This window comes from Microtus pennsylvanicus, chromosome 19 (genome assembly GCF_037038515.1).
Source record: "Microtus pennsylvanicus isolate mMicPen1 chromosome 19, mMicPen1.hap1, whole genome shotgun sequence".
NCBI lineage: Eukaryota > Metazoa > Chordata > Mammalia > Rodentia > Cricetidae > Microtus > Microtus pennsylvanicus.
Genome location: NC_134597.1, coordinates 23789692 through 23933173, shown reverse-complemented (window position 1 = coordinate 23933173; position 143482 = coordinate 23789692). Strand labels below are relative to the sequence as shown.

The 143482-nt window shown below is 45.0% G+C and overlaps 1 protein-coding gene, 2 non-coding genes and 1 pseudogene across 6 annotated transcripts; 2 read left to right on the top strand and 2 right to left on the bottom strand.

The window, feature by feature from the left end:
• Positions 1 to 15997: 15997 nt before the first annotated feature.
• On the bottom strand, positions 15998 to 16116 carry LOC142838525 (5S ribosomal RNA). Its single transcript, XR_012908579.1, has one exon. It is a non-coding gene; the product is annotated as a 5S ribosomal RNA (ribosomal RNA).
• Positions 16117 to 40241: 24125 nt separating this feature from the next.
• Positions 40242 to 43679, bottom strand: LOC142838147 (telomerase reverse transcriptase pseudogene; annotated as a pseudogene).
• Positions 43680 to 55442: 11763 nt separating this feature from the next.
• Ube2h (ubiquitin conjugating enzyme E2 H) lies at positions 55443 to 138609 on the top strand. Of its 4 annotated transcripts, none has more exons than XM_075953757.1 (7): positions 55443 to 55639; positions 99205 to 99281; positions 100462 to 100536; positions 114830 to 114869; positions 115718 to 115770; positions 131658 to 131786; positions 136818 to 138609. In XM_075953757.1, the coding sequence occupies exons 1-7, from the start codon at positions 55587 to 55589 to the stop codon at positions 136940 to 136942; spliced, it is 552 nt and encodes a 183-aa protein (XP_075809872.1). In that variant the 5' UTR covers positions 55443 to 55586; the 3' UTR covers positions 136943 to 138609. The 4 variants fall into 4 exon arrangements, with proteins under 4 accessions (XP_075809872.1, XP_075809871.1, XP_075809869.1 ...); XM_075953754.1 differs by lacking the exon at positions 55443 to 55639 and adding an exon at positions 82164 to 82257 and having other exon boundaries at positions 136818 to 137090; XM_075953756.1 differs by lacking the exons at positions 114830 to 114869; positions 115718 to 115770 and having other exon boundaries at positions 136818 to 137090.
• On the top strand, positions 66732 to 66839 carry LOC142838530 (U6 spliceosomal RNA). Its single transcript, XR_012908584.1, has one exon. It is a non-coding gene; the product is annotated as a U6 spliceosomal RNA (small nuclear RNA).
• Positions 138610 to 143482: the final 4873 nt, after the last annotated feature.

The following is a 143482-nucleotide window of genomic DNA, read 5'->3' as shown; positions in this document are numbered from 1 at the left end:
TACCACACTGGTCAAAAAATGTGGGCTCTGGGGCTGGGCAATATAGTGTATGTCTACGATCCCGGTACTCAGGACGCTGAGTCAAGAGGATTGCCATGAGTTCAGGGCCAGCCTGAGCTACATGGTAAGTATCAGGCTAGCTAAGACCTTTCCTTTAAAAAAATCAAAATGTGGGCTCTGAAGCCAGAGTCCCTGACATGAAATCCTGGCTTTGTTATTTGTTACTTTGTAACCTTCAGAGAATTACTAAAATTCTCTGTACTTCATCCATAAAAATGAGGATTAATATTATTCATCTTTTAGAGTTTGATGTGCTGATTAAATGATTCGAAAACCAAGGTATTGCTGGGCAGTGGTGGTGCATGCCTTTAATCCCAGCACTCGGGCTATCTGTAAGCTTACAACACCTGCCATGACCCAGCAATTCTGTTTCCAAGTATGTGTGCCCAAAAAGAATTAAACACAGGACTGGGTGTGATGGCATGGGCCTGTAATCCTACATCTTGAAGGAGGCTGAGTCCAGATGATCGCTGGAAGTTTGAGGACAACCTGACAGACATAGAGAGTTCTAGGCCAGCCTAGTCTACAGAAAGAGACCTTGTGTCTTAGGAACACTCCAAGCATGGTGGCAGGCCTTGACAACTCTCAGAACTCAGGAGGTGGAGGCAGGAGGATCAGTCCAAGATTATCTTCAGCTATACAGCAAGTTAGAGGCCATCCTGCGTTCTCTGTGTTCTGAGAGAACCTGCTCGAAACCACCCAGAAAGAAATGGAACAAAATGGAAGTCTGATGCAGACCTGGAAAACAGACCATACAAAATAAGCCGTGTGTGTGTGTGTGTGTGTGTGTTCTTACTGTGGCTACCCCTGAAACCAAGAGAGATCAGCTTGTCTCTGGCTTCTGAGTACTAGAATTAAAGATATGAGACACCATGGGCAGTCCCCGACAAATGTTAAGATGTATGACTATGAGTCATGATTCCACTGATCAGGCAGAAAGAGAGAACAAAGAGAGAGGGGAGCAAGAACGAGATAGAGAGAGAGACTGGAAACTCCTGGAGTGTAACGGAAGAGGAAGCGAAGAAAGTGAACAAGGGGTTTCTGTCGGGGATGAAACTTCTAGAAACGGACAATGATGATGGCAGCGGTTGAACAACACTGTGTATACCTTAACATTTACCTGCAAGTAAAATGGTTAAGTTGGCAAGATTTACTTATGCATATTTTACCACAATTGAGCAGTCCCTCCCCCCAAGAAAGACGTGGCTCAGCAGTGAGAGAGGACAAGTCAGCACAGACCACACGACCACTTGGGACACTGTTGTCGTGGACCAAGCTTGGCTGATGACACATGGAAACACCTTGATCCAAGGCCTAGACCTCCAGATCCAGAGGCATGATCCTGTGTGAGGAGCTTCGGGGACCAGCCCCAGGGGAAGTGACTCATACAAGCCAAATTCCCTCAGTGGTCAGTCAGTTCTCCAGATGTGCATTCTTGGAAAGCTTCATGGAAAAACAACTGTGGTTCAAAGAGTGGCAGAGGGCATGTGTAACTCTGGCCACTGGTAGGGCTGAGCTGGAACTCTGGGTTCCCTTGCCCTCTGTAAGAATGCGGGAGTGTGCATTGTTCAGGGCCCCAACCCTAGGGATCTAACCCTGGAATCCATATTGGCTAGCATTGGCTTTCCGCATTGCAGGGTAGATCTTCTCAAACCCTTATCTATTTAAACATTTCCAGTCCTTGGAATCAAACCCTGGTACTTAACACATGCTAGCCCAAAGTGCTCTACCCCTGATCTGTAATCCGGGTCTCCCACCCCCATATGCCTTTCTCCTTGTATGCTGTGGGACAATGGCCTTGTACCCTGTCACTTGTATTATTTTTAATAAAACACTGATTGGCCAGTAGCCAGGTAGGAAGTAGTGGGGGGGGGGCGGGGGCAATGAGAACAGGAGAATTCTGGGAAGAGAAAAGGTCAGTCTACAGTCCTCACTCAGTCACAGAGGAAGCAAGATGAGAATCCCTCGCTGACAAAGGTACCAAGCTACGTGGCTAACACAGACAAGAATAATGGGTTAATGTAAGATGTAAGAATTAGTTAATAAGAAGCCTGAGCTAATAGGCCAACCAGTTTATAATTAATGTTGGCCTCTTGTGTGTTTCTTTGGGACTGAACAACTGTGGGACTGGGCAGGACAGAAACCTCAGTCAACACTTCATTCATTTGTTCTGAATTTTTGCTGTTTTGTTTTTGAGACAGGGTCTCATTTGTAGCCCAGGCTAGCCTAGAACTCAGAATCTTCCTGCCTCAGCTTCCCAAGTGCTAAGGTTACAGGCATGCACCAACAAGCTTTGCTAGGACATTACTTAACCAAATCCTAAAACTACTATTCAGTTCTAAGCCCTCTCTAGTCTAGATCTAGCTAGCTCTCCTCCTTGAAATCCCAAATATTTTCCAAGTCTTTGGCAGTACAATGATTGGCTGATTTTAGGGGGGAATCTATAGCCCACAGGTCTTAACTTTCTCTTTCTAGGTAGGTAACTATGTCTGAATTACGAGGAGCCCTACAGCTCAGTGCTGTCAACAGTGTCCCATTACTGCTTACGGATCCTAATATCATTTATTGTGTCCTGTCCTTCATTCATTCAACAAGCCTTAGTTCAGCTGCTACTCTGGGCTAATCATGTGTTAAGGATCCGGCAGAAGACCAAGCAGATCTTCTGTCTTCAGAGTGTAGTGTATAACTGAGTGGACAGAAATGACTAGAAGGAGAGCTAAACACTGCAGGGTGGCAGCTGTCATCCAGCTGGTAGGCTGCCTGCCTGGTAGTAGGTTCCAAATCCTGGACAAACAGCTGAGGTGTGTTGCAGGAGGCCGCTTGTTTGTTCTGGGCTGCTCAGCCCGAAATAACCACACAGAAACTGTACTAATTAAACCACTGCTTGGCCTATTAGCTTCTTCTTGGCTAGCTCTTACATCTTTATTTAACTCATTTCTATTAATCTGTGTATTGCCACATGGCTGTGGCTTGCTGGCAAGGTTCTGGCTCCTCTGTCCCTGGCGGAGGCTATATGGCATCTCCTTGACTCTGCCTTCTTTCTCCAAGCGTTCAGTTTAGTTTTCCTCACCTAGCTCTGTTCTGCCCTACTAGAGGCTCAAAGCAGTTCCTTTATTCACTAACCAATAAAAGCAACACATAGACAGAAGGACTTCCCACACCAGAGGTACCTACTTAACATGTCAAAGTAGACCTGGCTGCCAGACTCTACTCATCCCTCAGACCCTACTTGTTAGAGTGTCCTCCTGCCTGGCATACCCGGACCGCTACCCTAGACTTTTCCAGCCCAGGGGATGGGCTGTCCTTCCCTATATAAATTGAACCATTTTGGTCACCTGGTCTTTTCATCTACTCTCTTTGGGCCTCTTGGTTGCTGCGCCTGGTTTCTCTTTCTCCCCTCATTCCCCTCCACTCTTCTTTCTTCCCCTTCTTCCCTCCCCTCCCCATCTCTCAGTCTGGTCATGTCTACTCTGGACTCTCCTAGATGTCCCTGTCCCTCTCTCTGGTTATGCTCTCCCACATACCTTTATTTAAAAATTGTTTTTATTGTGCTATACATTTTTCTCCCTTCCCTTCCTCCCCTCCCCTTCTACCCTTTCCTGTGACCCCCACGCTCCCAATTTGCTCAGTTGATTTTCTTGTCTTTCTTTCCCACATATCTATAATAAACTTTCTCCTCCACAGTACCTAGGAGCAGTCATGTCCTTTAAGTTTTTTTTTTGCTTTTGTTTTTTTGGGGGGGGGTTTTCGGTTTTTCAATACAGGGTTTCTCTGTGGCTTTGGAGCCTATCCTGGAACTAGCTCTGTAGACCAGGCTGGTCTCGAACTCACAGAGATCTGCCTGCCTCTGCCTCCCGAGTGCTGGGATTAAAGGCGTGCGCCACCACCGCCCGGCTATGTCCTTTCCTTTTTATTTCTTTCCTTTATTCAGTGAAAGGCCTGAGTCTGGAACCCCAGCGAGGTATAAAGAGGTGTGCTTGTATGTATGTGCCTGTAATCCCAGCAACTGGAAGAAGGAGGCAGGAGGACTAGGACCAGAAACTTCAAGTATGAGGCCAGTCCTGACTACATGAGATTCTATCTTTATTAATATTACAGGAGGACTGGACGATGTGAACACAGTGCTTCAAATGAGTTTGATCCTTAGCACCTACGTAAAAAAAGTGCTGGGTAGAGTGGTCCACATTTATAGTTCCAGCACTGGAGAAGTGGAGGCAGGAGGATCTCTGTGGCTCACTAGCTGGCCAGCCTTGCCTACTGGTTGAGCTCTAGGCCAAAAAAGAGATTCCATCTGAGAAAACAAGATGGGTAACTCCTGAGGAATGACACCTGGGTTGACCTTTGACCTTCATGCTCATAAGACATGCACCTGCAGACGGACATGTTCCTCCCCACAGAACACAGACACAAACACATACAAAAAAGTTACGTGCGCTAAAACCTGTCCCACCCCCTAAGAAGACTCCCTCTGCTCAGAAGGCTTTGTTTGCTTTTATAGCCCTCCCTGACCTCCTGAAATAGCTTCAAGAGCCTTTTGAGTATCCTGAGAGGTGGCGAAACTGACTGATTGACTTCAGCTCTGACCTGCAGAAATAGCCAAAAGGTCTGGTAAACAATCTGTGTGAGAAGGCTGTACAATAGCACTGTGGGAAAATGAATAATAAATACGCACCCCTCTCTGGGGGCTGCTATGGTCTTGTGCAAAACCTGTTTGTGGAGGCGACGGTCACTCTGGAGCGTCAAGAACCGTCGAGAGCCTTTGGGGGCACAGCAGCATGCTGTGCAGCCAGCCAGAGTGGGGAAGAGAAGCACTGAGGGCCTGGCAGGCATAGCCGACTGGTCGCGCAAGGGCCGCAGCCAGGGACTTCCTTTAAACTTGAGAGCATGTGATCCTATTTTTGTCTACAAAACAATCTCATCCTTTGGAGCTAGGAACTCCCAGGAGGAGAAAAGAGCCCCTGGCTGCAAATTCCTGGCTACATGTGCAAGCCACATTTAAGGATGGCGTGGGGCCAGGTGTCAGTCAGCCCAGCTTTGGGTGCCCACGTCTGGACCCAGATCTAACTTCTGTCCCTCAGTAGCCAACCAAATACTGGTGACTTAGTCTCTTTGCATGCAGGTTTATGGAATTTGCTTGTGTCTGGAGGTCAGAGTTCAACCTTGGGTGCTGTTTGTAATGATGAGATTTTGTTTGTGCTGTAACAAATAAAGCTTGCCTGAAGATCAGAGTGTGGGGCTAGCCGCACTAGTTAGCCATAGAGACCAGGCAGTGGTGGCACACACCTTTAATCCCAGCACTCAGGAGACAGAGGCTCCTTGAACTCACAGCCACCCTGGGCTACAAGAGATTGAATCAGTTTAAAAAAGAAACAGAACCAAGCAGTGGTGGCTCACATCGTTAATCCCAGTACCAGGGAGGTGGAGATGGGTGGGAAGGGATATGGCCGGGCTGAGAGAGGAATATAAGGCAGGGGCAGACAGGAGCTTTCCCCTGAGAGGTTTCATAGAAATGGCGTTCAATCTGAAGACTAGTAGAGACAGGGTGTCTGTGCAGTCTGAGGATTTTGTAGAGGTAAGAACTAGTGGCTGGCTGCTCTGCTTCTCTGATCTCTCAGCTTTCACCCCTATATCTGACTCTGAGTGTTTATTATGAAGACCAATTAGAATTCCAGCTGCAGCTGTTCTTCTGGTACTATCTATCTTGTTTGTTTGTTTTTTTTTCTGGTTTTTCGAGACAGGGTTTCTCTGTGGCTTTGGAGCCTGTCCTGGAACTAGCTCTTGTAGACCAGGCTGGTCTCGAACTCACAGAGATCCGCCTGCCTCTGCCTCCCGAGTGCTGGGATTAAAGGTGTGCGCCACCACCGCCCGGCTGTCTATCTTGTTTTATAGTTATTGTTAATATTATTGTTTCTGTTAGTGTGTGTTATTTGCGTGTGGGTGCACACGTGGCAGGCTTGTACGACAAGCACCTTTACCCATTGAGCCATAGTCATGGCTGAGGTAGGGGACAACATAGTGAGTTCAAGGCCAGTCTGGGCTACATAGCAAGACTGTCTTTTAAAGCACACAAAAAGATTCATTCTTGAATAAAACCATATGTTGGAAGTCTCTCTCTCTCTGTGTCTCTCTGTCTCTGTCTCTCTGTCCCCCCCCCCAACACACACACACACACACACGTGCACACACACATACGTTAAGTAGACAACAGTTCTACCCTGTGGGTACACTCCCTGTAATAATGTCTGCCCTTTTGCCTTGGTTCCTCACAGCTCTGAGACTCAGTTCTCTGCTCCCTGGCAGGCAGACAGCAGGGTAAGTGAGGGGTGGGGTGAGTACAGAACACAGAGGGCCCTCTATTTTAAGCACTTACTTCAGCTGTTCCTTTAAGACTGTACACTAGGGATTTAAAATAGATAGAACCTTCTGGTGACCAGGGCAAGCTAGCAAACCCAATGGAGCCTGGACAACCAAACCCTGAGAGGTGTAAGGCCAGCAGTGGCCTTGTTGTGGGGTCACAGTAGGGGCTGTCCGAGGGTAGGAACTCTGACGGTGGTCTTCAGGACTGTGGTTCCCTGAGGGTGGTAGTACCTCAGAGGTCTCTCCATCACTGGCAAGAACCTCCACACCCTGGGCGGCTAGCTTTTTGCTGGTTGGGCCTATTTTTAGGCCGTGTGGTAGACTGAGTTGTTTCTGTCCTCAACATACGCCCAAGTCATCAGGAAGACTTTCAGTGATACAGCCGTGTCTGCCTCCTCCTCAGAACCGCTGGGAGAGCAGAAAACAAGGCACAATAAAGGTTAGTTAGGGAGTCAGACCCAGCTGTTTCTCCAAGGAGCAAATCTTGACACCTGGGCTGGTGAGTATCTGCTGAGTGAACACGAGAACTCGAGTTCTGCTCTCTAAGGGCCACACAAAAGCGAGGGGTGCATTGCTCATCTGCCCTGTGGTGGCATGGGCCGGGGAAAGAGACCATATGCATGCGCGCGCGCACCCCCCCCCCCCCATGTGCCCAGCAATGCCTGAAGCAAGTGGGAGAGCTGGTCCTGAGGTCATAAGAGCAGGAGAGCTGTCCCCGCCCCTCATCAGCTGCAACTCAGGAGAGCGGCCCCTACCTCTTGCCTGGACAACACAGTAGAGCTGGCCCTGAAGATGTAGGTGTGAGAAACGAACCTGGGGATGTGAAGGCCAGAAGATTGGCCCTGCTGCTGGCTCGTGGCTACAAGGGGCGAACTAGCCAGGGCAGTGCGGGAGAGCCCACCTGGTGGCAAAGGGAGGGGAGAGCTGGCGGACGGCCAACCGTGCAACTACCCAGGCCCAGAACCAGGGTTGTGTGTGAGCCCACCCCAACATCCACCCCATCTGTGATTGGCTGGACCCAGGGATGCAGGATCTCCAGGACACAGGGCAGCAGTGGAATGTCCAGGAAAAGTTCTGTGAAGGCCCAGCGCCAATGGTGCAGTAGAGACCAGGCAGGGGCCTCGGACCAGATGGATGATTTTTCATGATAAATGCTTTCATGTAAAGATGTATGGATGAAGGGGTTTGCTGCGTGACTCACTGTGTCTCACTGCAGCTTCCATGACGAGTTTGTTCCCATTCCTTTTTTTTTCTTTTCTTTGTCTTAAATTTTATTTTGTTTTATTGGGGAGGTGGGATTAGGAGGCACGATGTGAAAAGGACAAAGAATAAGCAAAAAATTTAAATAAACAAAGAAACATATTTTAAAAAAAATAAAGAAAAAGCTAGGGAAACCCCAGGCAGTGGTGGTGCACACCTTTAATCCCAGCACTGAGAAGCAGGGGTGGGCAGATATATTTGAGTTCGAGGCTATCCTGATCTACAGAGCAAGTTCCAAGACAACCAGGGCTACGTAGAGAAACCATGTCTCAAGAAAAAAAAAAAGTACCCACACAAAACAAACAAAAAACAAAACAGGGGATTGGAGAGATGACTTAGCAGTTAAAAGCACTGGTTTCTCCTTCAGAGGACCAGGATTCGATCCTGATCACTCATATGCTGGCTCACAACCATATTTGACTGCAGACCAGGTAATCCAACATCCTCTTCTGGCCTGGTGCATAGACATACATTCAGGAAAAACACAGCAGATATAAAAAAATAAAAATAAGAAAAAATACGTAACTGCTTAGCGTGCAGTCCCTGTGTCAGGGGAGGTGGGAGGGCAAAGGCTTCCTGACCTGCCAACCTAGCAGAATAGATGAATCCCTTGTCTCCAAAAACGAGATGTCCGAGGAAGATATGACATCGACTTCTGGCTTCTACAAGTGTATACTCGCATGCACACACACCCACTGGAGCACGCACTTATACTACGCATGCCATTCACTCACTACACATAGGACAAATATACCAGATACTACACATATACTATGCACGCTATGTACACACCACATGCATACACACGCAAATAACCCCAAAACAGCTCTCATCCTATCCTGAGCCAACAACCTACCCATACATGATCTGGCAGTCTGGTCCTAAGAGCCCCACAGTGAAGCTCCGCCCACACAGAGGGGATCACCGTCCTCCCACACAGGAGCAACAACACCATCCTTCCCACCCTCATCCTTCCTCAGGTTCGATTCTTCTTCCAGCAGGTCCTGATGGCTTTCAGAACCACCTGAAACTGTGGCTTGTTAAAATCACAAGTGCCTGGGCCCCATTCCATTAGAGTCTGTGGGGTGGAACCAGGCGTCTGAATGTTTTAAACAGGGTTCTAGGTGATTCTGATTCACTCCAAACTCTAGAGTCCTGTCCTAATCAGTGGTGCTCTCTTTGGTTCTCACTTCCTTGTTTGATTGAAACCGGAAACCCCAGAGGCTCAGGCTGGGGCCAACATAATGTGTGCCTCTCTATAAAACAGATTCTAGAACACACACACACACACACACACTCACTGGCCTCTAGAGCTTCAAAGTGAAGAACTGGCTTCTCATTTATCCAGGGACTAGAAATTCTTGTCTTATCAGATTCTGCGTTTTAAATATAAATTATGATCAATATCAGCAAGAGCGGGAGGGTCAGAGGCAGCCTGCCGGCACTGTTGCTTATGTAAGGGGCTATTTTTAGGCACTGGGGTTACAGACTGTTCCTGCCCTCATGAGGTTGATGTCTTGATGAGAGATAGAGTTAGTAAGTGAATATATAAGTAAATAAACTCTTTTCGGACAGGAATTGAACTGATGAATTCATGTTGTTTATCACAAGTAACAGAAAATAACAAAGTGGACTGGCTGAAGGGAAGGGCAATTTTTCTACCCTTTTGAGAAATGATCATGTCCCTTCGATATTCATATGCTGAAATTCTTAGCCGGGCGGTGGTGGCGCACGCCTTTAATTCCAGCACTCAGGAGGCAGAGGCCTACGGATCTCTGAGTTTGAGGCCAGCCTTGTCTACAAGAGCTAGTTCCAGGGCAGTCTCCAAAGCTACAGAGAAGCTCTGTTTCAGAAAAAAAAAAAAAAATCTAACCCCTAGGACCTAAGACATAGCTATACTTGGAGTAGTGCTGCTGACTTAGCATCCATGAAGCTCTGAATTCAACCCCCAGCAAGGCAGAAACCAAGTGTGTGAAACATACCAGTGATCCCAGCGATTGCGAGTGAGAGGCCAGAGAATCAGCTCAAGGTCACGGCTAATCCTCAGCTACATATTAAGTTTAAGGTCATTGTGGGCAACATAAGCAGAGAAAGAGAGGGGAGGTGTGGAGGAGGAAGAGAAGGGGAGGGGAGGGGAGAGAAGGCAGTCTGGGGTGATGGCTCAGCAGATAAAAATGCTTGACACATAAGCCTGCCACCTGAATTTGGATCCCCAGAGCCCATATAAAAGCCAGGAGACGTGGCTTGTGTGTGTCGGCCTGGCGTTCCTATGCAAGATGCGGACGGCGGCAGGAGAAGCACAACAAAGCTCAGGCCAGCTAGGCTGCAGTGTAAGTGAAGGGGCAAACAAAAGAAGACCTCAAATAAGACGAATGTGAGGGCCTGATGTGTCCTCTGACCTTCGCATACATGCCACGGCACGTATATGCCCTTCACACACATGCCATGACACGTATATACCCTTACACACACACGCCACAACATGTATATGCCCTTACACACACACCACAGCATGTAAATGCCCTTACACACACACCACGGCACGTACATGCCCTTACACACACGCCATGGCATGTATACACCCTTCACACACATGCCATGGCACGTACATGCCCTTACACACACGCCATGGCATGTATATGCCCTTACACACATACACCATGGCATGTATACACCCTTCACACACATGCCATGGCACGTACATGCCCTTACACACACGCCATGACATGTATATGCCCTTACACACACACACACACACACCACGGCACGTATATGCCCTTACACACACTCCACGGCATGTATATGCCCTTACACACACACACACACACACACACACACACGCCACGGCACGTATATGCCCTTACACACACACACACACACACGCCACGGCATGTATATGCCCTTACACACACACACACACACACACACACACGCCACGGCACGTATATGCCCTTACACACACACACACACACACACACACACACACGCCACGGCACGTATATGCCCTTACACACACACACACACACACACACGCCACGGCATGTATATGCCCTTACACACACACACACGCCACGGCATGTATATGCCCTTACACACACACACACACGCCACGGCATGTATATGCCCTTCACACACACACACGCCACAGCATGTACATGTCCTTATACGCACATGCCACGGCACGTATATGCCCTTAACACAAACACACCAAGAAATAAACATTTTAAAGGCAAGAAGGGCGTCCTGCTCTGTATTTCCTTTTCAGGAAAAAAAAAAAATCTCCCAACAGAGTCCGCTCACATGTTGTTCAGAGTAATTCTCATATGCTCAACCACCAACACCAGTCAGTATTTATTCCTAGGCTGAGTGGGACTGGGAAGAGTAACCCAAACAAACTCAGAGTTGTATGGGCTGGAGGAAGGGGAAGTGGCTGCCGGGAAGGCAGCCAACAGCGTCTGCTACAAAGTGCCCTGCGAGAACCAAAACAGACGGATGTGACAAAATGGGGGGGGTGGTGACACGAAGGGGCCGCTGTTAGAGAGGTGAGGAAAGCCTCTGGGAAAATGACGTTGGGGCTGCTACCCAACTGAAGTCGAAGAGTCAGCAGGCAAAACTGAGGTGCAAAGCACTCCAGATACAGAGATCCTGAGGTAGCAACAAGTGTAGGGATGTCAGCCTCAGAAGGGAGTAGGCAGCTCTGAGCGCTCTGTCACCAACGACTCCCGCCCCTCCTTCTCTGCCTCGGTCTGCCCACCTGAAAAATGGGGCTGAAGGGTAATTATGTCTCACCCGGTACCTGAGTCATACCAAGGGTGATGCTAGTCTGTCTGCTATTACAAGCGTGCCAACAAGTCTAGGAACCTCTGGGACAGTGGGGCAGGCATTCTGCTCCCTGAACGATGGGGAAACCCCAGATGAAGCCTGTCCAGGTATCCTAGTGAGCAAGCACCAGAAGCATCGGGTTTTTCAACCAAAGACAACCCACAGTGCTTGAAGAAGAACGTTAGGTCTCAAACCCAGGACAAACTGGCTAACTGAAGTGACTATTAACACACCAGTGTGGATGCTGGCTGCCAGGTTCTGCCAGCTTCCCTCAGTCCCCGTCCCCCCCCCCCCCCGCCATTACAGGGTCCTCCTGGCTGGCACACCCTGCCCTCTGAACTCTCCAGCCCAGAAGCTGGGCTGTCTTTCCCCCAGCTGCTCTTCCAAATAATCCGGCCATTTGGGCTACCCTGGCCCCTTTTGGCTCTTTGGGCCTCTTGGCCGCTGTTCCTGGTTCCTCTCTCCCGTCTCCCCTTACCACGCGTGACCTGGCTCAAGGTCATGTTCACTCAGCTCTCCCAGTGTCTCTGCCTCTGACTGTTTTCTCCCTTACATCTATAATAAAAACCTCAACCCCTTAGGAGCTGTCATGTTCTCCTTTTATTTATTTTCTTCTCCTTCATCTGGTGCCGAAACTGCTACAGAGACCCATAATCTCAGGAACTTGGGGAAGCCCGTATCTGGGCCCTCTAGGAAGGGACACTGAGCATGCAGGCTGTCCACCTCTTCTTCTCCTGGACAAGGAGAGAGGGACGTAGTGGAAGCCGATACCAGTCTCTTGGTACAACTGAGGGCACCAGAGAAGAGCTCTGGCCTCCGTGGATGCCAGTCTGAACGAGTTGGCGGCAGTCACTGGTCTACTTCCTTTCTTCTTCTTTCTCCTCTTCCTTAGTTTCACCCCTCCTTGCTTTCTTTCCTTTCATCGAATGGTGGGTAGTACTGCTTAGGATTGAACCCAAGGGCTTCACGCTAGGCAAGCATCACCACTCAGCTTAAATCAGCAGCCCTATTTTTATTTATTATTGGAAAATAGATCTTTAGCTCCCGCCTATAATTCCAGCACCCAGGAAGCCAAGGTGCGAGAATCCCAAATTCAAGGCCAGACTGGGTTATCTCGGGCAAGATCCTAGGAGGTGGGGAGGTCTCCAACCCAGAGGTGATGACATATGCCTGTAATTCCTGCACTTGGAAGCCTGAAGCAGGAGGCTCCATGCCAGTCTTGGCTTACATAAGTGAGCTGTAGGACATCCAGGACTGTGCAGTGAAAACCTGGTTCATATTAACTAACTACATAAACAAAAACTCAGATGGCTGGAGATGTAGCTCGGTGGTAGAGCACTTCCCTAGCAGGCACAAGGTTCTGGAGTCAATCTCCAGCGTCACACATACGAATAGATCCAAATGCATGCATACGTTGGAAGTATAAAGAAAGTCTATGGAGCCAAGGGTGGTGGTACATGCTTGTAGCCCAGCACTTCGGGGAGGTGCAAACTGCCATAAATTTGAAGTCGGTCTGAGGTAAATAGGAGGCCCTTTCTCACAAAAAAAGAGAGAGAAAAGAAGAAAGTAAGAAAGAAGAGAAAGTGGAGGGGAGACATTCCCGCAGAGTCACTAGGTTGAGGAAAAAGAATACCTGGATTAAGGAGCACCCAGGAATGCCAAAGGTACTGGGACAGGCATTTAATGCAGAGATAGGCAAATCACTGTGACCTTACGGTCAGGCTTCTACAAAAGAGTTCCAGGCCCTGCCTCAAAAATATAAAGTTTTGTATTGTGTTCTCTCTCCTGTTAGAGGGTACACAGGTAATTGTTTTGATCCACTCTGCTGCAAAAACAAACCCCCCAGCACTGGGCACTTCTTTCTCAAGGTCCTGGAAGCTGGGAAGTCCAAGGTCAGGGTGCTGGCTCTGGTGTCTGCCTCAGGCCTTCAGCTGTTTCTTCCTGCAGCGGGAGGCAGGGCAAGAGGGACAAAACATTACACCCTCAGGTACCAGCGGAGCAAAGGACAGCTAGCTCACCAGCCTTGTCAGGGAGGCATTGATTCACCTAGGAGGGCAGAACCCTCATCACTCATAACTTAACCACTTCTCAGTAGGACCCCGGCCAGCACCACCCAGGGGGATCCAGTTGCAACAGGAGTTTCAGAAGGAGGAAAAGCATTTAAACTAGAGCTAGCATACACGCCTCCCTCCTGACACAAAACCTAAAGACCCTGGGCATTCTTTATAAAAACAAAACTAAGATTTGAAAGGCAGGAAACAGAAAACCAGTCAGTTAGGGACCCGGGTCCCAAAGAATAAGGCAGTGGTATAGTCCGTGCATTTTCTTCTTCCTTATCTATTCCTGGGGTGGCCCGGAGCAAACCATCAGGCAGGAAATGTGAGGGAGTCTAGGGGGTATTTATTCAGTCTCCTTGTGGCAAGGCACAGAGAGTCCTTGAGAGAAGGAGAGAAACCAGCAGAGCATCAACACGGAAGAAACCAAGGAGGCCTTTTCTTTCTTTCTTTTTTTTTTTTTTTTTTTTTGGTTTTTCGAGACAGGGTTTCTCTGTGGCTTTGGAGCCTGTCCTGGAACTCGCTCTTGTAGACCAGGCTGGTCTCGAACTCACAGAGATCTGCCTGCCTCTGCCTCCCGAGTGCTGGGATTAAAGGCGTGCGCCACCATCGCCCGGCAGGCCTTTTCTTTCTTGAGCTTTGTTTTGGAGACAGAGTTTTCTGTGTAGCCCTGGCTATCCTGTAGACCAGGTTAATCTTTTTTTGGGGGGGGGGTGTTTCAAGACAGGTTTCTCTGTGGTTTTGGAGCCTGTCCTGGAACTAGCTCTTGTAGACCAGGCTGGTCTCGAACTCACAGAGATCTGCCTGCCTCTGCCTCCCGGATGCTGGGACCAGGTTAATCTTGAACTCAGAGATTTGTTGGGTTTTTTTTGCTTGTTTTTTTTTGTGTTTTGTTTTCTTTCTTTTTTGTTTGTTTGTTTGTTTTTTGGTTTTTTGAGTCAGGGTTTCCTCATAGCTTTGGGCCCTGTCCTGGAACTAGCTCTTGTAGACCAGCATGGCCTCAAACTCATGGAGATCCTCCTGCCTCTGACTCCTGAGTGCTGGGATTAAAGGCATGTGCCACCTCCACCTGGATGAACTCAGAGATTTGTTTTTTTTATATAATATTTATTTATTATGTATACAATATTCTGTCTGTGTGTATGCCTGCAGGCCAGAAGAGGGTCCCATTACAGATGGTTGTGAGCCACCGTGTGGTTGCTGGGAATTGAACTCAGGACCTTTGGAAGAGCAGGCAATGCTCCCAACCTCTGAGCCATCTCTCCAGCCCGAACTCAGAGATTTGTAAGCGGAACTTGTGTTTCATTTCTCAACTGCCCAGACCCAAATAATCATACCGAAACTATATTAATTACAATACTTCTTGACCAATGACTCAGGTATATTTCTAGCAAGCTCTTACATCTTAAATGAACCCATTTCTATTAATCTGTGTATTGCCATGAGGCTGTGGCTTACTGGAAAGGTTCTGGTGGCAGCATCTTTCTCCTTCAGCAGCTACATAGTGCCTTTATGACTTTGCCTACTCTCTCTCTCTGTTCTGATTTCTTGCCTGGCTTTATTCTGCTAAGCCATTGGCCCAAACAGCTTTATTCATCAACCAATAAAAGCAATACATCCCACATCACTTCCCTTTTCTGTCTAAATAAAAAAGAAAGTTTAAACTTTAACATTGTAAAATTACTTATACAAAACAGTTATCAAACAAGAATTATAGTTACAATATTTAGTCCATTTATATATGACAAATTTTCATCTATCCAGTCTTTGTGAATCTAAAGTTTTAGATTTAATTTATCTTTTATCATAACTAAGGAAAACTATAACTGTAACTGTCTGGTCTTTAACTCCATCAAAGACCCAAGAAGGATATAACCTAAGTACACAGGAAGTACATTGTAATCAACTTCCAAAACTCTAGAATTGACAGAGACATCTTGCTGCCTGGACAGTCATCCAAAGTTCTTCTGTTGAAGACATTGGGGCATCTGTCTTCAGTCTACAGGCCCATAGTATCTTCTCTGTCCTGCAGGATATCTGACAGACTCTTTCATGAAGCAGGAACCCTGAAGGATAGTCTCACCTTCCTTAGGCAAGCTCAGCAGTCATTTTTCTGTGGGTCCTGCATGTCCAGTTCATACAGTAGACCATCGAACAGTCTAGGCAAGAGCGGTTTCTTGCCCAAATGCCTAACAAACTCTATAAGGAGCCTCTTTGGTGCCTCCACTTACAGAGATCCACCTGCCTCAGCCTCCTGAGTGCTGGGAATAATAAAGACTTGCACCACTACTTCCCAACCTACTTTAGCTTTTAAAAGATTATTTGTGTATTTATTTAATGTGTCTGAGTGTTTAACCTTAAAGTATGTTTGGGCAGCACTTGCATGCAGTGTCTGCATGTTTCTATGTCAGTTTCTTTTTATACTAATATTTTATTTCTTTAACAGCCTACAACACCCGGTATTCCCAGGCGGTCTCCCATCCAAGTACTAACCAGGCCCGACCCTGCTTAGCTTCCGAGATCAGACGAGATCGGGCGTGTTCAGGGTGGTATGGCCGTAGACTCTACATCCGTTTTTATAGTGCCCAAGATCACACCCAAAGTGGTCCAGCATCTCAAAGGCCATTGGCTGAAGGAGTTCCCACAGCATAAAAATAGCTTCAGATCCTCTGGAACTGTGTTACGTGTGGCGGTGAGTCACCAGATGGGTCCTGGGAACTGAACCCAGGTCCTCTGGAGGAGCTCGCTCTTAGCCCCTGAGCCATCTCTCCAGCCCATTTTTATTTATTTATTGCTTATTTACTTATTTTGAGGCAGGGTTCTTCACTCAATGTGTAGCTAAGGGTGATCCTGAACTCCTCATCCTCCTGCCTCCTCCACATCTATTGGCCTCACTCTCCTTATTTTTATTTTTATTTGGCTTTTTTGAGACAGATCTTACACTATAGAACTCAATCATTCAGCCTTACAGCCTCTCAATCTGGGATTGAAGACATGTACCACCAGGATTGGCTCAAATGGCAACTCTTTCATTATTATTTTTTGGTTGTTGTCGTTTGTTTTCTTTTTTTTTCTTTTTCTTTTTTATTTTTCGAGACAGGGTTTCTCTGTGGCTTTGGAGCCTGTCCTGGAACTAGCTCTTGTAGACCAGGCTGGTCTCGAACTCACAGAGATCCGCCTGCCTCTGCCTCCCGAGTGCTGGGATTAAAGGCGTGAGCCACCACCGCCCAGCTTGTCGTTAGTTTTCAAGACAGAGTTTCTCTGTGTAGCCCTGGCTGTCCTAGAATTCCCTCTGTAGACCAGGCTGGCCTCACAGAGATCCACCTTCCTTTGCCTTGAGTGCACCGCCACCAGTTTGGTTTTTTTTTTTGTTTGTTTGTTTGTTCTTTGAGACAGGGTTAGTGAGGTTCAGGGCGGTTTCAAACTTGCTGTGTGGCTGAGACTAGCATTGCACACCTGTTCTCTGCCCTCCATTTGTTTACACGCTGGGATTACAGGTGTGCCCTATCATGCCCAGCTATTCGAATTCCTGAGTCAATCTTTCAGTTTCTGCCCCCACTGCTAATTGGCTCCGTCCCTCGGTTTTCCAGTTTCACGTGCCCAGCAGAGAAATCGACTGGCTCTTTGTTTGGCTTCTGTTGCTGTGATAAAACGCTGAACAAAACCAACTTGGTGGGGGTGGATTTTCTTCAGTTTACAGGTTCTAGTTCCTCGTCAAGAGAGCCAGAGGAACTCAAGGCAGAAGCCTGAAGCAGAGACTGCGGCTTGCTCCCAGGTTTATGTTCTGCTGCCTTTCTGGTACAGCCCAGGACCACCTGCTTGTGGGTGCCCACAGTAGGCTGGACCCCCCTCTATCAATCAACAATCAAGAAAATACCCCCCTAGAGATACCCGCAGGCCAGTCTGATAGCGGCAGGTCTTCAGCTGCCGTTCCCTCTTCTCGGGTGTGTCAAGCTGACAACCCAGATTAGCTGTCACATTCAGTTTATCTTGGTGTCAAACAGGTAACTTGCCAGCTGTCTGTGGATGGCCGAATGAGTTCACTGTCCAGCTCTGGCCCAGCCACTTATGGGCAGAGGTAATAGGGTCTTGTCCTTCAGTGCAGGAGAACGGGTGTTTTCCTCAGAGGAGACAGAAAAGGGGCCGGTCCCTGAAATATACCAAAGCGTATAAATTATAGCAGAATATAGTTAATAGCAGACAATAAGTCTAACCCTGGAGGACTTAGGAATGTCCAAGGGAAGGCAGCCTTAAGGAGACCAGTTGTTTGCTGGGAACTATAGGTAGGAGGGCAGTTCAGGAGGAGAAATGTGGGGGCAGATGACAGTAACGCAACAGGTCATGGTCAGTTCAGAACAGAGAAGTTCAAGGATCCTGGAGGCGGAGAACAGGGGCTGTGGAGAGGGGTGGAAGATAAGGTGAGCTCAGATTGCAAATGACCATGTTGTCTGGGGAGTTAGGGTTTTATCCCACGGGCTACGAGGGACCAGTTTGCATTTATTAAACAGCATGATCTGATGATTTCTGGAGCCAGGAGGTATAGTGTACATAGAATCACTCTTCCTACCTTGGCAGGGCAGGGCAGGATATCACAGCTATTGTGCTGTGCTTTAATCTGTTTCTATTTTATCTTAATGCATGGATGTATGTCTATGCACTTTGTGCATGCAGAATCCAAGGAGACCAGAAGAAGGCAGGCATCTGATCCCTTGGCACTGTATGTGTTAGGAATCAAACTCCAGTCCCCTAGATGAGCAGCCAGGGCTCTTAACTGCAGAGCCATCGCTCCAGCCCGTGTGCTCAGCTTTTTATCCCCATTAGAGAATGATCTCTTGCCAGGCAGTGGCGGGGAACGTCTTTAATTCTAGCACTCGGGGAGGCAGGCGAATCTCCTTGAGTTCAAGGCCAACCTAGTCTACAAGTGCTAGTTCCAGGACAGGCTCCAAAGCTACAGAGAAACTTGTCTCTCAAAAAAACCAAAAAAAAGAGAGAATAATCTCTCTTTTTGTGTGTGAGGACCTTTTGTTTTTACCTTAAGCCCACCATAAATATCTACACATCTCCAGCTGCGGATGCGCCATACCCAGGGGTTTTGAGCTGGGAGATGGGTACCCCAGGTCTAGGAAGGCAGGAAAATTGGCAGCTGTATGAAAGTTAGAGAGGCCTTGGAAGGAAGGGTAGAGAGACAAGATGTGAGCCAGCGGTAAAGAGGACCTTGACCAGACTATCAAGAGCAAGGGGTAAGAGATTTTCTTCAGGGTTACCTATGGTACTCAAGAACTGATCTGGATGAAGGAAAGACAGACGCTTGTAACCCAAGTGAGTCAAAGCATGCAGAAGGCCTCAGGAGGAGGAGCAGGTCTGGCAGGAAGATGTAGGCTGGAGACTTTGTTTTTTTTTCTTCTCATTGTCACGTGTGTAGTGTGCGTGTGTATGTAGGTTTGTGTTTGTGTAGGTGCATACGCCTATGCAAGTGGACACCTGAAGGAGTTGTCTGGAACTGTCTTTGATAGCTCTTCCTCTTTCTTCACGGAGGCAGTGTTAATCAAACCCAGAACTCACTGATGTAGCTACTCTTACCAGCCAGCTTGCTCTGTAGACCTTGTCTCTGCCTTCCAAGGCTGGAATTACACCCACTGGGCAGGTAAGATGGAGGATCAAAACTCCATCCTCAGGCTTGCACGGCCAGCGCTTTAACTACTGATCCATCTCTCCCCAACCCCTGGACTGGAGGTTTTAATGTTCGGAGTTTGGACATTTCTTTTTTTTTTTTTTTTTGGTTTTTCAAGACAGGGTTTCTCTGTGGCTTTGGAGCCTGTCCTGGAACTAGCTCTGTAGACCAGGCTGGTCTCGAACTCACAGAGATCCGCCTGCCTCTGCCTCCCGAGTGCTGCGATTAAAGGCGTGAGCCACCATCGCCCAGCTGAGTTTAGACATTTCTAACAGGGACTTGGAACTCAGTAAAACCCCTTTACTCTGACCCTGCTGTCCCTCAACCATTCAGGTTCTTCCTCTGGGTCACCAGAGCTGCCAGAACGCTTTTGTTCTTTGCACGTAATCATGGTTGGCCACCTCGGCTCTTCACAGGGCTGACCGCGCGTCCTGTGTGTACTCCAGCTGGGGCACACCGTCTGTCCAGGTGCTTGGCTACCTTTGTTTTTGTTTGGAGACAATGCCTCACTATGTCACCTCAGGCTGGCTTGGGATTTCTTGGACAGCCCCAGCTGGTCTTGCACTCTCAATCTCTTGCCTCTCTCTCTGAAGCACTGGAAATACAGGTATACACACGATTCCCAACAAATTCTCTATGCATCTTTTTAACACGCACCTCCATTTTCAAGTCTTCTCCATGCAATCAGCTCATAATATTCACAGCACCCCATATTACCTAGGGGACTCTCATTTCTATGGCCTATCATATAGATTTATGTAGGAATATTTCTTTTTCTTTTCTTTACCTTTTTTTTTCTGAGACAGGGTTTCTCTATGTAACCCTGGGTGTTCTAGAACTTGCTCTGTAGACCAACTCGCAGAGATCCACCTGCTTCCACCTGTCTCAAGTGCTGGGATTAAAGGCGCGTGCCACCACCACCCAGCAGGCATTTTCCTTTCAGCCTAAATGAAAAAAATAAGGAGGAAAAGAAGCACTTCCTCCTGGCTGACCTTGAAACCTGTGCTAGGCTCTCCTTTGTCCTCTGACCTCCAGATTTGGGGGCCGGAGTACAGAAGCTGGCTCGGCCACCTCTCTGTCCTCAGGAATTCTCTTTCTCCAACATGTACTTGGGATGTGGAAGGTGGTTTCGTAGTCCTTAAACCACATTCTCCAGCTAACTTGGAGAGGAGGACATGGGCAGTATTCCTAGCCCTGCCCAGGCTAGCTGTTAATCTCTGAGCATGTTATCCTTAGCTCCTCATGAGAGATGCAGCCCCTGGGATCTCACAACTTCTCGAAGCTTTTTGCTCATAAGACGATTCCAGGAGGGGGCTGGAGAGATGGCTCAGTGGTTAAGAGCATTGTCTGCTCTTCCAAAGGTCCTGAGTTCAATTCACCAACCACATGGTGGCTCACAACCATCTATAATGAGGTCTGGTGCCCGCTTCTGGCCTGCAGACATACACACAGACAGAATATTGTATACATTATATATATATACATATATATGTATATGTATATATATATATATAGCTCTGTATGTGTTTCTAAAATCATTTAATAAAGCCGGGCAGTGGTGGTGCACGCCTTTAATCCCAGCACTCGGGAGGCAGAGGCAGCTGGATCTCTGTGAGTTCGAGACCAGCCTGGTCTACAGAGCTAGTTCCAGGACAGGCTCCAAAGCCACAGAGAAACCCTGTCTCGAAAAACCAAAAAAACAAAAAAAGAACTAGTTCGAGGATAGGCTCCAAAGTTACAGATAAACCCTGTTTTGAAAACAAAAACTAAAAATAAACAACAACAACAACAAAAAGAGCACGCCATATAGGTAGACAAAGATGACATATATTGCCAAAAAGCACAACCCATAAAGCAGAGCATGCGTGAAGAAGTCCCATGTTAGCACTCTGGGCACAATTCTGCCTTTAAGTCATCCTAGCCTAGGTACAGGCATGCAGAAGATGATTCTGGCTGTCTGTTCCCAGCTAGTGTCAGTAGAAACAAGCCATTCTCACTAAGGTCTGTGTGAACTTTTGACCTCCAGACTCTATGCTCATAACACAGTGTTAGAAGGATGGCAATCCCTTCCATAGACGAGTTTGGAGCCTGGAAAAGAGGCAGTGTTAGAGACATAAAGTTGAAAGTGTTTCAATGGCCAGGTTCATAACCCAAGCACTAGGCAGCTGAAGGTAGGAAGGAAACCACCAACTGGAAGCCAGGTTGGGCTTTATCAATAAACCCTAACTAAAAGAAAGATAGGAAGGGAGAGAAGAGGGGAGGAGAAAGCTCAGGGAGTAAAAACATTTGGGGGGCTTTGAGTCTCCAAATGTGAGGTTAAACAGCAATGGTGTCCATGGTAAAGATGAGAGGGATGTGGGAGACAGTAGGAGAACCACTGTTCCGTCTGGACAGTGGAGATAACCCACTGAAATGGACAGCTAGTGCTGCCCAGTACTGTCTGTATGATGTGATCTGGGAACACCCTAACAACAACCTTCCGGATACACCGCAAGGGATTATTTAACCTCTGGGTATGCCTGTGAGGAATGATGGTAAGGTGGCTAATTGCTGGCTGGAAAACCTATACTAAAAGAGAGTCCTCCCTGAACTTGGGTCCTAAACTGCATGAAGAGGAGACAGCTAACTGGCCTCAAGCAGTCAAGCTCTCTGCTTCCTATTTGTGGGTGTCCAGTGGCCAGCTTTGGTGTGGGAGGTCCTTCTGTATATATGTTGCTTTTATTGGTTAATGAATAAAGAAGCTGCTTTTGGCCAATGACTTAACAGAATATAGCCAGGGTGGAAAAGATATACAGAGAGAGTAGGCAGAGTCAGGGAGAAGCCATGGAATTGTCAGAGGAGAAAGATGCAAGTTGTTAGTTGGGACCTTGCCGGGAGGCCACAAACCTCATAGTAAAATATAAAATAATAGAAATGGGTTAATTCAAGATGTAAGAGCTAGCTAGAAATACACTTACGTGATTGGCCAAGCAGTAATTTAAATAATATAGTTTCTGTGTGATTATTTCCAGTCAGGGCGGCCGGGAAATGAACTAGCAGCATCCATCAACAAATTGGCATGCCAACGTGTGCCAGCTAAATCCACGCAAAGCCTGAGAGAGCTTGGAAAGGAACTCTAGACACAAAAACATGGCTTCTTGGTAGCCAGCAATTTTTTGTTTCGGATGGACTCTGCTGGTGGTGAGTTTAAGAGAGGTTTTCCTGACTCAGCAATAGCAGCAAAAACCACGAAACTCCTTTAAGAAGGCTTCCTGGTTCCTGCTAGTTACACAAACAGCTTTGGCTCTTTCAGGAGACAGAGCATTTAAATGGGGTTTGTGAGCAGCATGTTACAAACTGCTTGATTGCATGACATAGACCTGCTGCATGCTTAGAGTGGGGGCAGTGTGCATGGCTTGCAGAGGCAGTGAACATGCCTCTGCCATGTTGGACTGGGGGGAGTCAAAAGACAAAACAGCCTTAGTCCTAGCCACACCCTCTTAGCATTTTTTTTAAAAAAAAAAGGTGCTCCAGTTCAGAAAATAATTATAGATATGCAATAAAGACAAATTCAGATAAAAAAAAAAGACCTCTAAAATGGATCACAGTGTTGGATAAATAAACATAGGCGAGAGAGAGAGAGAGAGAGAGAGAGAGAGAGAGAGAAAAGAAAAAGAATATAGACCATTCTAAAAAGAAGTAAATGGTTTTTAAAAAAGAAAGATAAGGGTTTTTTGTTTTGTTCTGTTATTTTGGTTTTTTGAGATGAGGTTTCTCTGTGTAACAGTCCTTGTTATCCTAGAACTAGCACGTATAGACCAGGCTAGGCTTGAACTTGTGGAGATCTAACTGCCTCTGCTTCCTGAGTTCTGGAATTGTCCGGCATGGTAAAGTCTTTAAAAAGACAGAGTAAGACAGTCATAGATTAAAGATAGATTAAAGGAGTACAGACAAATAAGGTGGAAAATTCACAGAGAGTCTGAATTATGTGTATTATTGTGTTTTCTTTGAATTTTTTGACTGTGAAGGAGCTAAGTACAGAGAGACATTTCATTGTACATGCTGCTAAGCTAAGCCAGCACATATGTTTTAAAGGAATCTTGACTTCAAAATTTGGGTCAAAGGATTTGCTGTTTAGGAAAAAACATTCTTCTTTTGTTTCCACAGGGGATGAGAATCTGTAGATACCTTCCAGACTAATGTGGTTTAATGGACCAAGATTCCCTGGAAGGTCACCATAAACACCCCCAAAAATTACTTTGCCCAACAAAAAGCAGAAAGCAGTTTGCAAAGAACTTTTTTTTTTTTTTGGTTTTACGAGACAGGGTTTCTCTGTAGCTTTGGAGCCTGTCCTGGCACTAGCTCTTGTAGACCAGGCTGGCCTCAAACTCACAGAGATCCGCCTGCTTCTGCCTCCCGAGTGCTGGGATTACAGGCGTGCGCCACCACCACCTGGCCATAAAAGTTACTTTACATTTAAAGGGGGATATGCTATAGAGATGGATACTTTGCATTGGTTTATTGATACAAATTTAGTATCAATTTGTTTTATTTATATATATATATCTGCTCTTGATTAAGGTATTGTGTTTGTGCAGCTCATTTAAAATGTAATGTATAATTCAGAAATATGTTAGTATATAATCATCTATAAAAGTCAAGCTTATAGTCATGTTTGTTAGGTTATATATAATATATACATAATATATATATTCAATTAGATAGGCATTATTCAAATCTTTCAGAGACATCCAGAATATGGCATTTAAAATGTTTTAAGAACTTAGGACTTTTCTTTTTTTTTTTCGCCTACTTTTATTTATTTTTTTTCATGATATTTATTTGAGCTCTACATTTTTCTCTGCTCCCCTCCCTGCCTCTCCCCTCCCCCCTTCAATCCTCCCCCAAGGTCCCCCATGCTCCCAATTTACTCAGGAGATCTTGTCTGAATTTAGGACTTTCATGACAGTGAGGCACATCTGCTCCTGGCAGCACCAATGTACTTCAAGAGGATGATGGGCATCAAAGAGGCTCCTTATGGAGTTTACTAGCCATTTGGGAAAGAAACTGCTCTTGCCTGGACTGCTTGATGTTATGCTGCATGAACTGGACATGCAGAACCCACAGAGAGATGACTGCTGAACTTGCCTAAAGGTGAGATGGTCTTTCAGGGTTCCTACTGCATGAGAGTCTGCAGGACACAGAAGAAAGCAACAGATGGACTTTGCCATTGCAAGGCAGAACAGATCTTCAAATTTTCTGCTTCATGGAAAAGTCTGTTGGATACTATGGGCCTGTAGGCTGAAGATGAATGCTCCAATGATACAGAAGAACGTTGGGTGACTGTCCAGGCAGCAAGATGTCTCTGTCAATTCTAGAGTTTTGAATTACAATGCACATCCTGTTAACTTAGGTAATATCCTTCTGTCTCAAAAAACCAAAAATAAAATAAAACAGATATAAATATTGTAACTGTAATTCTTGCTTGATACCTCTTTTGTTATATGTAATTTTACTATGTTAAAGTTAAAACCTTCCTTTTTGTTTAAACAGAAAAGGGGAAATGATGTGAGAAGTCCTTCTGTATGTGTTACTTTTATTGGTTAATGAATAAAGAAGCTACTTTTGGCCAATGTCTTTTTTTTTTTTTTTTTTTGGTTTTTTGAGACAGGTTTTCTCTGTAGCTTTGGAGCCTGTCCTGGAAGTAGCTCTTGTAGACCAGGCTGGCCTCGAACTCACAGAGATCCGCCTGTCTCTGTCTCCCGTGTGCTGGGATTAAAGGCGTGCGCCACCACCACCCGGCTTTGGCCAATGGCTTAACAGAATATAGCCAGGCTGAAAAAATAGAGAGAGAGAGTAGGCAGAATCAGGGAAAAGCCATGTAGCTACCAGAGGAGAAAGACACAAGCTGCCAGCCAGAATCTTGCCAGTAGGCCATGAGCCTTGTTACCACAAGGCTCAAAATAAAAAAAAAAAATTAGAAATGGGTTAATTTAAGATATAAGAGCTAGCTGGCAATACATTTAAGTGATTGGCCAAGAGGTGATTTAAATAATATAGTTTCTGTGTGATTATTTCGGGTCTGGGCCGTCGAGAAATGAACTAGTGGCCTCCCCAACACAGTTTAGTTTAAGCTCCTTGATGTCCCCACCACAAGGGACAGAGCCCTCAGTCTGCAGGCAAAACCACCCCCTTCACCTTCAATGTGCTCTTGTCAGAATCTCCATCACCGCAACTGGAAACGCGGCCACGGCAGCCAGCAGGCTTTGCCTTTCCCTACTCCAGCCACCAAACAGCTGAGAAGGTTTCCTGTGCTGTTGTAATCAACTTGCACAAAAGGGGGTGGCGTAAGGTAACAGGATGGCCTCTTCCCACTACCACCTCTGCTTCTGCTGTCACACAGAGTTCTTCCCAGCATGTGTGTCCCAATTCCCCCCCCCTTTTTTTTTACTGTGTGTGTGTGTGGTGTTATGTATGCGCACAGGTGTTCCTCAATTGTGCTCACCTTCGTCGACTGTTTTGTTTTTTCTTGTTTCGGGGTACTTAGTTCAGGCCCTCATGCTCACCCCAGAAGCACTTCACTGAGCCATTCCTACCTAGTACCACCCACCCCCACCAACCCCCAATGGTTGCCTTTATTTATTTATTTTTTATTTTTTTGAGGCAGAGTATCACTATGTAGCCCCGGCAGGCCTGAAACTTTTAGACCATGTACAGAGATCCCTCTGCCTCCTGAGTGCTGAATCCCACTCAGCTCTGACATTCCAGTTCTTTCTTTCTTTATTTATTTATTTTATTTATTTTTGGTTTTTCGATACAGGGTTTCTCTGTAGCTTTGGAGCCTGTACAGGAACTCTCTCTGTAGACCAGGCTGGTCTCGAATTAACAGAGATCCACCTGTCTCTGCCTCCTGCATGCTCGGATTAGAGGCATATGCCACCACCGCCCTGCTGTCCCAGTTCTTATAAGGACCCCAGTCATTCATTCAAAGTCATCTTGATCTACATCTAGTGTGACCTAAATTTGAGGACCTCTTCAAAGACCTTTACTCCAAATAAGGCTACATTTACTTCAATGTCTTATGATTATCTTTTTTTGTTGTTGTTATTTGTTTGTTGTTGTTGTTGTTGTTGTTGTTGAGACAGATTTTTCTCTGTGTAACAGCCCTGACTGTTCTGGAACTCTTTTTGTAGACTGACTGGACTGTCCTCAAACTCAGAGAGATCCACCTACCTCTGCCTTCCAAGTGTTGGGATTAAAGGTGTGCACCACCACCACTGGACGCACACACACGTGTGTGTGTGTTGTCTGCATATATGTGTACTTGCACTGTGTGTGTGTCCCTTGTACCCATCAAAGTCAGAAGAGGGTGTTTGAGTCCCAGAAAATGGAGTTCAGGGTGGTCACAAGCCATCATGAGAGTTCTTGGAAATTGAACCCGGGTCCTCTGCAAGAGTAACAAGTGCTCTAAACTGATGAGTGACTTCTTTAGTCCTATTAACAATACTATTTTCTTTAATCCCAGCACTCAGGAGGCAGAGGCAGGCAGATCTCTGTGGAGTGGAGTTCGAGGTCAGCCTGGTCTACAAGAGCTAGTTCCAGGATGGGCTCCCAAGCTACAGAGAAACACTGTCTCAGAAAACAAAAACAAAAATTAAACAATACTAATTTCAGTTCTGGGTGTCGAACACAGGGCCTCCTGTATACTAGGTGAAGTATCCCACTATTGACTCATATCCTCAGCTCTTTTCTTCCTTTTTATTTGAGACAAAGTCTCCCTCAGCTACTCAGGCTAACCTTGAACACACTCTATATCTCCAAGCAGCCTGCTTTTAAACTTTTTTCTTTTTTTTTGGTTTGGTTTTTCAAGACAGGGTTTCTCTGTGTAGCCCTGGCTGTCCTGGAACTCAGACTACTGGAATTAAAGTGTGCACTACTACCACCTGACACATGCTTTAAAATTTTGATTCTCTTACCTCAGTCTCCAGAGAGGATAATGGGATTACAGGCCTGAGTCACCAGACCCAGCTCAACATATCTTTCAGAGGGGCACAGTTCGACCCTTGGCAAGGGGATATGAACCAGAGAGACTTTTGCTAGATGAGCCTCATAGTAAGGAGCTGCAAGGGAGTTGCTGTGGGGGGCGCTCTAGCAGCTGTACGGAGGGGCCTACGCCCCACCCGCCATTCATAGCCTCATTTGAAGATACCCTTAAAAAGGTGACTAAGTAGAAATGGGACTATTAAGGTGTCCTTATAAGAAAGTCATGTGGTATGTTAATCATATTCCTCTTGCATTAATCTTGGCTGTCTTGAGGAACAACTTCAGGTCCACCTGCCTTTGTGGAGGATGGTCTGATGTCAGTCCTTCCAGGGGGTAGGTCTGTTACTATGGACCATTGTTCATCCTGGGCATGTGAAGGGGTCCCCCAGTTGCCCAGGGTTTCAGCAGGAGACCTTACCTCTCTGATTCAGCTCCAAGGCCTGTGCAGCTACTCTGTAACGATCCCTACCCAGAGACCTCTGCAGCTTCCTGTTCCAGCTCCCTGCTGGAACTCAGAGCTAAGCTCCATGGGCCTGGCTCTTTAGCATCCCTACCCCAGCCCTCAGTCATCCAGATTTCTCACCCACCTTTTCTGTAAAGGGAAGTGAGGAGTTATTTAAAGATATTGTATGTATAAGTATGTGTCCAGTGTGAGGCCAGATTCCCCCTGGCAGGAGCTGGAGTTACATGGCTGTGAGCTGCATTGCGAGGATGCTAGGAACCACACCTGGCCCTCTGACAGAGCAGCAAGTGCTCTTAACCACAGAACCATCTCCCCCAATCCCTGAAATGGTGAGTGTGTGTATGTGTGTGTGTGTGTGTGTGTGCGTGTGTGTGTGCCACAGCATGCTTATGGAGGTCAAAGGAGTCACTTCTTTTCCTCTGCCATGTGAGTCCAAAAATTGAACTCAGGTAGGCAAGTATCTTTCTCTTTCTCTTTCTCAGAATCATAAAATCCAATCTTGCTGACAGAGCACACGGAAGTCCCTCATCTCTTCATATTATAAGCTCTCGGAGAGAAGATGTCCCCAAACAGAGACCCGCTTACCCCGCTTGGAGGGGAAAAGTGCTCTTCATTTCTCCTAAGGCATCCACAGCAGCAAAACCAAATGGGATTTGATTCTCAGCCAGTTCCTCTGCTACCATCCCACGCAATGGTTCCCTTCACCAGAGAAGAGAGAAGAGGGCAGAGGGAAGGTTTTACCTATATTGTAATCGTGGGTGTTGCCATCTCCCTGATAGTCACAGGGACAGCTTAAGGACAGATACCCCAGATTAAACAGGTTTGTGTTCCAATACAGATGTTCCAATAAGTGCTGGATGAATGAATGAATTGCTCAAGGAATTCAGAACTCTTCCTAAATATTGTGCTCACTGCCGGCATCAGGAGGCTTAAATCCCAGGACCTCTAGCATCCCGTTGGCACTGGCAGAGAGCTTCCGGTTTCTTTTTTCTTTTTTTTTCTTTTTTTTCGATACAGGGTTTTTCTGTGGTTTTGGAGCCTCTCCTGGAACTAGCTCTTGTAGACCAGGCTGGTCTTGAACTCACAGAGATCCGCCTGCCTCTGCCTCCCAAGTGCTGGGATTAAAGGCGTGCGCCACATAGAGGCTCATCCTCACAGACTGTCTGTGGGAGAAGCTTCTGTAAGGTAGCATGTTTGGTACTGGAATCTTCTCTTACATGCCATCAGATCTTGGCTACCTGTGAAGATCAATCCCCTGGTCAAACTGATCAATGGGACCTTTCTGACTCTGGGCGGTGAGAAGTTGATGATCACAGGCCAGACATTTTTAGCAGAGTGCTTGCCTAGCCCTGGACCTGACCCCAGTGCTGCATAAGCCAGGTGTGGTGAACCCAAGTACTATGGAAGCAGAAGGGAGAGGGTTAAAATGTCAAGGTCATCCTCAAACACAGGTGAGTTTGAGGCCAGCCTGGGCTGCACAAAGACTCTATTTCAAAAAAAAATTAATTTCACAAATACAGACTTAGTACCCAAGGAGAACATTGAAAGATTGTATGTGGCTAGGCAGGTTTATTGTTTGCTGGTTCTTTCGCTTGTAAGTATGTGGTGGTTTGTTTGTTTGTTTTGCTGGGGGTATCTTTTGGTTTGGTTTTGTGTTTCCTCCGTCAGCCCCTGCCTTTAGCATGTTAATAAGACTGACCAAATATGATCAGCGGAATATCGCAGCTCCGGAGTCCCAGGTGCCTTTTGATGCAGTGCCTCCATCTAGGCTACAAATGAGCCTGCTTTGCCCAGGTGATGGGTTGCTCCTTCCCAGCAGGACATAGCCAAAGGAGGGCTCCTCAGCCAGATTTTTTAGGACTGGGAACCAAGTTCTCCTTCCCTTCTCTAGGACACAGACGGGTGCTTAATTCTGCACTCGGTGATCTCAGAACAGACAATGGGATTGCTCTTGAGTGAGAGAAATTTAATTCCAGTCAGCTGTGTGGGCAAGCTTGAGGGATGCCAACCAAAGCCCATAGGGGTTGAGAAAAGGTCCTAATAACCAGCATGCATTCCTGAAAACAAGTCCTACAAATAAGGATACAAATTCTTGCCCACCCTGGCCTTATTATCATTTTTTTGAGACTGTGTCTCACGTAGCCCAGGTTAGCCCCCAAATCATTGCAAAGCCGAGAATGACCTTGAACTTTGGATCTTCTAGAGTGCTTCAGAGTCAAGTGTTTGTCACCACACCTGGCTGGCCATAAAATCCAGGGCTTTGACCACGCTAGCCAAACACTCCACCAAGTGAGCCATCCCCCCAGCCCTCCTGGACTTGCTTATTAATCGTAGCAAACCCCTGAACGGGGAAAGCCTTCCTATCGATGCTAAACAAAGACACAACGAGCAGACACAACGTGGTCTTTCCTGTGGGAGTTTCCGAGAGGGGAGGACTATCACCCAGCCAGGGGCAGACAGAGAAGGGGATTATCAAGGAAATGCATTTATCTGTCAAAGGCAGAGTCTAAAGTGAGGGGACCGAGCAGGAGTGAGAAGAAAAGCTGCTGAGTTGAATTCCTACAGCACAGGAAACTCCAGCTCTCCATAGAGGACAAGGGAAGCTGGGGGAAAATTCTGTACCTAAGCCTACACAATGCCCCCCAGAGATAGAAGTCTGAAAAGAGCTTCTAACTCGGTGAAAAAGGAGGTGAGGGACACCATTTATGTTCAAACCATCATTGAGCTTTGGCCTATAACCCCCAGGGACTCTGCTCAGCACTGGCGGTCCCATAAGAGAGATCTGGTCTTGACCCCCCGGAAGCTTCTAGAACATCCAGAGACACAGACATCCATCAGTGGACCACACACAGACAACTGTGAACTCCAGCAGTCTTAGACTTCAGCTGCCTCCTGCTTCTGGCCAGAGCATGGCCTCAGCCACACACAGTGTTCTTTCCCTACTGTCGAAGGAGGATCCGGTTCCGGTGGGATTGCTCTCCTCTCCTCTCCGGGCAGAGAGGCAGTCCGCCATTACTGAGCAGGATTAAGTTACGGGACAGCAGTGCACGGAGTTCAGTTGTAGAGCATTTTCCCAGGACTTGGAGGGCCTGGGTTCAGACCCCGGTTGTGCGCGCACGCACACACACACACACACACACACACACACACACACACACACAGAGTTAAATATTTTGAGGGAGTCCAGTGATTTACTTTAAGATGCCTGACATCCTCAAACACTGCTGGGAAGATAAATAACCTTTCTAAAAATCAAGAACCTTCGACCTTGGTTTCTAAGAATTCAATTTTATTTCTAATATACTGTAAGACAAAAGTGCTCACGTGTGCTTGTGGGCTATGAGTGTGTGCACATGAATGAGAGCGTGCTCACTTGTGCATGGATATGTGAGGCCAGATACCAACTTTGGGTGTCTTCTCCAATCTCACTGACTTACGGTTGCCTTTTTCAGATGGACGGAGTGGCCTGCCAGCCCTGGAATCTGCCTGTCTCCATCCCTCCCCAATGCTGGGACTCGAAGAGATGATGCAGAGGTTAAGAGCACTGGCTGCTCTTCCAGAGGACTTGGGTTCAATTTCACTCCCACAAGGTGGCTCACATCCGTCTGTTATTTCAGTTCCAGGGATCCAACACCTTCTTCTGTCTTCCTTGGGCACCAGGCAAGCACACGGTACACAAATATATATACACGTAAAACACCCATACACAGAACGTTAAAATTAAAATGAAAAATATCAGCCTGAAAGGGGCATTAGTGGTGCACAACTTTAATCCCAGCATTCCGGAGGCAGAGGCAGTTGGATCTCTGTGAGTTCAAGGCCAGCCCGGTCTACATAGAGAATTCCATGACAGCTAAAACTACATAGAAACACTCTGTCTCAAAAAAGAAAAGAAGAAAGAAAGAAAGAAAATATTAAAAAGCAGTTCTACCTAGCTGGGTTTTGTTTTTAAGACGCGGTCTCATTCTGTAGTTCAAATTGGCTTGGAATTCACCACTGGCCTTGAACTCCTGATCCTGGTGCCTTAGCTCAAGTGCTGAGATTACACGTAGAAGTACCACAGTCAGATGTGTTTTCTTTAGGAGTCTAGTTTTTCCCAGCAGTCCTCTTTTCTCTGTCCCCGGTTTAGGAAGGAAGGGTAAAGGGCCCGTGAGGTAGGGCCCAGCCCTTGCTCTTGTAAGTGTGGAAGATCCTGGCGCTGCCCTGAAACAGCTTCTACCTAGGCCAGTCTACCTCTTCCAGTTGTAGCCTATTAGAAGGGTGTGGCGGGCGTGCAGGTGAACTTCACAGGAAGGCTAGGTAAGGAGGCGTGCCATTCCGGGGCCTCAGGAGGAAGCAAATTGCTCTGAGGACAGTGAAAGATACCAAGGGGGAACTGAGACTTGGGCAGGAATGCCCTGGAGACCTCATCTTATCTCTCTGCCCTGGAGACAGGCCTTCCCAGCAGCCACTGCATCCCCTTTTCTTCCCTACAAGGATTTGGGGGTAACTTAGGAATCAGAAATACAATGGGGAACCACGAACATGATAGACAACCTTGAGTGACCGTGGCTGGGCCAGATGCTACCTGGCTGGTAACTATGGGGAACCAATGCTGGCCTTGGCAGGAGCAAGAAGAGGTCTGACCAGAGGTTCTGAGCTTCACTCTGGGCAAAAATGCAGCTCAGGACACCCAGCCTGTGCTGGAATCCTTCCACACTGTAAAATCCCTCCATCCCTGAAGGGTTCCCTCTCGGGAACTCAAAATCCAAGCCTCCAGCAAAGGCAGGAGGCACAGGAGTGAATCACACGGTGCTAAAAGCCGGCATCCCATGGGAGGAGGCAGCAAGCGAGGCCTGGGGGACAGGGGCATCTTCCAGAAAACAAGGACTGCCTGGGGGTTGGAGGCAGCAGGGGAACAGCCTCAAGGAACCAAAAAGTGAGGCGGTAATTTAGGGAAGGCCTGTGCCAGCCTCCAAGGTGCTTCTGCGGCAAAGAGATGCGAACTGAAGGGAGAAAGGGAAAGAGCTGGGATTTGTTTTTATTTGGTTCACAATATTTATATATATCTGTGGGGTATGGTACAATGATTCTTTAAATACATTCAACGTGTATTGATCAGTTTAAGATCACCATTTCTATCTCCTCAAAGGTTTTTATTTTGCTTACTCATTATTTATTTTTCATTTTGGGGGTTTTGTTTTTATCAATTATTTTTTTAAAATACGGTCTCATGTAGCCCAGGTTAGCTATATGACTGAGGATGACCTTGATCTCCCAACCCTCCTGCCCCCCCCCCACATCTCTTAAATGCTGGGATTACAGGCCTGTGATTCCACTACCAGACTGTTTTATTTATTTGTTTATTGTATACGTGAGAGTGCTGGGGCATGCGAACCACTGCACATGGAAGGAGGTAAGAAGACAACTTAAGGAGTCTCTTTTCTATGCTTTTAAAGCAGGATGTTATATCGCCCAGGCTTGCCTGGATCTTGCTATGTAATTCAGGCTGAACTCAAAAATCTTCCTGCCTCAGCTTCCCAAGTGCTGCAATTACAGGCCCATACCACTACACTCGGCTCTTGATCGGCTCTACGTGTTGGGAACCTTCAGCCTTTCCTGGTTATTATGAAGAGTATGGGGTGAGAGATCTAGCTCAGTTGGTTGAAGCCCGACTGATCTCCAACACAGCATTGGATGGGTGTGGTGGTGCTTGTCTGTAATCTCTGAACTAGGGAGGTAGAGGCAGGGGTATCAGAAATTCTTGGTCACCCCAACTCCCACACAGCATCTATAACTCACTTCTTTTTTTTTAATTTAACTTTATTTCATGTGCACTGGAGTTACAGACAGCTGCGAGCTTCCATGTGGGTGCTGGGAATTGAACCTGGGTCCTCTGGAGGAGCAGTCAGTGCTCTTAACCACTGAGCCATCTCACCAGCCCCTATAATTCACTTCTTGACATGACTTTGGGAAGCCACATCTCACGCAAACATCTGTGTCTATCACATCCACTGTAAACAAAATGTCTGGGCAGAAACAAAGTTAGGGGAGAAAGGCGGACTGATTTCGATGTGTGGTTTCTGAGATGCCAGTCCATCCTGGCAGGGAAGCGTGACAGGGTCCGTGATGGCCGGAGCGTGTGGCAGGGACTCCGCACATCACAGCAGGTGAGGGAGCCGAGAGCAGTTGGACCCAGGGGTTATTTTATAACCATTAGAGGACAGCTCCTAGTGGCCACCTTCCCGCAGCCAGGCTCCACCTCCTCAAGGTTCAAAAGTCTCCAAAACAATGGCAGGAGCTGGGAGCAAACAGGTAAGATACGACTCTGTGGGGGACATTTCAGATTCAAACCACAGCATAAGTCTAGCCATTGGACCCCCCAAAACAAAGAATAAAATAAAGCAGTCACCTGGAATTAATAAACAATGCATCTGCCTCTGACATAGTGATGAGATGAAATATAAATCTCAGTGTAGACGGGGCTTTAGGCCCAAAGCAAAATATGAATGCGATGTTCTTATCTTTATCAGAAACCTTATTAACACTGAGTTCTGGCCAGTCCTCCATGCCCCGTACTGCAACTGAGAACCCTTGGCCAGCCTGCTGGGGATGTCTGGTGGTCTTTCAAGAGGCCTCTTCTAGCCTGAGGGGAAGGTAGGCTGTCAACGTCGCAATCAAACAGGATATTCCCAGCCGTGACCGGTGCTGAAGCAGATGAGAGCCAGGCACGCGATCGGACCCGCCCAGGTGAACCTGTGCTTTCTGAGGAGCGGTGAAGGGGCAAGTGTGGGTGGAACTCGACAACTTCGGTACGCTCTAGGTAAGAAGAAAAGACGAGGAGGAGGAGGAGAAAAAAGGAAGAAAAGCCTGTGGCTGGAGAGGCTTCTCATGTTCCCTCCTTGTGACGTGACGAAGCAGGATCTGTGAGGACCCCGACTACACCCTGGGTCTGTGCCTGCAACTACGCACAAGGCTTAGATCCTGGTCCAGCCATGGACCAGGTAGCCGAAATGCTGCAATAGCAGCAATTTTTATGTTTTTACCAAGCAATCAGAATCAAGTCAGTCATCACACTGTTTGGCAAAAATTATGTTGCTCTTCCCTCTTCTCTCCCCCCCCCCCATCATTACCAGTTTCAGTGGAAGCCGTTTCGTTGTCTGAAGGAGGCCAAAGGCCTTCCCATACCAGGGTTGCCAGAGCACCCTGGGGACACACGGCTCTAGCAACATCGGTAGAGTCAGACTTCAGGCTTTCTCTCTCCCTCTCCCCCTCCTTTTCCTTTCCTCCTCCCTCCTCTAGCCCAGGCTGGCCTCAGACTCCTCTACCTTTGTGGCTGGCCTTGAACTCCTGATCACCCTGCGTCTATTTCCCAAGGGCTGGCATGACAGATAGATACATACCACCACACCTGGTTTACACTGTGCTAGGGATGAAATCCAGAGCCTCCAGTGTGCTAGCCGGATAGTCTACTACCTGAACTACATTATCCCCCGCCCTGGCCCTAGATTCGGCTTTCTTGCTCTTAAGTCAATGAAGACTTGTACTTTTCACTTTCCCCTTACGTAACCCCACCCATTCTCCTTCAGACTAATAAGCACACACACCCCTTTGCTGGCCAAGAGGTAGGTGTGTGTGTGTGTGTGTGTGTGTGTGTGTGTGTGTGTGTGTGCTTGCGCGCGCATACGCACAGATGTGCTTGGGCGCCGGTGCTCCTATTTGAACCCAGAATCCCTTGCATATTGGGAAGTTCTTGACTACTGAGCAATATCTCCAGCCCAATCTTTACTTTTTGTTTTGAGATGGGGTGTCACTAACTTGACCTCACTCAGTAACCCAAGCAGACCTTAAATTTGAAATCTTCCACCATGTGGTGGTGGTGGCGCATGCCTTTAATCCATCGGGAGGCAGAAGCAGGCAGATCTCTGTGAGTTCAAGACCAGCCTGGTCTACAAGAGCTAGTTCCAGGACAGGCTCCAAAACCACAGAGAAACCCTGTCTCGAAAAACCATAAAAAAAAAAAAAAGAAAAAGAAATCTTCCACCACCTAACTCCTACAAGGTTTGGTATGCCACACCTGGCCCTTTTGAATTTTTTTTTTTTTTTTGAGACAGAGTATTACATAGCCCAGGCTGACTTTGAACTCACTGTGTAGCAGAGGCTGGCCATGAATTCTCTGGTCCTCGAGCCTCTGAGCCTCTACCTCCCAGTGATGGGTTCACAGTTGTGCAACACCAGCCGCTCTGTCTGGTTCTTAGCTGACTTCTTTTTCATGGAGGTTTAACTCACTGTAAAGGATCCCAAGTTAAACTGTCCAGTCCCCGTAGTCTGCTTGTAGGAAGTGAGCAGGTAGATTCCCTGTATGCTCAGAGATGGAGCTGGGACTGGGATTTGGGGGTCACAGACCCCATTTATCCCTCTTCCTAGAGTTCAGCCAGTATGGAAGGTGAGGCGGAAGCCCTGATTCCACATACTCTGTCTTTTAAACACAGATGGCTGCTTTCAATGCAAATCACATGGAGGGGGCACACCAACCCGGCCCAAGGGGTAATGGGCTCCGGAATTGTTTCAGCTGCCCTCAGCACCAGGAAGACAGAGATGCTATGCAAGCGCGTGTGTACAAGGCAAGGCCCCCTTGGCTGCAGTGGGTGGGCGCAGATAGGATCTTCACCTTGACCTGCAGCTGCTACGGGCTGGGAGGAAAGGGCTAGAAGCACACTTGGTGGGAGATAGCGGCAGAAAGGGCACAGCGGTGTGCTCACTGAGAGAAAAGCTGTGGTTCTTCTCGGAAGATGAGGAGATAAAAGCCCTCTGAGGCAACAGGTGAAGCCTGCCCTATGAGGAAGCTTTCTCCGTCCTCCCTACAGCGGCCTCTCCCTGGCCCCCAGGAGAGAATGTTCTGTCAGTCACTGATGGAGCAAGGAAGAGGAAGTTGGTTTTTTATTTATTTATTTTGTTTGCTTACTTGCTTGCTTATTGCAACAAGCGCTCACTCTGTAGTCAGGCTAGCCTGGAACTCACCATGTTCATAATGACATCACATTTTTGATAACCTTCCTGCCGTAGCCTTGCTAGTTGACATTATAGGCATAAACTGTCTGATTTGGTTTTTTTCCCCTTTCTTTCTCCTTCCTTCCATTCTTATTTTCTTTTTCTTTATTATCATTATTATTTTGTAGAGTGAACAGAGTCTCACTGTGAAGTACTGGCCTGGAATAGGTCTTGAGGCAATCCTGCCTCTGCCTCCTGAGTACCAAGAGTGCTCTGCCATGCCCGGCTTCTGACCTGAACTGATAGCCTCGTGCATGCCAGGCAAACACTATACCATGGAGGATCATTAGAAAAAAGAAAAAAGCGAGCTGGACAGTGGGAGTGTACGCCGTTATTCCCAGCACTCAGGAGGCGGAGGCAGGTGGATCAGGTGGATCGCTCTAAGTTCAAGGCCAGCCTGGTCTACAGAGTGAGTTCCAGGACAGTCAGGGCTACACAGAGGAACCCTGTCTCAAAAACAAACTGACAAAAATAACAACAGCAAAAATCTTTAAGCATGGTGATGGGTGCCTGGAGTTTTGTCTGCTTCAGAGTCTGAGGTGGAGCCATCCTTTGAGCCCAGAAGTTGAAGGCCAGTCTGGACAACGTAGTGAGACCCTGCTTCAGACAGTTTGTGTGTGTGTGTGTGTGTGTGTGTGTGTGTGTGTGTGTGTGTGTGTGTGTGTTACTGAAGATTTCAACCTGGGCCAGGCAAATACTCTACCACAGAGTTAGCTATGTTCCCAGCTCTCTCATTTTAAAGTTTATTTTACTTTAAATTCCGTATACGTGTGCGTGTCTGTGTGAGGGATGTGCACTTGTGCGTTCAGGTGCCCTAAGAGTTCAGAAGGAGGAGCTGGATCCCACGGAGCTGGAGTCACAGGCAGCTGCTGAGAACGGAACCAGATCCTCTGCAAGCACAGGAAGTACTCCTTTTTTAGTTTTCTGAGACAGGGTTTCTCTATATAACAGTCCTGGCTGTCCTGGAACTCGCTCTGCAGACCAGGCTGGCCTCGAACTCACAGAGATCCACCTGCCTCTGCCTCCCAAGTGCTGAGTTTAAAGGCTTGCGTCACGCACACCCAGTTACAGGAAGTACTCTTAACTGCGAAGCCACCTCCCTGGTCTCTGGAGGACAACTGAACAGAGTGAGTTCTAGCTTTCCACCCTCAGTCCCAGGGATTAAACTTGTGTTGACAAGTTGCTCATAAGGCAGGTTACCTGCTGAGCAATCTCACCAGTACAAAACAACTCTTTAAAGAAGGGTGACGTTGGGCTGGAGAGATGGCTTAGAGGTTAAGAGCACTGATTGTTCTTCCAGAGGCCCTGAGTTCAATTCCCAGCAACCACATGGTGGCTCACAATCATCTGTAATGAAATCTGGTGCCCTCTTCTGGCCTGCAGGCACACATGCAAACAGGATACTGTAAACAAAATAAATAAATAAATAAATAAAAATAAAAAAAAAATAAAGAAGGGTGACGTAACTCAGTAGTCAAAGGGACTGGATTGGACCCCAGAGAAGTCAGCCAGATGGCTCAGTGGGTCAAAGTACTTTGGCTAAGCCTGATGACCTGAGTCCCATGCCTAGGTCCCACATGGCAGGAGAAGACCAACTCCTACAGATTATCATCTGATCTCCACAGGCGTGCCTCAGCACTCACAATTTCCTCACACACGAAATAAATGACTAAAACCAGAATAATTAAAAACAAAAAACCAGTAAGCCGGGCATGGTGGCACGTGCCTCTAATCTCAGCACTGTGGAGGCAGAGGCAGGTGGATCTCTTTGAGTTCGAGGTCAGCCTGATCTATAGAGTGAGTTCCAGGACAGCTAGGACTGTTATATAGAGAAACCCTATCTTAAAAACAAATAAGCAAACAAAAAAAGAAAGAAGAAAATAAAAAACGACAATAATCATAACGAAACATCCTGCACCCATTAGAACACCTAGACACCTTTCGTGGGTGTTTCACGGCTGTGCAGGCACACACCAGGCGGGCAGTCTATAACTGGCTTCTTTCACTTTACATAATGTTTCAGCCATCACCTGTGATATAGCATATGTTTGGACATTTCTATTGCTGAGTAATAATAATAATAAAAGTCAGTGTTTAGTTTATTCATCAATTTGGACGTTTGGGTTTTTCTGCTGTGTGGCTAGCCTGAATAGTGTGCAGGCTTTTGTGTGGACGGGTAGAGCTTTTCAGTTAATTATTAACAAGCATTTATTAACTGCCTGCTGTGCACATAGCACGGGGTAAACGGGAAGCTGAAGGAAGAAATGTAGAAAGGCAGAGACCCCAAGGATCTATGAGTATAAAATCACTGGGGGCTGGAGAGATGGCTCAGCATCAGTGGTTAAGAGCACTAATTGCTCTTCCAGAGGACCCAGGTTCAATTCCCAGCATCCATATGGCAGCTCACAACTGTCTGTAACTCCAGTTCCAGGAGACCTGACACCTCTACACATACACCAATGCACACAAAATAAAAATAAATAAATTATTTTTAAAAAATGTGCCGGGCAGTGATGGCCTTTAATCCCAGCAGTGGGCAAGAAAAGGCAGGTGGATCTCTGTGAGTTCGAGGCTAGCCTGGTGTACAAGAGCTAGTTCCAGGACAACTAAGAAACTCTGTCTGATGAACAGAGCAGAACAAAATGTAGTCTCTGTTCTGTGACTGGTTGGGGAGATCAGACTGTGTTTTTGCTTTTTTTTTTTCTTTGTTTTTTTTTTTTCAAGACAGGGTTTCTCTGTAGCTTTGGAGCCTGTCCTGGAACTAGCTCTTGTAGACCAGGCTGGCCTTGAACTCACAGAGAACCGCCTGCCTCTGCCTCCCAAGTGTTGGAATTAAAGGCACGGGGCCACCACTGCCCGGCCCAGACTGTGTTTTTTATTTATTTATTTATTTATTTATTTATTTATTAAATTTATTTATTTATTTAATTTTTTTTTGTTTGGTTTTCTTTGTTTTTCGAGACAGGGTTTCTCTGTGGTTTTGGAGCCTGTCCTGGAACTAGCTCTTGTAGACCAGGCTGGTCTCGAACTCACAGAGATCCGCCTGTCTCTGCCTCCCAAGTGCTGGGATTAAAGGCGTGCGCCACCACCGCCCGGCCCAGACTGTGTTTTTTTATTTATTTATTTATTTATTTATGCATGCTGGGCGGTGGTGGCCTGTAATCCCAGCACTCGGGAGGCAGAGGCAGGTGGATGTCTGGGAGTTCGAGGCCTGCCTGGTCTACAAGAGCTAGTTCCAGGACAGGCACCAAAGCTACAAAGAAACCCTGTCTCAAAAAACCAAACAAAAAAAAAACAAAAAAAAACAAAAAAAAATTTATTTATTTTTTTAATGGGTCAAGTAGTGATTTAATCAATACAGTCTCTACGTGCTCATTTAGGGGCTAAGCGGCCGGGAACCAACAGTGACTCCTCCTACACAACAGGCCAGTCCCTCTTGTGACGTGAATCCCTGAAAGGAGAGGCTAAAGTGCCCACGTTCATCCAGCTGAAGGAAGCGGACTTAGTCCAAAATGGTCTCAAAGTCTGTGCTTAGGGCTGGATCAGCTGCAGCCTTGAGGATAGCCATTGTTGCCGCAGGGAGCTTCAGGCACAGCTGTTTCTGGGCAGCCCTGAGAGGTCCCAGGAGACACCTGTAGACAGCAGAATGACCAGCCAGCTTGATCAGGAAGGCTTGGTAGCAGAGCCAACGTGCAGCTTCAAGAGGAAATAAGCCAGAGGCTCCCTTGGCCCCTAGTGTGGCTCCTGCATTCTTGACCTTCAGGATAGAGTAGCAGCAGGATGCTGAGCTGGCGATGATGCCCAGAAAGAATGCGGGGTTCTTCCTAACATGCTGGTCAAAGGGAAGCTGAAGCACACATGCATGGAACCTGTAGGCCTGCAGCAGGAAGATCTTGTAAACATTGATGCAGACGGTCTGCAGGCTGTTCACCTGCAAGTCTAGAAACAGACTGTGACACTTCAGCCGCAAGATAGCTAAGAGCTTGTGCCGCATGTTCCTCCCGGGCTTGAAGGTGCGCTGGAAGGTGAGGCTGCTCTTAATTGAGGTCTGGGCATAACTGGTGTAGTCACATAACACCTCCAGAGTCTGAGTGTTCAGCAGTAAGCCACACCAGGGAAACAGGCAGCAAGCAGGCAGCTGGTGTGGAGCTGTACCGTCCAGGGTACCAGTCTCTATGGGGAAGTTCACCATTGTCTTCTGTAAGTTTATGGTGCAGCCATACTCAGGAATGCCATGGACCAGGGCCCTGAGGAAGGCTTGTGCCTGGACCAGGTGGGGTGTCACCAATAGAAAGTCATCCACAAAGCGCAAAAGCAGCCCGTCCTGCTGCACCTCCGCAAAAAGCTTGTTCTCCATGTCTCCGAAACACAGGCTAAAGAGCAGGGTGGACAGGCTGGAGCCCTGGGGGATGCCCTGGCATTGGACATAGCACCTGCCACCAATCTTCATGATGCTGTTACGCACAAAGTGCTGGAAGAAGTCGAACAGGTTGTGGCCGGTCTCATTCAGAGAGAAGTTCAGGTGTGGCCCACGAGTGGGAAGCCTGAGGACCTGCTCAATGACAACCGAGTTCCTCAGTGCGCTGGCATCGGACTCCTGCAGATGTGTCACGAACTTGTCCATGTACGGCTGGAAGTCAGACATGGCGGAGACCTCTCTCCTGAAGGACTTATGGACTTGGCCTTGGCGATTTCTTTGAACCACTGCATACTGGCGGACACAGTACATGTTCTCTGGGTGTCTGATCATATTGGCGACAACCTCCATGAGCTTGTCCTGGGGAATGGCATCAAATGCTCCTGTCACATCTGCCTTAACAAAGTACATCCTGGGTGCCCAGCCCAGAGTGCGCGTGTGCAGCACGAAGGTCCGCCAGGTCCTGTAGATGTCATTCAGGCCCAGGACAGAAGCCCCCAGGAGGTTGGGATGCTTTTTTCGTTCATAGTTGAGCACGCTGAATAGCATCTTGAGACGGTGGGTGAAATCCTGGGCCTGTTTCTCTTTGTCAAAGACTCTGGGGCCCGTGCTGTAACCCATGTTCACAATGGGCCGGAGACCACTGGTCTTGGGGATGAAATGCAGTCTGTACATGGGGGTGACCGGCCAGGCCTCCTGGTATTGCCTGACCTCCTCTCGTGACAGTTCATGCAGCTGCACTCTCTTGAGGTGCTGCTTCACCCCAATGCTCTGCAGTTTGCTCCACACACTCTTACGGTAGAAGAAGAGCTGGTTCTTCTGGAATGTAGTTTCTGTGACGTAAAAGAATGACCTGAGTAGCTCTACCACGTACGTGTCCATCAGCCAGAATAGGAACGCAGCCAGGATCCTTTCCCTCATACGATGCTCTGCGGCAGGGACGCAGTTGTTTCCTGGATTGCTGCGAAGCCAGGGGCACTCCTCCACTTTCATTTTCCACATCAGCTCCTGCAGTGAGAGTTTGCCATACTTCCCCAAGGAGATGAATTGCTTCACGTTCTTCAAGAAGCGGCGCTTGTTGTGCCTCGTACCCCAGAGACCTGAAGGCACCAGCTTTCGGATGCAGGCCCGCAGAAAACCATATACCTGCCAGGGACTGCTGTGTAGGCGGAGCAAATTAATGAGGTGCGGTGGGCTGGTGTTCAAGGCACCTGCCACCTGGTGGGCTGCTGTCCGAAACCTACAATGTGACCTGAGGAGTCTGACATATGAGCACCTTGCATGGTTCACAAGCAGCTGCTGGAATAGGGGCCGCATCTGCCAGTAGCGCCTCGGCAGGCGGCGTGTCCGGCGTAGTGGTCCTGATGTTCGAGGGCTCGAGCCTAGAAAGATGATCTCCACCAGTCTCCTGGCTCCAGTCAAGCTAGGCTGGAGGTTGTTGAGTAGAAATGAGGGGTTCAGCTTCTCTCGGCCACCTCCCCTGGAGTAGAGGAAGCGTTTGGTCTCAGTAAAAGGTTGGGGCAGAAAGGCATTTTGGCATAGCGGTGACTGCAGGTCTGTGGAACTGCACTTGTTCTCACAGAACACTGATCCAGAGAGACTCAGGCCAGGTGCCTTTCCTCTGGAAGACAAATTTCCCTTGGTAGCTCTGCTAGTAGGCACTGCGGGGAACTGGGCAGGCCTTGACACCTGTGTTTTGTCTGATGCGGTTGGAACGGCCTGCTTGTCGGGTCCCTTCTTCCATCTCAGGGCCAGATTGCACCTGGCCTTCTTGGATGAAGGCCCACTTCTATCCGTGATGCTCAGACTCCGCTTCACGCCTCGAGATGGCAAGGCCAAGGGTTTCCATGCTTCCTGGTAACTGCTGTTCCTGACCGGGTGTGTGGATCCAAGATGGGTAAAACTTCTGCCCGCGGGTCGTGTGGGCCTGTATCTGGGGGGCACAGAGGGCCAGGTATCCGCGGGGCTATCTATTTGGTACAGGGGTGAGCCGCAAACCTGGTAGGCACAGGTCGGGGGCACCAGCAGGTAGAGCGCACAGCGGGTCAGAAGGTAGACCAGCAGGTCGTCGCCCACTCGGCTCAGCAGAAGCATCCATGCACGACTGAAACGCAGGTTGTCAGTCACGGAGTTGGGAGAGTAGCTTCGCACGCTGGTTGTGAAGGCCACGGGGGCCCCGCCTTGGGTCCCGCCAAGCAGCGAGAAGCCAAAAGCCAGCACGTTTCTCTCGCCGCGTTCACAGAGTCTCTGCACGACCCTGGCCACCAGCTCCTTCAGAGATGACACCTGGTGGAAGGAAAGGTCAGCAGGTGGAGGCTGCGAGCCCCAGGGCACACACACTAGGCATTGGGCCACCAATGTGTTGAAGGCCTTTGGATCCCCAGGTTGCACAAGTCGCCTGCCCTCAGTTCCCAGGCGCCGCACGAAGGTTGCCAGCGGCCACACCTCGCGGTACCGGCTGCGCAGCAGAGCGCGCACAGTCCGGCAACGGCGCGCGCGGGGCATCGCGCTCAAGGTCCGGCCCGGCCTCCCACGTGCGGGAACTTCTATCTAGGGCTGTGCACTGAAAACGTGAGGATACTGGCCATTAAAAGCCCGCGGGGGATAAAGGCGGGGTCGGGACCCAGACTGTGTTTTTAAAAAATATTTAAATTTGCCGGGCGTTGGTGGCGCACGCCTTTAATCCCAGCACTCGGGAGGCGGAGTTCCAGGACAGGAACCAAAACCTGCCTGGGACCAGCCTTTGCTCAGGGACCAGCAGCCGTCTCTGCCTGGGGCCCACTGCCTGCTGCCACATGGCCCACCACCACTGTTCTGAGACCAGAAGACAGAAACATGGATAGACAGGACATGCAGGGTGAGGTTGAATGTTTATTCAGGGGGTTATGGAGGAGGAAGGGTGAAGGGGGGGACAGAGAGAGAGGGAGAGAGAGAGAAGAGGAGAAAGAGACAGAGAAGGGGGGGAAGCAGAGAAGTGGGGAGAGAGGCAGAAGCGAAGCTGCCTCTCAAAGAGGAAGATAGAAAAGAGCTAGCTCAGGCCGGAAGCTGAAGATCAGCCTGCCCCAGCGGATGGGGGAGGGAGTGGGCGTGGCTTGTCTCTTAAAGGGACCAAAACCATAACACAAACAAAACAAACAAACAAACAAAACAACCATTCACTTTTGAGTACTTAATTCTGAAAACCAGGTCACAGTGGATTAGCCCTCCTGTCTAAGGAAACTGAAGGACGTCACACAGCTAATGAGGGAGTGAGCCAGGATTCACATCACTTATCCCAAAGGCTCAAATTGGCCTGAAACGTTACATATAGTTGGGGCTGACATCAAAATTAACTAATTAAGCTAGTTATAAATCAATTAAAAGCAAGAAATAACAAAAAGGCATATGCCACATATAAAACAAGAAAGAAATGGAAAAAAGGCTTGCAGAAATGTCAAAAGATATACACACACATGCACACACACATATGCACACATGCACACACTAATTTATTTACTTTTTTTTTTTGAAACAGGGTCTTACTATGTAGCCCTGGGTGTTTTGGAACTCACTATGTAGATGGGGTTGCCTCAAACTCTCAGAGATTCTCCTGCCTCTGCTGTGTTGGGTTTAAAGGTTTGTGCCACCACACTAATCTTAGATATAATCTGACATAAATCATGTTTTTAACCTGGAGGTGGCTCATCAGGCCCTGCATAAGCCTGATAACCTGAGTCTGCGCCCCAGACCCCACACTAGAATGAGAGAATAGATTCCCAAAACTTGTCCTCTGACACTGACACTTAAGTTGTGGCCTCTCACACGCGCATGTGCATGCACACACACACACACACAAATAATAATAATAAAAACAAGTATTTTACAGATATACACAGAGAAACCCTGTCTCAAAAACCCAAATAAATAATTTAAAACTTTAATATATCATGTCTATATGAATATGTACAAATTTCTTTTTCATTGTTTTTTCATTACTCCCTAACAACACACTATGGTGAGTCCTTACTTAACACTGAATGCATGTGAGGGATATTAAACTAATCTGGAGATGACTGAATGTTTGGGAAGGTGAGGCATTATTGGACCTAGGGTACCAGCAACTCAGAAAGTTAAGACTGGTATAGCAAGCCGGGCGGTGGTGGCGCACGCCTTTAATCCCAGCACTCGGGAGGCAGAGGCAGGCGGATCTCTGTGAGTTCGAGACCAGCCTGGTCTACAGAGCTAGTTCCAGGACAGGCTCCAAAACCACAGAGAAACCCTGTCTCGAAAAACAAAAACAAAAACAAAACAAAACAAAAAAAAAAAAAAGACTGGTATAGCAAATTCCACTTTTGTTTTTTTGTTTTGTTTTGTTTTGTTTTGAGGCAGGGTTTCTTTGCAGCCCTGGCCATCTTGGAACCAGGTTGGCCTTGAATTTAGAGACCCGCCTGCCTCTTGAGGGCTGGGATTAAAAGCGAGTGCCACCACTGCGCGGCCCACAAGCCCCAGATTTAAAGAAATAAAGAAATTGCTGGTTGTTGTGGTTCACGTCTTTAATCCCAGCTCTTGGGGAGACAGAGGCAGGTGGATCTCTGAGTTTGAGACCAGCCAGGTCTACAGAGCAACAGCCAGGGCTATACAAAGAAAAATTCTGTCTCAAAAAGCCAAAGAAATGCCGGGCGGTGGTGGCGCACGCCTTTAATCCCAGCACTCGGGAGGCAGAGGCAGGCGGATCTCTGTGAGTTCGAGACCAGGCTGGTCTACAACAGCTAGTTCCAGGACAGGCTCCAAAGCCACAGAGAAACCCTGTCTCAAAAAACCAATAATGTGGGGCTGGAGAGATGGCTCAGTGGTTAAGAGTACTGACTGCTCTTCCGGAGGACCCGGTTCAATTCCCAGCACCCACATGGCAGCTCACAACTGTCTGAAGATACAGTTGCAGGGGATCTGACACCTTCACACCAATAAACAATAAAAAATATTTTAAAAAAAACCAAATAATAATAACAACAACAATACACTGCTTGCATAACCACCTCTAAATTTATCTTTCTGTTTACTTATTTCTTTGGCTTTGTTTGTTTTAATTATTTTCACGGATGGGTATGTGTGTGTGGAAGCTCTTATCCTCTGGAAGAACAAGGAGCCCTCTTAGCCACTAGCCTTCTCCTCAGCCCCAGCTGGGGCCAGGTATCTCCAAGGTTATGAAAGAAGTGGAATTTGGAGTAGGAAACAGAAAAAATATCCATCGACATCTACAAATGAAGTTTTCCCCTGGAGTTAACAAACGAGGCTGCATCTCCAGAGCCAAACCTAATGAATGGCTGAATCCTGACATTATCACTGCCTATCTGTGTGACCCTGGGCAAGTCATTTAACTTTTTGGAGCCCTCCTCTGTCCTGCAGATGGTTAGGTTGTAAATGTCACACCCTGGCCCAGTGCTTGATTCAGGGAGGCTCAGTACATAAGCCTTCCAGCCACTCCAAAGAGAACTTAAGGAAGAACTACTTAAACATGTTTTTTGTTTTGTTTTGTTTTGTTTTGCTTTGCTTTGGTTTTATGAGACAGGGTTTCTCTGTAGTTTTGAAACCTGTCCTTGAATTTGTGCTTTAGACCGGGCTGGCTCTGAACTCACAGTGATCCTCCTGCCTCTGCTTCTGCTGGGATTAAAGGCGTGTGCCACCGCCGCCCAGCAACATTTTTTTTTTTTTTTGCATTTTCGAGTCAGGGTTTCTCTTTAGCTTTTGGTTCCTGTCCTAGAACTAGCTCTTGCAGACCAGGCTGGCCTGGAACTCACAGAGATCCTCCTGCCTCTGCTTCTGCTGGGATTAAAGGCGTGCGCCACCACCGCCCGGCTCCAGCAACATTTTTTAAAATATTTTAATTAATTAATTTGTGTGTGTGTGTGGCTGCTGCATATGCCTCTATGATATATGTAGGTCAGGGGATAACTATGGGAGTTGGTGTTGCCCTCCCAGCCTCTTGGTCTCTTGGGTAGAATTCAGATTTGGTTGTGAGCGCCTTTACTCCCTGAGACATCTCATTTTAAATGTTATTGGTATTGCAGTGGTATTGTGTGTGTGTTTGCACATGTATGACACAGTAGGAGAATATGTGCCTGGTGCACATGTTGTTAGAGTAAAAAAAATTCTGGGCAAGAGCATAGAGGGGCTAGAAAGATGGCTCAGTTGTTAAGAGCACATACTACTCTTCCAGAGGATCCAGATTTGATTCCCAGCACCCACACGGTGGCTCACAGCCACCCACAACTGCAGTCCCGGGATTCCAATGCGGCCTCTGACCTTCGAGGGCACTAAGCACAGTATATGTGGTATACCTACCTACATTCAGGGAAAAAAAAACTCACAGGTAATATAAAATGAATAAATCTAATAATATATGAGAGAAGAGAGAGAATGAATCTCTGGCCTGGGTATTTAGGTAACACTCCCGATGGCCCAGGGCCTACCCCTAGGAGGTGGGCTCACTCTAAGCCATGCTAAAGAGATAAGGAGAGTAATTAGTACTTTAAAGGTGTTCTCTACTGTTCCTCTCCAGAGTCCCACTCCTAGCGCTGTAGACTAAGGCTGCAAGGGCTGCAAGGGCTGCAAGGGCTGCAAGGGCTGCGGTGCCGCAGGCGTGCAGCTTACACACTTCTCAGTTACTTCTGGGATTTTTGTTTGTTTGTTTTTGTTTTGTTTCTCTGTAGTTTGGAAGGCTGTCCTGTCCCAGAACTCCTCAGCGGGCCAGGCTGGCCTTGAACTCACAGAAACCTGCTTGCTTCTGCCTCCTGCCTACTGGGAGTAAAGGTGCAGCCTGGCCTTTTTGAATCATTCCGAAAGTCATAACTTTCCCTTTTCTCCCTTATCTCTTTTTCTAGACTGCTTTCCTTAACACTTTGGACTTTCCCCTCACCATTTGAATAAGCTTCCCTTCCCACTTGTCTATGATATGTCTGACCTCCATGCTAGTTTAAATGGCACCCCCCCCCCCCAGCTTCTTTCTGCCATTGTCCTCCTCTGGGCCGGCCTTGAAGTTTATGTCTGGCCTACACTTAGGCTTTTCTTTAAAATTCTAATAAAATTGTCCTTGAGCTTCTGTTTGATTAATGAGACTCCAAGAGGTATCAGTGACAGTCAGGACACAACTTCCGAGTTGTGAGTTATGAGTGCTGGGATTCAAACTCAGCAGGTCATCAGGTTTGCATGGCAAGTGCTTTTATCCCTTGAGCCATCTCACCAGCCCAGAAGTAACTTTTGGGAGAAGCGACAGTTGAAGCTGTTAGTTTTTTTTTTTTTTTTCGAGGCAGGGTTTCTCTGTGGTTTTGGAGCCTGTCCTGGAACTAGCTCTTGTAGACCAGGCTGGTCTCGAACTCACAGAGATCCGCCTGCCTCTGCCTCCCGAGTGCTGGGATTAAAGGCGTGCGCCACCACCGCCCAGCCAAAGCTGTTAGTTTTTTGTAGCCTGTTTAGCCAGTTCTCTTCCCCAAGCCGTGTGCGTGTGTGTGTGTGTGTGTGTGTGTGTGTGTGTGTGTATAGCGGCACACGTATGCGCAGGCATATGGAGACTAGCAGACAGTCAAGTGTTATTCCTCCCTAGGTGCCATTCACCTTATTTTTTGAGCCCAGAACCCACTGATTAGTGACCAGTCTGTCTCTGGCTTCTCAGCACTGTTATAAACTTGTGCGACTATGCCCGGATCTTCTGTGTGGGTTCTGAGGGTCAAACTCACATCCTTGCATGATGCACCAAACACTCAGCCGAATAAAACGAGCTAGCTCTCCAGCCCCTGGTTGGAAACCGGGCTCAAGTAGCTGATGGTAACTTTGAGCTACCATTCTCCTGCTTCCCAAGTGCTGGCTTCACAAGAGTGTGCCATCCTTCGGAGTTAGGGTATGATATTTATTTATTTATTATTTTGCCCAGATTGTCTCAGAACTCTTGGCAATTTCCCTGCCTAACCCTCATGAGAGCTGGCATGGGATTATAGGTATGAGCCACCTAGGCCTCTTTAATATAGCCAATTTGTGTTCCACATGTTGATCTAGGAACCCGCGATGACTTTGGTTTTTTACAGTTTGAAACAGGAAACCTTAGAAGGGTTTTGAGCAGTAAGGAGACAATAGCTGGAACATGGGTTTAAAAATACATGGTTTGTAGACTGGATATAGCGATACATGCCGATAGTCCCAGGCCTCAGGATGCAGAGGCAAGAGGATTATCACATGTTAGAAGCTAGCTGATCGATACCATAATTCTAGGTCAGCCTGGGTGATGTAAGACTTTGTCTCCCAAAACAAACAAGGGGCTGGGGAGACAGCTCAGTTGTCAAAGTGCTTACCTTGCAAGCAAGGGAACCTGAATTTGATCCCCAGAAGTCACATAAGGGGAGGCAAAGACAGATGGATCCCAGGCTCAGGGGCCAGCCAAACTAGCCTACGTGGCAAGCTACAGGCGAATGAGAGACCCTGCCTCAAAAAAACGAGGTAGATAGATATTCAAGGTTGACAGAGAGAGAGAGAGAGATTGATCGGTCCAAATGGAGTAGTTGAGTCTTGATAGAGCAGATAAGATAAAGAGTCTGGATATATTTGGATGGTAGAAGCTACTGATCTTCTGATGTAAATAAGATTTAGAGAAAGATTTTAAACAATGACATGGTCTTTGGATACATTAGGTTAAACAATGGTTCTTTTGGTTGTTGTTTTGTTTTGAGACAGTGTTTCTTAGTGGTTGCCTTGGCTGTCCTGGAATTCTCTTTGTAGCCCAGGTTGGCCTCCAACTCACAGAGGTACACCTGCCTCTGCCTCCCAAGTGATAGGATTAAAGGCACGGGCCACCACTACCACCCAGGAGTGGTTCTTGACCTTAGATAGTAATTTTGTCTATTTCTAACTAAGTTGATGTTTACCAAGATGAAGAAACCTGTGAAGGAGAGGAAAGGGTGTGGAACCTGAAATGCATTCTGGATCCTGAGGAGATACTGAAGTTGAAGGATGAAGACCTATATCAGGGACACCTTCTCAGGAGTTAGTAGGGTAGCAGTTAAAGCTCTGAATGAGGTCACGTGAGGACTAGGCAGCCCGGAGATCTAAGGCATCCATATCTCCAGAATAGGGAGATAACCATGGAAAAGAAAAGGCAGGATACCACCTGTGGAAACAAGGGCTCTAGCCAGGACACCTGGCCCAAGTGGGAGCTCCCTAAACATAGGTGTGACTAATTTCCCAGGCTTCTTCTCTCGCTCGAGTTGGATGCTGGGGAATGTGTGTGAATTTGCGTGTGCACGCATGAGCAGACATTAGATGTCACCCATGACTGGTGCCATAGAGGAGGCAGCATCTCCTCTGTGAGCCTGACAGAGGCTGTCCTTTTGTTTTCAGATGAGAAAATAGAAACTAAAAGCCCAGGTGACCTAATCCAAGCAGGTGGGACTGGCAGAAGAAGGGATCCGGGTCTCTAAGCCTCTACTGAGTCATGCTTAGCTCTCACTGCTCCTAGGGGCACACTATGACTGGGTTACATAGAGATGACTTGAAGTGAGCTTTAAGTTTAGTTTTTTTTTTTTTTTTTTTTTTTTTTTTTTGTGGTTTTTCGAGGCAGGGTTTCTCTGTGGTTTTGGAGCCTGTCCTGGAACTAGCTCTTGTAGACCAGGCTGGTCTCGAACTCACAGAGATCCGCCTGCCTCTGCCTCCCAAGTGCTGGGATTAAAGGCGTGCGCCACCACCGCCCGGCTTTAAGTTTAGTTTTTAATTTGTGTGCGTGTAGGTGCAAACATTCATGTGTGTTTCAGTTCAGACATGCATGAGGAGGTCAGGGGACAACCATGGACGCCGGTCCTTGCCTTTCACTTTGTTGACTGGCCACTGGCTACCTGGCCCAGGATCACCCGCAGATTCTCAGGCTTTCTGCTTCCCATCCCCCTGGGAAGACACTGAGATTACAGGGTAATACATGGGGATCCGAACTCAGGTCCTTGTGCTCAGGTGGCAAGCAGTCAACCGACACAGCCAAGGCCCCAGGGCAGAGTTTTACAGCTTTTTGTTCCCGGGAGTAGAGTTGCTGATATAATGAACCCCTGAAGGGATCCAGACCTTCCCTGGGAACTGTTTTCTCTGAGCAACAACTCCATGGAAACAGGAGATTGTATTGGGGGGACTTTCACACTTGGAAGGAAGGGAAAGCCATAAATTCTCCTTAAGGATTAACAGGTCATTTCAGAAGCTGTTTGGGTTCTCATTGCCCTCTTCCACTTACTCTGCCAAATAACTGGTCTCATCTCAGTGTCTTGCTAGAAGTGTTATAGTCTCTCCAAGCTCATTTTCCTGCCTTGCAGAAGCTGCTTCTGAGCTCAGAGGCCCCGCTGGTCAAGCTTAGCCTTGCCCTGGGCAGAGATAAACAGGCCCAGAATCCATTTCTCAGATTGCAACACCGGTGAGTCAGGCGGGGTCGGACAGCTGCTCCCTCCCAGGCGCCCCTTGGCTGTACCTGATAAGGAAGCACTTCGCTCATTCCAGAGCACCGTCTTCCAGTACACAAGTATAAACAGACACTCCCAGGCCCCGGTGTTGTCTTAGAGTAAATTATTGACATTCTGAGCGGCTGAAACGGGGAAAAGGCGAAAGCAAATCTAACAGATTCAGTGGTAACTTCAGTTTTCTTTAGCTAAACCGCCTGAAAGTTTTTGAGCTTACACAGTCAAGGGTAGGCTCAGGAGTTGCCTAAAGCTCCGGAAGTAGGAAGGAAGGTCAGACTAGGGGAGGTGCATTCACCAAAGAACAACTGGCAAAATACCCAGAGAAAAATGTGTGCCTACTTTTAACACAGAGAGGGAAAATGGATGTGGTAGCATCCTCAAGAACAAGTAAACAAAATCAATTGCCCCAAAGAGAAGAATTAACTCCTATAAATGGTATGTAAGTCGTGGGGAAAATGGAGTGCAGGGGGCTATAGATAAGGCCAGCGCCAGTCCACAGCAAACCTGGTCATGAGGATTTCCCATGCCCTCTAGGAAAGCCGCTCACAGGTCCTAGCCCTCGGCTGGAGGGCTCTCGCATCAATCTTTTCCACTGACTCCATCAACCGACTCAAGCAGAGTAAGAGCATCAGAGTCCATATTTTAGAGATGAGAAAATTTGAGACTCAGGGAGGATACAAACAACTTCCTGAGGCATAATTAAAAGCAGGGAGGGGTGGATTTGTCCTAAGTAACCGAGAGAGTTAAAGTCCTTCCTAGGGCTGGGGAGATGGCTCCACAGTTAGGAAAAGACGCAGCTCTTGAGCAGGATCTAAGTTTGTTTCCCTGCGGCTCACAGCTGACTGTAACACCAGTTCCAGGGCATCTGATTTTCTTTTCTGGCCTCCAAGGGCACCAGGCACAGGGTGCACCTCTCTTTCTTTCTTTCTTTCTTTCTTTCTTTCTTTCTTTCTTTCTTTCTTTCTTTCTTTCCAGGGTTTCTGTGTGGCTTTGGAGCCTGTCCTGGAACTAGCTCTCCTAGACTAGGCTGGTCTCGAATTTACAGAGATCCACCTGCTTCCGCCTCCCAAGTGCTGGGATTAAAGGCGTGCGCCACCAACACCCAGCTCGGGGTGCACTTTCATTCCTGTGAGCAAAGACTCACACGCGTCAAAGGGAAATAAATGCATTTTTAAGAAAGAAAACAGCTGGCAGGGGTGGCGCACGCCTTTAATCCCAGCACTTGGGAGGCAGAGGCAGGCGGATCTCTGTGAGTTCGAGACCAGCCTGGTCCACAAGAGCTAGTTCCAGGACTGGCTCCAAAGCAACACAGAGAAACCCTGTCTCGAAAACAAACAAACAAAAAAAAAAAACAAAATAGTTCGTAGTAACACCAGGAGTCTCCTTTAGGATGTTCTGTTTGCTGAGACCACTCGAAGGGTTAACATGGGGAGAGAGCAGCCTTGCCATGATCAGTGTGGCCTGCATGTTTCCATTATGAAACACTGCTCTGATTCTTTTGCCGAGTTCTTTGCTCACAGTAGTTCTGTCGGCGAAGAGGGAAGCACCAGCTAAAATTCCTAGGCCCCCACTCTAGGCCTCTCTTCCTTGACCCCCCTCCCCATTTCCTGTTTGTTCTATACATATGCTGTGGTTTTAGAGACAATAACCATGGGTCCTCTAAGTGCCACTTGGTGGAGGGGGAGCAGAGGGTACACAGTTTCTGCCTTCTTGGCCTAGGACTGTATAAATGTACTAAGAGGCAAGGGGTGATAGGTGTTCTGAAATTGAGACCCCTATTGGAATACTGAAGGCAGAGGCTCTCCGACTTTGGCCAGCATCAAAACCATCTGAGGTTGCCCGTTAAAGACAAGGACATGGCGGACTCACCCTGGACCTTCTGACTCAGTCCCCAGGGACAGTTTCTGGACACCTGTGAGCTTACAAAGCTCTCTAGGTGATTCTGAAGCATTGGGCCATGCATGAAAACCACTGTTTTAGCAGAGGGGAGGGAGTTCATCAGGCCACGGAGGGCGGGGGAGCCACTCTAGGAGAGCAGGTAGCAGCAGTAACAGCCTAGGGAGTCCGGTGTGGACAGTGAGAAAGACAACCCTTGGTTTTTCTTTCCTTCAAAAAAGTGATCAGATAAAGGGGGCTAGAAGTCCTTCCACATGTCTGCTGGTGCATGTGTTGAAGGAGAAGGCAGTGAATCATGCTTTTTCTCCTCAGAACAGAAAATGGAGGTTACAGGGGCTGCTGGGAATGGGGGTGAGGCGTTATTACTAGACTGGTACACAGTTTCTATTGGGATGGATGAGAAGTCTCTGGAAATGAACAGTAATGACAGTTGCACAATAGGTAAGGCTGTTTCGTGCTGTTGCATTGAATATTTAAATATGGTTGTTGCAATTAAAAAAATAGCTGGCGTATTGATGGCTAGAAGGATAGGAGCAAAGAATGCTCAACTTTAGCCCATTGCTCTGGTCCCAGAAGTGTGTGTGTGTGTGTGTGTGTGTGTGTGTGTAAGGCTTTTAAAGGGGACCCAGCTCACAGCACCTAACTTGTCAAGGTACAAGTGTAGTCCCAGGGGAAAGACGATAGCTAAAGCTTTGGAGCCCTGTAGAGCAGTCTCTCTCAAACTTCACTGTGAGGGAACCACCTGAGAACTTTGTTCAACTGCCTACGCTAACTGAGTAAGCCGAAGGCCCTCCTAGGGGCTTTTGTTTGTTTGTTTGTTTTTCAAGACAGGCCCTGCTTTAGTGGCGTTTCTGACACTCAGGTCATTCTGGGAGGACTGTGTAAATTTTATCTTCATTCCAACTACATCCTCATGAACTCACAGCCATAAGAACTCAGTGGCACTTAATGTTCATTAAATGAATAAGCAAATACACATGGTTGAAATGGGAGTTTGGAGGGCAGAACCATCTTTGCTCTGAATTAGGGCATATTTAGGGTCCGTCTATCAGTAACATACATTGTGAGTTTAAAACTTACCTAAGATTCTGTAGAACAAGGATGTTGGTACCCAATTATTTCTGTTCTTGCCACCTTGCTGCTTCTACTGCACTCCAGGAATTACTGGTCTTGTGTGGATTAATGAAGCCTGGTTTGCAAGCTCTGAGGAAGCCTTGCTGTAGTCTACAATCCCTGCAAATGAATTCTTTCCATTTGAAAAGGAAGTAGAGTGCAGAGAACATGCTGGTATGGGAATTTCCAGATTTGGACGCCAGTCTGAGTAATTGCCACTTCGGCCTCCTCCATATCCAAACAGCCCTTTGTAACATTGTGTGTGAGGGTGGCTCATAAAGCACATGAATGCAATCATACTGCCATTATTTACTACCATCGTTTATGTCGATGGTAACGACACTGGCAGTTGAGCGAAGAAGTGTGAGGGGGGGGTTGGGGGAGGGGACAGAGGGATACAGGCGGGCAGGAGAAAGAGGAACTACATCTCCCAGAACTCCCCGGAGAAATCTACCCCGCGACGACGCCCCGCCCCTTCCCCAGATCCACGCCCCTCAGATGACGTCACAGAGGTGACATCACGGCGCCTTGAGCGAGGCTCGGGTAGAGAGGCCGACCGTGCTGGAGTCGTCGGCTTGTGGAGGAAGCAGCTGGGAGCTGGCGAGAGCGTGAGCGGGCGGGCAGGCGGACGAGCGAGCGAGCGCAGGCGGGGGGGAGCGGCGCACGGCGCGGAGCAGCGCCTGCCCGGGCCGCGGCGGAGCCTCAGCCGGAGGGCAGCCCGAGCGGGCGCCTGGATCCCCGCCCCCACTCGGCGGGGCAGTGCCCGGTGTTCCCCCGTGCGGGGGGCGGCGGCGGCGGCTGAGCGGACCCCACGGGACCGCGCGGGTGTTGCCACCTCGGCCGAGGAGCCGGCGCGGCCGCGGGACCCTGCGAGCTGGGCCCGGGGCCCGTGACAGACGGGCCAAGGAGGGGAGAGAGGCGGCGGCGGCGCAGGCGACGGGGAGGCAGCGGCGGCGGCGACAACATGTCATCCCCCAGTCCCGGCAAGAGGCGGATGGACACGGACGTAGTCAAGCTGTATCCTTCATGGAGGGGAATTCGGACTGCGTGTGGGGCGGGTGGGGGTGCCCAGGCGAGGGCTTCGGGGCACTCCAGGCCACTGGCCGCGCCTCCCCTCCTTCCCCCGGTGCCTACGGCGGCCCCTTAGCACCTCCCCGGAGCCGAGGGCTTTTTCAGGTCCCCTTTATCTGCAGCCCCCCGAGATGTGCGTTGCTCCTCTCTGTCCCTGCACCCCCCGGAGCCCGTGACTTTTCCTCCACGACGTTTGGATTCCTAAGACGGCCCTTTCTTGGGGGGTGGGGTGGCTAACTAGCCACCTCCTTCGTCACCGGGAGCTCATCTTCAGGGTCTTTGCTTCCTGTTTGCTAGCTTTGGATTTATGGACTCATGATAGAAATTTCCTGAGAGGGGAAACCTTTCTTCTTATTCTTTTTTTTTTTTTCTGAGGTGTCCGGGTTCCTTCCACTCACAGTGCTGTTTAAACTGGGGTAACTCAATCGACCTTCTTTATCCCTAATTCCTTTCTATATTAGGAAGAGAGTAGTCTGCTCAGGCCCCTCTTGTAATAAAGAGCTCCGTGTGTTTTAAATCAGACACTCTTGTTAAGCCTTCTGGTCTGGAGAACGTCCCTGTTTTTCTCTCGACTGACAAAGCCTATCCCACTCGTAGTGCGTGCAGTGAGGACCCCCAGGCCCTCTTAGCAGGCAGGCCACCCTCCTCCATATTGTGGATCTGACAGCTGGGAGGAAGGAGAGAAAGGGGAGCTCCTGAACAAAATAGTCCTGTCCTAGCCACTTGAGCATAACTCCCTCTGTGAGAGTACGGTTCTTGGGGACTGCTTGCTCTGATCTGGGCCGAGTGACATCTTTTATTTTCTATCCCCTTCCCCCAACTTTATATGTGCACCCGAGGTTGCAGTGGGAGAACTGTAACTGATAAGTCTTCCAGGCAGTGGTTTTGGTTGGAATCCAGACTGATTATTTCATGACTAGCTAGAGAAATTCGCGAAGGTTCCTGAGACAAATCGAGTATTTAAGAAATGTTTTTTATTTTTTGAGGGCCAGTGGGGGGGGGGACCGAGAAGCTGGTGTTCTAAATAGCTAATCCCTCGGGGGAAGGTGAAAGGCTGTTAAAAAGAGTCCTGTCTCCTGTTTCTCTTTCTGCCTCGCCCCCTTCCCCCACCGTTTCCCCCTGTTGCAGGATTTTGTTTATATAACTCAAGTTGTTTGGCTAGATTCTTCAGGTGAATTCCTTCTTTAATTTGTTACTGTTTTTGATTGTTTTACCTTTTCTAGCGATCCGTGGTGGTTGGCAGAAACTCAGTTATGAAATTTGCTGAAGTTTTTTAAAAAGTAGTTTTTGCATAGGATTTTAATTTGGGGGATGGGAGAGGAAGTTGCCTAGGCAAAAGTTGTTTTTTTTTTTAATCTTTTTTTTTTCTGTCCAATCCATCTTTTCAGTAATAAGACCGTGTTTTTCTCCTTTGCCAGGGGCTAGACATTAAGAATACTGAATACTGGGTAACCAATGAAGTTTGAGGGTTGGGGGAAAGGGTAGTAGGAGGGATCAGAGCAGCCAGTAATAAAAGGTAATATGCCAGATACACCTAGGCACAAGTGAAATCAACTCTTTATGAGCCGTTTGTGGCTGATTGCTTTTTAAATCTGTGAATTATACCAGGAATGTTGGCTTTTCCTAAGACCACAGGAAAACTTGTAACTATGGCTGTGTGTACATTTTACACAAGGCAGTTTGAGGCTTTATTTTTGTTTAGAAACTAGGAAATGACATGGTGGCAGACTCAGAAGTTATTATTGACTTGAATTGAGAGTTGACTGTCACACCTAATGTGAATTTCACCCTAATATATAATTGGGATGGGGGGGGAATCCAGCTGTTTTTGATCGATGTCAGTTCCTCTAATTATGTTCATGCATAGATTTCCTAAAGATTGAGGATAAAGATCAAGGCCTAGCTTGACCTGATGCCTTTGCCATACAGTGCCTTTTGTTCACGTAGTATTTGTGGCATCTAGAATGATTACTGCATTTAGGAGTCCGGGTGTGTGGGGGGGGTGGCGGGTGTGGGGGGTGGTGAGGGAGAGGGAAACAGACAAAGAACAGCAGGGTGTCTCTTTTCCCCTCTCCCTAAGTGGCTTATTTCATAGCTTATTTTTAGTAGAAGATGAAGAAAGGCAAAGATGCCTTGGCTTCTGTGCTTTCCCCACCTTCCCTTTGCTGACAAAAGAAAGCAGGGCTCTTTAAAATTGTCGCTCTCTGAGATAAGAGGGTAGCAGTTTTGATTTGAAAGCTAGAGGTTATCTCTGCCTCGAGTTTATTTTCTGGTTTCATGTAGTTTGGAAGTTAAAAATTTTCGAATTTCCTTTTGTGTGTTGGTGTGTGTCGTGGAGGATTTTATGGCCTCCTTTCTCAATTGAATTCCCATCAGTAGGCCCAAGTGGAGTTCACAGTTTTGGGGTAAGGTATACTTAGTGAAAAATTGAAGAGCAGATTCCCCAGCCTCCTGCTGAGATGAGTGCAATTGCTTGTCAGTGCGAGGATTAACCACGAAGATGGTGGTAAGGAAGTGGAAGGAGGTCTAAAGGAATGTATAGCACTTCTTGTCCCTTGTCCCTGGATGATTTCTTTGGTGTGGAGGCTAATAGCCGGTTTCATCGAAGTCTCCTGTTTCAGCCCATTTTTGGCTGTCTCTGGGCGTAATTATACCACAAGGATTTACTGCCTGGCAGGGAACCTATAGTAGGAAAGTAGCGGTGTGGGGGGAGGGAGGGAAGAGAACGTGTGACTAATTGGTCGCTGCTTTCCACCACCTAGCTAGATACCGTCTCTCCGGAGTCTGATTTTTCTTTTGTGACTGGTTGGTAAGAGAGCTGACTCCCAAGTTATGCAGGGAGTGAGTGTTTTGCACCAGTGCACTTAATCTGCTGGGCGATTATGCTCTGAAACTCTGACTCATTCATTGTTTCTCTTCTGAGCCTCAGCTGAGGGTTGTGCAAACCTCCACAGGAGCCGAGAAACTGATTTACATGACTTTTGGGCGCTGTGGAATCAAAGCCCTTGTCCTTAGCCTCGGTCCGGTGGAATGGTCGTGGATAGTGCAGCCATTTGCTTGCCAGAGTCAGGGAGATTGCCAGCCTGAGAGCAGCCCGGGATCACCAACCTTTGAGGTTTCCCTCGGCAACCACTGATTATTTAGATTGTCTGAGACCTGGGACTCTGGTGACCTTAAGCGTGATTTGCCCTAAAGGAATATTGGTAGAAGTTCTCCTCGGTGGAGGAACAAACAGCTCAGGTTACATGGGTTTCCTTGTTGGTGGGGGTGACTGTCTCGCCCTGTTGCACAGCCCTGGTGAGCCTTTTATCTGTGAACCAGTGCCCCTGCTGAAGGCGAGAGCTGCTTGTTTTGGAAAAGCATATGCAGGCAAAAGGCCGTAGGCACAGCTCCTTGCAGCTCATTGGCTGCTCTGTTACTACCCGGAAAAGGAGGAGGGGTGGAGCTACCAAACAGCTGATGGGAGTGTGTGACAAGAGTGTGTTTACATACAAAAGAGGTGGGGGCTGGGGAGGCCTTGTGAGCTGCTCACAAGACCAAGTGTATTTTCGAGGAGGAAAAAACCCAGTACTCTTTTAAGATTCAAGAAAGTTAAACCAGAAAACGGGATCTTATCATAATGGGTACTTGGCTCACCCTGCTATTGCTGTAATATTTGGAAATTACAGAATACTGAGTTTTCAGAGACTGTCTTTTCCAGAAGGATTTTGGTAACAAGACAGGTTATGATGTTTTAAATAAAGGTGTGGTGGAAATGGACCTCCAAAGCTGAAAGCCTGGTTGGTTTGCAGCCCTGAGAGATTATCCAGAAATTTTCTGTAATAAGTTTGAACCCTTAAATATTTGTGCCCCCTATTTGTATCAGGCACTGTGTGTCTGTGGAGAAATAGTGAAAAGATGAGTGTGGTGGACATAGTGTTTATGGGATTAGTTATTAAATTGTTCCTTTAAGCCAGGAAGGACAGCATGTCAGATCAGCATTGTGTGTTAGCATCTTGCTTTTTAGAATATTTTGTATTTTCAAAATTGATTTTTTTCCTTCCTTCCTTTTTTCTTTCTTTCTTTTTTTTTGCCAGGCATGGTGGTGTCTCACACCTTTAATTCCAATGATTGGGAGGCAAAGGCAGGTGGGTGTCTTTGAGGTCAAGGACAGTTAGGCCTTCATAAAGACTTTGTCTCAAATAACCAAACCTGGTGTTCTTTTTTATAAAAGTGAAAAGTATTTCTCATATATCTCAATGCCTTTTAAAAAAAGTAGGCATTAGAACAAAAGCAAGCGTGAAATGTGAAGGCATTTACCATTGACTTTAACTTTGATGTTTTGCTGTTAATCAGCAGTTATTCTATCCCCAAGTTAGGCATTGTTACTGTTTAATTTGTGTTCAAAGTGTGGACAATCTTTTAACTAGCCCCAGTGTCCATTGGCAGCCTGTGGTTGACCTCTTTTTCCTGTGGCCTCTCAGTGAGTTGGTAAGATGAAAGTTAGAACAGTTTCATGGTCTTAAAGCTCAAAGTTAAAGATTTGGCAATTCCAAGATTTTTGAATTTGTCTTCCTCGTGTAGATTTTGGTGGCAAATAGATCATTATAATAACACTTTGGTAAAGCAGAAATTTGTGTGATTTTTGCAGTGAAGGTGTAGTGGAACAGGCCTAAAAGGTAAGTTTTTTTTTTTGTTTTTTGTTTTTTTCGCTAGCTTTGCAGCCTATTCTGGAACTTGCTCTGCAGACCAGGCTAGCCTCGAACTCACAGAGATCCTCCTGAGTGCTGGGATTAAAGGCATGTGCCACCACTGTCCGGCAAAGTTCAACTTTTAGAAGGGAAAAATCTTGTGTAGGTAGGTGTGATCTGTAAGAGACCTTTCTCTGTGTGCAAACATTAAGACGACCTAGGTTTGTTGGTTGGGGTAGTGCAACTAACCAGTACCTTAGATGGTGTTTATACATACATGCAGTTGGTATCCTGTTCTGTGTTAACAGATTGATGGTTCCAAGAAACATGGTTTTTAGACATGCAATTCAGATCTTACAATGCTTACAGTGTAGTAGCTTTTCCCCTGGAGATCCAGAGAGACTGTGTTTTAATAAAATACTTTAATGAAAGACTTAGTTGGGTTTTGAAAGTGTTATAATAAAGTAATTGGGGAAAATACAGGTTACAAAAAAGAAAAGAAAACAGCCACTCATAATCTTATCCTTTAAATAATAGTTCTCAAACTTGAGTGTGATCTTAATTACTTGGAGGGTTTGTTAAAACTGGTTCTGGATCCTGCCCCTGTACTTCCTGCTTCAGGAGGTCCAGAGAAGGGTCCAGGAATGAGAGATGCTGATGTTCCAGTGACTGGCATAGAAATCATCCTTAAATGCTAGCCTGTTGGTGCTTCCCTGTGGTGTGTTATTCTCCCCAGGATTTATTGGCCATATTATACTTACCTGCTTTGTTTTTGCTTCATATTTTTGTAAATGCTTTCTCCTGTTAAAAATACTGGAAATAGCTGGTGTATTGAAACACACCTATAATCCCAGGATTCCAGACATAAAGGCAGGTGATTCTCAGAAATTTGAGGCCAGTCTGGGCTATATAAAATGGTAGTAAGATTTTATCCCAATCTCAACCCTCTCTGGGGCCCCTGGGGGGGGCAATATCTGAGGCTGCAGGTGATAGATTGTTGACCAGCACACGTACAAGCTCCTGCTTGTGATCTAGAAACCAAAAGCATCCAGAAAGGGGAAAGAGTAGACATAATGCATAGCTGCTGTTATTGTACTGTGTCACTCCTGGTTGTGCCCCCTCCCCACCCTTGTCATATGCTTTTTAGTTTTCCTCACCAGCTTCACGTTTGGCCTTGGCTTTTACAAGTGTAGAAGGAAGTGTGTGCATATATATGCATATAGGATGTCCATGAGTATTTTGTTCTTATATCCATTAATCTTTTGTTGTTTGTTTCTCTCTCTCTCTCTCTCTCTCTCTCTCTCTCTCTCTCTCTCTCTCTCTCTCTCTCTCTCTCTCCCTCTCTCCCTTTCTTCCTTTCTTCCTTTCTTTCTCCCTGTGTAGCAGCCCTGTCTGTTCTGTAGACCAGGCTGGAATGCTGGGATTAAAGGTGTGCACCATTACTGCCCGGCATAGCCTTTGGTGTTTTGATACATTGTCTTAGCTATGTAGCATAGAATGGTCTCTTACTTGAGATCCTGCTGCCTCTGAGTGCTAGGAAACTACCTATTTAAAAGTGATAGATATGGTAAGTTTTGTGCTGTCTTAACATGTTATCCATGACACCTGTCACCACAATCAAGAAGAAACAGATTCATCTTCCCCCAAACTTTCTTTGTGACAGGGTCTCACATAGTCCAGGTTAGTTTTGATCTCCTGATCCTCTTCTACTGCCCAAGTGTCCAAAGTTTCTTTGTTAATTTGTATTTCTTCCCTCCTCTCAGCCTTTGGTCCGATTTCTATACCTAGATGATTTTCTGTTTTCTAGAATTACATAGGAATGGAATCATATAGAGTGTGTCCCTTTTACGCGTAGTCCTTCACTGGTCATAATTTTGAAGTTCATTGTGTGTTCTTAGGTTGCTGAGCAGTATTTAATTGTGGGGATGTGCTGTAGCTTAGAAGTTTGTGTATTTGCTGTCATCATGTGTGTACAGAACTAGGCATTGGGCTCAGGGCCTGGTGTAAGTTAGGCAAGGTCTGTCATACTGTACTTCTCCCCAGACCTTTATGTTGTTTTTAGATGTTTAGATAACTCCTGTTTTTTTTTTTAATTGCCTCTACCTGTGTGTGTGTGGGGGGGGTTGTCAGACCATTTGTGGCAATCAGTCCTTTTTTTTTTGGTTTTTCCAACATGTGGGTACTGGGAATTAACTCAAGTGTTAGTCTTGGTGGCAAGTGCCTTCACCTGCTGAGCCAGCTGCCTGCCCACCCAGAGTTTTGCTGTGTAGCCCTGAACGTCCTACAACTCTGTAGACCAGGCTAGCCTCAAAATCACAGATCCGCCTACCTGGGCAGAGTGTGGGGATTAAAGGCTGCCACTGTCTGCTGAGCCATCTTGACTTCAAATTTTGAGCCAGTCTTACTAAATTATCTAATCTGGGCTGGGCAATGATAGCACTTACATAGGCAGACAGGGTCTCAGTGAGTTTAAGACCAGCCTGGTCTACAGAGCGAGTTCCAGGACAGGATTCAAAGCTACAGAGAAACCCTGTCTTGGGTGGGTGGGAATGGTTAATCAAGTCTGATCTTGAATCTGTAGCCTATGCAGGCCTTGAATTTAAGATCTTTCCTCCCCAGTTTATCAAAATAGGATTACAGGCATATACTGTAAACCTGGTAGAATTTACATCGTGATGCTTGGGTTAGTTCAAGTTGTAAGTTAGGTGGCTGTGAGCTTTTGTATGGATATGTGCTTTCTTTAGACTAAGAAATACTTGCCCCATGAGGTAGGTATGTGATTAACTTTCTGCTTGAGACAAGAGTTCATTCAGTATCCCTAGCTGGCCTTGACTTCTCCTGTGTACTGCTTCTGGGTTTGAAGGTTGTACCACTTTGCAAGGCTCTGTTTTCTTTTTTTAGAAGATAATTTAATATAGTTTTTACTACTTTTATACATGGGTAAAACTGATGCAACCGTTTGTTTCATTTGGGTGTTTTAAAGGACTCACATTAAACAACACCCTTCTAAAGCACTGGTTCCTAGCCCTACTGTCAAAGCTGCTGTGACAGATCTCTCCCCCATTTGAAATTGGTGCTTCAAGGATAAGCAGATGGCTTGGGGTAAAACGTATGAGAATCAAAGAGTTCTGATTCATAGAACCAATTAAAAGCAGGAATCTGTACCCTGTGCCCTGTGACAAGTGGGAAGTGACACCTGGAGAACCCTTGGAAGACGTAGGTCAGGTAGTCTGGTGTATAACAGCCCCGACTCAAAGTAGAAGGCAAAGGCCAGTAGCTTAGGTTGTCCTCTTGCGTGTCCACCCACACTCACATACGTGCACACTCACATACATGCATACTTAAACACACACACTATATGTGAAGATTGAAAAAGGAAAGTGAAGTTTTTTTTTTTTTATGGTCATAACTTTTGGACTTGCTGATGAGACATTTACAAGGTCGGCAGCCAGGCAGTGGTGGTGCACACCTGTAATCCAGCACTGGGGAGGCAGAGGCAGGATGGTCTCTATGAGTTCGAGGCCAGCCTGCTCCACAAAGTGAGTTCCAGGACAAGCCAGGACTACATAGAGATCAACAAGTGCAATATGGTTAAGATAAATTATCTTGTTTTGTTTTTGTTTTTTGAGACAAGGTGTTTCTCTGTGGCTTTGGAATCTGTCCTGGAACTAGCTCTTGTATACTAGGCTGGCCTTGAACTCACAGAGGTCCACCTGCTACCTCCCAAGTGCTGGTTTAAGATAAATTAACTTATGGTTTGTTTTTTTTTTTTTTTTTGGTTTTTCGAGACAGGGTTTCTCTGTAGTTTTGGAGCCTGTCCTGGAACTCCCTTTGTAGACCAGGCTGGCCTCGAACTCACAGAGATCCACCTGCCTCTGCCTCCCGAGTGCTGGGATTACAAGCGTGTGCCACCACTGCCCGGCAATTTATGGTTTTATATTGCTGAATGTTTAGGATTTTTCAGCCAGTCTTTGACAAATTATCTTGTGTGTATATAACAGGTATTAATTACATGCCTGGTGCCCAAAGAGAGGTCAAAAGAGGGTGTTGCATCTCCTGGAACTGGAGTTACAGATAGGTGTGTGAGCCTCTCTGTGGGTATGGGAACCCAACCCAGGTCTTCTGTATGAGCCATCTTTCCAGCATGGCGCCCCCTCGCCCCCAATCTTTGAGTCCAGAACTATAAACGAATTAGTAAGTCTCCTTGGTAACAGTGCTTGGAAAATAAAATTTGCAAAGGAAAAAAACTAGATTTGTTTTTTTCATTAACCAATGGCCATTTTTTGCATGGCTTTACGTTTGTTTGTTTGCATGGCCTTAAGTTCTCACTGCTATGAATTGATAGTCAGATCAGATCACTAATCCAAAGTAGAGAATTCCCTCAGAAATCATCCCATAATGCAGATTTTGTTCAGTCTATATCTCTAGTATAAATTAAATTTATATTAAATTAGATTTATACTAAAGTGGATGAACATAGGAAAATGTCATTTTATGATGAGTTTTAGCTTTATATTGGTAATATACTTAGTATATATTTATGTAGGAATGTTTTAAAAATACTGTTCCTGTTCAGAACGTGGAAGTGTAAAGATACTATGTGAATCATAGCATATGTACTCTTTATATTTATTTTTATTTTATGTGTATGAATGTTTTGCCTATATGTATGTCTGTGTACTGAATGTGGGCATGGGCCTGTGGAAGTCAAAAGAAGGTTTTGGATCCTCTAAAACTGAAGTTATAAATGGTTGGTTGCCCCTGTAAGGATGTTGTCTAATTCTGTCACCTGAGTGCTGGGATTAAATGCTTGTTCCCCCACACCTGGCGATCTCTCTCTGTCTATATGGGGTTTGTCTGCTTATGTGTCTGTGTACCACATGGCTTGCAGAACCCACAGAGGTTAGAATACGGCGTTCGATCCCCGAATCTGGAGTTACAGGTGAGCCGTCATGGGGTGAGCCTTCATATGGATATTGGGATTTAAACCCTGGTCCGCTGGAAGTACTCTTAACTATTTAGCCCTGTCTAAATCCCACCTCCCTTTGTTTTTAAGTTGACTGGTTTTTGCATGTATTTGTGTATGAATATTGGGTACATATGTAACCCCCCCACCCCCACCCCCCCACCCCACCACCCCCCCCCCCCCCGCAACAAGGTTTCCCTGTAGCTTTGGAGTCTGTCCTGGAGCTAGCTCTGTAGACCAGGCTGGCCTTGAACTCACAGAGATCCGGCTGCCTCTGCCTCCCGGGTGCTGGGATTAAAGGTGTGCGCTACTTTTCCTTCTATGGATCAAACTCAGGTCACTTGGCAGCAAACACCTTTACCTACTGAGCCATCTTACTAACCCACTCAGATAATTTTCTTTGAGCTGAGAAGTAGCTTGGTCCATTTCACTTTATGCAGTTAGAAATGACATGTGAGACTCGAACTTTTACTAACAGTATATGGTAGTGGTGTGGGACCATGGTCTGTATTCTGTCAATTATATTTTAAATAAATGCTGATTGGCCAATAACCAGACAGGAAGTAAAGGCGGGTCAAAGAGAACAGGAGAATTCTGGGAAGAGGATGGAGTTGTGGGCCCAGACACAAGAAGCAAGAGGTGACTGCTTCGCTGAAAAATGTACCGAGCCACATGGCTAACACAGATAAAAATAATGGGCTAGCCAGGCGGTGGTGGCACAACCCAGCACCCGGGAGGCAGAGGCAGGCGGATCTCTGGGAGTTCGAGGCCAGCCTGGTCTATAAGAGCTAGTTCTGGGACAGGCACCAAAGCTACAGAGAAACCCTGTTTCCGGAAAAAAAAAAAAAAGAATAATGGGCTAATATAAGAGTTAATAAGAAGCCTGACCTAATGGGCCAATCAGTTTATAGTTAATGTAGACCTATGTGTGATTTCTTTGGAACTTAACGACTGCGGGAACCAGGCAGTACAGATATCCCAACAACATAGTAGCTTACAACTTTGGTATTTATCTTTTGAAGGAGAGAAACATCAGGGAAACCTTCAATTTCCTTAACTACATTAAAGTCAGTGGATTGCACCTTGACACCTTAATTTTGTGTGTATTGTTGAGATCCAGTATTCAGAGTTGAAACAATGTAGCCCATCCTGGCTTGGAACTGTGGTTCAGACTGGTTTCTAGCTTTTAGTGATCCTCTTGCCTCAGACATGTGAGTGCTTGGATTACAAATCTCAGCTGTTATATCAGGCTGCTGCTGCTGCTGCTGCTGATTCTGACTCTTACTGTCATTGTGAATCAGAGTCTCATGTTAGTCCAGACTGACCTGGAACTTGCTCTCTGCTGGCCTGGCCTTGACTTCACAGCCTTCTTCCTCTTCAGCTTTTCAAAGTGCTGGAATTTGTGCTTGCTTCGGCAGCACATATACTAAAATTGGAACGATACAGAGAAGATTAGCATGACCCCTGCGCAAGGATGACACGCAAAGTGCTGGAATTTATGGGTTCAAGTCCAATGGTATTGCTTGTTATTCCTCAGAGCAGTGGTTCTCAACCTTCCTAATGCTTTTGTCCTTTAATACAGTCCTCATGTGGTGACCCCCAACCATAAAATTATTTTCATTGCAAGCAACCCTGTCTCGAAAAACCAAGAAAGAAAAAAATTATTTCATTGCTACCTCACAAGTGTAATTTTGTTGCTGTTATGAATCGTAGTATAGGTCTTGATGTGCAGGATATCTGATATACGACCTCTGCAAAAGGGTCATTCAATCCCCAAAGGGATTGTGACTCGTGGGCTGAGAATTACTGCCTTTAGGGGTTGTCTTTGGTGAAGAAACCTTTAAAAGCTAATTTTTGTAGTAAGATTCATGTGTTTGATATTCAGAAGCTGAAGACCAGTTTTCTTTTAGCTCTTCAATGAAAGAGGTCTTGAGATCTTTAATACCCAGTACAATGCCAGACAAGGCTGAGGATGTAATCTCAGGGCCCTTAATACAATTCTTAGCATTACAAATAAAGAGAACTATCTACTTGTGCTTATTCTTTCTCTTCTCTGTGCTGGGGATTCAGCCCAGGGCCTTGGTGATTTCACAAGCTGCATCCCAGCCCTTCCTCTCCACTATTTTAGTGACCTAGTGTATTATGCTGAAGCCTTTGAACTAGTTTATGTTAATTTAAAGGCACGAATGTCGTTCTGCTTTCTTAACGGGAAATAGAATTAGAAGTTTTATTTTTATAGAAACAAATTAGTAGTGTATGACTTGTATGCTTTAAAATAGGAGCCTATTTTGTGACTGAGTGAATTGGATATACAATGGTTTTATTCTGCCAGTTATGGCTATTTTATTTTTTCAGTGTTATTCAAGTGTTTTGTTAGCTCTGATGAAGTTCTGTTTACATCTGGTAAGTCAGTTTCAGCAGCTAATTATACTCACATAGTTACGCATGATTTTGCACTTGGAAACCTGCACTACATACAAGGGCATTATAAAACACGCAAGTCTTTTCTGCAAATAAGGATTTTCGAGTAGACATTAATAATTATATCCTCTAGGCAATGCCACTTTGGCCTTAAGTAGCAGTTTAAGGAAGTACTAATGCTTTGATATATGCTTTCATAGTAAGAAATAAGCTGGAAATTTGTTGTTGTACTAAGACAGTCAACCTAGGTACCTCTGTCTGGCCCGAAACTGTAGAACAGGCTCACTTTGAACATAAAGAAATCTTTTTCCTAAGTCTCCTGACTGGTGGAGTGATAGGTCTGTTCCACTGCTTCTGCTTAGAAAGGTTTTCCTGAGCCAGGCAGGCTCCAAAGCTAGAGAGAAGCCCTGACTTGAAAATCGCCCCCCCCAAAAAAAAAGAAAAAGAAAAAAAAAAGAGGGGGGTTCCTATGTAGCCCAGGCTGACCCTGAAACTGCAATCTCCTACCTCAGTTGTCCCAGAACTAAGATTACAAGTATAATAAGCCTCTATGCTTTTTGTTTCTGTTAGTGTGTTTTGTTTTGTTTTTGAGACAGGGTTTCTCTGTAACAGCTGTGGATATTCTGGAACTTGTTGGCCAGGATATTGAGTAGACCAAGCTAACCTCAAACTCATAGAGATCCACCTGCCTCTGCCTTCCAAGTGCTGGGGTCAAATATGTGAACCATCCACTTGGCACATTTGACTTTTTATTTTTTAGTTTATTTGAATTTTTTTGGTTTTGTTGAGACAGGGTTTCTCTGTAGCTTTGGAGTCTGTCCTGGAATTAGCCTTTGTAGACCAGGCCGACCTTGAACTCACAGAGATCCGCTTGCCTCTGCCTCCCGAGTGCTGGGATTAAAGGAGTATGCCACCACTGTCCGACGACTTTTTATTTTTTATTTATTTATTAGACGTGGTTTCTCCCTGTAACAGCCCAACTGTCCTGGAACTAGACTGGCCTTGAACTCATAGAGATGTATCTGTCTCTGCCTTCTGGGATTAAAAGCCTATGCCACCACCGCCCGGCCCACCTTTGAACTTGGAATTGAGAGCAAATTACTACTTTTTAGATAACCAAGATACAAATAAAAGGATGTGATCTAAGAACACAGCTTCGGGGGATTTGTTTAGCCATTATTATGACTGATTCCACTTTTATCTGTTTTTAGATAGATAATGTGAAAAGATACATTTAGAATAGGTTGCGCCACCGTGCCTATCATTTGGGTGTTTTCTTTTTTATTTTGCTGATGCTTTTGTTGTTTTGTTCCTTCTGGGAAGTAGATGGTTTTGTTACATGATGTAAGTCTTAATGTATATGCATCGTTGAGCGGACTGTATTTATTATTGAAGCTATTGGATAAGTATAGCTGTTGAAAAAGTAAGATATTATAATGTGGTCATATCCATTTGGTTTCTTCTGAAATGCTGAGTTTATCTTTCACCTGCCATTCTTAAAGAAGGGTAGAAATGGAATGTTGTAGCAGCACCTCACTAGTTTTGAGTGTAGGACAAATGCTCGAATTTGAGACTAAAATGCTCAGAACTCTTTAGGACACCTGTGTTTCTGTGCAGTCTGTGGGTCAGAAGTGTAACCAGCAGCTCACTGGCTCAGTAACTCTGCCGGTGTATTTTTAGATCTTTGTATTTAAAAATACACACACCTGGCTGTCACATAGGTGCTGAGTGTCAGCTGTGTGACATTTTAGGTCGGCTTGCTGGCTTGTTGACACTGGGCTGGCATTCAGCTTGTTTTTTTGCACCTCTGCTTCCTTTCCGCACCTTAGATTTGGGTGCTGTAAACTATGATCCACTTTGGGTAAACAGAACTAGTACTCTCTTATTGTTTCCTATAGCCTAGGTTGTCTTGGAACTTTACTATGTAGGCTCCTTGTTTTCCTTTTTTTTTTTTGGTTAGATTTTTTTTTTTAATTATTTATTTTAATTGAGCTCTACATTTTTCTCTTCTCCCTTCCCCTTCAACCCCCTCCCATGGTCCCCATGCTCCCAATTTACTTAGGAGATCTTGTCTTTTTCTACTTCCCATGTAGATCCATGTATGTCTCTCTTAGGGTCCTCATTGTTATCTTGGTTTTTTTTTTTTTTTTTTTTTTTTTTTTGGTTTTTCGAGACAGGGTTTCTCTGTGGTTTTGGAGCCTGTCCTGGAACTAGCTCTTGTAGACCAGGCTGGTCTCGAACTCACAGAGATCCGCCTGCCTCTGCCTCCCGAGTGCTGGGATTAAAGGCGTGCGCCACCACCGCCCGGCTTGTTATCTTGGTTTTTTGAGACAGGGTTTCTCTGTGTAGCTCTGGCTGTCCTGGAACTAGCTCCTATAGACCAGGCTAGCCCCGAACTCACAGAGACCCATCTGCATCTGCCTCCCGACTGCTGGGATTAAAGGCATGCACCACCACTGCTAGGTCCTCCTTGTTTCTTTATATAGAACAAAATGACTTCAACCTCTTGATCTGTCTGCCGGAACTTCATGAGTGCTGGATTATAGCTCAAGTCACCATGACTGACAAAAAGTATTAAATGTGAAAGTACTCTCTTTCCTCCCTCCCTCCCTCCCTTCCTTCCTTTCTCTTTTTTTCCTATTTCTTATGGGTGTCAAATCCCCTGGAATTGGAGTTAGAGATAGTTGTGAGCTGCCATGTGGATGCTGGGATTATTGAACCCAGGTCCTCTGGAAGAGGGTTGGTACTCTCAATCACTAAGCCATCTTTCCAGCCAAACATACATGTTTTTAATTTTTCATGTTTGCTTTGTTGTTGATGTAGTTTTTTTGAGACAGGGTCTCATGTAGCCGACCTGGAACTCCCCCCGCCCCCTTGAGACAGGGCTTCTCTGTAGCTTTGGAGACTGTCCTGGAACTAGTTCTTGCAGATTATGCTGTCCTTCAACTCACAGAGATCCACCTGCCTCTGCCTCTGCCTGGCTGGAATTCTTTACAGCTGAGATTAGCCTTGAATGTTGAGGCTAAGATCTCTTGCTTCTGCCTCTTAAGTGCTGAGATGACTGTACCATGAAGCCTGCCCTTGACCTCAAAAATCTGCATTGAGTCTTTCTGAATGCTGGTATTGTAGGCGTGTCAGCATACCTGTATAAGTTATGTTTCTAGATCAAGTGACTAAATGCTTCACTGTTGACCCATGCTGTCTTTAATTGGTCCTTAATTTCCTTATCTTTATTATGTATTACAGTATTTTACCTAGTATTATGTTTTGCCTTTTTTTAAATTTTTTTTAAGTGTTTTGCTAGCATGTGTCTGTGCTTGCAGTGCCCTCATAGACCAGAAGAGGGTGTTGGATCTTGTGGGGCTGGAGGTAACAGATGGTTGTGAACTGCCATGTAATATGCTGGGAATTGAACCTGTGAAAGAATTGACCATCTCTTTACCCCGCCCTTCATTCTCGTAGCATCATTGGTTTTTAGATGTTAGGGTATACTTTTTGTGTGTTAAAAATCCAGACTTCTTTAGTTTCTTAAAAGAGCTAAGATCACCCTTGTTAGCTCCAGAGTTACTACTGGGGTTTCTCTTTTGAGACAGGGTTCCTCATTGTGTAGCCCTGGCTGGTATGAAACTTACTATGCAGGTCAGGCTACCTTTATTTTATTTTTGATTTTTCGAGGCAGGGTTTCTCTGTGTAGTCCTGGCTATCCTGGAACTCACTATGTAGACCAGGCTGACTTTGAACTCATGATCCACCTGCCTCCTGGGATTAAGGGTGTGAGCTACTCTGTTTAGCCCCATTGCTACTTTATGCACAGCATTCGTGACTATCTACGTGTAATGAATGCATTTGTGTATGAACTGCCCCTGAATTCTAATACTTTAGATAGTGGTTTCTGTTTCAAGATTTATTGCTAGGAATTTGTTTTGGTATTGGCAGTTAACCTACAGCCTCGCACATGCTAACTGATTTCTATACCACAGAGGTGTGTTCTTTCCCGGCTCCATATGTCTGTGCATGCTCAGTTAAAGGAAAACACAGTTGTGCTCCTTAGGTCATTAATAATTCAGTTCTATTTTGGCGTGTGTGTGCGTGTGCGTATGTGTATGTGTGTGTGCGCGTGCGCACGCACATGCATGCTTTGCTCTGGCCAAAACTAGCTTTTAGCTTCTGATCCTCCTGTCTCCATGTTCTAAGAACTGGGATTATATTGGTAAATGTTTAATCAGTTGACCCTTCTAAGGTTCCATTACACACATTGCCTGAAGTTGCTTTGGGGATCCCCAAGGCATTTTATCCACAATCCAGAACTTGATAGTAATGTTAATTCATTGATTGCCCTTTGTGCTTTATTTACATTTATACCAAGGGTGCAAAACCAATGGCAGGACCTTAATGTGCCCAGATCATGTTAACAGTTGTGCGATTTCACACGTGCTGCAGGTTTAGAGGGCAGTTTGGCTGGGTCTGGAGTACAGGTTTGCAATCACAACTGCTCAGGAAGTGAAGACAGGTGGGTCTCCACCCATAGACAGAGGATAGCCTAGTGTAGAACACTTGCTTAATATACACAACTTCTTCTGCTGAAAAGAATGAGTGCTTCCCTGAAAGCTTGCCCTTGCACAGGATAGGATTAAAGGTGGCTCAGCAGTTAGAACACTAGCTTGTTCTTCCCAGAGTGCCCAAGTTCAGTTGCCAGCTCAAAATGGCAGCTCAAAACCACCTGTAACTCAGGTCCCAGGGGATTTGCCCTCTTCTAGCCTCTGGGTGTTTGAGTTGCCATCTGAACTGGCTGCTTTTTGGGGATGCCATTTCTATTTGAAAGTGACTGACAAACTATTTAGACTTAAGTATTTGTCAGTACTTTGTCAGAAATGAAGCTAAGCCTTAATTTCTTTTTTTTTAAGCTTTTTTTTGTTTGTTTTATTTTTTTAAATATTTATTTATTTATTTATTTGTTATGTATACAATATTCTGCATGTGTGTATGCCTGCAGGCCAGAAGAGGGCACCAGACCTCATTACAGATGGTTGTGAGCCAATATGTGGTTGCCTGGAATTGAACTCAGGACCTTTGGAAGAGCAGGCAATGCTCTTAACCACTGAGCCATCTCTCCAGCCCTAAGCCTTAATTTCTAGGCAAACTAATACCATATGTTGCCAGTGATAAAACCAGAACTTTATTTTATTTTATTTGATTTTGCGAGACAAGGTTTCTCTGTGGCTTTGGAGCCTGTCCTGGAACTAGCTCTGTAGACTAGGCTGGTCTCGAACTCACAGAGATCTGCCTGCCTCTGCCTCCCGAGTGCTGGGATTAAAGGCGTGCACCACCATCGCCCGGCCCAAAATCAGAACTTTAAAGCAGAGCATTTGAGAGCGTCTGTCAGTTACTAAGCACGTTTAGTTTTCTAATACTTACATTCCTGACGGTGTTTTGATGCTCTGGGAGGAAGATATGTATATAAGTCAGTGAACCATTATTTTTACAATTAGGAAATCAGACTTGGATAAAAGAGTCACAAAGAGCCGGGCGGTGGTGGCGCACGCCTTTAATCCCAGCACTCGGGAGGCAGAGGCAGGCGGATCTCTGTGAGTTCGAGACCAGCCTGGTCTACAGAGCTAGTTCCAGGACAGGCTCCAAAGCCACAGAGAAACCCTGTCTCGAAAAACAAAAAGAAAAACAAAAACAAAAAAAAAAAAAAAAAAAAGAGTCACAAAGAATAAGGTAGAATATTAGGAGTATTCTGATCGCATGTTTTGGGAGGTTTCCTACATGTATTGTTTTAGTGTAATGTCAATGAACTGTGTCCAAAAATATCTGGAAAATATTAATCTTTTTTTAAACTACATTCAAAACATATTTTGTCAGATTGATTGTGTAAGCACAGCTGAGAATCTACCTACCTTCTATGAGCCAGACTCTAAAGAGATTTGTGAAGTCATTTAAAAATGTCATTCTGGGGTCTGATTATGGCTCAGCAGTTTAAGAGCATTGGCTGCTCTTGCAGAGGACCCAGGTTTGATTCCCAGTACCCACATGGTGGCTCATAACTGTCCATAACTCCAGTTTTAGGTGGTCCAGTGACCCCTTCTGAGGTCACACACACACACAGACAAATATGCAGGCAAAGCACATAATACACATCAACATTTAACATACATCCTGACTATTAAAGCATTTATAAAAGTGCTCTATGTTAACAGGATAGGACTTACTGCTTTAAAGTCTATTAATATTTCTAAAATATAAAAAGGTAACTTGGTAGATATAACTTACATGTAAAGAATGCTTGGAGGTCCTTACCTCTTTTTTCTTTTTTTTAAAGACACGACAATCCTGTATTGCAGGCTGCCTCAAACTAACTTACTGTGTAGCTAAGGATGGATTTTTGATCTTCCTGCCTTCAGTTTCCTTAGTGCTGTGGAATTGACATACCATAGGACCATGACTTGTTTATGTCGTATTGGGATCTAGGCAAGAACAGTGCCGGCTGAGGTACATCTCCGTTCACCTAGTGTGTACTTGAGTGTCGTGTGTGTGTGTGTGAATATGGGCATGTGTGTACGATAGCACGTGGCGGTCGAGGACAACTGTTGGGAGTTAGCTTTCTCCTTCCACCATGGGCTCCAGAGATTTAACTCAGGTTCTAGGCTGGGTGGCAGACTTTTTCCTTGTTAAGTCATTTCTCCAACTGGCTACCTTATTTTTGAAGACAAGGTCCCCTGCTGAGTCTGGAGCTCACTGATTATCAATGTCCTGGGATCCACCTAGTCCTGCCTCCCCAGAGCTAGGATTATAGATGTGCGCTGCAGTACTGGCCTTTTTTAAGGCAGTCTCTGGGGATCTAGCTCAAAACCTCATTTATGGTTGTTTGGTAATCACTTTTTCAATGGAGTCATCTCTCCAGACCTCCCAAGTATTAAGAGTGAGGCTGGAGTAATGGCTCAGCAGTTAAGAGCACTGACTACACTTTCAGAGGACCTGTGTTCTGTTCCTAGCACCCACGTGGTGGCTCACAACCATCTGTAAACTCTAGTTCTGGGAGGTTGGACCCTCCCCATCTAACCTTAGGCATCAGGCACATAAATATATGCTGATAAAATGCTCATACACATAAAATTAAATAAGTCTGTAAAATATTTTGTGTAAGGAATGCTGAAATCACAAAGTTCGAGAACTAATACTCTAGCAAACATGTTGAAAGAGAAGTTGTCACCTTGCGATAATGTGTAGGGTGTGCTTTAATTGTATACAGCACCGCGCCAGGCAGATTAGTAGGTTCTTTATAAAATGTATGAATCATACTGAATTTAATTATACAGCAAGTTGTAAAAATACACTTGAGCCCAGAAGGAAAATTGGTGTGTGAAGATGGCAAGCGATTTTCTGTTAGTAAACAATGTCAGGTTTACATCATATTTTCTAAATTCTAAGTCAGTTTTTTTCTACATCTCAACATCGTTGAAATTGAGATGTCTTAAAATTGGTGGTGAGTCACTTCGGTGCTGCTTCTTTCTTTCGTGGTGTGTCATAACATAATGATGTGTTGTGCGTGTGATGAAATATGGTAGCATCTCTGTGTGTGGAGAGCAGCATAGGATTGCAGTTTAGTTCCTGAGATACAGGTGTTACTGCATTAGATAGTCTTCTCAAGCAGTAAATTGACTCGGGGCAGTTGATAGTGTTCCTTTGTCGCAGTTTCACTTACTAAATAGCAGTCCACGTCAGAAAAGTAGACTTCAGTGTTAGAATGCAAGCTTTAACAAATAAGTCACGGACGGGAGGCAGGCGTACAGCTCGTACCTATAATCCTAGCATTGTAAAGACTGAGGCAGGAGAGTCAAAAGTTTGAGGCTGGCCTGGGCTATGTAGTGAGTACCAGCCTGTGTATGGAGTGAGACACTGTCTTTTTTTAATATATATTTATTTATTTATTATGTATGCAATATTCTGTCTGTGTGTATGCCTGCAGGCCAGAAGAGGGCACCAGACCCCATTACAGATGGTTGTGAGCCACCATGTGGTTGCTGAGAATTGAACTCAGGACCTTTGGAAGAGTAGGCAATGCTCTTAACCTCTGAGCCATCTCTCCAGCCCGTGAGACACTGTCTTAAAACGTTTCAGGGGGCTATGGATGTAGCTGAGTGCTAGGGTACTTTCCTAACGTGCAGGAAAACCTGAGTTTGATTCCTTGGGCTGCACAAATAAGCATACCATGTAAAATCGTGTACATATTGTTTTTTTGTTTGGTTTGCTTTTTTGAGGCAGGATTTTTTGTCGCCCTTACTGTCCCGGAATTCACTCTCCGTAGACAAGGCTGGCCTCGTCTCTGCCTCCAAGTGCTGGGATTAAAGGCATGTGCCCCCACTGCCTAGTTAGTAATCTTATTTTATGTGCAAAGCTGTTGGCTTTTTGTTTCTCAACATTTTCTCCCCACTTTATTGTTTCGTATTTTTTCTGTCTTTTTTCTTTTCTTTTTTTTGAGACAGGTTCCCCCACTGAGGCCTTCCTGGTCTTATTAAGTTCAGAGATCTGTCTGACTCATGAATGCTTGAATTAAAGGCTTGTGCTTGCTTATTTATTTCAGTGTGGTTTTGCTCTGTAGCCATGAATTCTTGGTCCTCCACTTCCCTCGAGTATGCTGGTATTAAAGGTGTGTGCTAATACACACAATGTATCACTTATTTTTCTCATTTCCATGAGATTAACTGACTTACGGTTTGAGGGGATTGTGGCCTTCATGGCAGGGAAGGCCTGGTGGTGGACAGCTCCTGGCAGGAGAGTAGAAATACTACTTCTTGCTTCTATTGAACCAGGAAGTGGAGCGAGGCCTCCACACATGGCCTAGCTATAAACCTCAAGGCCTGCCCTCCACTGACCTACTTCCTCTAGCTAGGCCTCATCTAAAACTTTCACAGCTCCCTGGAACAGTGCTACCAGCTAGGGACCAAGTTTTTAAAACATGTGAGCTTGTGAGGGGCATTTCACATTCAGACAGTAATATATGCATCTTTTTTCCCCTTCTTGAGATCTTAGTTATATCTATTTAAAGATGATTTTGATCCAGCTGATACCTCTAATTCACAGTGCTTGGAAGACCGAAAGAGGTTAGGGGGTAAAAGGGTCAGCCTGGGTTATGTAGCGAGACTTCAAAATGAAAAAATGAAGCCAAGAAGAATAAAACCAGGCACTGTGGTCTTTGCCTTTAGTCCCTGCTGCTCAGGAGGATTGGGATGGGGGAGGTGGGATCACTTTGAACCCGAATGTTCTAGTCTGGGCTGTATAGTGAGTCCCTGTCTCATAAGAGGATAGATGGTGTTGGAGAGATGGCTCAGTGGTTAAGAACACTTGATGCTCTTGGCGAGAATCCAAGTTCAGTTCTCAGCTCCCATATCCGATAGCTTACAATTGCCTGTGACTCCACCTCAAGGGGATCTGATACCCTTTTTTTTGACCTCTGCAGGAGGTGCCTGCACACATGAGCACAAGACCACACACATACAGACAATAAATTACATTTATTTATTTGTTTATTTATGGCTTTTTTTGAGACAGGGCTTTTCATTGTAGCTTTATTGTCCTGGATGGCCACAAACTCACAGAGATCCACTTGCCTCAACCTCCCTAGTGCTGGGATTAAAGGCATGCGCCACCACTGCCTGGCACAAATAATAAATATTTAAAGCAAAGTTAATTCATTGAGTGAGTTATTAATATTGTGCACACTTTAGTAGCATATAAATGCTGCCATTCTATTATTTTATTACTATTTAGCTCTGGCTGCTGTGTAGACCAGGCTGTGTACCTCTGCCTTCTAATACTGGATTTAAAGGTGTGTGCCAGCATCATACAATCCTTCACTGTACTTTAGACATAAGTAAAGTGGGGATCAAGTCTTGGAAAAACTCGGAGTAGATTCTTTGTTTCTTTTAAGACAGTCTTATCCTGTAATGTAGTGGAACTCCCTTTGTAGCCCAGAATGGTCTTGACCTACAGCAGTCCTGTTTCAGTTCCCCCAGTGCTGGGATTACAGGCACAGAGGCACCACACCCAGAGGATGCTTCCCTAAAGAAGCGGAAGGCTGGAAGGTGGTTAGTGGTTTATTAAAAGATCTGAGGCTATAAGCGAGCCACTCTAGATCTATCTGTACTAGAGTGCAGTGTGTCTGACCAAGAATGTGGCCTCCTGTTTGATGAACAGCCTGAGCTTTTCTTCTGATCTGGGAAAACTCTGGGATCTCTGTAGGATTTCACATATTTTTTTGGTGTTTCTCATCAAAGGAGGACTGTTTAGAAGTATGTATTCATGAGGTTGTTGGTCAGGGAGTCATTCTTGCACTTAAGGTCAGCGAGTGACGGACAGCAGTCGGCTATCTTTTACCTTTCTCATTAAGTTGCCTTCCTTATTCCCCTGAGTAGCAGGTTTAGTACTTGTTAAGGTATTAATGGCAGTTTTAATTTTTTTTTTTTTTTTGGTTTTTCGAGACAGGGTTTCTCTGTGGCTTTGGTGCCTGTCCTGGAACTAGCTCTGTAGACCAGGCTGGTCTCGAACTCACAGAGATCCGCCTGCCTCTGCCTCCCGAGTGCTGGGATTAAAGGCGTGCGCCACCACCGCCCGGCTTTAGTTTTAATTTTTTAATTAGTTTTTTGTTTTGTTGTGACAGGGTCTCTACATAGCCAGTTTTGGAACTCGCTGTGTAGACTAATCTAGCCTTGAACTCATAGATCTCCCAAGAATCTCACAGCACTCCCAAGTGCTGGAACTGAAGGGATGTGCCACCATTAAGTTAGACCATTAAAGTTGACCTCCTTTACAATTAAGTTAGCATCTTGACACTTTAATCCAGAGCATATAATTTCAGAGTCAGGGTGTTACTACTGAGGATTGGTGGAGGAGAGGTGGGTTGATTGGGAAGAAGGCCGCCTGCATAGAAATCTATCCTTGATCTTGGACTGCCTCTTACTCTTGGGCATCTGTGCCCTTATGAGTCAGAGAAGGACTTGTCTCTGTAATTTTGTCTTAACTATCTCAATATTCTGTTTTTATTTGTAGATATTTTGCATATGAATATATTATGTCTATGTACATGAGCATATGTGATTTTTCAGACATATGTACCTGGTATTGGCTTCTATGGAAAAGAGAATTGAGAAAAAAGTTGTAACTTATATTTAAAAGCTTATTTTGAGTTTTTGTTTTGTTTGTTTTTGTTCTTTTTAAGACAGGATCTCACTGAGTAGCAGCAGCCTTGGCTGTCCTGGAACTCGCTCTGTACTTACTTTTAAATTTTTATAGATAGATCGTATAATTATTTAATTTATTTATTTTTGGCATAAATTCTTAGTCAACTTTAGAAATCCAAAGTGGAAAACCATTGACTCATTCATTTCTGGCTTTAAAATATGGCAGTAAGATGTGGTTGCGTATTTAGAAGCTTGTATCAATATGCTTAAGTAGCTAAAAGATTAAGCCAGTGGTGAGCTATTACCCTTTCATTTCTAGAAGTGGATCCCCTGGAATTAGGTAAAGTGCTGTGAGAGGCTGTTTGTGTGATGCTGGCTGGTCTTAATGCATCACCTGCTTACCAAAGCATTTCTTTGCTTTGTTTTCCAAGTTTAGGTCAAACTTGCCGACTGTAGGACTGGTATTACAGGTGGTAAATTAAGGTGAGTAGTCCTTGTCTGGTGGAAAGCTGGTCAGTCTAGACCCTCTTCTCATTTTGTCCTGTGCAGCAAGTGCATCTGTTACTTCATATTTTAGGAGTAGAAGGTCCCTTGTCTCAGTTTTGCTTTTCAGGGACATCTCAAGAATTAGGATGATTAGTAGATGGAACAAGGACCTCAAATAATATATAAATTTCTCTTTTTCTGTAAAATGTGGTTTATGCTACAGACACTAAGAGGCAGGATATTAATTTTTTTTAAAGATTTTATTTATTATGTATATAGGTTTCTTCCTTCATGTATCCTGCAGTACAGAAGAGGACACCAGATCTTATTACAGATGGTTGTGAGCCACCATGTGGTTGCTGGGAATTGAACTCAGGACCTCTGGAAGAGCAGCCAGTGCCCTATTCCTCTGAGCCATCTCTCCAGCCACCGAGGCAGGATATTAATTGGAGTGATGATTTTTCCCTAGAAATTATAGTATTTAAAGTAAGAACCATGCTCAATGTGGCTGGGCATGCATCGAGGGACTGAGTTAGAGGTGAGGGCAGTCTGGGCAATCGCATTGGACGCTCAGAACAAACTGTTATGATCATCATCCATCCCACTTGGTTTTGTTCTGAGACAGGGTCTTGCTGTTTGCACACAGTGACCCAGAACTTGTGATCACTCCGTTTAATTCCCCATGACAGTGTTATTGGCATGTGTCCTGCGTGCTACTCAGAGTTTTCAACTTTAGTTTTAAGATTGCAGGCGTCTGTCTTTTACCTTTTGGAAACAGGTAAATAGTAGAAATTGTTTTTGTTTTGTTTTTTTTTTTTAAAGATTTTATTTATTGTGTATACAAGAGGGTATCAGATCTCATTACAGATGGTTGTGAGCCACCATGTGGTTGCTGGGAATTGAACTCAGGACCTCTGGAAGAACAGTCATTGTTCTTAATCTCTGAGCCATCTCTCCAGCCCCTAGAAATTGTTTTTGCTTTAAGCGGAACTTAGCTTGGTAATTGGCTATCCTAGTGGGAAAATATTTATAGCCTAGTACACAATGTATTCGGTCCTATCCAGGCTTTCTTTTAATTGGTTCAACAGATGAATGTCACAGGTGTTTTCTCTGTTGTCAAAGAGGAATGGGTATAGTTTTGTGTAGGGTATTTTGTTGTTTTTATTTTTGTTTTTGAGGCAGGGTTGCTCTTTGTAGCCCTGGCTGTTCTGGAACTCACTTAGTAGTCTGACCTTGAACTCAGAGTTCCACTGGTCTCTGTCCTGTTGGGATTAAAGGTGTGTGCCACCACCTCCCTTTTTACTTGGGTTGGTAAATTTACTTGGGTTGGTAAATTTTTTTGTTGTGTGTGTGTGTGTGTGTGTGTGTGTGTGTGTGCGCGCGCATTTGTGTTTTGCCTGTGTACTTGTCTGTATGAGGGAGTTGGGTACCCTGGAACAGGAGTTGCAGACAGTTGTGAGCTGCTGTGTGGCTGTTGGGAATTGAACCTGGGTTCTCTGGAAGAGCAGCCAGTGCTTTTAACTTCTGAGCCAACTCTCCAGCCCATTTGGGTTGGTAATTTTTAAGAATTTGTATTTTTGAGAAGAGTCTTTCATAAGGCTATTTTCACTCTGTTTTGAGTAAACACTGGTTCTTTTTCTAAAATTTTAATAATTTTTTAGTATATTTTGCCTGCATGTATGCCTGCAGAAGCCAGAAGAGGGTGTTGATCCCCCTGGAACTGAAGTTAAGCTTGCGAGCCACCATGTGGGTGCTGGGACTCAAACTCATCCTCTGTAAACAGCCAGTGCTGCTAACCGCTGAGCCTTCTTTCTAGTTCCTACTGTGGTCTTTGGAGACAGGGTATGTAGACCAGCCTGTCTGAACTGGTGCCACATTCCCTTGCCTTCTGAGGTGTACACTGCCAGCCCTGGCTTGGTTGCCATGTTTTATTGAGGAGAATCCTATGCATATAGAACCACTTTTCTGGATCTTACAGTTAGTTCAGTTTTTACTTATACTTCCTAGATTAAATATTTTCCTTTGTGCTATCTCTAAAATACTTTTTTTTTAAAAACTAGTTTGTATTTAATTTGGAGAGAGTTTTCTGAGGGAACCATGCTTCAGAAGAAAAGTGCTGAAGGAGAAAAATGTCCCCACCCTGGCTTCTCCAGGGACAGGCAGGTTCTGTGCCCATCTCCAGCTGTTCACCCTTATGCACAAATAGTCTGCACACACAGTTTGACAGTCGAAGGATGCTCTGGGCTGGAGCTTCTGGTTTACTTCCTGCGTTTAGCACTTGTTAAATGCTTGTGAACACCTTTGCAGTGAAAGGGGATCGGAGCAGTTGGGTAGAAGGTGACCACTCTAAAAGAAAGCAGCATAATCCTGAATTTGTAGGTAGCTGAGAGGCTAAAGAAACTGGCCTCTTGCAGGTGGTTTGCCCATTAGCTGTGACCATGAGCAGTGTGTATTAAGCAAGTGGACAGGATGTTCTGTGTACTGTGTAACCTTGAAGCCTTCTACTTTCATTTTCAGAAATGGAGTCTAAAGTAGAAAAGCTGTTTTCTTCCTCTAAGCATTCAAGACAAAGTGTGACTTGTAAATGTGAAGTATGGGGGGGAGCAGTTCTTTCCTTTCTTTTCTTTTTTTAAATTTTCTTAGAAGTTGAGCATAGGTACATGTTTTGTTTTTAAAGTGAGAAGTTGTGGCTGGAAGGTGGCCCAGTGGGTGGAGGCTTGCTGCTGGGTCTGGTAACCTGAGTTAGATCCTCTTGACCCGCATGGGAGAGGGAGAAGACTGCTCCACACGCTGTCCTCTGCCTCCGCTGTGCACTCTCCTGCACATCACGCGTCTACCGGAGTAAGTGTCTTGAGAAATAGTTAAGTGCAAAGGAAACACAAATTACTAACCTTGTGTATATACTGTTTCAAAGAACTGAAAAGGTTAAGGCAAAGCTGGAAGCCAAGTGTGCTGGTTTCTGGGGTGAATAAAGCTGCTGGTAGGAGATTATTTTCCCGTGTCTTCTTGGCTGTTCCTCAAACTGAGTATCTTTGTGGGCAATGGTAATGTGTTTGTGTGACAGGATCTAGCTGTCATAACCCTGCTGGCCCACAAAGTCATGGCAGTCCCCTGCCTCAGCCTCTGAGGTGTTAGGATTATAGGCACGAGCCACTATGTCCGGGTGAATTGAATATCTTTAACGGAAGATTAAGCAGTTAGTTATACTGCACATTAAAACTTTGTTTTTAGATTCCTGGAATAAATATATCTGCTTAGGGAAAAAGAATCCAGAATTATTTGAAGAAAAAACAAGTGGGAAAACATGAGCCACTTGAAACTTTAAAATGCATCTGAGAAAGCTCAGAGAAAGGGCTTTATGAGCTTTGTTTTGTCTTTAATAATTGAACTTGACTTCAAATGTACGTGCCTGCGAGCACCAGCAGTGGGGCTTAGTGAGTGGTTTAGACTGAAGCAGCAGATGAAGGCATCCTACCATTTAACAAAAGGGAGGCAAGCCTGCGGTTTTAGTTTTATGAACTGTGTTTCCTTCACTTCTGCAGATCTATAAAAGTTATACGTAGCTTCCCCTAAAGACTATGCCTAGTGGTGGTGGAGGAGGTGGGGTGTCATTATCCTGTAGCTTACACTAGTGGCCAGAGGCTCTGTGAATGCCTCCTCTAAGCCAGACATATTATCAGTAGCAATTGTAGCTGACGTGGCCATGTGTCCTGTACCAGGCATGTTTTGTTTTGTTTTTGTTTTTGTTTTTTTTTTTTTTTGCACTTTGTGTGGTTTCCTCAGTCCTCAGAGTGACTGTAAGAGATAGCTAGTGGTGTTCTACAGAAGAGAGTAAGGCTTAGGTTAAGTAAAATTGCAATCAGCGTAGGCTGCCCAAGTCTGGAGTTTTCACTCTGAGCTACTAAATTCTGTATGACAGATACTCCCTGGCCTGGGTGGCAAGGGGTGAGGCCTCCGTTACCAGGGAGTGTCTCAGAAGATAAGTCTCATAAGGCTCCTTGAAGCCTGACTCTGTTAGTGAGAGTGTATGCTTTTTCCTCAGTGTATCATGTAACCTCATAGAGTACATGAATGCAACATCTGATTGGCAGAGATCTTGTTCACAGAGGGTGGTTTAAAAAGCTGATTTGTGAACTAGTATTTCTCGCTAGGAATCCATTGTTGCCTGACAGTAGTGCATTACTAGTGCCAATCCCGTAGGAGTTCTAAGATGGGTGCCCAGTCAGTGACCTGCCTGGGTTCTAAGGTCTGCACTGGACTCAGAGGGAGACAGACAAGCAGCCATGTGTTCCTCCTAGTTTCCAGATTCTGTTCCTTGTGTTTTCAGATGTTATGGGAGTGTGGGTAAGTATAGAGCCAGAGAAGTCAGACCTGCTTTTCCACCCACTCCCCAAGGTGTCCTCGTGGGACACACAGGCCACAGGTGCTTAGAATGGCATCTGGACATTGGTGGTAGAAAATGAGGGCAGTGGTTTGTTTTGGCCCAAAGCAGAATTGTATATACAAAATAAAAATTTAGGCTTCTCTTTTTTTTGCAATCATGTCAATAAATTGTCTTCTGACTTATAGTTATGAACGTCAGGCCTTAGCGTGGCTAATTTCTTTCCTTATCTTAAATTATCCTTTCACCTCTGGGCTTTTACCTTTCTCTATTTCTGTGTACCTTTCTTTACTTCTTTGTGTCTTGCTGTGTGACTGGGTGGCTGGCCCCTGGTGTCCTCCTTGTTCTCTGAGGCTTTTTCCTCATTCTTGGTTCTCCTTTTATTTATACTCTTCTGCCTGCTAGCCCCGCCTATCCTTGTCCCTGCCTCGCTATTGGCTGTTCATCTCTTTATTAGGCCCATCAGGTGTTTAGACAGGCACAGTAACACAGCTTCACAGTTAAGCACATGCAGCGTAAACAAGTCATACGCCTGAAAATAATATTCTGCAACAGGGAAGGGCTGTTGGGGGTCAGACCAATGGTAACCCACACCCTGGGAGTTCTCTAATATGAGGAACACATTGGCCCTGGAAAGTGGGCTGAAAAGTAGAAATGTACCAGAGGCCTTTGCAGCAGTCCTTGAGGTTCGGAGGCAGGGCTTGTGCAGATAGTTAGCTGTGCCTCAACGGCAGTGATCACATCTAATCTACATAACAAATCAGCTACTTGGCTTCAGAAATGTGGAAAAAAAACCCAAAACTGTGAAGTAGTTCTGAAATTGAAGATGTTTGTTAAGACAGGGTTGATCTTTTCACAGTAGGGTTCCTCCAGAAAAACCTTCTGGATTCGCTGGAATGCATCTGTTTGAAATAAAGAAGCATATTTCAGTAATAGACCCATCCCATGTAATTTCCTGGTTTTGTTTTTTTTTTTGTTTGTTTGTTTTTGTTTTTCGTTTTTCCGAGACAGGATTTACATAGCCCCTAGCTCTCCCAGAACTGGCCTTAAACTCTGAACCACCTGCCTCTGCATCCCCAGTGCTGGGATTAAAGCTGTGTGCTACCACGCCTGGCCTTTATGCAATTTACTTTTAGTGGAAAAACAATAGAAATTTTTGGATATAATCCTCATTGATTGGTATTAATTTTAGAAAAGTGATATAATAGGTAGAAGCCTTGATTGAGAGATATAAAGGTTTCTATCTTACTCATTGGCTTTTTTTTTTTTAAATTTTGAGACGGGGTCTCACTGTATATTACCTGATTGGCCTGAAACTTGCCTTATAGACCAGGCTGGCCTTAAACTCACAGATCTGCCTACATCTGCCTCCTGAGTGCTGGGATTAAAGACATGTTACCCTACTTCTTTAGTTCTGGAAATAATAAGATGTTAAATTCTTAAATCTTATATTTTAAAAATTTAATTCTTTATGTGTATGAGTGTCTTGCCAGCATTTATTTGTCTGTGCACCACTCTGCTGCTTGGTGCCTGAGAAGACGAAACGAGGGCATTTGTATTTGTCCACTGGGACCAAATGAAAGACTATTGTGAGCTGCCATGTGGGGCTAGGAACTGGAGCAGGTCCACTGGAAGAGCAGTCTCCATCTCACACGTTCTTGTTGACCATCTACTGACGGTGAGAAAATGGTACTTCCGGACTGTCTCATTAGCCGGAGTTAGAAGAAAATACCAAAGGACTCTTGTGTGCCGTTTTCACGCTAGACTTTGTACAGCAGTAACGTGGGCTATGTATAGATCTTGATCAGCTGCCCTTGGGCAAGTGAAACCCTGGTTTATAGTGTTTGAGGATTTGAGGTGTAAATACTGTTGTTCTGGGGCAGGCCTGTCTACAGTGTGACTTTGGGATGAGGTAAATACATGACTTGAATTAACCTCAACTAGCCATTATGTGTATTTTACAGTTTAATTCTTAAGCCCTTTTCTCTCCCTCACTGCATGCGCGCTTGCACATGCACACCATTTGGAATTCAAAGGACAGCTCGTGTAGTCCATTCTCTCTCTTTTTTTAAATACCATGTGGGTCATCTTACCTGCCTATTTTTTAAATGTTGGACTCAGAGTTTTTTGTTTTTGCTTTTCTTTTCTTTTTAAATATTTTTATGGCTTATTTAACTTTTTTTTAATGTGCATTGGTGTGAAGGTGTCAGATCCCCTGCAACTGGATCTTCAAACAGTTGTGAGCTGCCCTGTGGGTGCTGGGATTTGAACCCAGGTCTTCTGGAAGAGCAGTCAGTGCTCTTAATTACTGAGCCATCTCTCCAGACCCTGGACCCAGAGTTTTATAGTATATCCTTGTCTCTTACTGGTTGACAGATTTTTTTTTGCAGGGGTGAGGGTGGGAGCAATATTTAAATAAATGTTTCCAGAATTAAAGGTAGGTGACAGGACACCCCATTTCCAAGCCCCAGTCTTGGATGGTCAGATGTCTACTAGACGTCTTTACTGATCCTGACCTTCAGATTTTATTGCCCTAAGTGGAATCTGTGTCCCACACTCTTGGTGGATTTTATGATTCCCAAGTAAGTCAAAGTGTTGCTGTTATCCTCAAACATAGTTCATACTTCCTGAGCTTGGCTAACTCCCCTTTGTTGCCCTTATCTCCTGCCTAAGTATGTAATTAAAGCAAGGTAATTTCTTGGGCCCAGATGAACTAAACTCACAAATCTGACAGTTAAAACTGGAAAGCCAGTATTTGTCAGTGTGGACCAGTGTCTTGTCTCTGTGTGGGTGGACGTAAGAGGGAGTCAGATGCCAGGAAAAGAAGGATGTTTGAGAAAGAGCTGGTTGGTAAAGAAGCGTGCAGTGGCCTCATTATTAATTTGCTGCTGTGACGCTGTGACCAGCACTCGGTCTTTCTCTCTGGACCCTGCCAGCATCTTTGCTGACTTTGTTTTGGTGCTCATAGAGTTCCCCCTTTTCCGGCAGTCGGCTTGTTTCTTGATGTGTGTGAATGTGCTTAGTCTGGCTCTAGTGGAGCCGTGCTTTGTAAGAGACCAAGCTTTTTCTTTTGGATTGTAGCCCTGCCGATGCTTCCTGCTAGGCTCATCGTCAGTACTATTCTGTTTACATCTGCCTTCACCTCAGAATTTATTTTCAAGTGTCATCTTCATGTCAGGAATGTCAGGTCACTTAGTATCTGCTCCTGTTGAAAACTTCTGCTTCCTACGCTAGGCTGTGTGTGAGTGCTTGCCTATCACCTTCCTTCCCGATAACAGCGGAAGGAACCCGGAGCTGGCTAAAGACACTCCCATTTCCCACTGTCTAGCAAAACGCACAACTGTTCTCAATACATTCACTTCGTCTTTCTCTTTTTAAAATAATTTAGTTTTATTTATTTTTTGCCCGGAATGTGTGTTTGTGTGAGGGTGCCAGATCTTGGAATTACAGGCAGCTGTGAACTGCTATGTGGGTGCTGGGAATTGAACCCAAGTCTGGAAGAACAGCCAGTGCTTTCAACTTTGGAGCTCTCTGTCCAGCCTAAGAAGCAACTGTCTGTAGAAACGGGAAGTTAGGGCTAGCTACACAGAAGAAATAGACAGCAAAGTTCCTGAGGGTGATGTTCGTTGTATTTCAGGAAACAAAAGACAGCACAGCCGATAGAGGCCTTTTGTGTCAGTCCCCCTGTGAGTCTGACGAATGAGTCTAGACAGGACTTGTATAGGTTAATATCTAATTGGAACTGTTAGTGTTAGAAGTTGGGATTCTTGTTATTTTGTGACACCCTCCCTCCCCCTCAGGTTTCTCTGTATACAGCCTTGGCTGTCCTGGAACTAGCTCTCATAGACCAGGCCGATCTCAAGCTTAGAGATCACCTGCCCCTGCCTCCCAAATGCTGGGATTAAAGGTGTCCACAATCACCTCCCAGCTTGAATTTGGGATTTTTTTTATAATATTTATTTATTTATTATGCATACAATATTCTGTCTGTGTGTATACCTGCAGGCCAGAAGAGGGTCCCATTACAGATGGTTGTGAGCCACCATATGGTTGCTGGGAATTGAACTCAGGACCTTTGGAAGAGCAGGCAATGCTCTTAACCTCTGAGCCATCTCTCCAGCCCTTGAATTTGGGATTTTAAGTGTATGTTTGGCATTTGCTTTTCTGATCATTTGTGAATGATCAGAAATAAGATTGAAGACTACAATTGTACCAGGGGATAAGGGGGTGGCTTTTAACTCCAGTACTCAGGAGGCAGAGGCAGGTCGATTTCTTCTACAGAGCAAATTCTAGGCAGCCAAGGCTACACATAGAAACCTGTCAAAAAAAGAAAGAAGGAAAACTGGAGTTGTTTCTTACATGAGATATGTATTTTTGCAGGAAAATCATGGGAAAGAATTAAGATGAAGCCTGAAAATGCTTAGCAATGAGGTTGTTTACTTAGTTTGAAAGCTTTACCTCAGATCTCTCTTGAGAAAGTTGGAGTTGTACTGTGTCCCGTCTCCCACCCTATATCTGTGACTGCTATGACATCATGACTGAGCCATTTGTGCTGATTTCTGATTGATTGTCTCAGTGGCACCCGAGCTACACACAGGAGAGGGGAACCCAGGAGTTCCGTCCGCGCTCCCTACTATATACCTACCCACTTGTGTCTGTGTCTAGCTTTGCTTTCTCCTCACTTACTACATGATTTTGGTGTGTCTCCCCCCGCCCCCGCCTCAAATTATTCAGAAGTATCCTGTGAGCAATTTTTGTTTCCTGCCTATACCCAACCATATTTAAGTTCAACTTTTACTGTTTGTGTTTATTTAAATCTCAAACATCTGTCTCTTATTAGGTCATCTTCCATAAAACATAGCCACTTTCCAAACAAAACAACAAAAAAGCCAGGCACTTGTGGGAAATGCCTTTAATCCCAGCACTTAGGAGGCAGAGGCAGGCGAATCTCTGTGAGTTTAAGGCCAGGTTGGTCTATAAGAGCTAGTTCTAGGACAGGCACCAAAGCTATATACAGAATCCCTTTCCCAGAAAAACAAACAGCCAATGTATACAATATTCTGTCTGTGTGCATGTCTGCAGGCCAGAAGAGAGCACCAGACTTCTTTACAGATGGTTGTGAGCCACCATGTGGTTGCCGGGAACTGAACTCAGGACCTTTGGAAGAGCAGGCGATGCTCTTAACCACTGACCCACCTCTCCAGCCCCCAAACAGCCACTTTTATATTGTTTTTGTACCAGGTAGCGCCTGTTTGTTGCTGTATCAATCACCTCTGCTGGTCGGGAGCAACCAGTCCTGTTCGAATGGCAGAGCCTGCCGCCACCACCTGTTTCTTACATGGTGCCGGAAATAGCTCTCCAGCACCCGTGTATCACATTGCCGATCCAGTTACAGTGCCCTTTCCTGTCCCTGCTCTTGACTTTCCAGGGTTTTGTGCGCTTTTATTGGATTGATTTGCCTGTGGTGAAAGTATTTCTTTTTTTATTTATTATCGCGGGTAATAACAGTCACAAGACTACTTTGTGGAGTTGGTTTTCTCCATGCATGTTTATATAGTTTCTGGAGACTGAACTCAGACCTCTGTTCTCGTGCTGCACACATGGAACTGCTTATACCATCTCACCAGTGCAGGTGTTTCTCGTTGTGTGTGCGCGCGCATGCGCGCACGTGTCTCTGTGTCTGAGTGAATACCATGTTTATTTGGATGCCTTCATAAGACAGAAGAGGGAATCAGATCCTTGGGAACTAGAGTTGAAGGCATGTACAGGTGCTGGGAACTGAGCTGGGATACTCGGAACAGTAGTGAGGGCATGAACTCACGCAGGCCAGGATGGCCTGTACTCTGTTTCTGCTTCAGTGTTGTGATTACAGATACGTATCACTGTATCTCATCTGATTTTGGGGATTGAACTTAGATTTCAAGCATCCTAAACAAGTACTGTTACTGACCAAGCTACCTTGTCCATCCCCATAAAAAATTCTTCTCTTTTGCTTGTTTTCTGTGGATTTTTAAAATAAAATCAGTGATATAGTTGAGTTTTCTTCCCCTTTTCCATCCTAATCATAAGCATAAATAAGACAGTTTCAAATAGTGATTTATTTGTGTTTTTGCATGCTGTGGCCAGTGTATGTAGGTCAGAGGACAACCTGCAGGATTCAGTTCTGTCATTCCACAGTATGGGTTCCTGGATTGAATTCAGGCCATCAGTTTTGGCGGCAAATCTGATCTCACTGGTTGATCATCTTCCTAGTTTTTGTTTTAAGACAGGGCCTCTCTAAGTTGCCCAGGTAGGTTTGAATTGGGAAACCTTAGCCTCTAAAGTAATCGGTATAATGTCTGCATCACCAGGCCTGGGTCTAGTGGGTTTTAAGCAGACTTTGATTCAAGAAGAAGCTGTTGTTTTCCACATTACTTTAGACTACTTTTTAAAATAAACTCATGACAGTAATTACTATTTCTTATAAGTCTTCCAGATGGACGGTAGAAAATGGGCCCGGCTGAGTAAAGGCGTACCAGCTCATCTTAAACAGTTCCCTGTTTAGTGGATCACTTAGCATACCCGCTAGTTTGTTGTTTATTTTTTAGTTTTTTTAAAACTAAATAAACTCCTGAGTGCTGGCTGGGGTTGAAGGCAGCTGCAGCTGCTGTATTTATTTGTACTTCGCTTTCTTCATCTTAAAATCTCGCCAGTGAGTAAACTTGAACCTCTTACTCCTTTGGACATGTTGCTTTAAAGAGGACTGAGTGTGTGCTGTTTTCTGGTCCTTTTAAATTTGTATGAAATCAAAATTGAATGCCACTTAGTAATTGACGCCTGCTGTGTCTAGTGAACGTGGAGCAGTAAAGGGAACAGCAGGTGCCAGCCACTCATACTCTGGAAATGCAGGCTGTCTGACCTGCATGTGCGTCACAAGAATCCTAAGACAGCTATGAATGTGGCCCAAAATCTCCGCAGATGACAGCAGACATGACAGTGTCAGAAAGGTCGGGCAGCCGGAAAGGGAACAAAGCTGTCTGCACCAGATCTTTACAGAAGCAATTTCTCACCTCTTCATAAGGGTAAACTAACTAGTTAATGTAGATGTGTGTTTTATTTTCTTTTTTTCTCTGGGTTTACAAACATTTAAAAATTTGAAAGCTTGTTTTAAGAAACATTCGTTGTTATTGAAGTCCTACAAGTAAAGTGGGGAACTGTTATCTCTGGACACCCACACTTACAGCTGGATGTGGTAGTGCGCACCTGTAACTGGGTACTTTTTTTTTGGATCTTCCTTGGCTGTGTAATGAGTTTGCGTCCAGCCTGGGCTACAGGAAACCTGTCTCAAAAAAGCCAAAACCAAACAATGCCAGCATTTGGAAGGGAGAGGCAGGCAGCTCTCAAAGCCAACCTGGACTTCATAGCAAGCACCAGACCAGCCAGGACTATGTAGTAAAACCCTGTCTTTTTTTTTTTTTTTTTTAAATGAAGCCAACATTTTAGCAACTTTAGAGCTTTGTAATGCTTGTGACCTGTTCAGTCAGCTGCAGAGTCTGGTAAGTCTCCTCTCATTGTGACCCTTGTCTTTGTAGAAGTAGAATGTCCTCCTCTTTGCTGGCCTGGCTTTTCCCTGTTCTGCACACCACAACTTGTCCATCCCTGAAAGCCCACTGACACGAACTGTGCATGGAATACTGGAGCCCTGACTGGATCAGGTACCCTGAGGCTCCACTATCAGTTCTTGCCCAGCCCTTCTTTCTTACTTTACGTTCTAGCATTCCTTCATCAAAGTAAACTCTTGATGTTTTCTGGACCTATCCTAAGTCTTTGCTGGTTTTTTTTTTTATTTTATCTTAATGTTTTGTTTTTATGAGACAGAATTCCCAAGTCACTGTGTAGCTGAGGACCACCTTACACTCCTGATCCTTCTGCCTCCACTCTTAAGCCTGGGGTTATGGGTTATCCTACTACTTCTGTCTTAAGCTTATTCCTATCCCTGTGTGTTTTGTTACATGTATGATAGTCTTTGTGTGTGTACCTGCCATGGTATTTGTATGAAAGCCACAGAATAACTTGCAGGAATCCATTCTCTTCATTTAGGTCTCAGGGATTGAACTGAAAGCCACCAGGGTAGTGACAAGCACCATTACATGCAAAGCCAACTTGCTGGCCTTGGAAGAATTCTGACTCCAAATTCTAGTTGTGTTTTTGCTTTTATTATTTCTATTTCATTGGGGTTTAAAGCGTGATCTTTGAAATGGGGTACCACATTTTAGTCCAAGTCTGCCTTCTGGAACTCACACTGTAGTCTAAGGTAGCCTCAAATTTTCATCAGTCCTCCTGCTTTACCTTCTGGAGTACAAGAGTCCAGACATGAGTCACCGTGCCTGGGTTGTATTTCTTACTTAAATGAGTATATCTTACGTTCCCATACTATATTTTTAGGGTTCCCCGTAGGCAGACACTGTTTAAGAGTGATTTTTGTTTGGCATCTGGTGCTTATGTGGAAGATGTGTGGAATTTTATTTAGTAAACAAGCTCTGGTAGAAATGAAGTCTGTGCTCTTGTGGACAGTTTAAGGAGTTCCTATTATTTCATATAGAAAGCTTAAAAGTGATTTTGGGGAAATACAGAGCATAAAACGTCTTGACCTCAAAAGATAATGATATTTTGTTGATTGCCCTGTAGTGTTTCCTTTCAGGTTCAGAGAAACAAAATAATGATTTGCCCTAGTTCTTTGCACTTGGGTTTCATAACTAGAACCCCTTCGCGCGCACACATACATACACTCTCTCGCTTTTCTTTGTGCTTATTTTCTTTAGGATTCTTTTGTTATTTTTCTGTGTGAATGTGATTGTGTCTTATGTAAGTGAAGTTACAGGTTTCACTTTTGACTTTTTCACAGTTATAAGCCACGTGATATGGATTCTGGGAACCAAACTTGGACCCTCTTATTTTACATGTATGTGTGTTTGGTCTGTGTGAATGTCTATGTCTGCACCATTTATGTACAGTGCCTGTGGAGCCTGAAAGAGGAGTTCTCTGGAAGAACAGTAAGCCGTCTCCACAGACCCTGCTTATTTGCCTTTTTTTTTTTTTAATTTTTGTATTTTTGAGGCAGTGTTTTTTCTTTAGCTCTGACTATCCTAGAACTCACTCTGCAGACCAGGCTGGCCTGAAACTCACAGCAATCAACCCATGTCTGCCTCTGCCTCTAAGTACTGCTTTATTTTTTAACATCTTGGATTTGTTTTTATTTTTTTGAATAAGGGTTCTACTATTCATAGGGAGAACACACACACTTTTTTTTTCTTTTGTAGAGCAAGGCTCTCAGTTTGTAGTTAAGGTTGGCCTGGAGCTTGCTTTGTAGCCCTGGTTACACTCAAGTTTGAGGAGTTCTACCTCAGTCATCTTCGGGGCCTAATCTTTTTTGTTTGTTTGTCTGGTTGGTTTGGTTTTTTGAGACAGGGTTTCTCAGTAGCTATGGAGCCAGTCCTGGAACTTGCTCTGTAGATCTGGCTGGTCTTAAACTCAGAGATCCGCCTGCCTATGCCTTCCGAGTGCTGGGGTTAACGGCGCGCGTTACCACTGCCCAGACAGTGCAGTCCAAGAACCTCATTCTAGCCAGCACCATGCTTTTGTGCAACTTACAGTCACCAATTCTAGGTTGTTGTTCTGTCCTGAGGCTGGTTGTCATGGGTTCATAAAAGTCATATATTTCTCTTTTCACTGTGATTGGATTGGTTATTCCAGTTTCCATTGTTCCCAGCCCCAAACCACTTAAGCTTAACTGCAGTGTTAACTGTTGATTTTTTTATCTTGACAGAGCCATCTTCTTGATGTGAAGTTTGTTTTCTTAAAATCTGTATCGCTTAATATTTTCCTTTCCCCAGACCAAGTATTGTGCCTTAGGAAAATAAGGTCATTTCATAGATTTTGGAGGTTTTTTCCCCCTTCCATTTTTGAGAAAGATTCTCTTGTTGCTAGGATGAGCCTCAAATTTACTATGTTCCAAGGTTGACGTTGAACTCTTCATCCAATCTATACATTTCAAGTGTTGTAGACCAGACTGGCCTTGACGGACGCTTCTGCCCAGCAATTCCTAAACTTTTTTTTTTCTAATTGTCTATTCCTAAACTTTTAAGGCTAAGATCTTAACTATTTTGCTTATTGAAGCTAAAGTTCTCTTCATTTCTTACAGAGCCTGTGAGAGAAAGTTTGAAATCAAACAAAAATGGAATAGTATTGTAGCCAGCTCCCAAATAATGACACAAAGAGTTATTATTAATTATGAAAGTTCGACCTTAGATTAGACTTGTCTTACTAACTTTTTGGTTTTTTTTTGAGACAAGGTTTCTCTGTAGCTTTGGTGCTTGTCCCGGAACTAGCTCTTGTAGACCAAGCTGGCCCAAACTCATAGAGATCCACCTGTCTCTGCCTCCCTGGGATTAAAGGCTTGTGCCACCACCGCCAAGCTTATCCCACTATCACTTACAACTTAAATTAACCCATTGATTTTAATCTACTTTCTGTTGAGTGGCTAGTTAACTTCACCTTTCTGTATTGTCAATGCTACTGCTTCCTCCGTGTTTGGCTGGCAACTCCACTTTTTTTCCATAGTTTCTCTGCCCGTAAGTCCTGCCTATACTTCCTATGTAGCTATCAGCCATTCAGCTTTTTATTACACTATCACAGCAATACATTTTCACATGGTGTGCAGATAGCTCAACAGTGGTGGCTCGCAGGCAGGTGGATCTCTTTGAGTTCTGAGTTTGAGGCTTACCTGGTCTGAGTTCCTAGGACAGCCAGGACTATACTGAGAAACTCTGTCCTAAAACACTCCCTCCCACCCCCTCAAAAAAAAAAAAAAGGAAAGAAAGAATGAAAGAAAAATAAGGTGTCTAGGAAGATGGCTCAGCAGTTCAAGAATACTTGCTGCTCTTCCAGGGAGGACTTGGTTCGATTCACAGCACCCACATGGCTAAACAAAACCATCTTTATGGGGGCTGGAGAGATGGCTCAGAGGTTAGGAGCATTGCCTGCTCTTCCAAAGGTTCTGAGTTCAATTCCCAACAACCACATGGTGGCTCACAACCATCTGTAATGGGGTCTGGTCCCCTCTTCTGGCCTGCAGGCATACACACAGACAGAATATTGTATACATAATAAATAAATATTTTTTTTTTTAAAAAAATCTTTATTCCAGTTCCAGGGGATCTGATGCCCTTCTGGCCTCTGTGGACACTGCACACAAATTGATGCAGAAATACACACAGGCAGAACACCTATACTGCATTTAAAGCAAGAAGACCCAGGTTTGTTTCCCAGAACCCATAGCAGGCGGCTTACAGCAGGGAGTATCACTGAGATACTTGAGTCTTGTGCCCCACACTGGGCTGTTAGGAGACCAATCCTAGATATCATACATCTTAAATACCAAGTATCTCCATGCTTGTCCGTCTATAAGAAGATTCTTTGAGTATTACTCCATCTGATAATTTTCACCTTGACAGCTGCTCAGTTTCTCAGCTTCCCTCTGTGGTCACTTCTTAAGGAGCATTGGAAACAGATTGGTCTCAATGTGGAGGGAAGCGGCCATGAAGTGTCTGCTTCTAAACAAAAGCACATTCTTTGCCCTCGTCCTTCCTGGGACAGCTCTGGAACCCACTTCCTTGATGAAGGCGTTATCCATGAGCTGAGGACACCCCGGTGACTTGGAATCCTAGGTCCTTGACCTGTCCGTGCTATTCATATGGCAGAAGCTTAGTTAGCCGGTCTCACTTTTTGGAAGATTTCTGCATTATATAAAAACCACTTAAAACCCTGATAGACACATTTTGCCAAGCATGTCAGCTATCTCTCAACAGTTTAGAATTCACCTTTAAATATTAGATTGTGTAACCATAATGCCATTCAGGGAAATAAGGTTGTGGGTGGCTGGTATTTTAAGAGAGAAATGGACTTAAGGTGAAACACTAAGTAGGTAAGAACTAATATTTTGTGAATAACATAGAAATGAATAAAAGGTGATTTGTGGGTTTGACAGGTTTTTTAGCAGCAGCACCTGAAGAACTTGTAGACTTTTTTTTTAATGTAGTAAAAGAAGTCTTTTGTAACACCCCAGATGATAAAGGAGTTTGTACTACGTGTCCATGTTGGCTAGTCTAACCAGCCTGTCTCGGCAGATGACTGCCTTCCCCTGTCCCTGACTCCGCAGCAGAGAGGACACTTGTGGCTTCTGCGCATCCCTTTCCATCTGATTCAGCGCCTGTATAGTTCCACCAAGACATAAACTTATCAATTTGTATCTTTACATTTTTTATTCAATCGTCCTTTATATCTCATGCAGAATGAACTATGCTAAGGACTCCCATGTATGATTCAATGTGTAATTAGAGACCTGTTGTATCTGGCATGTGGGCTGTACTAAAGACAGAGCAGCATTGATCTAATCTTGTTTTAACATGAGAGAATCTTTGTCAAGTAGATCCAAGTAGATTAAGTGCTGTTTTATTGCAGCCTTTTGATAAAGGACAGAAAAGATGTCTTTAGTTTTTCTAGAACTGACGACCACAAGTATAAGTCACAATTATAAATATTTAAGGTTTCTTTTGAGGTGAGGAGGCTGTAGTTCTGGGATTGAACCTTTATACATGTTGTCATCCCCAGCTCTTCTCCCTCTTTTCAAGTATGATCCTGTTGTGTGACTGCTGCTGTTGGCCCTTTTTTCTGTTAGTGAACATTTAGGTTGTTTCTGTTATGAATGTTAACACATTACAGATAGTTACAGAGTTTTGGTGAAGATAGCTGTATGTTGGCATGTACTTGGGAGGAACTTTTCTAAATGCAGTATTTTGCCTTTGTGTATATGTGTGGTGCCCAAGGAGGCCAGAAGAGGGAGTCCAACCCCTGGAACTGGATGATTGTAAGCACCTTGTGAGTACTAAGAGTCCAGCCGGTGCCCTCCAGCCCATCAGTTTTCAAAGGAATGAAGTCAGATCCCATCCTACCAGTGAGGACTGGATTTAAAAAACAAACAGCTGGCCCAGAGTGCTGCATGCCATAAATCCCAGCACTCAGGAGGCAGAGGCCAGCCTGATCTACATAGCATGTTCTAGGAGAGCCAGCCAGGGTTACACAGAGAAACCCTGTGCCAAACAAAAGAAAGCAAAAAAAAAAAATCGTTGATGTAAAATTTGAATAAAAGAAAGCTTCATTTTAGGTTTTAGACTGGTGGTAGAATCTGTTCTCCAAAGCACAGGGCCATGCTCCACTCAGCACAGGCTTTTTTCTGTTTCATATTTATCAGTTTGCAGCTTGGGGGTGGGTATCTCATTTTTAAACTTTTTAAATTAAGTTGAATCCTTTATATCTTATCCTTTACATTTTCTTTTAATTGTGGGGGGTTGGGGGAAACGTGTATGTGACTACAGAGGAGGCCAGTGGTCATCCAGTCAAATCCCCTGGAGCTGGAGTTAGGGGGGTTTGTGAGCCATGTACCATGGTGCTGGGTATTGACTTGGGTCACCTGCAAGAACAGTGTGTGCTTAATCTCACTGAGCCATCTTTTTAGCCTTTCTGGTTCGTTCATATTCTCTCTCTCTCTCTCTCCCTCCCCCCCCCCCCCTTAACTATTTGGACCTTTTCTTTGTCATGATGTCTTCCCCCTTACTTTTCTAATAACATTTTTTAAAATTAACTTTAAGGGAGAATGTTGGAAATTGAACCGGTGTTTTCACGCATGTTAAACACATGCTCTATAACTGGGCTGTCTATGCCCCGATCCAGATCACTTTGTGTTCTTTCCTGTGTTGTCTCGTTATGTCGTCCACGCTGACTCTCAGCTCCTGGTTTAGCCAAGACTGTCCTTGAATTCCTGGTTCTCATTTCTCAGCCTCCCAAGACCCCTCACCACCCTTGTCATATGCCTTATATTTTTTTCTTACCAGCTTCACATTTGGCCTTGGCTTCTACAGTATAGAGGGTGTGTGTGTGTGCACACATGGGTGTCCATGAGTGTTGTGCTTATATCCACTAATCTCTTGTGGTTTCTGGTCTGAGTCTCGTTTGTTGGTTTTTTGGTTTTTCGAGACAGGGTCTCTCTGTAGCTTTGGAGACTATCCTGGAACTCGCTCATAGAGTAGCACCTGTCTCTGTCTCCTTAGTGCTGGGATTACAGGCCTGTGTCACCACCACCTGGCTTCTGGGTCTCACTTGTAAAGAGATTTTGTTTCTATAGAAAGGTCTTCATTGCTTACATTGAGTTTCATTATCACTGGTGTTGCTTTCCCCTCATGACATAGGTGCTTTTTGAAAAAGCTTTAAAATGTTTTAAATGTGTTTAGTTTTGGAGTGCTTCGAAGATGCTGGGGTGGTTCACTCAGGAAAAAACATTACCCTAAAACAGACATACAGACATACATGACTTGACCAACAAGAAATTATGCCAGTTTTCCTATGTCCAAACTTTTTGAATACATTTTTCCTTGTTACAGGGAGATCAAGGCCTTTACCACCTAAAATTTCTGTTGTGGAGTCATTAATGGGTAGGCCACAAAGCAGAAACAGGACTTTACAGCAGTAGCCTGCCTTTTTACTAATGTGGATTGATTTAGTATCCTGTGAATGACTCATACTATTCTTTGTGTGTACACTTGTACACATGCATTCATGTGTGTGTGCGTGTGGGGGCTAGAAGTGTGTGTACGTGGAGGCCAGAGGTCTGTGTACTGTGTATGTATATGTACACATGTGTTCATATGTGTGTGTGTGTACACATGCATTCATATGTGTGAGCATGTGGAGCCCAGAGGTCTGTATGTGTATATGGTGTATATGTGTAGTACACATGTATTCGTGTGTGTGTGTGTAGGCCTGAGGTCAGCCTCAGGTGTTGTCTTAGCAGCCATCTTCTTTGTTTTGAGCAGTGGGGATTGGTTGGTTGGTTTGTAGCAAGATCTTACTATGTAGTCCTGACTGCCCTGGCACATGCTGTGTATATCAGGCTAGTTTTAAAAGACTGGGATCCACCTGCCTCTGCCTTTTCAGTGCTAGAATTGAAGGCCACCATGCTTGGCCTACCATGGTTTTGAGGCAGGGTTTCTCACCAGGACCTAAGACTTACTGGTTATGCTGACTGGTCATGGAGCCCCTGGGATCTGCCCGTCTCTGCATCCTTGGTGTTTGTTAGGGTTGTAGCTGCAGGCCACCATGCCTAGTTTTTGGAGTAGGTGCTGGGGATCAGACTCAGCTCCTCATGCCCTCATGGCACGCTCATTGCCAAGTAACATGTCTCCCTGGTCCTGACTTTAAACTACAAGAGTTGTTATGTATGTTTTACATTTACAGCAGTGTGTCAAGACTGGTAACATTTGTAAACTGTGCTATATATATAAAGCCTGTGTAATTTCCTTTACTTTCTACTTCAGCATCGAAAGCAAACATGAGGTTACAATTCTAGGAGGACTCAATGAATTTGTTGTCAAGTTTTATGGACCACAAGGAAGTAAGTACATGTGTGGGTATGTGTTCTTTTTATAATCTTTACTAGACAGTAGGGCTATCAACAGGAGCCAGCGAGTGAAGAAATCTTTGTTATTCATGCATTTATTCTCTCACAAATTTTGGGTTTTGTTGTAGATGGGCAAACAAGTGTTCTCTGAATAGGATCCAGGTTAAGTTTCTGTGTATATTAAGTATATATTCTGTTCTGTTTTTGGGGGGGTGGTTGGTTGAAGTAGGAAAAATAAGGAACATGACTATCTCTTACTAAATAATTAGTGGTGTTTAACAGTATCATGTAAGAGAGTGAATATTTGCTTGACTCTGGATAAAAGAAAATGTGTGTGGTGTGTTTTGTTTTTAATTGTTTTCTGGTACTGGTGGTTGACCCCGTGCTTGTGCATGTTGGGGAAATGCTCTACCACTGAGTTACATTCCCCAGCCCTTTCTTTGTTTACTTATAAAAGCGGTTTATTTTCTATGCATATGAGTATTTTGCCTATATATGTGTATGCGCACCATGTGTGTCCTCGATTCCCTGAGAAGCCAGAAGAGGTCATTGGCTTCCCTGGAATTGGAGTTAGGGGTTGCTGTGAGCCACAGTGTGTGGGGGTGCTAGAAATTTAACCTGGGTCCTCTGCAAGAGTAACAAGTGCTCTTAATTCCTGAGTCACCTCTTCCCCCCCCCCCCCCCCCATCTTTTTGCATTTAAGCAGGTTCTCACTAAGTTGTTCAAGCTAGCTTGAAGTTACTCTATTCCAGTCAGCCCTTGGGTCCTCAGCAACCTTAGCTTCCTAACTAAATAAGCGATGATAGATTCTAATTAGAACAGGATAGTTCTAATAGAACAAGCTGTTCTGTTAGACAAGCCTAAAGAAAAAGCAAATTAATCCGAACATAGAGTTATCTACTCTGCTGATTATAGTTTGGTCCTGAACTTTTTTCCCCTTTGAGACAGGATCTCACTCTGTAAACCAGGCTAGCCTGGAACCCGCCTTATCTCCTGATTGCCCGCATTGTAACCTATGTCACCACGTCCAGCTAGTTCCTGACTCTTTAAGCAATTAGTTTGAGGCCTTTTTCAGGAGAGAAAGTGATTTGATGTTCATTTACACTTGTATTTATTTTCTCATTTGAAGACACAGTCCTGTCCTAATGGATAACATGTTTTATTTCTGTTCCAGCACCATATGAAGGTGGCGTGTGGAAAGTTAGAGTGGATCTTCCTGATAAATACCCTTTCAAATCTCCATCTATAGGTATGTGATGACTTGGCTTCTACAAGACATTCTGAAATATAAGAGGAACATAAAAATCTTATATTTTGTGAGAGATGATTAAGTCCCAACTTACCGAACTGAATTTCTCCTTTCTTGGCTTTAAAAAAAAAGGTTTATTTACTTATTATGTATGTGGATCTTTTGTATACATGTATGTCCTCACACTGAAAGAGGACATGGGGTCCCATGGGGCTACAGTTAAGAGCTATCTTCAGAACTAATGCCTAGTCTCCTGCAGTTTAGACTAACTCCTACTCCAGCAAAAACCTTTTTTCTGAAGTTTGCTTTGCTCCCAGGCTTTCAGGTTTCTGTGTAGAGCAGATAGTGTGTTAGGAGGATGTGTGCAGTAAGGGTGATGCAGGAGCTGCAGCCTTGCCACGGTCTTAAACCACTTCACTTCCTGTAGAGTTTTATGTACTAAAGAGCATCTGTGATTCTTTCCTAAGCTGGGGAATTCTTAGTGTTCTTTCCCTTCGGGTCTTTAGGTAGGTTCTCTAACCCTGCAGCCGTCCCCGAGATACTTATGGATCAACAGGTGAGAAATGGCTTCAGTGCAGCAGGGGCTCTGAGCTGTAGCCATAGGGGTGGCAGCAGCTCATGGGCATGCTGGACAGCAGCCTGCGTGGCTGCCGATCAAAGCCTTTCCCCAACCTCATTCCACAGCGACGAGAAGTGGGTGTCAATCTCTTCAGAGGGCTTTTCTGCTGTGGTTTCCCATGCCTGGTTTATTCATGTGTCTCCTAACTTTAGTGTCTTGTTCTATTGCAATAGTTCAAATATAAACTTTAAAATGTGTCGTAAACATCTATTTAAAGACAGAAAATTGGCATTCCAAGTATATATATAGTTTTGTTATTTTGCATTGCTGCTTACAGGAAACAGGGCTTGTAGAAGCCAAGCATATACTGTGGGAATGCAGCCTGTGCTGCAGAAATGCAGCTCTTCCTTAAACTTTAACCTGTTGTCCCAGGCAAAGGGTACAGTTCACTATAGCTGTCTAAAGTTTATCCTAAAAGACTCTTTTCTGCTCCATTGCTGGGGTCAGACTCTGGACCTGGCACATTCTAGGCAGGCACTCCACCATGTAGCTGCATGTGTCTGCTGCCCTAAAATACCTAAACTTAAAGTATTCTTCATCTGCTAATGACCCAAATTCCCAAGTTAATGACATGGTATACAGTTGGTTATGACCAAGCTAATTTAACATTCATAAGTTTCAATTTGCCATTCTCTATACTTTTCAGAATTTGATACTTAACAAATGAATGTCGTCTTCCTTTGAGGAAGTTGATTTAGTTGAAATACTTGTACAAGCTGTTCTTTCCTTCAGAGGAGAATTACATAAGAGTTAATCAGTTTGTGGGTTGACCCATTTTCAAGTCATCAACAACGTAATACTGTTAAGATGTGCTTTAAGCATTTTGAGAGGCAGTAGCTCATTTATGAAAGGCAAGGCTTAGTTTTTGAGTTGTGGAGACATGGTATTAAACAGAAGAGAAAGGAAATGAAGTGAACTCAACTTACTCGTAAAAATCTTTCTCACATAGTGTCTGTATCTACAGTTCTTTTTTTTTCAGTTATTTACCACTCTTAAGACAAGCACATTTACAGCATATGTGGCTTTAAATGAGCTAAGAATATATAAAACAGTAACTAATGTTCATATATATAAATACTGTTCCAGTATCTACAGTTCCTGAGTTTAACTTAAGCTCTTAAATATTAAGATGTGGAATTGAGAGGCATAGCTTGGTGGCAGAGTGCTTGCCTGGCATGTATGAGGCCCCGAGTTCAGCCCCTAGCCCTTAAGTAATAAATAACACATCTTCTATGTTAGCGCTGTGTGTGTGCATGTGTGCACCCACGCCCACCCGCCTCTGTTCAGACTCAGATAGGCCTTCCGTCTGTCCTGTTCGCAGTTGTACACCATCAACCTTAGCTTGGATTTTAAGATACTTATGAGCATATAATTTGTGTGTATGAGTTAATGTGCAGGCGTGTGTACTTGTTGGTGTATGGAAGTCAGACGTCAACCTCAGGTGGTGTTCTTTAGGAACTATATACTTTTTTTTTTGAGACAGTCTCTCTTGCTGGGACCTAGGTCTCACAGTTAGGCTAGGTTGCCTGGCCAGTGAGCTCCAGCCTGTCTCTGCCTCCAGCACTGGGATTAAAGACAGGTGCCACTGCATACAATAATTCTAGGGTTTGTTTTTTTTTTTTTTCCATTTGTGGACAGACTTTTTTTATTTTTTCCCTTTTTTTTAAGACAAGGTTTCTCATTAGCTAGGGAGCCAGTCCTAGAACTTGCTCTGTAGACCAGGCTGGCCTCGAACTCACAGAGATCTGCCTGCCTCTGCCTTCCAAGTGCTGGGATTAAAGGCGTGTTCTACCAGTGCCCAGTGAGATAGGAGGATTGCTTGAGCCTACAAGTTTGAGCCAGTTGAACAACATATTGACACCCCCCTCCCAATATCTTTAAAAGATAGGAAATTGGACTTGGTGCTTCATGCCTCTATAGTCCCAATAATCCGGTGGTTGAGGTAGGAGGATTGCTCGGGGCTAGGAGTTGGAAATCAGCCTTGCAACATATCACGACCTCACCTAAATTGTATTTATATAAACACAAAACAGGAAAAATGAACACTACTTGAAGTGGTAATTACTTGAAGTGTCAGCACTATGAGAGGGTGGAGTCAAGAGGGCCAAGGACTCAAGGGACTACCTGGGACCCTGTTAGAATTAGGTGAATTCTATGTGCTTGTCGTTAATTGACTCATTAAGTACTCAAAGGGTATGGCCACACTTCTTGACATTAGGAAGGTTGGTAAGAATAGATGGACATAAAGCACCAAATATTCTTTAGAAGATGTGTGAAGCTGTGCCTCTAGAAAAGAGAGTTTTTATTAAAAAGGACATATTTTGCTCTCATTACAAAGCATTGGAGATGTGAGGGCAAATGGGAATTTTAGAAACATTCAGAATCCCAAATAGTCCTCAGTCCATGAAGACTCTGCTGCACCAGCTCTCATTCTGTTCTCCAGATTCTGTGTTAGCTAGAGAAAGCTTCCACCAGAGCAAGATGTGCGGCAGCTGAGTGCGCATTGGGAAAGGGCAACACCACCACCACCATTGTCCTTGGTGCGTCCTGGGCACGGTAGCACATCGCTTTACAGACAGCTGGATGTTACTCTAGTTTCAGCCTGTTCTGCAAAACTACATTGTAAGTCCCCAAACAACAACAAATTGTTTTATGTGTAGCCAAAAAGAGTAATGATTTTTTTTAAATGAAGTTATAATTGGTTGAGCTACAGAGTTTGTGATTTTTTTTTTTTATAGCCAGTCTGATCAGAAGCAGAGGGATCAGGAGTTAAGGTGCTCCTTGACTACACAGTGAACTGTCCTGCCCTGTAGCACAGACCTTTAGCACAGACCAGCCTGTCATCTAAGTAGGATAGTTTAGGTTGTCAGACTAATCAAAATCCGTCTTAAATTTTTAGTTGAAAGCTACTCTAGTAACCACATTTTTATGCTTGTGCTAGTAATGAAGGGTAGTACATTGCACTATGGTCGGAAATTACCTCACAAACCGGTTGGTGGTAGTGCACACCTTTAATCCCAGCACTCAGGAGGCAGAGGCAGGCGGATCTCTGTGAGTTCAAGGCCAGCCTGGTCTACAAGAGCTAGTTCTAGGACAGGCACCAAAGCTACAGAGAAACCCTACCTTGAAAAACAAAATAAGAAGTTACCTCACTATTTTAGGAATGAAGTTTTGTAATATAGTATGAGTAACTTTAGAACTTAGTATGCTTAGTTAGTTCTATTCCATATGCTCCTGGATGGAAATAGTCTATAGTTTCCCCCAGAACTAATGTGCATAGCTGAGGGAAGTGCTGAAGTTTCAGAATGGAGAGGAGTGTGTCAATCATGAGAGATTTGGGGTTAGTCACTTTTAACAAAGGCTTACTTGGGCTACCACATATTTGTATAAATAAGTGAAATTTTGAACTAAGACAACATTCCACTTAGATCACTTGCGTCCCTCCATACTTCGATGATTTGAATGCAGTTCCTATCTCAAATGGCTGTCTTTGAATTTCAGTAGAGAAACGAAGTAGGAAGATTTTATGAATCATTTTAAAGTCATTACTATGAGAATGCAGCTGTGAAATTTTTCTGTCACGGGTGCTCTGAAAATGAACGGTCAGAGAGTACATTAAAATATGGTTGGTGGCTCATTTCGCCGAGTCTACTGGTTTCCTGCTCTGCTGATGTAGCTCAAGTGCTAGGGGTACAGAAGCGAGCATGATTCTCTTCTGGCAAATTTAAAACGACATTTAATACTTAAAGACAGCCCTCATCATCCTAGATCAGGGAAAGAGTATGCCAACAAGAAGAATTCAAAAGTACTAGCCTCCCGTGCTGGGAGGCTGGCTAAGATACGAAGTGTGAGCAGGGTGGTAGTGGAGCACACCTTTAATCCCAGCACTCAGAGACTGGTGGGTCCTTGTGAGTTCAAGGCCAGCCAGGTCTGCAAAGCGAGTTCCAGGACAGCCAGGACTGTTACACAGAGAAATCCTTTCTCTAAAAACTTAAAAAAACAAAAACAAAAACAAAAAACTCAATATATAGATGGAAACTCCAATAATGCTCTATTTTACTAGCAACCCTCATACACAGCTACTCAGGGCTTATGGCATTGAAGGCTATTAGAATGGATGGATATCTATTTAATATTACCCTACAATTTGCCCTCTAAACCCAAGGATTCTGTATCACTGACTGGACCCACCCACTATGCACCAAAAACAATCTGAAACCTAGTTTATCTTTTAAGGAATGTGTACATTCCTGAATGATAAAATGTAACTAGCATTCGCGTTGTCTCGGTTATAGGCAATCCACAGATAATGGCAACACGTGGGAGGATTGTGTCAGGCACAGAACACTACTGTGCTTGTGGAGCACATGAGCTTTGGTGGGGCTTTGGGCAGCAGTGGTCCTGCTGCTGGAACAACTCCAGGGAGGGCTGCAGAGGACTGCTGCCGAGTGATGGTGGCGGCTCCTCCGTCTCAAGCTGAACAAGGGCTGGCTGGTAGGAAGAAGCTGAATATCAGAAAATCCTTGGTTAGGAAAGGAGACTGTAGGAGAGGCATCGTTGTTTGTAGATATGACAATTCTCGGTGTGTCCTGGGAATATGAAGTGGGCAAGGTGGCGCACACCTTTAGTCCCAGCCCTTGGTGGGCAGAGGCAGTGGATCTTTTATGAGTTCAAGGCCTGCCTTGTCTACAAAGCAAGTTCCAAGGCTACACAGAGAAACCCTGTCTTGGCAGAGGGTAGGTGTCTTAGTTCCCTTTGAAAAGCATGTTCACACCACTTAAAATTTATGTTTCTGGTGTTGTTGACGAGCACTTCAGAGATGGTCTCATTCAGTTGTCTCAAGGCCGAGAAGTAACACCATAACGAGTTGCCAAGTCTATGGCAACATTCTGGCGGGGTTTTTCTGATTGTTTTGTTTTTATTCTGTCAGAATACTGTTTAATTACTGTTGGAGTATTATAGATTATATGTCCATTGTGATGCAATTTTATGAAATGTATATCAACATCAAAATCACAGACACACTTTGACATTTATAAAAAAAATGGTTATGGGGGATAGAGAGATGGATCAGTGGTTAAAAGCTCTTAACTATTCTTGCAGAAGACTAGATAGACGTTGGTACCCCCATACCCATGTTGGACAGCCTGTAACTGCAGCTTCAGGGCATCCCAGTGTCCTCTTCTAGCCTACTTGGGCCTCTGTGAACACATTTATACACGTAAATTTAAATTTAAACCTTGGTGGTGGTGGTGCACTCCTTTAATCCCTTGAGGGGCAAAGGCAGGCAAATCTTTGATTTCAAGGTCATCCTGGTCTGTAGAGCAGGTTCCAGGAGAGCCAGGGCTGCAAAAGGAAACCCTGTCTCAAAAAAAAAAAAAAAAAAAAAGATTAAATAATTTTTTTAAAAAAGTGATGTTTGTGTATGGTGGAGAGTTTCATTTCTAGGATGCAAACAATAGCAAGACATTATTTGGCTAGACATGATAAGGGAACACCTGTAACCCCAGCACTTCAGAGGTTGGGGCAAGAAGGTTCTAATTTTGAGGCTACCCTGGTCTCCATACTGAGACCTTATTTCAAAAAAGAAAGATGGGGGAGTGCAAGGTAACTTACTTAAGCTCAATAAAATGAAATTAAGTTCCTTTTTTCGTTGTCTTTATTAAGAATGCTGGAGACTGAACTCAGGGCCTAGTGCATTCTAGGTCCTCTTAACACTGAGGTGTATACCCCAGTCTTTGGATTTTTTTGTTACCTTGAGACAGGATTAAGCTCTCTACTTTGTAGACGAGGCTGACCTCTAATTTGCACTGTCTCCTGTTCTAGGTTCTATGCACCACCATTCTTAGTGGCCAAAATTGTCACTACTGCATGCTTACAGTATGCCAGTTATTGTAAGGGTGCTATACTTACGCTAAGTTGTTTGATGTTCCTGACATCCCTCTAGTGTGTGGATGACATTACTTACTCTAGTCTTGAGAATAAAGAGCTCCCTGTTAGACAGTCTGACATGAGTCTAAGCTTTTCACCATGACTTTGATTGTTAGAGACAGAACAGATGTGGTAGTGTGTACCTTCAGAATCCCAGCGTTAGGAGACATTGGCAGGCAGGTCTCTTTTGAGTTTGAGGCCAGCCTGGTCTTCATAGCAAGTTCCGGACTAGTAAGAGTTACACAGTGTGAGAGATGTCTTTAAAAAAGTTTAGAAACTTGGAAATTTTGTACTGTCTTCCTGCTGCTGTGAAAATCCTTCCAGATCTCACAGTGTGACTGGATGAATGAGCAGACACTGAAGGATAAAAATGAAACAATCAGCAGGCAGGCTAAAGGTTTTGGTAACTTACTAGTTTAGTAGAAGAGGAGTACTCTTGAAGGGTGACCTTTCACCTTTGCTTAGTTATAAATGTACTTTTCTTACCCACCCAGCCCTCAGATTCCAAATTAGCAGAGAAAAAGACAGAAGCAGAAGAGAGGACCCTCACTAAGTTATGATTGCCAGAAACTGAGCCTCAGTTCAGAAGTTTCTCCAACACAGGACTTTGAGAGTGAGCTCCTCGCTTGGTTCCTCACCTGAACAGAGCCCAGCTCCGTCTCTCCTGTAGGGAAGGCCGTTGTGAAGAGACTGCTGCCCCAACAGTGCACACAGCTGGGTCATTCCAACGCCGAGTGTTGGGCGGAGATTGAAGCTAAGACTCTATAAAAATGGATATCCTGAAACAGTACAGGAAAAGATACCTTTTAGTTTTGTGTTTCTGTGTATGTGGCAAGGAAAGAAGGGCAAAGGCCTTTTGGTACCGGAAATTGAACCCACGGCTTCATACTTAAATAAGCACCAGCTCCACCACCAAGCTGTATTCTTCACCCCTAAGTATATTTTAAACGCCTACTTTAGAAAGCAGAACCTTGGTTTTGAATTGTCTGTTTTCTGAGATATTTATTTGAGCATATGTATAACATTAACGTTTTCACTTACTATTTTCTCATAAGGATTCATACACTTACAGTTAAATTGCATCAGGCACACAGCAAACCTCAACCACTTCAGTCCTGGCTATCTGTCCCTTGGATAGAGCTACACGTCTGCCTTTGCCTTTCTTTCCTTCCCGTGTATCCTTAATCATTTCTCTGACTTTGCATTATCATCAAGATAAATTTGGCAGAAAGGGGATTGACCCCAGCATGTTTATTCACCTATAGATTTGGTCATTAGTATGAAGCTATAAAAGTAAAACGTTAAAGCCACAAGGGAGAACACTTGTCTAGTACCATGGGACCCTGAAGTCAGGCTCGTGTGTGTGTGTGTGTGTGTGTGTGTGTGTGTGTGTGTCCGTGTGTGTGTCCGTCTCTGTCTCTAGGACATGCTGCGTTTACTCACCATGTTTCCATAAAAGCTGTCTTCAAATACATTCTCTTAAAACACCTTCATAGTAGTTTATGGTCAAATGGAATCAAGTATTGGATGAAATTCTCTTGTTTGGACATACTCCTTACTGTGGTAGCAGTATTGCCAAAAAGAAGGAGACTGTGCCAGGGCCAACAGGCTCAGGCCTGAGAACCTCCCTTCTCTGAATTCCTGGTCTGCTTTCCCAGTCTTCTCTCTTCCGAACCCACAAGTTTCACTGTTGGCAGCATTGTCTAGACTAATAAATGGCTTTGTCAGAAACTCTGCACACAGCTTGTCCAAGAGTAAATGTAAAGTAAATGTTCCTTTTTATTGATTGGCTCTGGGTTTTATTTTGTTTTTTAACAGTTTGAGCTGAGCATATGCCTATAATCTACGTACTTTCAAAGGAGGTTCATCGCAAGTTCCAGGCCAGCCAAGACTACATAGACCATGTCTGAAACACACGCATTGATGTTCATATTCTCCCCAACCTTCAAACGCCTGGTACATCCTTCCAGTATCAGATAGTCTGTTAGGGGAAGGATCCAGATGGAGTTGGAAGTAGGGGTATGATGAATATGATCAAAGTACATTGTATACATGTATGAAATTCTCAAGAAATAATTTTTGAAAGAAATATTTTTTTTTTAAATAAAAGCCTGCAATTGGAAGATCTCTTTGTGGTCTGAGAGGGTTTCTCAGGTAGTGTTGGTCTGTTAGTACCTGGTCCTTGAAGGTGAAGTTGTCAGTTGATATTGCTCACTCTGGAATAGTCAGTGGGTTTCTTTGGCTCTCTGTGGTAGTGTAGCACAGTAGTTCTGGATGTGTTCTAGAATATTCCACGTAGTGGTGCTGCCCTACAAAGCCACTGTCCTTTAATGACTTTGCTGGCCATTTCCTTTAAAGTCCTCTGTTCTTGGAGCTCTTGGCACTGTTAACTAAATCCTAGATTTTTGGCGCTCATAGCACCTCTAGAAATTGAGTAAGAATGGGGGTTTTAGAAGTGAAACAGTCCAGCTGTTTCTCAGACCCATGTTTGGAAATGAGGTGACTGCTGGACCAGTGCCTGCAGTTGGTAGCAAAGTGAGGGCCAGAACCCTTTGCCAGGTTAGTACTTTGCCTTTTAGATGGTGGTAATTATTTTTTTGTCCCAAGACAGGGTTTCTCTGTGAAATAGTCCTGGCTGGCCTCAAACTCAGGGATCTGCCTGCTTCTGCCTCCCAAGTGCTGGGATTAAAGGTGTGTGCCGCCACTGCTCGGCGATGGTGTTAATTCTTTTATTTTTTTTTATTTTTTAATAAATTTATTTTTTTATTTTAATGTACATTGTGTTTTGTCTGTGGGTATGTCTGTGAGGGACTCAGATCTCCTGGAACTGGAGTTAGACAGCTATAAGCTGCCATGTTGGTGCTGGGAACTGAACCCAGGTCCTCTGGAAGAGTAGCCAGTGTTCTCAACTGCTGAGCCATCTCTCTAGCCCCTGATGGTGTTAATTCTTAGCAGCTCTGGGCTCCAAATCTTTTGTTACTAAAAGTATATTTATGAAGTTTTTGGCACTTCTTTTATATGCTCCTATATTTAAACAAGGCCATATTGAAATTTAGCTGAAAATAGTGTAGAAACTGTATGGACTCTGATTGTGGTTACTCTTCAGGCTAGAGCCAAAAAGGGGGATACTTTAATTTTTCATGGATAACTTTGATGTAGTCAGAGCTCTTGACCAACGTCATTCTCAGTCCTTTAAGGTGCCCTATAGCCTCAGATTGCTGAGGCTTAATTCCCTTGTAGGATTCCCAATTCCCATTCATTCCATTTTGTTTGAGATACGCCATTGTTTCATCCAACAAATATTGACGGTGCTCGGAGCCTATTGAGCCTTTTTTGTTTGCTTTTTGACAGCCATTTATTTAAAAACAAGACTATGTTAAGATGCTGTTGTCAGTGGCTTGTCCCTTCTTGATGGCTAACGTTCTCTCTGCTCCCTACCTTGTCTTTTGTTCCTCATCCCTTCACTTCAGCTAGTATCTTGGCTGATCTTCTAAAGTATAAATGAAACAAGCTTCTGATGCACTTTTCACCTAATTGCAACCTCTGCCCCTTGTCGTCCTTTTTTTTTTTTTTTTTACTTTCATAACACTAGCCACCTTCTAATCCAACACATGACATGCTTGTTGTACAGAGCTCTCCAGACAAGCCCTATCTATAGTCAGTTCTGAGAGCCTTTGCTTCCCTGGTGTTCACTACAGGTTCTAGCAGAAGCGGGGTGTTAAGTACCAAGAGCATCTTTGGATTATTAATAGTAGTTACCAACTGCTGTAGTTCATATAAGAGAATCATTCTTAGTTAAAAGCGTAGTGCTTCAGTTTTGTTTCCTGTTCATTTCCTGTAGGCTGTGGGGTAGATCTCTTGTAGAATACTCAATTTGCATGAGTGAGACCCTTGGTTTAACCCCAGTGCTTGGGAGACACGGGGAGGAACCTTGCAGGTATGAGGTCAAACTCTGAAATCCTTTGAGTGAGATGATAGTATATTCCTAAGTGCAACAGATCTTGGGGACCATGTACTTCACAAGCTGAGGGAGTTTTGGATTTTTTTTTTGTAATGGATTTTGTTTTATTTAAACAAGAGAAAATTAAGAAGTGAGATCTCAGAATAGTTGGTTTGGTTTTATTGATCATTTTCTTTTAGAAGATTTAGCACTAGTTAATACACATAGCTAAATCTACCTTAAAAACTTGATATTGAGCCAGGTAGTAGTAGTGCACGCCTCTAGGCAGAGGCAGATGGAGCCCTGTAAGTTCAAGGCCAGCCTGGTCTACAGAGTGAGTTTCAGGACAACCAAGGCTACACAAAGGAACCCTGTCTCAAAACCAAAACACAAACAAACAAACAAAAAAACCCACTTTATATTGTTTTGTTTATTTGAAAGGTTTTTTATTAACATTAAACCAGGAAAGGAAATACTGGAGCTGTCGTTCAAACACTTGACATTCGGGCTTTTCACACTGGGGATGGATTGTAAGGAAGTGGGGAGGGATAGGATTTGAAAACTGCAAAAGTGTCTCAGCTGAGTCTGTTTCCAGCTTCTTATCTATGTGCATACTGGCTGTGTAGAAAAAAAGGCAAAAATACCCAAGTATTTTGTCTCTCCTTTTTAAATGATTATTTTATTTTGTATGTGTGAATTTTTACAGGCATGTATGTTTGTGCATTATGTGTGTGCATGCACTGCCAGAAGAGGAAATCAAATTCCCTGGAAATGGAGTTACGGATAGTTGTTAGCTGTTACATGGGTGCTGGGAATTGAACCCAGGTGCCCTGGAAGAGCAGGCAGTTTTTAATCACTGAACTCTCTCTCCAAGGCCTACTTTGTCTCTTTTTCTTTATTTTTAATTTTTTTTAATTTTGTGTGTGTGTGTGTGTGAGCGTGTGTGTGAGTGCACGCACACGCGCGCCATGTGAGGCCAGAGGATGTCAGGTTTCCTGTATATGGAGTTACAGGTAAAATTGTGAGCCATCTTGTGGATGCTGGGAACTGAACTCAGGCCTCTAGTAATCGCAGTCATCTGCTTTTAACTGCTGAGTCAACTCTCCAGCCGCCTATCTTTTTACTTTTTTTTAAACGAATTATTTATTATGTATACAGTTTCTGTCTGCAGGCCAGAAAAAGGCACTAGATCTCATTACAGATGGTTGTGAGCCACCATGTGGTTGCTTGGAGTTGCCAGTGCTCTTAGCCTCTGAGCCATCTCTCCAGCTCTGCCTCTCTTTTTAAAAAAAGGAATCTTTCTGACTGTATCACCCAGGCTGGTCTCAGGCTTGAAACCCTGCTTCTGTCTTCTGATGACCGTGTGTAGCACAACCCGAGCAGATCAGGTAATCAGGGCTAATCCTCTCCCCAGTCTGTTTGGATGGCTTTGTAGCCTAGTTAAAATACCTTTGCAACTTTGATCTATGTGTTTCATTAGAAGTTTTCCCTAAAGCACAGAACATAAGGATTACTTTGTTATCATCTAAATAGTACTATATTATCAATACGTCAGTCTTTTATGTGGTTTTTGCCTTGTTTAAAGAGTGTTTTTAATTTATCATTTGGCAAATTTATATACACAAACACACCTCGTATCTTGATCATAACCACCCTACACACTCCTTCCTTCCATTCTTCTCCAGAAATTCCCAGTATGCCCTCCTGCCTTATGACCTTCCCTCGCCCCCAAAGCATACCCACAGATCTAGTTCTGTCTGCTGAAATGTTGGCTGTTCTTACTGCCCAGATCTTTTGTGGGTAGCTGTGAGTTTGTGTCCAGAAGACAGAACATTACCACAGCACTCTTTGCCATCTCTGCCTCTTAGCATTCTTTCTGCCTCCTCTTCCATGTTTCTGAACCTTGGGGTAGGTCCCATTTAGGCCTAAGTGTTCAAGCGGTCACTCAGCATTTGAATTAACTACTGTCCACTGAAGGAAGTTCCCCTGAGAAAGCTGAGACCATCACTAACTGTAGGTGTAAACGAATATTTAGAAGGCACCATGAAACGTAACTTTAGATCTGCCCAAACTGACAGACACATTGATGTAGTTCATTATGCTGAACTGTGTAGGATTCCAGGTCCTTTAGTATTCTGCACTTCTTTAGCCCCATCCATAGGGTGGGTTTTTAGTTCTTTCTTTTCCCCTGATACAGGGTTTCTCTGTGTACCCTTGGCTGTCTTGGAACTTGCTCTGTTGACCAGGTTGGCCTCAAACTCTCAGAGATCTTCTGTCTCTGCGTCCCAAGTGCTGGGGTTAAAGGTGTGCACCATCATCTCTGGGCTGGGTTTTTATTTAGTTCTTGACTCCTCACTCACTCCCCCCCGCCCCCAAGATGCCTGTGTATCCTAGCTACCTAGAACCTCACTATATAGAACAGGCTGGCCTCAAACTCAGAGATCCTCCAGCCACTACCTCCCTGTTGCTGGAATTAAAGGTGTGAGCCAGACGTTACAGTGTTAACATCCAGCATTCTCATAGTTTAACTGGATGTATGTTATTAGCATTTTCCTAGGGTTACAAGGAAATTTTTTCCTTTTAAGACATGAGCGCTCCTATTAGTTTGGGATATCTCTTAAACATTCTAATTTTCATGATGAAAAATTAATATTGATGCAGCCTTTTGCACCAAAATTATTTAAGCATTATAGGACTTTCTTGCTGTAATAATAGCTAAAGCTTTAGACTGTTGAAACATAAAAGTTCTAAAGACAAGAAATAAAAAATGGGATTATTATTTGGAAAGGCTAGAACATAGTCTGCAGTGCCTGTGCTTTTGTGTTAATCCTTGTTATGTAATTAGAGGGTGTTCTAAGTCTCCCGAGTTTGTGCGTCTGTTTCCACACCTTCTATCCACGTGTGCTCTCTGGTTGTGTTCATGCCGCACACCAGCACGCACTTCTTCTTGTCTCTTGGCCTGCTGCTAGAGTTCCCTGACTAAATGCCTGCTAGTAGGAGCTGACAAGCATATTTGGAAAGGGACGAGAGTTCCTAAAGCGATGGTGAGGGTCATCCGAGGGAACTTGTTGAAATGTGGGATAGGGCAACACAGTTCTAGTTGGGGACCATGAGTTTCTGCTCAGGATATTGTTGTCTGCATTTGTGTAATGATTACATCATTAATTTTAAGTAAGATGAATAAATTCCTCCTTGGAACTTAAACAGCGAAGTTTTAAGTTTATACTTTCCTCTAGGAATAAATTTTAAAAGCTCGGACAGATTCAGCTATCTTAGAGAATGTTTTAAGTCCTTGCTGTATTTTAATCAGAATTGGCTGAGTGGATAGACTCAGGAGCTGCTCTGGCCTCTGTTGTGACATTCTGTGGTTGGAGGCAATGTTCTGACTTGAGCAGCTTCGTTGGTGTTGCTGTGTGGCAGAACGATGCCTGTAAATATGCTTCTGAAGCTCCAGCGCAGAGCCGCCAGTGAAGCCCAGCAGCTGGGTGCTGTGAGGTTTCTGAGTGCCGTTGTGGCGCTAGTTAGACGTCACCAATACTACACATTCCCTTCTGCCACGTTTCTCCATAATCCAGAGACAGTGGCTGTTAAGGTTATCTTACACAGAAAGCTTGTTTTAGGATTCTTGTGTTTTAGTTAGTTGGGGTGGATATAATCTTACTAAGCAGCCAGAGACCTAAGCTAAAAGTACCAATCTGAGTATTGCCATCTTTTTCTATCCTAGAATGGTCTCCAGTACTGACGAGTTAAAATTCACTGTTCTCTGAATACTTTGTGCTGCTAATGAACATCTCTTTTTGCAGGATTCATGAATAAAATTTTCCATCCCAACATTGATGAAGCGTAAGTAACTATTTAAAAATGTTTAAATTTTAGCAGCAGCTGTTCTTGATTAATTAGGGGTCATCTCTTGTTCACTGTTATAAAAGAACCCTCAGTTATCCTTTGGGTTTTATGAGGAGGTATCACTGTATAAATGGTCACTTAAACTGTAGAGTTCTAGGGATATGAACCATTGAGGTTCCAGTACAATTATTGATTGAACTGTCACATTTTTTCCATTTTCATGACTGGGCCTTTCATTTCTTTGGTATTCAGCTGAGATAATCTCAATTATCTGTTTCTTAATGACTTATTAAAAGATTCCATTGTCGTCTGTCTTGTCCTTCTAGTGCTTCAGTTTTTTCTGTCTCAACAACTGCATAGGAAGTTTTTGGTAACCTTTTATGTATAGGTTATGTGTCCCTTAATCTTTAATACCTCATGTATTCACCATCCTAATGATAGGATGTTCTCTTAGGTCGCCCCAGGAAAGCAGATTCAGAAAGTTAGTATGATGTAATACTTGAATCTGTAGTGCAGTAATGTCAGGCTCATGTGCTACCTTTAGGACTCCTAAGACTCAGAATATGAACACACTTGACTGTATAGTGAAATTCTGCTCTCAGAATACAGGGTGTATCTGCCCTTGTTCCCTGGGTTGATTCTCAACACCTGCGTTGGGTGTTTTCTTCGTATCCTTGCTCTTGTTCCTTGCTGGGACAGAAGAGCCTGTAAATACCTGTGCTCCTCATCTCCGCATTCCCTGCTATATCTTAAAGGATGCTACTGTTTTTGATAAAATTAGCTGCCAGAAACTTGCCACTAGGTTTCTCAGTTTTTAAAAGTGCCATTTTTTCCATCTGTTTCAGGTCAGGAACTGTGTGTCTAGATGTAATTAATCAAACTTGGACAGCTCTTTATGGTGAGTTTGGCCGTGGAATATTTTTTGGAGATACTGCAACATTATTGCCTCAAAAGAATGTTTGGCTTTTCTTCAGTGGCTAATATGTTGTTGGGAATGGGAAAGAATTTTGAGGGGCTGAGTGGGAAGGTTTACTCCATGGGGAAAAATGGGGGGTGGTTAGGGAAATGGCTTGGTGGTTAGAAGTGTTTGCAGCACAAACGTGAGGACTGGAACCTGGATCCCAGGACTCAGGAAGATGCCAGGTGGGCATGGGCCTGTCTAACTATAGCCTCTCAAGTCAAAGATTCCCTGTGCAAGTTGGCCAGCTGACTTGGGAACCTCTGGTTTGATTGAGAGACCAAAGTAGGAAGAACATGTGCACACTATACACAGACACCCATGAAAATGGAAAAAGAAACAGTCTGAAGCACAAGTTTCAGTTTAGTGATGCAAATTTAAAATAAGTTAATGAAGGGCTGAAGAGATGGCTCAAGAATGGTTAACAATGCCACGCAGCGGTGGTGCACGCTTTTAATCCCAGCACTCAGGAGGCAGAAGCAGGCGGATCTCTGTGAGTTCGAGGCCAGCCTGGTCTACAAGAGCTAGTTCCAGGATAGACTCTAAAGCTACAGAGAAACCCTATCTTTAAAAAAAAAAGCAACAACAAAGATGGTTAACAAGAGCCAGTCTTGCTTAGGAGTCGATTTCAGTTTCCTGTACCCATGTCAAGCTGCTGACAATTGCCTATAACTTCAACTCTGGGAGATCTGCTGCCTCTGGCCTCAGGTACCTGCATTCATGGGAATATACTGTCCCACCTTCGCAACAAATAGATGTAATTTTAAACATTTAAAATTTAAAAAGTGTTGTGACCCGTACCCACAACTCCAGCACTTAGGAAGCTGAGGCAGGAAGAAATTTGAGAGCATTGCTGGCTACACAGGAAGACTGACTGGAAAATTAAAAACAAAAACAAAAGAATTAGTGCAATTTATAAGATTCTGAATTAAAGGTGTGGACATATACAAGTGGCTTTCTCTGGGTGTGTTCTGAACCATGCTGTGGTGGGCATTTCAAGGATCCCTTAGTCACCCCTGAGTTCTGAAAGTTAAGACTGATCATTGTAACAAATGAACAGCTGACTGAGTCAGCTCTGGAAACTGCTGTGTTGAATATCCCAAAGGCAGGAGGAGTAAGTAGCAAGCTTTTGGTTCCCTTGGCTTGATACCTGCTTGGGGAGCTGAAATAATTAAAAGTCTATTTAAAGTGAATCAGTAATACTAAAGCAAAATAAATGTTTTATATTTACCCACAAGTCTAGATCCACAGTCGTAATTAGACACTCCCTTCTCTGGTATTCCTACCACATGAACCTTTCCTGCACTGTTTGTTTCTCCTGTTAGTAATCTCAGAATTCATCTTACTGTCCTTGCAGCCATCCCACTTTGACTTGATTTTGTTTTTGTGTGTACCTATTAATTTTCTTGCTCTGCTAGATTGTTATCTACCTTAGGGACTGTTGGGTGTGTGTCTGATTTGTCTTTAAGTCCTGGACTTTGAGTTATCACGATGCCTCTCACTAAAAAGGGTTAGAAGAATGACTAATAGCCAAGAGTTGCTGAAGGCACAAGAAGAGAAGGGAAGGGTCGCTTGAAGCTGCATTGTCAGAGACGGTTTCTGTAAAGACTTGGGAGAGCTGCGAATGGAGGTGTGCACCTTTAGTCCCAGAGCTAAGGTTGAAGTCCGCCCAAAAGAAAAGACTTGAGAAGCAGGCAAGGAGGGAGGGGTTCTGTGGGAGGAGCTGGTGAGGGGAACAGGAAAGAATGGTTAGTTGCCAGAAGCTCGTGGTTCATCCCCTTTCTTCCTGATCATACATTCAAGAAGTATTTTTCTCTTGAACTCTGTCCTTTTCTCAGCCTCGGGCACTGTTTTCTCAGATGCCTCCCTTCCTAGGCAGCCCATCATACAGCCTTTGTTTTGATTTTGTTATTGAGCAGGACTTCATAAATGTTGTCCATTTGCAACCCCCTTTAGCTCAAGAAAAACTTAGTTTTTATTGTTGTCGTTTGTTTTTCTCTGTACTGTTATATTTAGAAGTCTACAGATTGGATCTTTTAAGAAAGATTCACAAGGTAGTCATCTGATATTAAAGATTTCTTTTTTATGTTTAAGGGTAAGCTTATGTACTGCCTTTGTGCTCAGAGCCTATGGAAGCCATACTTTAATTAAAGCAGCCATGTAGGTGCTGAACCAAGCCCAGGGCCGCTACAAGAGCTGCCACTGGCTTAACTATTATTATTATCATCATCATTATTAATTATTATTATTATTAACTATTATTTTCTATCCCCTAGCCTAAGAAATATCTTTTGACCCTGGATATATAGGCATATACAACACATATACAAATTAAACATCTACTAGTAACAAACCACAAAGACATTTATTTTAAAACTATTTTTTGACTTGCATATGATTTTACCATTTATTAAAAATGAAAGCAAATTGCATGCTAATGGAAATTGATGAATTGTGTATTTTTAAATAATTAAATATTGGCTGAGTGTTTAATACTACTAAGTATAAAGTATCTTGATTGTTTTTCAGAGTTGATTGATAATGGTCAATACTGAAAGGGCTACCTTGATTAATATATAATACAAGATGACAGATATGTTTAGGAACGTTTCAAAAGATGTTAGAACTTCTAACTTGATACTTACATGTAGAGGAAAAATAATAGAAATATTAACAGTATTTTTCGTCCTTAAGCCCCCCTTTTTTAATAATTTATTTAACTTTATTTTATGTGGATTGGTATGAAGGTATCAGATTCCCAGAAACTGGAGTTACAGACAGTTGTTAGCTGTCATGTGGGTACTGGGAATTGAACTCGGGTCCTCTGGAAGAACAGCCAGTGCTCTTAACCGCTGAGCCATCACTCCAGCCCCCTCCTTAAGCCTTTTCTTTATGTAAGAGCAGAAAACTTTCATAGTAAAAACATGACAGTTGAGGCAGCAGCATTCATTGACGTGGTATAGCATCGTGGCATATGCGGTGCAGAATGCACACGTGTTGAGAACCAGGGCTGCAGTCAAGTTCACAATGCAGCACAGACACGCACTGCTGAGATCTTTGGATTTGTTATATGTTTGATTTTGGTTGTTGATTTGTCCAAAAGATTTATGTTTTTTCATACCCTCCCTCCATACGGGGTCAATGTCCACAGTTGTAAGAAGCGAAATAATAAGGGAGGAACTTGTGTGGTATTTTTACACACATGCTCCTATTACAGTGCCTGCTGTACAGTAAGTTTCAACTATTTTTTAAACTAAAAAGATGAGGCAACCAGAGCGCACACACTCCAAGGGTGATTTTGCATGTGTGTGTGTACATATATGTATGTGTGGGTAGATAGTACATTCACATTTTAGAAATGTGTGTAGCAAAATATGACAGCCAGGTTCCAGTTACACTCAAGTAAGAAGATTCCTGTTATGTGTATCAGAATCTTTTCATGACTAAATATCATGTGTGTTGTTACCACATATTATTGATAAATTTATCTGATGATGGTTATTAGAGCGGTACTTTGTACAACTTTTAAAGAGTTTGAGATTTATGTTATATGTATGGGTGTTTGGCCTACATGTATGTGTCTGCACTGTGTGTGTGCAGTGCCTGCAGAGATCAGAAGAAGGTGTCAGATCTCCTGGAACTGGAGTTAACAGACAGTTGTGAGGTACCCTGCAGGTGCTGAGAACAGAACCTGGATTCTCAGAAAGAGCAGTCAGTACTCTACCCACTGCGTCCTCTCTCCAGCCTCGATGCACAAGTCTTGATGCGGTTCTGTGCTTTCATCTGTCTGCACAGTTGCTACAGCATTTTTAAATTCCTGTTAGAAGCTGTAAGATTGTCAAAAAAAAAGTAAGAGTAGAAGCCAGTGTGACTAAAGTTCCTTCGCGCTACGGAGTGCTAGTGTGTGTTCTTGTGTTTTCTTGCAAAGTATTTAATAAGCAACCAGTGCTGAGCCACGTTGGTCAAAGAGAATTGAAAGTACATTTCCACAGTCCACAGTGTTACACAACATGAGTGTGCCCACTCTGACACTTGAGTGAGTACAGGAAAACAAATACTGAAGACTGTGGTCAAAGGTGAAATGAGCACGAGAAGATTGCTTTGACGTTTGCCCTAAACAGAACTTTCTCTGGAAAATCCAGCATGTGTCAGGTACTGGTAGAGTTGGGCAAGTGCCAAAGATGGTTTTGTGGGAGTTTTTAGCATTTATCAGACTTTGAGAACTGAACCTTTGTTGCAGTCTGATAAAGCCTCTCTCATCAAGGGTTAGTACAAAATTGGTATGTCAATCCACCTCCCGCGGCAATTAAGCAGGCTGTGGCGGGCAGTGGTGTGGCGCTCACCTTTAATCTCAGCACTTGGGAAGGCGAGGGAGTGGGTGTCATAGATAGATCTCTCTTGAGTTTGGCCTAGCCTGATGTACAAAGTGAGTTCCAGGATAGCTAAAGCTACACAGAGAAACCCTGTCTCAAAAAAAGAAAAAGAAAGTGTTAGTACAAAGACTCCAAAAATTCTTCTAATATTAGACTAAATAGTGAGGGAAAGATGACTTGTTAGCATGAGTACATCACTGAAAAGCAAAGGGCTAGCCTGGACTCAAAACTTGTTACAGCGCTTACTTCTGAGTACCGTGGAGAGAAGCAGGGAGGAAACTGGCCGAAAGGCAGCTGCTCTTCAGTGTGCCAGGGGCATGTGCAGTTCACTGGGCACAAGTGTGTTTAGAATAGCAGTTCCAGCTGACGCTGAAGATTTGTACTTGCCATAGCATAATATTAGGCACTGTTCATGCTAGCCGTAAATTTAGTCCTTCATCCTCTTTGCCAAATAAAGCCAATTACTGGTAGCCTATATGATTGGCACATTGGTTCTGTTTTCATGTCTCTTTGCCAAGTACACATGAAGCTTGTTGGTTCAGAAGTTCCAAATTGGAATGATCATAATTTAATCACCAAGTGATTTTATATTACTTAATATTGCAAGAGAATTAATTACAGTAGGTAATATGGTTACTTCTGTAACGATGATGTCACCAGTTTGAAGTTCTCTATCTAGCATTTATCTGGTGGTTATCTGATGTGCTCTTAATAACATTAAGGGAAAATAGCAGATGCCTTGGCTTTTGTAGCACAGCAGCACCTTTTCTTGCATCCCTTCCTGCTCTTGTAGACATCCGTGAGGAAAGCACTGGGAAACTTACACTGCAGCCAAGGGTCAAAGACAAATGAAATTTAAGAATTGATGGAGAGTCTGGAGAGGGATGGCTCACCAGTTAATCTCACTTGGTGTACACCCAGAGTTTGTTTCTAGTATCCACCTCGGGTACCTTACAAGCTACGGTATAAGACCAGCTCTCAGCAAATGCTTCCATGAGATGAACCTTAGGTATTTTTGTTGTTGATGATGTTTTGGTGTTTTGAGTCTGTGTTTCTGTGTAACCCTAGCTATCCTGGAACTCCCTCTGTAGACCAGGCTGGCCTCAAACTCAAGAGGTCTATCTGTCTCTGCCTCCTGAGTGTTGTGGCTAAAGGCGTGTGCCACCACCCCTTTCACCCACCACCTTCTGCAGGCATTTTCTTGGTTAATGGTTGATTGATGTAGAGCCAGGCATAGTGGGACACACCTTTAATCCCAGCACTTGGGAGGCAGAGGCAGTTATCTCTCTGTGAGGCCAGCCTGGTCTACATAGTTAGACTGGGGCGGGGGGGGGGGATGACTGATGTAAGAGGGCACAGCACGCTGAGCAAGCTAGGCAGTGTTCCTCCTGGTATCTGCTTCAGTTCTTGGGATTCTTGCCTCAACTTCCCTTCATGATGGATTGGGATTGGTCATGTTTTATCACAGCAGTAGAAACCCCAACTAAGGCAGGATCTGACTCCTCCTTCTGGCCTCTGAGGGTACCCATTCTAAGGCAGCAATCATTCACACAGAAATACGCATGTATATAAATAGAATAATAAATCTCCAAAGAAATAAGTGGTGGTAAAGTTCATTAAGCCATGGGTTGTTTTTAAATTTTTTGTTTTAATATTTTTTAATTTGTTATTTGTTTAATATTTTTGTTTATGGGTATTCTTGTGTCTTCATATTCATACATGTGATGATGTGGGATTCCCCTCTGTTTGCATTTTATTACCATTGGTTAATAAAATGGCTTGGCCTGATAGGGTAGAGTAGAGCTAGGCAGGGAAAACTAAAGTGAATGCTGGGAGAAAGAAGGGTGGAGTGGAGAGAAGTCATGTAGCCCCACCAGAGACAGACACCGGTAGGAATCTTGCCGGTAATTAGTCACAGCCATGTGGTAATACACAGATGAATGGGGATGGAATAGTTTAGGACAATAAGAACCACAAATACGCTTAAGCCATTGGCCTAACAGGATTGCAAATAATATGGTTTCTTTGTGATTATTTCGGGGCCTCCGACTACAGACTTGTAGCCAGAAGAGAGGGCATCACATCCCGGGAGCTGAGTTACAGAAAGCTGTGTGCTCCCCAGTGTAGATCCTGGGAACCGAGCTCTTGTCACTTCACAATCAGTGAGCGTGAGCGTTCTTAGCCATTGAGCTGTGGCTCAGTCCCCTGTAAACCATGTCTTCTTTTAAAGCTCTGCTTTTGTCTTAGGGTTTGTAGTGCTGTGACTAGACACTATGACCATGGCAGCTCTTACAAAGGAAAACATTTGATTGGGGCTGGTTTATAGTTCAGAGATTCAGTCCATTATCATTGTGGTGGGACATGGTGTTGTGCAGGCACACATGGTGCTGAAGAAGTAGCCAGGTGTCCCTACATCATGATTTTCAGGCAACAGGATGTAAACTGACTCACTGGGCGTGGCTTGAGCATATATGAGACCTCAAAGACCACATCCACAGACAGTAGTAATACACTTCTTCCAAACAAGATCACACCTACTCCAATGAGGCTAATCACACCTCCTAATCATAGCTGTCCGTTTGTAAATTTTCTTTAAAATTTGTAAATTTTCTTTAAAATATTTTCTTTGTGTACTTCCCCCGTCACTCCCCACTCCTGAGGCCAAGACTTCTTAAGTGCAGTACAGCTTTAGTCTTGGATGAGTTTGACCCTTGCCCCTTCATTGTACTGCTCTATCTGATAAATTATATTATGGTTCAAGATGTGGACAAGTGGGGTGAAAGACTGCTTTCTTATAGAATTGGGCCATTTACAATTCTTACCTTGAGAATTGCTAACCTGGAACAAGCTTTTATTGAAACAGAAAATCAACATTGACTGTTAGCTTCCCTGGAGTCACCTGGACATTGTAATAAATACTTAGGATTGGCTGTGACAGAAGGAATGTCAGGACTTGGAGACTAGGCAAGAGGAACAAAGTTAATTTTATCAGGCATGGGGTAGAGCAAATTTCTAAGTAGTTATCTCTTTTCAGATACTTTTCAAATTCATATTTTCTCTAAAGTTATGTCAGTTATGCTTTGTTGAGTTATATAGCTCAGTGGTAGAGGCCTCTGCCAGCTGTGCATGAGGCCCTGAATTTGATGCCCTGCACAAAACAAACAAACACAGAAACAGGAAAACCCTGTTATAAGATGTGCTAACAGACCAAATTTGTAATCATAGCAGTTGGACAGCCAGGGCAGAAAGATTGCAAATTCTAAGTGAGTCTTATTTACGTAGCAAAACATTGCCTGAAAACAACTAATAATGCTTTGTTGCTCCTGCCTGTTCTTTCTAGATTCTGTTTTTGTTTGAAGGGGTTTTGAGACAGGGCCTTGCTGTGAATAATAATACAGCAGTCCTCCTGCCTCTCAAGTGCTTAGGTGGCATGCCCAGCTGTTTGTAGATATTTTAGTGTGACTGCACTGACAGGTTTCTGTGGGCTTTCTGTCTGTCTGTCTTTATTTATTTATTTTTTTTTATATTTATTTATTAAGTATACAATATTCTGTCTGTGTGTATTCTGCAGGCCAGAAGAGGGCACCAGACCTCACTACAGATGGTTGTGAGCCACCATGTGGTTGCTGGGAATTGGACTCAGGACCTTTGGAAGAGCAGGCAATGCTCTTAACCACTGAGCCATCTCTCCAGCCCCTAGCCTCAGCTTCTTGTCAGAACATGAGAGAAATGGCACCTGTTAACACGGAGAAGTTTGGAGTTGCTGGCTTTGGCAGGATATAGCTGACTCCATGACCAGCCTTCTTTATGGGTTGACCTCTTTGGAAGTCATATTTGTAGACCAGAAAGCAGTTATTTTAGGAAAATGATAAGAGCTGTTGTTGGATTGAAGAATTTAGTAGATTAGAGATGCCACATTCACTGGGGGCAAGCTTTATACCATGTAGTAGCCAGGCTTTGTGGGTTGTGGATCATGTGCCAGAAAAAAAAGGACTCATAAAGATGACCTGTTTCTTGGCTCTGTAGTTACAGGGTCGAACTTTAGTTCTTAAATATGTAGACAGGTAGCCCTGATTTGTTTTTCGTGTTTATGATACATAGGTAAAATCTTTCTCTTTTGTTTTTGTTTTTCGAGATGGGCTTTCTCTGTAGCTGTAAGTGTCCTAGAACTTGCTCTGTAGACCAGGCTGGCCTCAAACTCACAAGAGATCCGCCTGCCTTTGCCTCCTGCTGGAACAATCAGGCCTGGCCTTTTTTTTTTTTTTCTTACTTTAACAACTAAATTATTGCCTAGTAGTTAAAAGTTTTAATAACAAATTTAGTGTAATCCCACTGGCTGATTGATTACAGATTAACCTTCATTTCAGGACGGTTGATTACAACTCTTAGTGTGAGATAAGCAAGGCTGTGTCAGGTCTGAACTACAGTGACCTAAAAGCCACCCCAGTGTGTTGAGAAGTGTTTTGAGATTGACTAGGCAGTGAGCATTATCTTCCACAGCCGCTCATCTGAGATAGATAGGAGTATGCATTTTCTAGATCAGCCTCAGTTTATGTACATTGGGGAAAGAACTACAGTTAAACAGTTAACGGTAAAGAATTTGGTATGTTTAAGAGTTTAGATAGCTTTATTTTGATTTTAAATTTTATTTTTTATTTTATATGGATGAATGTTTTGCCTATAGTATGTCTTTGCACCACATGCTTGCCTAGTGCCCTCTGAGGCCAGAAGAGGACACCAGATCCCCAGGAACTGAAGGTACAGACAGTTAGTTGTGAGCCACCATGTGCCCTTAACCACTGAACCATCCCTTCAGCCCCAACTTTATGACAGAGGCTTACTATGGAGCCTTGACTGGCCTAGTATTAGTAGGCTCACTGTATAAACCAGTGTGGACTCAGACTCAAAGACATCCATCCATGTGCCTCTGTCTTCCAAGTACTGAGATTAAAGAAATACACTACCATTTTCAGCCTAGAATGCTTTTACAATGGTCCATGTGCTAGAGATGTTTCTCATTGGGAAAACACTTATTGTGTGCAAGGCCCTGGGTTCAATCTCCAATGCCACAATAAATATGTAAGTAAATAAATAATATGCATACATTCATGCAATTGGTTCCTATGTTCAGATTGGTGACCTGACAGAACATGTTAGTGTTCTCCAAATTTTAGGGCCTACATCTTTGCTATTGCCCTTTCCCATAGAACAAAGCTCAAAATACTGAAAAGTCAAATTCACTAAACATACCATGTATGTTAAAATTATTAACTTCTGCTAATTTCTTTGTTTAGGTTTTATCTGCATAGACATTCTGTCCATCAGATTTCACAGCAAACACGAGCACATGTGTAACTCATGAGTGATCTTCTATTTCATCTACGCACAGTCTTCATTCTCCCTCCCTTTCCTACCCCTTCCATAACTGTATCTGGTTTTTGCTCTTTATTTTGAGGCAGGATCTCACTGTGTAGCACAGACTGGCCTTGAATTTGAAGTCCTCCTGCCTCTTCCTCCTGAGTTTACAGGCTTGGGCTACCAAAGCCAGCTAATTCTAGCACACTCTTGAGTTCATCTTAGCAGTTAAGTTGTGAAGCATGACCCAGTCCTGATACAATGCAGTTATAGTTTATTAGTGCTGTGCACAGGTGCTGTAGGTCTGTGGTGGGTTGCTCCAGCAACATTTATTTTAGAGAATGTTACTTTAATTGTTTTTAAGTCAGACTACCTACTTAAGAATATTCCCGGGGCTGGAGAGATGGCTCAGAGGTTAAGAGCATTGCCTGCTCTTCCAAAGGTCCTGAGTTCAATTCCCAGCAACCACTTGGTGGCTCACAACCATTTGTAATGGGGTCTGGTGCCCTCTTCTGGCCTGTAGGCATACACACAGGCAGAATATTGTATACATAATAAATTAAAAAAAAAAAGAATATTCCTGACTAACTTTACTAAATTTTATTCCTGGAGGTGTCTTCTACTTTTATAGCCCCCTTATCAAGTTTTCCTCACCTATAATTGTGCAAGTTCTCTGCAGTTTAGGACTGTCTGGTTGCTGAGGTATTGTGGTCTGAGTGGCTCTAGCTGGAGGAAGTGCGTCACTGGAGGCATGCTGTCAAAGCTTAGACCCGGTACCGGGCTGCTAGTTGCTATCTCCTGACCAACAAGAACCTCCTCTGTACATTGCTCCCAGTACAGCCTTGTGCTGTCCAAAGTCCATGGGGCCAAGCAGCCATTGGATGTAAACATGTGCCAGAAAATGAGCCTCCTTTAGCTGGTGTCTGAGATGGTGGGCTGACCTGTGCAAGCATAAGTGATGCCGGCAGGGCTAGAGACCTGTCTCAGTGGTTAGGGCTTCTTGCTGTAGAACCGTGAAGACCTAATCCAGTGTTCATGTAACAGTCCGTGTACTCAGGTACACCCGTCATACGAGTAAATAAACTCTAACAAAGTAACTAATGGGCCAGCCATGGTATGCACTCCTTTAATTCAAGCAGAGACAGGTGGGTCTCTGATTTCGAGGCCAAGCCTGGTATATATAGTGAATTTCAGAACAGCCAAGGCTACACAGTGAGACCCTGTCTTAAATAATAATAATAATAATCAGTTGTGATTTGAAAGAAAATGGCCCCCAAAGAGAATGACACTATTAGGAGGTGTGGCCTTGTTGGAGTAGGTGTGGGGTTTGTTTATTTATTTATGCATTCTATGTACGCAAATGCTCTGTCCTCGTGCACACCAGAAGAGGGCGTCAGATCTCATTACAGATGGTTGTGAGCCACCATGTGGGTGCTGGGAATTGAACTCAGGACCTCTGCAAGAGCAGCCAGTGCTCTTATCACTGTGCCATCTCTCCAGCCCCATCATCTGAAAATTACTGTGTTTGTTGCTTTTTCGAGACAGAGTTTCTCTGTAGCTTTGGAGCCCGTCCTGGAACTAGCTGTTGTAGACCAGACTGGCCTTGAATTCACAGAGGCCTCTGCCCCCCAAGTATTGCGATTAAAGGCATTGGCCATCACCACCTGGCTAGGTGTGGTTTTGTTTAGAGGGACTGTGTTACTGTGGAGGTGGGCTATAAAGAGAAACAACAGAATTTCTCTTTGTTGTAGAATCTACTCTGATGAGATGGCACATTCACATAAATATTTTAGGCTAGTCCTTTAGTCTGAAATGTGTTTTATAGTTATTTTAGTACTGTGTGAAACATCCTGATGAAGAACAGCAGTATTATACTTCTCTTTTTACAGGTGAAGAAGTTGAGGTGCGGAGAGGAGAGAATTAGAAGATCAATGAGCAAGTTAGTGGGGGCCTAAGATTAGACTTGAGGCTTTCTGTAGTACAAATTATAATTGGTGTCAGTAATAAAAACCCAGAGCCAGATATAAGGGTTAGTGTTGAAGATCAGAGAAGCAGAACAGCCAGCCACTAGCTCTTACCTCGACTTCAGACTGGAAGGGTGATCCTGTCTCCACAAATCCTTAGACTGAATCCTCAGACTGCATCTGAGCTTCTGTCTCCTCCCACCATATATTCGTCTCCCTGCCCAGCCATATCGCTCCTGTCTCCACCTTCCTAATGCTAGGATTAAAGGTGTGTGATCACAAGTGTTGGCAGTACCAGAAGAGGGCACCAAATCTCATTACAGATGGTTGTGAGCTACCATGTGGTCGTGGGGGAATTGAACTCAGGACCACTGAGCCATCTCTCCAGTCCCACTTATGCTTGTTTTTCATGCAGGGTTTCTCTGTGTAGCTCTGTCTGCCCTGGAACTCACTCTGTAGTTCATGCTGTCCTTGAACTTAAGAGATCCACTCGCCTCTGCTTCCCCCTCCCAGGTGCTGGGATTCAAGTGCGCCACCACTGCCTAGCTCACTGTCTTTCTATCTTAGTTTGTAGTTTGTATCTTCTCCGCCAGTGCCAGTGTTTTGGGTTTTTTGTTTGTTTGTTTTGGTGCCAGAGTCTTCCTAGTGCCATGTTACTGAGTTCCATACCAAGCCGCGTCCGCATCTTAGCTGGAATGGAGCGTGCGCGGCTCCTGCTGTCGCTGCCGCCCATTTGAGGAGCTCCCACTGCTTCCTGGTGGAGAGCCAGAGGCTCCTGCTGCCCAAGGGGGGGTCATCTCCACCCACAGTTGAGGTGCTTTTCTGCCTTACAGATGTGACTCGGCACATCTGTACCAGTGGAGCAGAACTGGTTAGCACAGGGAGGGAGGACCAATAACGAAGGGTTCTTTATCTGTTTGGAGCAAACACATTGGCGGAGCTACTTATTGGTAGCTTGAGGAGACTTAAAAGTAGCAGGAAAGTTTGTTAAATCTCTTCCCGGGACATTGCCAAACCTGGTTATATAATAGGCGGTCTGCAGTATTTCTCTAGCCCCAAAACCCTTCTGAACATCAAAGAGAACAAGGTTTTTTTGTTGTTTGGTGGGAATGTTTCAGCAGCTCCTGTCAGAAACGTGGCAGTGGATATTCCCAACTCTCTGTGAGCAGCATGGGCTATTTGCTGTGCCGAGGGACTTGAGAATAAACACATTGCTACTGTGAAGTAGCTGCAGAGGCAGCCTAGACATTCTCTGTCAAAGTCCATTCTGCTGGCCTCGCACTTGTGAGAAGGGGAAACTCTGGAGAGAAGCCAGCCTGTCTCTAGGTATGCATGGCTCCCCTGAACTCTGCAGTTTTGTTGCAGACATGGAGAGTTTGCGAAACAGTATGTTTCAACCATTGACAGAGGCAGCAGGGTGGGAATCCAGCCTCTTGGGCAAGTTACAGTTAGAGTAAAATGGATTTGGCAGTGGTACCAAGGCACTCACCTGAGCTTAAAGTGCCTCCGACCAAACCAGATGTGCTAGGTCACAGCTATAATCCCAGCACCTAGGGGTGCTGAGGAAGGAGGAGCAAGAATTTGAGGTCCGCTTGGGTTATTTATTTTGAATTTTTGAGACAAGGTTTCTCTGTAACAGCTCTAGCTGTCCTGGAACTCAGTTTGTAGCCCAGGCTGTCCTTGAACTCAGAGACTCCCTGCCCAGCATCCTTAGTGCTGGGATTAAACACTTGCGTTGCCATGTCCAGCCTAGATTTTTTTTTCATTATAAATGATAATGAAAGTCTTAGGAGGAACGTGTTTTGTTTTGTCTTCTTGGTTAAAATTTTAGCACATATGTCCTGCTGTGCGATTTTACTGTAATTTGTTTCCATGGAACTGTTGTGAAGACAGCCAGGCTTTGAAAAGCCTAGGTAGAAACCTCAGGCGTGTCTTCACATTCGGGATGGAGCCACTCTGAGAGCAGGCCGAGCAAGCTACCCAGACCTGGTACAGGATCTGCTTACTGCCCGTGTATGGGTGTTCAAAATTATGCTTAAATAAAATGAAAAACTTATTTCCTGGTACACTCACCGTATCTTTAGCAGACACATGTGTTTCGTGGCAGATGTTTTGAGCAGTACAGAGATAGGACATTTTTAACTCCTCATAATGTTCTCTTGAAGCACAACTGAATATAATACAGAAAGAACCTGCGGTCTAAAAGGTTTTCTCCTTTTTCTTTCTTTCTTTCTTTCTTTCTTTCTTTCTTTCTTTCTTTCTTTCTTTCTTTCTTTCTTTCTTTCTTTCTTTTATGGTAGGGAATGTACCTAGGGCTTTGGGCATGCTAAATGAGCCCTCTACCACTGGTCTACGTCCCTTGCTTTGTGGAGATTTTTCTAGAGCAGGGTTGGCAGTTTCTATAGAAAACTTCACTGTAGCATAGACATGCCCATTTGTGTTGTTTACCTTTAGCTACATAGTGCCACGGCGGCAGAAGTCTACTAGACATAGTTTGTTTTGTTTGTTTTGGTTGAAACAGGGTTTCTCTGCTGCGTTGGAGTCTGTCCTGGAACTAGCTCTTGTAGACTTGTAGACCAGGCTGGCTTAGAACTCACAGAGATCCGCCTACCAAGTGTTGGGATTAAAGGCATGCACCACCACTGCCCGGTTTGACAATCCCTTTTTTATATGTAACATAGGCCTTTTCAACCTTGCCATAAATGTCAGTTTCCTTCAGACATTCTTGTTGTGAATTATTAAAGTATTATAACACTTTAACATCATCTTTGGTTCTTGGTTCTTACCCAGTAGGTGTCAGTAGCAACCCACCCTGTTGGGGTGACCAGAAATATTTCCATATACTCCTAGGTTCGTTCCGTGGGGAACCACAAAATCTCAGGTTGTGAGGCTTGGCAAACCATCCACGTAGGCAGTCATTGTAAAAATAGATCACAGTAAGAACAATGGAATAGTTTTTGTTCCTTGGGTGTTCCCTTCGGGGACAGGAGTGTTTATATGCAGGGTAGTTGGAGTGGGAAGAGGAATGGAGGCACTTGGGTCTGAAGTTCCCTGTTGACAGGCTGAGGCCCTGCCAATAGAAACCACATCATCTCTGAAGTTGGGGAAGTGCAGACTGTGCTTCTTCCTTTATAAAGCACTAGGTAACTGGGCTTTTGTTTTGCTATGTACAGACACCATGTGGGTATGCTAGTAAGACAAGGGTTAATGTTACCAGTGGGTTGCTTATCTGTCTAGCTATCTATGGTTATATAGGCTATATGGTTGTATAGGTTTCTGCCCTTTTTTTCCCCTTCTCTCCTCCCCTCTCCTTGGAGACAGGGTTTTTCTGTGTGACAGTCCTGGCTGTCCTAGAACTTGCTCTGTAGACCAGGCTGGTCTCATGGCTGCAAGGGGGTGAACTAGCCAGGGAATGCAGGAGAGAGCTCACCCTGGCGGCAAAGATGGGAGAGCTGGAAGGCTGACCAACCCTGCAGCTACCTGGCCCAGAACCAGGGTTGTGTGTTAGCTCCTCCCAGTATTCACCCCATCTGTGATCTGCTGGAGTGTGGAGGGAGGGGTGGGCCTGCAGACCCAGGGCTTACACAGGCCAGAAGAGTCCCTGTGAGTGCACAGACCGGAAGCCTCAAACCAAACCTATGGTGTTTTTGGGGGATGAATGCCTGGATGTAAAGATATGTATGGATAAAGGGTTTATTGTGTGACTCACTGTGTCATACTGCAGCTTCCATGATGAACCCTTCTCCTTTTTCCTTTTTTGAGTCTTAGATTTTATTTTGTTTTACTTTAGGGGGTCTGATTTGAGAGGACAGGATCAGTGGGATCGAGAAGCATGGTGTGAAAGGCACAAGGAATAAAAAAAAATTAAAAAGACTGCTTAATGCTCTTGTAGAGAACTTAACTATGGTATATCCAATAACCCCTTATCTTTATGGGCACCTGCACGAACGTGATGCACATAAATTAATGCAGCTTAAAGCACATACACATACTATATGTATTTTCCATCACTATACTAACAAGGAAAAAATAAAATTTTTAAGTGACCATTCTTGACTACTGAACTCCAGTTCATTAGGTAAAATTGCATGTTCCTAGGAATGAACTGTTTCTGTTGGTTTTTTTTTTTCCTCAGATCTTACCAATATATTTGAGTCCTTCCTGCCCCAGTTGTTGGCCTATCCTAACCCCATAGATCCTCTCAATGGTGATGCTGCAGCCATGTACCTCCACCGACCAGAAGAATACAAGCAAAAAATTAAAGGTAAGGTGGCCGTCTAAGGCATGCACCTTTAATCCCAGACACACTGGGATTGGAGTTGGATTAAAAGGAAAATGAGGACCTGTAAAACTTGATCCTCTTCAGTGTGTTCTGCGACTGCCCTGCACGCACAGCCCCTGGCTGGCCTCTTCACCTTGGTCTGTGTTTGAGAACTTGCCTGGTAAGGTGTAGGCGCAGGAAGCAGTACACAGTGTAAGAAAAGCTGAGGTATGGCAGCGTGCCTGCTCCTCCTGCGCAGACGACGGCACTGGAGCCCTCGTGTTAGGTGCTGATGCGCTCATCTGCACAGGACGCAGAGCACCCGAATCACCAGTGCGTCCAGAATGCACCTGCCAGCAACGCAGTAAAAGTACGTTAGGGGAGCTTGGATGCATAGGTTTAAATTCCCCATTAGTTGTACAAGGCTTATGTCACAGGGATACTGGGGGCCGTGTGTTAAATATGTTTCTCATCCTCCCCAGGCCCCTCTGGAGTATTACTGAGTTTTTACTTAAAGCAGAAATGACCTGTAATTCATTTTTCTCGAGTACTTAAAAATTTTAAGAAGAAAAATGCAGTTTCAGCCACATAGAATTTTGTTAGGAAACTGCTAAAATTTTGACACTACAGGCACTGTCTGCATGGGTATTATAATAAAGAAGTACTTCTGTATTCTTTTACTCATTATGCCTCAGCAATATAGTATTACCCTAACTGTAGTGCGGGTCTGCTCTGATCCTAGTTACAAAAGGAACCAGACCTATGTTCATCTTAGGGTAGTAGCTACCCCTCTCTCAGGGACCAACCCTCACTTCCTGTGGTGTCCATGTTGAAGGTCAGTTTGCCATTCTTGGTAGTCTGAGATTGTTGTGTCTCTTAGACCCGAGCTCAGCCCTGCTTCTACTGTACTTTTGTGTACTGCCTTGCCTTATTTCTCAAATAAATATTTATTTGCTGCCTTCACCACTGGAGTTGCCTCTTAGGATCTGGCTCCATGTGTCATTTTCAGCTTTTATCGTTGCTTTCCCTTCTACCAAAGCTGTGGCCTGACTTCTTCCGTGTCTTCCTGGGCTTCACTACAGCTTTGGCGCTTTCTTTTTTTCTGAACCATGTCTTATTCCATTCCCTGAGTGTGACCATCCCCTTATGACCAACTTACGCTTAGACCCCCAGACTCCATGTCTCTCCTGAGTTGCTTATTCATGGCTCCAGGTAGCCCTCCAGGTAGGTGTGTCTAGGCCTGACCCTTCTCCCAGGATGTCTTTGAACTCTACGGTGGCCGTCACAGCTCGGTGTATTTGCATTACAGAAAAGTCCATAACTTTTCTCCTAGGTTTTAACCTTTAGATTCAGCTGATGGCATTTGAGAATGTAGGTGTAGGGGCCTGAAGAGAAAATGCTGGCTCAACAGCTAAGAACATGAATGACTCTTCCAAAGTGTCATCGTCACTGTTCTGATGCTGTGAAGAGACATCGTGTCTAAAGCAGTGTATAAAGGAAGAATTAATTGGATACTTGCTTACAGTTTGAGAAGATTAATTCATTACCATCATGGTGGGGAGTGTGGCAGACAGCAGGCAGGCATGGTGCTGGGGCTGTAGCTAAGAACTCACATTTAAACTATAATTTGGAGACAGAGAGAGCAAAACTGGGCCCAGCATGGGCTTTTTTTAAAAATATTTATTTATTTATTATGTATACAATATTCTGTCTGTGTGTGTGTCTGCAGGCCAGAAGAGGGCACCAAACCTCATTACAGATGGTTGTGAGCCACCATGTGGTTGCTGGGAATTGAACTCATGACCTTTGAAAGAGCAGGCAATGCTCTTAACCACTGAGCCATCTCTCTAGCCCCCCCAGCATGGGCTTTTGAAACCTCAGAGCCCACCCCAAGTGACAACACCTTCTAGTCCTGCCCAGTTTCATTAACTGGAGACCAAGAATCCAAATAAAGGAGGCAATGGGGGACATTCTGACTCAACCCACCACACAGAGGGTCCGAGTTGGACTCTGAGCACCTATGTCCAATAGATCACAACTGCCTAGAACTTTTGCTCCAAGGATCCACTGTCTCTAGCTTCCTCGGGTACACCACTCCCCAGGTACAGCAGGCATGCCTATATCCACATGATTAAAAATAAAAATAAATCTTTGAAAAAATGCAGGTGTAAAAAGGTTGAAGGCTAAGCAGTCTGTGGGAGTGGGTGCCCTTGGCATTATCTAAAGATAGGTCACTTTCCTGCTCAAAACCTTTGCTAGTAAATCAGGCACAGTAGTGCATGTCTTAATCCCTGCACTCAGGAGGCACAGGCAGGCGATCTCTTGAGTTGGAGAATAACCAGTGCTGCAGAGAGACCGTGTCTCAAAAGAAGAAAGAAAAAAGAAACAAAAGCCACCTTTGCTAATGCGACAGGAGAGTTTGGTCCTTACATCACTGCCTGGATAGAATGAGCTGGGCGACAGGAGGCTCCGTGTAGCTGACTGACCTCCATGCGAATGTAGGCTGCGCCCACAAAGCCTTCGTTGAGCAGCACCAGCCTGCGGGGGGCTTCAGTGCTGAGCACCTTCCCTTCCTCCTGTGAGGTCTGGTCGGATGAGTCTCAGGTACTGACGTGTGCTCACTCCTCTGTCAGTAGAGCAGTGGTTCTCACCTGCCTGCTGCTGGACCCTTGAGTCCAGGTGCTCATGTGTGCTGACCCCCAGCTATAAATTATTTTCTTTCTACTTCATAACTTCGTTACTGTTAGGAATTGTAATGTGAGTGTCTACTATGCAGGATCTCTGGTGTTCAACCCCGTGGGAGCAGTGACAAGCTGAGAACTGCTATAGGGAAGCAGACTTTCTTGATGTCCGTGCACTCAACCAAGACCCTACGTTCTGCCTCATTTTCTTCTGAGTTTTGGTCTTGTGGTCTTTTTCTTTCCTTTAAGGCCAGCTGAGGGGTATAGTTGATAGAGTACTTGCCTAGCATATACAACACCAGCACTGCAGAAGCTAGATGTGGTGGCGTGTGCCTGGGGGTTTGAGTCAAGAGGTCCTAAGTTCAAGGTTGGCCTTAGATATCTACATATCTGATGCTTGTGGTAGCTAGGTTTTTGAAGCCAGCATGGACTACATGAGGCTCTGATTTAAAAAAATAAAAATAAAAAAGGCTAGGCAGTGGTGACACACCATTAATCTCAGCAGTTGGGGGGCCAAGGCAGTAGATCTCCAAGTTCAAGGCTAGCCTAGTCTACAGAGTGAGTTTCAGAGCAGTCAGGGCTACACAGAGAAACCCTGTCTTGAAAACCAAAAAAAAGAGAGAGAGAGAAGAAAGTTAATGTTCAGGTTTCATAGCCCAGCCACACAGTTTTGGTGACACTAAGACTTTAAATGAACTGTTCTGGCCATGCCATCCATGGTGGTACACGTCTTTAATCCCAGCGTTTGGGAGGCAGAGGCAGGTAGATCTCGGTGAGTTTGAGGCCAGCCTGATCTACAGTTTCAGGACTGGCTCTATAGCTACGGAGAAACCCTGTCTCAATAAACAAACAAAATGAATGGATGCAGAGCGTGGGGGTTTAAGTGGCTACAGCTGCCTCCTGTTTTATCCTCCCTGTCAGTAATGTGTTCTTAATTTCTCCACCTTCTGAAAAGCCTTGTCCTGGTCAAAGCTTCATAGGCACTTGTTTCTTTGAATATCTAAAAGATGGCGTGACAGATAGAACAGCTTCTAGGAAGGGTGAGTCAGAAACCAAATCCCTGAGCTGGAGCACTTGTGCCTCACAGCCCCCTGTAGCTCCAACTTTAGGGCCCGCACTGGCCTCTTCGAACACCTGCACCTGTGCTCATACATACATAAGTTGTTTTGTTTTTAACTCTAAAGAGTGCATTTTGTATTTGTTTTATTTTTCAAAACAAGGTTTCTCTGTGCAGCCTTTGCTGTCCTGGAACTCACTCTGTAGACCAGACTGTCCTCGATTTCAGAGAGATCTGTTTGCCTCTGCCACCAAGCGTTGAGACTGAAGGCGTACCACTACCACTTGACACCAAAAATATTAAGCCAGTCTTGTACATATCAAGTTCCAAAGCCAGCCTAGGCTGTACTAGCCTGTCTCACAGGGCACTCAGAAGGAGGGGAGGTAGAAGCGTACCTACCTCGGCCCCTGTGCTTCTTCAACACTCGCAGGCTCCTGTCTTCTGCCTTGATAGTGGCTCCTGCGGAGTGACCATATGTGTCCAGCTTGTGTCCTGATGGGATCCCACCAGCCACCCTTGCATATACATGTAGGCTGTTTACTCAGACAAGACAGGGTTTCTCTGTGTAACAGCCCTGGCTGTCCTGGAACTCACAGAGACCCGCCTGTCTCTGCCTCCAGAGTGCTGGGATTAAAGGGGTGCACCGCCACCACCCGGCTACAGTGTGTGCTTTTATATTTTTTTTAAAATATTTATTTATTTATTATGTATACAATATTCTGTCTGTGTGTATGCCTTCAGGCCAGAAGAGGGCACCAGACCCCATTACAGATGGTTGTGAGCCACCATGTGGTTGCTGGGAATTGAACTCAGGACCTTTAGAAGAACAGGCAATGCTCTTAACCTCTGAGCCATCTCTCCAGCCCCAGTCTGTGCTTTTAGGAACAATTTTATTCTTTTTCAGTCAACACATTTGGCCTGGGCTCTTGAAGTAGAAATCTTGAAGTGAATAATGCGTTGAAGAACCACCCGGCTACTCCTGAGCCTCCATAGGGCAGCTTGTTCCTGATGAGCAGACTGAAACCATTGTTACAAACCCAGCGGGCAGGACCCCTATAGTCTATACAGACCTGAGCCAGCTGTGATTCCACAGCTGCAGTCAGAGGAGGCTGGGAGTCACTAGTCCTGTTCTACCTGGGAAGAAGTCAAACGTGTGCTTGCCCGTTCCCCCCACGCATTAGTCACCTCTCCTTTGGAATCCCCGTGGCTTTTAGAGATGATGACAGCTTCTCCTGGTGCAGCAGGGACGTCTGTGCCTGTGGCCCTGAGCTCATGTGTTTCTTCTCCCCTGTGCAGAGTACATCCAGAAATACGCAACGGAGGAGGCCCTGAAGGAGCAGGAAGAGGGCACTGGCGACAGCTCGTCGGAGAGTTCTATGTCTGACTTTTCGGAAGATGAGGCCCAGGACATGGAGTTGTAGTAGAAAAGCATCTGCTTTTCAGAAAGACTTATTTCCTAACCATGAGAAGCAGACTATAATATTCATATTTAAACAAAGCAATTTTTTTTATTACTAAACAAGGTTTTTATGAATAATAGCATTGATATATATATATTATATATCACCCTTTAGATCTTGATTTCTTGGTCATTTCTCAACCTGAGGTGCATAGCATATCCCCACATTCCATTTCGGTAGCAATATGCAGTCCGAATGCATGCATTCATAAGTCCATTTGGCCAGGCCAGCCTGCGTGCTGCTCAGCTGTCGAGAATTGCCGCTCCGATAGGTAAATGTGAGGAAACTAACAGGAAGAGTCGCTTCTTTTTATGGATGGTTCCAAAGAATAAAACAGATGTACCAGTTGTTGGATGAAGACAGAACAGTGCTTTTCCAGGTGGAAGGGAAAGGCTGAGGAAGAGGCGAGCTCCGGAGCTTGTGAAGCTGGCCTCGCACAGCCAGCTGCTCCCGAGAGAGACCACAGTGGGCGACGGCAGGGTTGGATGAGAAGTGAGACTTAGAGCCTTTTTTTTTTTTTTGGACTCAAATTTAGGTGCATTTTTCTAGGTGGATTCCTGGCCCTCTGTGCAACCAGACCTGTACCCACATTGGTTTTGCTTTGAAGACCCTTTGGGGATGTTTTCTGAACCCAAATCTTTTTCTTGGTACAGCTCGTCAGCCAGAACTTTTTTTTTTTTTTTTTTTGAGAGAGAGAGAGAGAGAGAACAGGACTGGAGGAGAGAAGGGGAGGCTGGTCCCGTTGGAGACCACTGCCCTGGACTGAACTGCAAAAACTGGAAGCAGTTTTTGTTTGGTGTTTTTCTTTTCTTTTGTTCCTTTATATTTTTCTATTTGTGTGAATTGAACTTAGGCAGGTTACAGATTTAATTTTACCTACCAAGAGACAGTCTCCTCCCTGGACAAGGCGCTCAGTGGACCTTCAGGTGGAGGGAGACTGGCCTGGAGGCTCGAGGCCTGCGCCGTCCTGTGGTCTCTTGGTTCTCTCTCTGGCAGCTGCTCCTAGCAGCAGCCCAGTTGCCCACCACTTATGGCAGAGGGGAGTGTGGGTATGTAAGACCCAAAACATCCTAATTTTTTTTAAAGACATCCTAAATTTACAATGAGTAAGAATTGAACGTTGTTGTACCCACGGTGGCTTGAGGTGGGAGAACCACTTTCTTCTGTGACTGACTAGGGAGGGTGTGAGCTATGACAGGTTATAGGCAGGTTGCGAGGGAGGGAGGACACTTTGTCCCTCCGCGGGAACAGCAAGTCAGACAGCTGAAGCCTGACCTGCCACTGCAGCCTCTGCTCAGCTACCTGCCAGCCAGAGTGCCCAGCAGTTCCCATCGGACTCTGGAAGGGATTTGGAGAAAGTTTAGACGCTGGCTCTGTATTCTTTTTGCCGAAACCGGAACAGTAGAAGTAGCCAATCCTAAGAGCGTCTGAAGGCAGTGCGTGTCCGATGTGTTTAGTGTAGGAGTGCTGTATTCCACAAGGTTAAGTCGGTGAACTGGGGAGACACCTCTCCTTTTTAATTCAAAAAGCACAATCAGTCTTTCCTTTGAAAATCTATATGAAGTCCAACTTTTAGCATGATTATTTTCCTAAATAAAAAGACAAATAATCTACTTATTCTAAGTTAATTACGGGCATGAAGCAAAAGGTTTTCTTTGGGGAAAATGGAGTTCTGTGGGCTGTGGTCAGTTTACTGTACTGTTCTCTTGGGCACCCTGCCTGTTGGAAGGCGGCTTTAACTGTGTAACGCTGTGCTTACCTGGCGTGCTGTCTTCTGTTTGGGGGAAGGAGGGCCTCTGCAGGCACGTCCAGCTCGCTTCCCTGGAAGAGGGGCAGTTTGCTCATGCCATAACCTTACTGTAGGTGCTACTTAGGGTAGGCTTGAAGTGCTGGGTGGTGACTTTTGAGTTCAAACAATAAAAAATTGTATTTTTTCAATACTGTATAAAATAGTACTCTAATTACCTTTCCCAAAAAAAAGGGTCCTGATGATTGCTTTTGATCTTGTTGAAAAAAAAAATAGAAAACAAAAAATCCAACAAAGCCTGACAGAGTCAATTTTAGGGAATGGGCGTGAGCAGCTACTGCTCTGACTCTGACGAGAATCCACTCCCTCCCCTGCAGACAGAGCAGCACACAGCTGCCGGCGGGCGCAGAACGGCCATGCAGAGCCCAGGGCTCGAGGCCAGGGCAGAGGGTTCCCATCCAGGTGTTCATGACTGCCCCCACTCACTACCCTCAGCTTCCTGGCACCAGTCCTGGTTCCATGCTTGTTGCCGCTCTCTGGGCCTTGACTCTGTTGGGAAGTCGGCTTTGCAAGCTTTCTGACCCTTCCTTGCTTCTTGGTGAGGTAGGGCTAGATGACCATACCATACCCATGGGTGCAAAGGATCAGAAATGAAAGTCTGGCTGGGACTCTGAGGACTCCAGGTCCCCATAGTAAATGGATGCGCTCTGGAGTTTGCCTCCTTGTTACCAAAACCCCCCTCTAGTTGCCTGTGGATGTACCTCCTAATACCCAAGGGGGCATCGACCCCTTTGGAGGCTGAGCACTCCTTCCTTTGAGGGTTAGCAGTAAGTCGGGGCTGTTGCTGGCATTTGCCCGCCCTTTGTACCTACCGTTTTTGAAGTCCTACCTTATGGTTTACCAGTGGAAGCCATTCTTTGCCCCCATTCAGACGACTGGAGCTCTTGCCAAACGCTGACAAGCAAAGTGGCTGCTGCCTGGCAGCCCAAACCTGCCACGTTCCTGTGCCCCCTGGAAGCCCAGGGCTGGGGCCAGTGGGCCGTGTTGTGTGGTTGCCAACGTAGACCCTGGCAGTTGACATTTTGGTCAGTCTTCAACCAGCATCTCCTGTTGATGAGAGTCCTCAGAAGTTGCCACATCTCTCCAGCTCTCATGCTTTCGTCCACTTCAAGTGCTGTTCTGTTGCCAACCGGCTGATCTGGGCCCCCGAGGGGTCTATCTTCTGGGAGGAACTGTGCCCTGGAAGTTGGCCTTGACCTGATACTTGCATTTTCTAAGCCACCTTTTGGGGTGGCTAGGAATCATGACAGATCCCCTGCCAGTCTAGTCTCTGGGTCAGTTTTCCGAGAACTGGAATTGGCCTCTCTGTTTTAGTGACTGAGAAAAGTGAAGCCATTTACAAAAGTTAGCGGAGAGTTTTGCTTTGTTTTGCCCACTTCTAATTGGGTCAGAGCCTTGCTGAGTGAAAACCAACTCGTTTCTGATTGGGCACAAAGAACTGCTTTTCTTTTGGACTTCTGAATCCATGTTCACCTTCCTTTGGCCACTGAACACGTTGGCCAGCTCTTAGGGATTGGATGGAGTAAAGGCCCTCCAGGGTCATGGGAGTGCAGCTTTCCACTTGCCTGAGGAATGGCCCTGGCTCTTGGTTCAGCAGTTACTTGGCTGTGGGCATGGGAAGAAATGGCCTTCAATTACTGATTGTATTTGGTACACTTTGTGTGATACTTGAAGAGATAAAAGGGACTTACCAGCCCTTAATTGAAATCTAAGCTTTTTACCGCTTTCCTCTCCTTGCCCGGTCTCCTCCCTCCCACCTTCCTTGCATTGTGATGATCTAGTGGGCATGTCTGTCACCTGGACAAATGCCTCCTCTGACTATAACCTCTTAATAGTTGTGTATAATGAAAACTGTAAACTTTTTTAAATAAAATGTGTATATACCTTGGCAAATGGCTGAACTTGATCAATAGCTGCCCACACACCAATCAACAAGACAGAGGACAGAAGTTGGTAACCTCAGGCAGGAATAACCAAAGGCCCCTGCCCACAGACAGCTGGCTGAGGTTTGCACATCAGAGTCCTCCCTGCAAAAACATCTGCCAACCCTGTGCTGGAGGCTCTCGTTATCCTGTGTGTGCCTAAGCCGCCTGTGGACTGGTGAGGATGTGTGATCAGACGGTCAGTGTCCCCGTGTCCCCGAGTGCTGACCTCTGTGTGGGGAGCCGAACACTGCTCTAGCTAACCACCAGGTGGCAGTGCTGTCCAGTCTTCTGAGCCCCCTGAGCAAGGGTGTCTTCTCATCTGCTGTGATGTGATGTTTCCTGGGAATAGGGATACTGTGTGTAGGAGCACACTTCCATATCTGCCTATCAAATTTGGCACGGGTGGGGAGACACACCTAGAACAGTGTCTCTTGAATAAGGAAGGCCACCTTCCAGACACCCGTTCCTCCGGGTGCTCTGAAACAAACCACAACAGTTGAGCTGGTGGTCTTCAAAGTCCCAGAAGCCAGAGCTGTTGAGTTCTAGTCCACATCTCCAGTGACTTCTGACTCTAATGGACTCCGTACAAATTGAGCAATCCCATGGCACCAGTAACGAGGCTGCTGTGGGATCCTGTGTTTGGAAACCGAGACTTGAATACAGGCTTCTTTAGACCCAAGAGCATCACTCACACCCCAAGGCACTGCCCCTCTTCCAGGAAAGGGCTTGTGGGGTTTCTGAAGCATGTGGTTCTAGAAAGTTAGACTTAACTAACTTCTCCTTCCAGCAGACCCCAGGGGGTGAGTTGCTTAACATTGGATTTTTTTTTATTTTTTTGAGACAGGGTTTCTCTGTAGCTTTGGAGCCTGGCCTGGAACTTGCTCTTTAGCTCTTGTAGACCGGCTGGCCTCGAACTCACAGAGATCCACCTGCCTCTGCCTCCTGAGTGCTGGGAATAAAGGTGTGCGCCACCACTGACCGGTTTAACCTCGGATCTTGAGGTGTTCATCCCGCCAGAGAAGGAAGAGACAACTTAGGACCCGCACAACTGGAGCCACCAAATAGTCACCTTGATAAAGACAGTCCGTGTGGCTGAGGCCTGACCCCCAGAGCTATAACCACTCGGACAGAGCTATAACACTGGCTCTTTAGAGATGAAGTCACTCAGAGGAGTCTTCCCACTAGTTCAGGGCTGCTCGCCTGTCTGTGGTGATGGATATTTTTAAACACGGCATCTCCTGGTTCCTAAGAACTCTCTGGAGCTTGTGTGAGGCCCTAAGAAGTGACAGGGACAAAGAGGCACTTGGAGAACCCTACTGTCATAAGTCAGAGAGTGCTAGGTGGCAGATAAAGTGTGACCTTTCTAGGACCCTGCCACCATGGCCAACCAACCTAGGGCAGACAGCCCCAGCTCCTGCGGGCAGCCTGGCATCTGTCTTTGTAATGACCACGGATATGCATTTGGAAAGGTGGAATAATGGGGGATTTTGTTCTTGTTTTGTTTTTGAGACAGTTTCTCCGTAGCTCTGGCTATCCTGGAACTGAAGACCAGGCTGGTCTCGAAATCATAGAGATCCGCCTGCCTTTGCCCCTCTGCTTCTGCCTCCCAAATGCTGGGATTAAAGGTGTGTGCCACCAGCACTACCCAGCAGAATGATGCACCCCCCTTTTAAAGATTATTATAATATAGTGTTCTGCCTCCAGGTATAGATAGTTGTGAGCCACCATGTGGCTGCTGGGAATTGAACTCAGGACCTCTGGAAGAGCTGCCAGTGCTCTTAACCTCTGAGTCATTTCTCTAACCCCAGAATAATTTTTTTTTTTTTGGTTTTTCGAGACAGGGTTTCTCTCTGGTTTTGGAGCCTGTCCTGGAACTAGCTCTGTAGACCAGGCTGGTCTCGAACTCAGAGATGCGCCTGCCTCTGCCTCCCAAGTGCTGGGATTAAAGGCGTGCGCCACCATCACCCGGCGAATAATTTTTTTTTTAAGACAGGGTTTCTCTGTGTAACAGTCCTAGCTGTCCTAAAACTAGCTCTTTTAGTCCAGGCTGGCCTTGAACTCACAGAGACCTGCCTGCCTCTTCCGCCCAAGTGCTGGGATTAAAGGTGTGCACCCAGCACTGCAGGACTGAATGATGCTTTTTTTAAAAATGCCCTTCTGGGCCAGAATGGTGGGACATTCCTTTAATCCTCCATTCAGTAGGAAGAAGCGGTGGATCTCAGCCCACGGCCAGCCTGCTGTACATAGAGTTCCAAGGCCAACCAGGGGCATAGTGAGACCCTGTCTCAACAAAACAAAGCAGAAATAAACCAAAAAACCCTTGTGCAGATTTCAAGAGTTCTGTGCTGATAGCATCAGAAAGACACGCCTTCCTCTAGGGCAGTTCTCAACCTGTGGGTCGTGACCCCTTAGGGGATAACCTAAGGCCATCGGGAAACATTTACATTATGATTCATAATAGTAGCAAAATTGGGTATTGAGTAACAATGAAAATATTTTATGGTTGGGGCTGCAGCATTAGGAAGATTGAGAACCACTGCTCTGTAGGGTCCTGGATGCCGAAAGCTCTGCTCTAAGAGATCCCACTAGGAGCGCTCCATCTTGCTGGCTATAGCTGAGACAGTGGCACCATGTTGGGTCCTAGGGCTTCCGGCATTGTAAGCCTATTGAACTCATGCTGTTCCAAGTGCAGAGTTGGTGGCCAGCACCCACCGGAGCCTCCTGTCATCTGGGACCCAACCAGGTACATCATGGTTAACCTGCCCAGGT

Excerpts from the sequence above, each read along its gene's own strand:
- Ube2h (XM_075953754.1), top strand. The coding sequence starts at position 82,178 with ATGGGAGAGGGAGAAGACTGCTCCACACGCTGTCCTCTGCCTCCGCTG. Across the intron at positions 99,282-100,461 it reads GTTTTATGGACCACAAGGAA|CACCATATGAAGGTGGCGTG; the intron begins GTAAGTACATGT and ends TTTCTGTTCCAG. Across the intron at positions 115,771-131,657 it reads AACTTGGACAGCTCTTTATG|ATCTTACCAATATATTTGAG; the intron begins GTGAGTTTGGCC and ends TTTTTTCCTCAG.